The sequence below is a fragment of the Henckelia pumila genome, chromosome 2 (assembly GCF_033568475.1).
Source record: "Henckelia pumila isolate YLH828 chromosome 2, ASM3356847v2, whole genome shotgun sequence".
Classification (NCBI taxonomy): domain Eukaryota; kingdom Viridiplantae; phylum Streptophyta; class Magnoliopsida; order Lamiales; family Gesneriaceae; genus Henckelia; species Henckelia pumila.
The window spans coordinates 9,809,554-9,940,914 of NC_133121.1; the positions used below are offsets into that span (position 1 = coordinate 9,809,554).

General features: G+C 36.0%; 17 protein-coding genes, 6 long non-coding RNA genes and 1 other non-coding gene across 35 annotated transcripts in view; 15 read left to right on the top strand and 9 right to left on the bottom strand.

The window, feature by feature from the left end:
• The window catches only part of LOC140879543 (SNF1-related protein kinase catalytic subunit alpha KIN10-like), a 5,894-nt gene extending 3,701 nt beyond the window's left edge, over positions 1-2,193 (top strand). For both annotated transcript variants that reach the window (XM_073283298.1, XM_073283297.1), the window contains exons 7-11: positions 297-386; positions 455-538; positions 708-842; positions 1,064-1,306; positions 1,637-2,193. In XM_073283298.1, coding sequence (XP_073139399.1) covers positions 297-386; positions 455-538; positions 708-842; positions 1,064-1,306; positions 1,637-1,750 — 666 coding nt within the window. In that variant the 3' untranslated portion in view covers positions 1,751-2,193. The remainder of the gene's footprint in view (positions 1-296; positions 387-454; positions 539-707; positions 843-1,063; positions 1,307-1,636) is intronic.
• On the bottom strand, positions 2,003-4,106 carry LOC140879545 (uncharacterized). Its single transcript, XR_012149452.1, has 2 exons — positions 2,704-4,106; positions 2,003-2,295 (listed from the first exon to the last, which is right to left on the bottom strand). It is a non-coding gene; the product is annotated as an uncharacterized lncRNA (long non-coding RNA).
• Positions 4,107-7,927: 3,821 nt separating this feature from the next.
• LOC140880545 (tetrahydroberberine oxidase-like) lies at positions 7,928-9,710 on the top strand. The gene has a single exon (XM_073285091.1). It carries the CDS (start codon positions 7,974-7,976, stop codon positions 9,576-9,578), a length of 1,605 nt encoding a protein of 534 aa, XP_073141192.1. The 5' UTR covers positions 7,928-7,973; the 3' UTR covers positions 9,579-9,710.
• Positions 9,711-13,310: 3,600 nt separating this feature from the next.
• On the top strand, positions 13,311-13,913 carry LOC140877192 (uncharacterized). The gene has a single exon (XM_073280724.1). It carries the CDS (start codon positions 13,311-13,313, stop codon positions 13,911-13,913), a length of 603 nt encoding a protein of 200 aa, XP_073136825.1.
• Positions 13,914-22,376: 8,463 nt separating this feature from the next.
• Positions 22,377-22,572, top strand: LOC140885646 (U2 spliceosomal RNA). Its single transcript, XR_012151066.1, has one exon. It is a non-coding gene; the product is annotated as a U2 spliceosomal RNA (small nuclear RNA).
• A 1,696-nt stretch (positions 22,573-24,268) lies between these two features.
• On the top strand, positions 24,269-25,636 carry LOC140884937 (uncharacterized). 3 transcript variants are annotated; one of them, XR_012150764.1, is made up of 4 exons: positions 24,269-24,437; positions 24,762-24,827; positions 25,056-25,182; positions 25,289-25,634. It is a non-coding gene; the product is annotated as an uncharacterized lncRNA (long non-coding RNA). The 3 variants fall into 3 exon arrangements; XR_012150762.1 differs by having other exon boundaries at positions 24,762-25,182; positions 25,289-25,636; XR_012150763.1 differs by lacking the exon at positions 24,762-24,827 and having other exon boundaries at positions 25,289-25,631.
• A 13,897-nt stretch (positions 25,637-39,533) lies between these two features.
• On the bottom strand, positions 39,534-41,074 carry LOC140885414 (uncharacterized). The gene is made up of 5 exons (XR_012150929.1): positions 40,847-41,074; positions 40,609-40,771; positions 40,317-40,483; positions 39,990-40,245; positions 39,534-39,902 (listed from the first exon to the last, which is right to left on the bottom strand). It is a non-coding gene; the product is annotated as an uncharacterized lncRNA (long non-coding RNA).
• A 2,388-nt stretch (positions 41,075-43,462) lies between these two features.
• On the bottom strand, positions 43,463-45,535 carry LOC140883977 (transcription termination factor MTERF15, mitochondrial-like). Its single transcript, XM_073290612.1, has one exon. It carries the CDS (start codon positions 45,296-45,298, stop codon positions 43,979-43,981), a length of 1,320 nt encoding a protein of 439 aa, XP_073146713.1. The 5' UTR covers positions 45,299-45,535; the 3' UTR covers positions 43,463-43,978.
• Positions 45,536-47,663: 2,128 nt separating this feature from the next.
• LOC140882513 (phosphate transporter PHO1 homolog 10-like) lies at positions 47,664-48,458 on the top strand. Its single transcript, XM_073288570.1, has one exon. It carries the CDS (start codon positions 47,730-47,732, stop codon positions 48,312-48,314), a length of 585 nt encoding a protein of 194 aa, XP_073144671.1. The 5' UTR covers positions 47,664-47,729; the 3' UTR covers positions 48,315-48,458.
• Positions 48,459-48,601: 143 nt separating this feature from the next.
• LOC140882512 (phosphate transporter PHO1 homolog 9-like) lies at positions 48,602-51,648 on the top strand. Of its 3 annotated transcripts, XM_073288568.1 has the most exons (11): positions 48,602-48,777; positions 48,860-48,931; positions 49,001-49,130; positions 49,273-49,393; positions 49,475-49,733; positions 49,868-49,972; positions 50,057-50,101; positions 50,211-50,360; positions 50,467-50,745; positions 50,853-50,992; positions 51,302-51,648. In XM_073288568.1, exons 1-11 carry the CDS (start codon positions 48,739-48,741, stop codon positions 51,393-51,395), a joined length of 1,434 nt encoding a protein of 477 aa, XP_073144669.1. In that variant the 5' UTR covers positions 48,602-48,738; the 3' UTR covers positions 51,396-51,648. The 3 variants fall into 3 exon arrangements, with proteins under 3 accessions (XP_073144669.1, XP_073144670.1, XP_073144668.1); XM_073288569.1 differs by having other exon boundaries at positions 48,650-48,931; positions 49,273-49,733; positions 50,211-50,302; positions 50,574-50,745; positions 51,302-51,645; XM_073288567.1 differs by having other exon boundaries at positions 48,650-48,931; positions 49,273-49,733; positions 51,302-51,640.
• LOC140882514 (uncharacterized) lies at positions 49,050-52,350 on the bottom strand. Its single transcript, XR_012150228.1, has 4 exons — positions 52,081-52,350; positions 50,841-51,017; positions 49,432-49,658; positions 49,050-49,163 (listed from the first exon to the last, which is right to left on the bottom strand). It is a non-coding gene; the product is annotated as an uncharacterized lncRNA (long non-coding RNA).
• A 537-nt stretch (positions 52,351-52,887) lies between these two features.
• Positions 52,888-54,551, bottom strand: LOC140877193 (GDSL esterase/lipase At5g03980-like). Its single transcript, XM_073280725.1, has 5 exons — positions 54,293-54,551; positions 53,834-54,046; positions 53,589-53,737; positions 53,202-53,475; positions 52,888-53,096 (listed from the first exon to the last, which is right to left on the bottom strand). The coding sequence occupies exons 1-5, from the start codon at positions 54,549-54,551 to the stop codon at positions 52,888-52,890; spliced, it is 1,104 nt and encodes a 367-aa protein (XP_073136826.1).
• Positions 54,552-56,848: 2,297 nt separating this feature from the next.
• LOC140882511 (phosphate transporter PHO1 homolog 9-like) lies at positions 56,849-60,818 on the top strand. Of its 2 annotated transcripts, XM_073288564.1 has the most exons (13): positions 56,849-57,656; positions 57,783-58,044; positions 58,129-58,177; positions 58,268-58,339; positions 58,413-58,542; positions 58,681-58,801; positions 58,884-59,142; positions 59,256-59,360; positions 59,444-59,497; positions 59,581-59,730; positions 59,821-60,099; positions 60,228-60,367; positions 60,683-60,818. In XM_073288564.1, the coding sequence occupies exons 1-13, from the start codon at positions 57,092-57,094 to the stop codon at positions 60,774-60,776; spliced, it is 2,280 nt and encodes a 759-aa protein (XP_073144665.1). In that variant the 5' UTR covers positions 56,849-57,091; the 3' UTR covers positions 60,777-60,818. The 2 variants fall into 2 exon arrangements, with proteins under 2 accessions (XP_073144665.1, XP_073144667.1); XM_073288566.1 differs by having other exon boundaries at positions 59,444-59,488; positions 60,228-60,778.
• On the bottom strand, positions 57,745-59,062 carry LOC140882516 (uncharacterized). Its single transcript, XR_012150230.1, has 4 exons — positions 58,936-59,062; positions 58,246-58,570; positions 57,947-58,059; positions 57,745-57,869 (listed from the first exon to the last, which is right to left on the bottom strand). It is a non-coding gene; the product is annotated as an uncharacterized lncRNA (long non-coding RNA).
• Positions 59,998-60,869, bottom strand: LOC140882515 (uncharacterized). Its single transcript, XR_012150229.1, has 3 exons — positions 60,739-60,869; positions 60,217-60,391; positions 59,998-60,138 (listed from the first exon to the last, which is right to left on the bottom strand). It is a non-coding gene; the product is annotated as an uncharacterized lncRNA (long non-coding RNA).
• A 7,396-nt stretch (positions 60,870-68,265) lies between these two features.
• On the top strand, positions 68,266-72,593 carry LOC140884487 (uncharacterized). The gene is made up of 15 exons (XM_073291260.1): positions 68,266-68,420; positions 68,503-68,618; positions 68,711-68,819; positions 68,891-68,955; positions 69,695-69,733; positions 69,966-70,062; positions 70,238-70,325; positions 70,552-70,615; positions 70,691-70,767; positions 70,863-70,944; positions 71,173-71,252; positions 71,440-71,524; positions 71,609-71,745; positions 71,821-71,869; positions 72,094-72,593. Exons 1-15 carry the CDS (start codon positions 68,354-68,356, stop codon positions 72,463-72,465), a joined length of 1,527 nt encoding a protein of 508 aa, XP_073147361.1. The 5' UTR covers positions 68,266-68,353; the 3' UTR covers positions 72,466-72,593.
• A 1,532-nt stretch (positions 72,594-74,125) lies between these two features.
• LOC140877194 (oleosin H1-like) lies at positions 74,126-74,665 on the top strand. Its single transcript, XM_073280726.1, has one exon. The coding sequence runs from the start codon at positions 74,126-74,128 to the stop codon at positions 74,663-74,665; it is 540 nt and encodes a 179-aa protein (XP_073136827.1).
• Positions 74,666-76,447: 1,782 nt separating this feature from the next.
• On the bottom strand, positions 76,448-82,357 carry LOC140882074 (zinc finger CCCH domain-containing protein 41-like). The gene is made up of 6 exons (XM_073287822.1): positions 82,135-82,357; positions 79,758-80,629; positions 79,330-79,399; positions 78,194-79,227; positions 77,595-77,849; positions 76,448-77,043 (listed from the first exon to the last, which is right to left on the bottom strand). Exons 2-6 carry the CDS (start codon positions 80,508-80,510, stop codon positions 76,648-76,650), a joined length of 2,508 nt encoding a protein of 835 aa, XP_073143923.1. The 5' UTR covers positions 80,511-80,629; positions 82,135-82,357; the 3' UTR covers positions 76,448-76,647.
• Positions 82,358-89,601: 7,244 nt separating this feature from the next.
• LOC140881505 (sirohydrochlorin ferrochelatase, chloroplastic) lies at positions 89,602-91,700 on the top strand. Of its 4 annotated transcripts, none has more exons than XM_073286866.1 (6): positions 89,602-89,743; positions 89,878-90,083; positions 90,659-90,720; positions 90,869-90,979; positions 91,063-91,155; positions 91,410-91,700. In XM_073286866.1, the coding sequence occupies exons 1-6, from the start codon at positions 89,703-89,705 to the stop codon at positions 91,512-91,514; spliced, it is 618 nt and encodes a 205-aa protein (XP_073142967.1). In that variant the 5' UTR covers positions 89,602-89,702; the 3' UTR covers positions 91,515-91,700. The 4 variants fall into 4 exon arrangements, with proteins under 4 accessions (XP_073142967.1, XP_073142969.1, XP_073142970.1 ...); XM_073286868.1 differs by having other exon boundaries at positions 89,998-90,083; XM_073286869.1 differs by having other exon boundaries at positions 91,088-91,155; positions 91,410-91,480.
• A 130-nt stretch (positions 91,701-91,830) lies between these two features.
• LOC140881504 (pentatricopeptide repeat-containing protein At2g13600-like) lies at positions 91,831-94,167 on the top strand. Its single transcript, XM_073286865.1, has one exon. It carries the CDS (start codon positions 91,904-91,906, stop codon positions 94,061-94,063), a length of 2,160 nt encoding a protein of 719 aa, XP_073142966.1. The 5' UTR covers positions 91,831-91,903; the 3' UTR covers positions 94,064-94,167.
• Positions 94,168-94,954: 787 nt separating this feature from the next.
• On the top strand, positions 94,955-99,151 carry LOC140880444 (isocitrate dehydrogenase [NADP]-like). Its single transcript, XM_073284885.1, has 15 exons — positions 94,955-95,246; positions 95,337-95,380; positions 95,489-95,598; positions 96,019-96,056; positions 96,140-96,217; positions 96,314-96,367; positions 96,444-96,545; positions 96,629-96,717; positions 96,813-96,916; positions 97,004-97,072; positions 97,163-97,278; positions 97,670-97,704; positions 97,792-97,934; positions 98,216-98,338; positions 98,844-99,151. Exons 1-15 carry the CDS (start codon positions 95,030-95,032, stop codon positions 98,935-98,937), a joined length of 1,416 nt encoding a protein of 471 aa, XP_073140986.1. The 5' UTR covers positions 94,955-95,029; the 3' UTR covers positions 98,938-99,151.
• A 723-nt stretch (positions 99,152-99,874) lies between these two features.
• LOC140885287 (ATP-dependent RNA helicase-like protein DB10) lies at positions 99,875-107,437 on the bottom strand. Of its 3 annotated transcripts, XM_073292246.1 has the most exons (9): positions 107,237-107,437; positions 106,208-106,545; positions 105,298-105,438; positions 103,184-103,252; positions 102,168-102,437; positions 101,512-101,862; positions 101,087-101,364; positions 100,483-100,857; positions 99,875-100,405 (listed from the first exon to the last, which is right to left on the bottom strand). In XM_073292246.1, the coding sequence occupies exons 2-9, from the start codon at positions 106,532-106,534 to the stop codon at positions 100,141-100,143; spliced, it is 2,076 nt and encodes a 691-aa protein (XP_073148347.1). In that variant the 5' UTR covers positions 106,535-106,545; positions 107,237-107,437; the 3' UTR covers positions 99,875-100,140. The 3 variants fall into 3 exon arrangements, with proteins under 3 accessions (XP_073148347.1, XP_073148348.1, XP_073148349.1); XM_073292247.1 differs by lacking the exon at positions 103,184-103,252; XM_073292248.1 differs by lacking the exons at positions 102,168-102,437; positions 103,184-103,252.
• A 2,340-nt stretch (positions 107,438-109,777) lies between these two features.
• Positions 109,778-110,620, top strand: LOC140884547 (large ribosomal subunit protein bL12c-like). Its single transcript, XM_073291332.1, has 2 exons — positions 109,778-110,397; positions 110,500-110,620. Exon 1 carries the CDS (start codon positions 109,808-109,810, stop codon positions 110,375-110,377), a length of 570 nt encoding a protein of 189 aa, XP_073147433.1. The 5' UTR covers positions 109,778-109,807; the 3' UTR covers positions 110,378-110,397; positions 110,500-110,620.
• An 8,976-nt stretch (positions 110,621-119,596) lies between these two features.
• Positions 119,597-120,172, top strand: LOC140877195 (uncharacterized). The gene has a single exon (XM_073280727.1). It carries the CDS (start codon positions 119,597-119,599, stop codon positions 120,170-120,172), a length of 576 nt encoding a protein of 191 aa, XP_073136828.1.
• Positions 120,173-131,361: the final 11,189 nt, after the last annotated feature.

A 131,361-nucleotide genomic window follows, 5' to 3' on the forward strand; every position in this document is an offset into this window, starting at 1 on the left:
ATTTTTCATTTGCTCATTGAAGTTTCTGCGTCATCTAATTCATAGTCTTGTCATTTAATTAACTTGCTTAACACAAACAAAATGTAACTTGTATTTCCAGTATTCATTCAACTCTGCATCTTGCATGTGTGTCTCGTTGTTCTCTGGTGCAGGAGGTTCACTCTTCCTTCTTTAATCATTAGTTTCCTTGTTACTTTGATGAATCCACAGGATTGTTTGTGAGTTTGGTGCCGTGCATTGAAATTTTAGCTGGCAAATCTTCGTTTTTGATGATTCAAGGATTTTATCATTTGCAGATTGATGAAGAGATTCTTCAGGAAGTAACCAAGATGGGATTTGACCGGAATGCCCTTGTTGATTCTCTTCGTAACAGGGTTCAAAATGAGGTGAATTTCAGGACACTCTCACTTCGCATATTGAGGTTGAAATTTTCTGATGTCTTGCCATATTTTAGGGTACTGTAACATACTATTTGCTGCTAGACAATCGGTGTCGAGCTTTCAGTGGCTACCTTGGAGCTGAGTTCCAAGAAACCATGGTATGCTTTTTACTTTTATGCCAATAATATGAAGTTGGACCTGCTTCTGAGCTCTGTTTTTGATTTTGCATTTTGTGAAATCCATAATCTTGGTTGATGATATGTTGTAAAATTCTCAGATTTCAGTTTTGCCCGACTATTTATGTATAATCACACCCGATTTCTGTAGGAATTCGGGAGTAGTCGGATGAATCCAACTGACATGGTACCATCACCTGTCGGGCAACGGCTATCCGGAATCGACTATCAACAATTAGGAGGAAGGCAGTTTCCTGCTGATAAGAGATGGGCGCTTGGACTCCAGGTTAGTTGGAAACTCTATAATTCATCCCTGTCGTTGGAGGATATTCATGAAAGAAAACGGGTTAATATCATAAGAGCGGGCGATTGTCTAAGTTCATTCTCAACTCTTTTTCTTTATTGCCTGGAGAAGAATCTGTGGGTCGCGACATTCCCCATATATTGTGCATTTGATTGTATTTTTATACTTCATGACATTTGTTGAGCTTTGGATTTTTCTTACAGTCTCGAGCCCATCCTCGTGAGATCATGACTGAAGTTCTCAAAGCCCTGCAAGAATTGAATGTTTACTGGAAAAAGATTGGACCTTACAACATGAAGTGCAGGTGGATTCCAAGCAGTACTGGTCACCACGAAGGAATGATTAACGATTCCATGCATGATAACCATTATTTTGGTGATGATTCAGCTATTATAGAGAATGATGGTGTTGTTAAGTCGGCCAATGTCGTCAAGTTTGAAGTTCAGGTGATTATTTTTCACTTTTTTTTTTTTTTTATCGATTTACGCAATTTATGTTGGAATCATAATGCTAAAGTAGCCTTTAATGGGAACAAATTCTTCTGTGACAAAGTGATGTATCATTTCATGTGACACCAATAATTGATTTGACATATGTTGAGTTTAACAACATGTTTAGAAAACTAACACATCAATAGAAACTTAACTAGTGAAATTAACTCTTAATGTAAAAGAGGATGTTACAACAATTGTTACAGGTGATTTTCTTTTCCCTTTAATGAAACCTACCAATGCATAAAAGATCCCCCTTTTAACTTCTCAAACTTTATTATACAGCTTTACAAAACTCGGGAAGACAAGTACTTGCTGGACCTGCAGAGAGTTCAGGGGCCACAGTTTCTGTTTCTCGATCTTTGTGCAGCGTTCCTTGCTCAGCTTCGCGTCCTTTAAACTTAGATCACAAGCTCTATCAAACTCTAGCGTGGAGGGAGAAGTTGATGCTGTATATAGTTACTACCACCAGCAGCTAAGTCCGGAAGTTGTCGCCTAAAAGACAAAAACGAAAACGCCGTCCCAAGCCTGTAATTTTCTATCCACTCTCTACGAGTTGGCTTCTGCAACGACACATTCGCGATTCTTAATCGTAACTTTCCTTCTCTTATTTTATCCATCCATGGCAAAGACTAAAAGAGATACAGGAATTTCCACCTTTGGAACACATGATTTAATCTAAGCTCATCCTTCATACGCAAGTATCTGCTGCTAACATCAGTGCTGTGCTGAAATGTTTTGGTGGCACTTGCATGTTTATTAACACAATATTTGTCTGTAAACTATTCCAGATGTTAGAAATATGTTGTGGATGATTAATCTGCCATTGAATTTATTTCCCAGTCTCGTCAAGTTTACAAGAAATGAAGTCTACTGAAGATCAATCACCAAACCATGTTGTGTAACAGAGTAATGTGTGTTTTTTTCACCTCCCCTATGTATTCCTTCAATACAAAAATCAGCAAGTGATAAGATTATATTTCACGTGAACATAAATGTTGAAAATAAAAACCCAAAATTTGTATTCATTTTACTTCAGAAGCCTTGTGCCATTTCGTACCAACATATTCCGTCCAGCATATAAATTGTGATATGTGTACCCACGATTAATACAAATCCAGCCAATCCAAAATCACATGTATCGAGGTGATAACTTGCCTTCGCGGGGATATCATGACGCCTAACGCCAAAATATTCACACGAAACAGAACCACAAACGCGACTACGTATGCCATTTTGAACGGACTAAATTAAGTACATTGCGTTGAATGGCAAATCACAACAATATTTTGGACGGATTATATTGCTACAAGGTGGAATAAAGCTTCTCATGTAATAAAAAAAAATCGCACCTGATGAAATACCTTTGACTGATAACCACGACCATCCGAAAATATTCTCTGTGCATCAAAGAAAAAGGTGAGATGACTCCGCCCGAAGGCAAAGCCACTCCGACGCTCAAGTCAGTATAGTATTCGAGAGAAGAGGTACTAAAATTGCAATATATGGACTCAGTATAGCAAATGAGAGAAATGACAGAATTCCATACCTGTAGCTAGTTGTTGATGGGTGCAAGCACACGAGCCACTTCAATCTGTAACTTCAAAAATGGCTTTTCCAAACAACACTTCAGCAAAAATGGAGTCAATTTGTTAATAGCCAAAACATATTTCTATGAAAATGAACCACACAATTCGGAACCCTATACCATCTCGTATCGATCGATATGATCAGTCCAAATATTGCCGTAAATTTAATGTCATTTTAAATACAAATTAATACGTGCAAGATGGTATAGGGCTCCAGAATTGTGAAGCTAATTTTTCCAGAAACATGCTTTGGTAACTAACATGTGCGTTATTGCTCAAGTGTTGATTAGGAAAACCACTTTTTTTTTTTTTTTTTTTTTCCGGGGAAGAACGTTGTCTGCTGACATGATTTGGTAAACAAGATGTAGCTTTCGGGATGGAAATTAAAGAGAGGAAATTACAGAGAAAATCGATATCGTTTTAATGAAATTACAAGGGAACACACAATTAAGCACACGTAATGATCATGATCAATATGGCTTGAAAATTATTCAAGAAATTGAAGAAACAAAGAGGATTTAAAACATACATGGCTAGTTGATAACCATCATCAAGAAAATCGTCTAATTCCCCCGTAAAATCTTCAAGATTTTCTCGAATATGGGCACTAACCAAAAGAACAAAAACCCAGAAGAAACAGAATATCTAAATCAAATAACTAAATAATTAATTAATTTATCACACATAATTTCTCCAGGCGAAAAACATTCTCATACGTCTGCGATACATTAACTGTCGTTTTGATTAAATCAGACGATTCATTCCCACATATTTCGCGTGTTTCTGACAAAAAATTCATATACAATATGTGTGTAGGAGAAACAGAGAGGATTTAAAACATATACATGCATGGTTACTGATAATTATCAAGAAAACCTTCAAGATTCGATGGATTAATAAATATAGCACGAAACGAAAGAACAAAAACCCAGAAATTAAACTTCACGAAGAAACCAAATATCTAAATCAAACAATTCACATGGCTCACGCATAACAGATTTCAAGATTCGCCAACCATCCATATTCTGAGATCATACGTTGCGATCGAGATACAATCGCCAACCATGCAGCTTACGTGAAAGTAATCGAAATCGAAATCAAATTATTGAAAAAAAACAAAGAAAGATAATTACTTACGCAGAGAACCAAGCACAACCTTCTCTGTATTCTTGAAGAAGATGGTATATAGTATTATTAATTGATATAATATAATAATACATATATATAGCAGTCAGTAATAACGTGTCACACGACGGTGATTTTTTTATTACTACTGTTTTTTTTTTAAACTTTTCGCGTCTCAAATTTTTTGTTTTAAAAAAACTTACATTTAATTAGTTATTTGCTTCTAATTAGTCAAAAATAAATTCGTAGATTTAGAATTTATTTAATAATTTGAATGCGATCGACTAAAATAATACGGTATAAAAAATTTTCAAATAGATACATTTCATAATCTAGGCTCCAAGAAAATTCCGAACGCTCTGTTTGAACAAATAATTATAAAATATATTCTAAAAAAAAGTAATTATAAAACGTTTTTATAAAAATATTTTTAAATTTTTTTTTGTGTAAAATACTTTAAAATTTGTTTAAAAATAAATATGTTTTTGGACAACTAGTGTATAAACGTTTGAAAATAAAAAAGTAGTATGTTTTGTTTTTCCATATGTAATTGTTTTCGATTCTAAAAATATCATAAAACACATGTCATGTCATGACATTATTTAAAAACTATAATATAATGCTAATAAACTCTATGTTACATCGAGAGAACTCAGATCCATCACAATCAATAGTTGACAATACATTGAGATAAATTCTCCCGGTATTGGATAAAAGAAGCTTACATGAATGAAAGGTCACAAGGTTATATTCGGTATCTAACATATATTATTACATGATTATTTTAAATATAACGTGAGTCGGTAGCTAATTAACGATATGCTAACTTTCGAGTTTGTACAATCTCTAAAAAAAAAAAGTTATCGTGAAAAAGAAAATATATAATTATTTTGTCAGAGGTTGAAAATGTTATCGGGTTAAATATCTTTCCGCTAAACTAAGACATTGTTTGCAACCTTTAAAAATAAATGATTATGAAGATTATCTTTACAAATTTGTGAAAATAATCTTCATAATCACTTATTTTTAGAGGTCGCAAACACTATCTAAATCCTTGAAAGTCTTGAATCACATTTCGAAATATGAATAATAATATTTGTTAGGACACATGACTCTCTTCCAACCATTTGACCAAATTAACCAAGAAGGATTGAGAGAAATAAAATATATATCGCCGATAAATTAAAATAGAGAATCGAATATTTTGCCAGCTATTGGAAGTAATTAAAATAAATGTCAAACTTTAGGATTTGAAAATTCATAAAACCCGAATTATTTTCATGCATTTCAGAGGAAGGTTCATTATGGACTTCGTGTTTCTTTACGATGATTATGAAGAGGTAAGTTACACTCATCACTATCCATAAATGCATTAAAAAAACAATAAAAAATTAGAAATAAAAAATTGTATCCATTGACTAATTTCTTTAATTTTTATGATCAAGAACTAATTAAGTTAAAATAAATGAATAAAACTAAACTAAAATAAGGTTATAATTAAATTAATTAAATTGAAGCTATTAATATGATCATGATATACTAGAAACACAAAAGCAATTAATATATTTATTGAAATTCATTGTCACACTAAATAACAAATTAAATTACTTAAACAACCATTGTCACACCAACAAATTAAATTACTTAAACAACATCATATTTAGGATAAAAACCTAAGGAAAACAAGGACAAAGATGTAAATTCAAATAAAAAAGCACAAGAACAATGAATATTCATTGAAACAAATTTTATGATCAAGAGATACATTAAACTAAACTAAATAAAACAATTATTAAATTAAATTATTTTTCCAAAAGAATTAAATTAAATTTGAAGCCCCTAATATGGTCATGATATAGAAAAAATACAAAAGACAATAAATATTTATTGACATGAGCTGATGGAAATACTAAAATAAAGCGATAATTAAATTAATTTCCCCCGAAATAATTTAATTAAATTTGAAGCACTTAATATGGTCATGATATGAAAAAGGCACAAAAGACAATGAATATCATGGAAATTAATTAGCTGATGGGGATTCATTATCACATCAACAAACAAATTAAATTACTTAAACTACTTCATATTTAAGATATAAGTTTAAGGAATACGAGGACAAAGATGTAAATCGATAATAAAAGTGTCATTTTAAATTAGATTAGAATTAGATCGATAGATTAGGTTAGATTAAATTAAATTAAACTAAATTAATTAAATTTGAAGCCCTTGATACGGTCATGATATATAAATAAACACACAAGACAATGAATATTTATGGAAACGAGCGGGTGGAAATTCATTGTCACACTAACCAACTATTTAATTAAATTACTTAAAATAACCCCATATTTAAGACAACAGACTTCTGAATACAAAACAAATATGTAAAATCGTAAGGGAAGTGCCAACTTATACATATGGATATGGATGGATATGTGGTATCATCATTTTTTCTTTTACTTTTCCCGTCTCATTTTTTTAAAAAAATAAGTGTAATGTGATATGTTTTACATATTTTTATATGTGAGACGAGTCAATATATTTCACATATAAAAAAAATTATTTTTTAATAAAAATTAAAAAAAATCATGAGTCGGATTGAGCAGAGAATTCATTTCACAGAAGTTTTTGTGTTTTAAAAAACTACACTATGTATTTACTTCTATATTTTTTATTCGATAATAATATTTCGTAAATTTAAAATATAGTGACTTAATGTGATAAAAATTAATTTCATCAATAAAAATTTCAAAATATAAGGTGATCACCAAAGATCATAAACCTACATTCGATATCTGTGATATATTATTACCTTATGATTATTTTAAGATTTTAGTTACAATCAAGATGACATTTTTCTCTTCAAATATTAGATAGTAAAAAATAATTACATGTAATTATATCCAAGAGTTTTGTCAGTGATCATGCATGTAAAATGTTAGTTTGAGTATAACCTAATAATTTTTTTGAATAAATCTCCAAAAACAAAATTGAATAAAAACTATTCTTATCTTAAATGTGAGCGCGTCGCTTATAAAGTCAACGCTATGTCAACTTTAAATTAAATATCTCTCGTTCAAACTAAAAACGAATTCTCATTCTAAATCCTTGAAATTCGTGGAACACATTTCAAAATATGAATAAAAAAATATATGCGAGGACAGATCACACAGGATCCTCTTCCAACCATTTGACTAAATTAAACAAGCTGATTATGAGAAATAAAATATATCTCAAAGATAAATTAAAATATAGAATCAAATATTTTGGCAGCTAAGTAAAAAAAATACATGCCAAACTTAATTTATAGGATTTAAAAATTCATAAAACCCGAATCCATGCATTTCCAGAGGAAGGTTCATTATGGCCCTCGCCTCGTGTTCCATTATAAATGGCTAAAATATTTGGCAATTTCTCTTAGGCCCCGTTTGATTTCAAAAGTCAGGCCAAAAAAATATTGTTTTAAGTATTTTTCAGTTAATAAAGTATTTGGTTGACCAAAAAAGTACTTAAATAAGCACTCTTTTAAGTCAAAATTTGAGCTTTTTCAAAAGCTAAAAATTATAGTTTAAAAAAGTGTTTTTTTTAAAAAATGTCTACCAAATCCAGTGATAGTTTTTTTAGGGAAATGCTACACGTACATATCGAGTTACACATTGAGTTACACACTACACATAAAATTACAAAATTATCCCTCCACTAGATTTGAAAAAAATCTTTCCAAAATACATTAATGATATTTATGTAATTTCAAGTGCAACGTGTAACCCAACGTATAATCCTCCGTATACATGTAGCATCACCCTTTTTTTTATTATATGGAATTAGACAAATATTAGCTATAAATCTGAGGGGAAATCTTAACTCTGTTCTTCTGATCATGCACAAGCTAAATCAAATTAATCATGAAGTTGCGAAGCCTTTTGGCACTCTTTTTTCTTGCCATCTTTTCCTTTTCACTTGTAGTTTCTTCTGCCAAGGAACATGACCTTGATTTCCTCGAATGTCTGAAGAAGGCACACGAATCCAACGTTTACACCCCAACCAACTCCTCCTACACATCCATTCTGAGTTTTTCCATCCAAAACCTTAGATTCGACGCCCCGTCCACTCCGAAGCCGCTGGCGATCGTAACACCACAGCAAGAGCCACAAATCCCTCCTGTCATCCGCTGTGCCAGAGAGAATGAGATGGAAATCAGGACGCGGAGCGGCGGCCACGACTACGAGGGCCTTTCTTACGTGTCCAAAGTCCCGTTCTTGATCCTCGACTTGATCAACATCAGCGGGATAACCGTGGACGCCAAGTCGAAAACGGCTTGGGTCCAATCCGGAGCAACTCTCGGCTCTCTGTATTACAGAGTCGCGGAGAAAAGCAGGACCTTGGGGTTCCCCGCCGGCTTGTGCCCCACCATCGGCGTTGGCGGACACCTCGGCGGAGGAGGATACGGCACGTTGATGAGGAAGTACGGCCTGGCCGCGGACAATGTCGTGGATGCAAGAATAGTAGACGTTAATGGCAGGATCCTTGATAGAAAATCCATGGGGGAAGATCTTTTCTGGGCCATCAGAGGCGGCGGCGGCGCGAGTTTTGGTGTGATTCTTGCATGGAAAGTACGACTAGTGGATGTTCCACAAAACGTCACTGTATTCTCCATTGACAGAACCTTGGAGCAGAATGCAACTCGACTCATCCACAAGTGGCAATCTCTTGCGCATAAACTCGAAAAGGATCTGTTCATCAGAGTCATCTTAAGTAGAATGAATATTAAACCCAACCAAGGTGGTACTGGAAACTACACGATCCGTGCTACGTTTAACTCGCTTTTCGTCGGAGGAATCGACAGGTTGCTTCCAATGATGCAAGAAAGTTTCCCTGAATTGGGTTTGGTGAGAAAAGACTGCATCACAATGAGTTGGATTCAGTCGATCCTTTACTTCACGGGGTTCCCTATAGATTCACTCGAGCTCCTACTCGAAAGGAAGCAATCTAGTGTTGGATACTTCAAAGCCAAATCAGACTATGTGCAGAATCCCATCCCTGAAAATGGTCTCGAAGGAATCTGGAGAATGTTTTTCCAAGCTGAAGCCAATCTCCAGGCAGTCATGATCTTCACCCCTTACGGCGGAAGAATGGACGAAATCGCCGCGTCCTCGATTCCGTTCCCTCATAGAGCTGGTAATTTGTACAAGATCCAGCATTTGGTGTTTTGGGGAGCAGCAGAAGCAGCACGAGATTCAGAGAGGTACTTAAGCTGGATAAGAAGACTCTACAAGTACATGACTCCTTATGTTTCGAAATCGCCTAGGGAGGCATATGTCAATTACAGGGATCTTGATATCGGGGCCAACAATGACAATGGAACCACTACTAGTTATCCACAAGCCAAGATTTGGGGTTCCAAGTATTTCAAGAACAATTTCGACAGATTGGTTCGAGTGAAAACGGTGGTTGATCCTGGGAATTTCTTCAAGAATGAACAAAGCATTCCTTCACTTGTGATCAGGTAGTGGAATTAAAGATTAGATTGTGGGAATTAATATTAAGAAATCAATGCTTATGGGCTCATTCTTATTAGTTTATTTTGAGCTTGTTATAAATTATAACATAAGACATCGTTTTGTTCAATATATTACTAATATATGTATAACTCATTTCATCTCATCTCACGTTATTCTCATCATATTATTTATCTATATATTAATTATTTATTTTACATCAATCAAATCATTAATTATTTATCTCCCATCAATCAAATCATTGAATTCAAATTACTATATTACCCCTTATAAATAATATAAATTTTATTTTATTTATTGTTAAAAGGACAAAATAGTCATTTAACATTTTTATATAAAATTTAATCAATCAAATCAAATAAACCATAATCTATCAATCAAATCCAATATAATTTTAACTATCATTTCTTATTTATTTTTTATTACATTATACTACTTATCTATATATTAGTTATACCATACCTCAAACCAAACGGTGCCTAAATATATAAGTAGTGCTGCTAATTAATAAAAGATATAAATCTTCAAAGGTACTAAATTACATGTTTTAAGTTAACCTTAATTCAAAAGCCAGAGACAGTTTTTCATGTTGGAAAGAAAATTGATCCAGATCGTGACAAATAAATCAAGATAACCAATAAACATTACAAAGAAAATCGACATCGTTGAAGGAAGACATGGCAAAAGCAAACACGTACATGTGTTCTCCACTTGATCCTCTTAATTTTGCAATAATTAATCTTCAAGAATCTTCCCACATATTTCATTCGTATGCTTTTGGGACAGATGTACGTACGTGAAATAACGGAGCTAGTATTTTTTTAAAAAAATCAATTTCAATATATATTGAGATTAAGTAAGCAACAAATTAATTATTATAAAATGTATTGATCTTTTAATTTGTGTGTTAAACAATTTTTTTATAAATAAAATAACAGGGAATATTCATAAAAATATTCTTTCGGTCTAAATTTTAGAGTTGATGGATTGAATATGATATTTATATTTTGACATAAAAATTACACTATGTTGAACGTAGTGTGTATGCACTAAAATAACGTAATGAGTTAAAATACCCGATAAAGCTAGTATTTGTGATCACCTTCAATGCTACGATGTTTGTTTTTTCACCATCAATAAAGGACCTTTTGTTCTTGGAAAAGAACTACGTCTCGGAACAATGACTTTGTTATTTCATGCATGATTTTCAAAATTATAAATTAAATAAACATTAATAGTTATTCTATCTGTCTCACTCATTTAATTTACATTTCTTTTTTCATGTGTCTCATATATATAGTCCAACTTCAATATTTAATGTCACGATCTCGTCTATTTTTTTACCAGTTTACCTTTTATTAAATTAATATCATTAACTACTTGTACAGTTATCTTATTCTATTAAAATATTTATTAAATAAAGATAAAATGAAAAATTTTCTATAACTTATTTTTTCAAATATTTTTTAATCTGAACACACTTGTCTATATCAATAAAACATAAAAATATATATTGATATCATATTACGATACCCCGGGTGGATTGGACCCGGGAAGATGGTATTAGCTTCTCGGGACAGCGGAAGTGTGGTGATATCACATACCCGGGATGACGATACCTCGGGTGGATTGGACCCGGGAAGATGGTATTAGCTTCTCGGGACAGCGGAGCAGGTCCGGGAAGATGGTATTAGCTTCTCGGGACAGCGGAGCAGGTCCTAGCCCGACTATCTTTAGAAGGTGTGGTGATATCATATTACGATACCCCGGGTGGATTGGACCCGAGAGGATGGTGTAACCGCAACATATTAAAGAACCCTGGACTGGAGGGCAGTAACCTGGGATCTACAAGAAAGGCTTAACCTGGGAGGCCTTAGCACCCGGACCGATACAAGAGATCGAAAGGAACCCGGGTAAGGGGCCTGGGAGCTAGAACCTCCCGGAGTAAGCCTTCGGAAGTTAGGAAAGGAAAGGAAAACCAGTGGGGCCCCGGCCTTTCTATTTTTAGGGCCAGGAAACAGCCACGTTTATTTGAAGTGTGTCAGGTTCAAATCACAAATCCAATCATTACTAAACACGATCCAAAGGAGTGGGCTCTGTCCGGAAATTATGGGGGTCTAAATCACACGTGATAACCATCTTATCACCCTAAAAGCTGTCAGTAAGGCCATATCCAGTAATCATTGAGGACCCGGGTGGGCGAGTATAAAAGCTCATCTTGGGGGGAAAGGTAGGGCCAGGGACTCACTCTCTAAAAAATATTGGTAGAACTTCGTCTCTAAACGGACAAGATATTCATATATTTTGTATCTTCACCTACCTTTTCTGCTCGGGAATTTACCCATCCCCGGGCAGTCATTTTGTGATAATCGCATCATTGGCGCCGTCTGTGGGAAGTGAGTCTAAGGCGTAGATATGACCATCATGGATGATCCTGAAAGCTCTCGTCGAACAGTGGCTGCACTCCAGGAACAAATAAACGCTATGGTGGACGCGGCTATACAAAGAATCATGGCGATACAACAAGGAGAAAAAGAAGGCCAAGGGAAGGATAATGAAAAGGAAATAGAAGGGGAAGAAGAACCAGGGCTGAGGCCCGAGAAAGAGAAGAATAAAGGCATACAAGTGGAGGAGGAGGGAAATTCACATGCAGGATCGGCAAATGTCACCATGGCAGGGGAGCTGGAAATGTTGAAACAAAAAATACAAAAACTGGAGAATACTGACCCGCGGGAATCTTCGCGGGTCAAAAGTTTGGGCTGTCCCTTCTCTTCGGAAATCATTGGAGAGTCATTGCCAGTCTATTTCAAGTCCGCCAAAATCAAGGAGTATGATGGCAGCGCTGATCCCGAGGAGCATGTAACCCGATTTGAAAACGTGGCAATGTTGCATTGCTATGGTGATCAAATCAAGTGCAAGGTGTTTCTAACTACCTTGGTGGACTCCGCCCAGAGATGGTTCGAAAATTTGGAAGAAGGAAGCATTAAGACTTTCAAAGAATTCCGGGAAGTCTTTTTGCAACACTTCAGCAGCATCAAGCGATACAAGAAAACCACTCTTAGCCTCTTCGAGATAAAGCAGCTAAACGAGGAGTCTCTAAGAGCTTATATTAAATAGTTCAATAGAGTGGCCCTGGAAGTGCCTGCGTATGCACCTGAAACCAAAATCACTGCTTTCACGCAAGGGCTTAAAGAAGGAGAATTCTTCCGGTCTTTAGTCAAGAGGGCTCCCAGATATTTTGAGGACCTCTTGGCTCGAGCCGAGAAATATATTAATATGGAGGAGGCCCAGCGACAAAAGAGGGAAAAGAACAGGAGGGAAGAGCAGAAGGAGAAAGGAAACCAGAGTAATCAAGGAAGAAGAAGGCAGGATCAACCAGGGAGGCTTGCCGCTTTTGCTCCTCACAGGGTAACCCGGGATAGGGAAATCCACTTGTGTGAGGAGAATGTTCAGCCGTTACCTCCAAAAAGGCCGGGAAAATACTGTTCGATACACCGGGTTAACACACACGACACTAATGAATGTCGGAGGCTCATCGTGGAACCGGGGCAGTCTATACCCGAAGAAACAAAGCATGTGGAGAAAAAACAACGGGGACACCCCTGGGTACCCTGATTTGATACCCCGCGAAACAATAAGCCCGACCCCTCAAAAGCCCGGGAGGTAACGCCACGGGGGCCTGACAAAGGACCCCGAGAGGGATCTTCCAAAGGGGTGATCAACATGATTTCAGGAGGATCCACTGACGGGGACTCTAATAGGGCTCGAAAATCTTGGAGCAAAAGAAAGGTCCTGGGAATCGAGGCCCGGAGACCAGATCCCTGCCCAGTCATTACATTTGGGCCCGAGGATTTGGAGGGAGTGTGTCTACCCCACAACGATGCTTTACTCATCCGAGCGCAGGTGACTAACTATGACATAAGAAGGGTGTTTGTGGATTCGGGGAGTTCTGTGAATGTCATTTTCCAGGATGCATTTGAGCAAATGGACTTGCGGGGATGTGAGGTTAACCCTGTAAAAACATCCCTGTATGGGTTTGCAGGACATACCATTCGGCCTAAAGGAGAAGTACGGTTGCCTATTACGTTAGGATCGGGCGATACAAAGAAGACTGTCATGGCCCTCTTCACCGTGGTAGAGGCCCCATCTTCCTACAATATTATCCTGGGAAGGCCGGCCTTAAATGCCTTTAGGGCTGTCGCTTCCGCTTACCACCAAAAGATCAAATTCCCGGTGGGGGATCGAGTGGGCGAAGTAAAGGGAGATCAACACTCATCCCGATGGTGTTATGCGGACACCATCCGGGTGGATAACAAGTGGGCATGAGGGACGGAGAAGAGAGATGGTTCCAGACAAGAAGAGGTGTGCACGGTAGGAGAAGTAAAAGAAGAATATAAGGAGGTGGAGGTAGTGCCTGGACAGCCAGGGAAGATCGCCCGGGTGGCTCGGGGGATGGAGCCTGCTTTGGTTGAGCAATTAAAGACCTGCCTGACCCAGAATGCGGATGTGTTTGCCTGGTCTCCTAATGAGCTAACTGGAGTCCCGGCCCATTTGGCAGAGCATAGGCTAAATATCCTCTCAGGATCCCGGCCCGTCAGGCAAAAGAAAAGATACTTCGGGGCAGAAAAAGACAAGGTCATTGCTGAGCAAGTCCGGGAACTTCTAGAAGCCGGGCACGTTAAAGAGGTACAGTTTCCTACTTGGTTATCTAACGTAGTGCTGGTACCCAAAAGTACAGGGAAATGGAGAATGTGTATAGATTTCCGAGACTTAAACAAAGCCTGCCCCAAGGACTGCTATCCCCTGCCCCGAATAGACCAGTTAGTAGATTATACCTCTGGTTATGAGCTGCTTTGCTTTATGGATGCTTACCAGGGATACCATCAAATTCCCCTGGCTAGAGAGGATCAGGATAAGGTCAGTTTTGTTACGTCAGGAGGAACGTTTTGTTATGTGGTTATGCCTTTTGGTTAAAGAATGCAGAAGCCACCTATCAAAGGATGATGGATAGAGTTTTCAAAAATCAATTGGGCCGAAATGTCGAGGTATATATGGATGATATTCTGGTGAAATCCAGGACCCGGGACCATTTTAATCCTAACTTGGAAGAAACCTTTTGTACCTTGCGAAGGTACGGGGTGAAGCTTAACCCGACCAAGTGCGTGTTCGGAGTGAAAAGCGATAAATTCTTGGGATTTGTAGTGACCGAGAGAGGAATAGAGGTAAACCCGGAGAAAGTAAAAATCCTGAGGGAGATGCCATCACCCTCCTCCATTAGGGAAGTGCAGCGGTTGACTGGAAGAGTCACTGCCCTGTCTCGTTTCATTGCTCGGTCTGCCCACCGAAGTCATCATTTCTTTCAGGTGTTGAGGAAGGCTCAGAGATTTGGATGGAGTGAGGATTGTGAACGGGATTTCCAGGAATTAAAGGAGCATCTGGCAAATCTGCCCATCCTGGTTAAGCCCAAACCAGGGGAGAGATTGTGGGTTTATATCTCCACGACAGAATTTGCTGTGAGCACGGTGTTAATAAAGGAAGAGGGAGGAGATCAAAGGCCAGTTTATTACGTAAGCCATGCTCTGAAGGGGCCTGAGACCCGATACAGTGAAATGGAAAAGATGGCCCTGGCCCTTATTTTGACTGCCCGGAAGCTCCGACCTTACTTCCTATCGCATCCGGTCACTGTCCTGACCAATAGCCCCTTGGGCCGGGTGATGACTCAACCGGATGCTTCAGGTCGATTGGTCAAGTGGACAGTAGAATTGGGAGAATACGATATAGAGTACAGGCCTCGGGCAGCTATTAAGGCACAAGATTTGTCTGACTTCCTGACCGAGGTCATCACATTTGGACAGGAGGATGTGTGGAGAATCTTTGTGGATGGGGCCAGCAGTTTGGAAGGAAGCGGAGTGGGGGTGATCCTCATTTCTCCCACTCAGGAAAAAACTAAAGTGGCGATAAGATTATCATCTTTCAAGTCAAACAATGAAACAGAGTATGAAGCAGTAATCTCGGGCTTGAAATTGGCTCGGGAGGCGGGAGCCAGGCATGTGATTGTGTATTCGGATTCTCAACTGGTAGTGCAGCAAGTCCAGGGAACTTTTGGCATCAGAGAGAAGAGATTTCAGGAGTATGTGGGACTTATCAAACAGCAGGGAGAAGAATTTTCTAGCTGGAGCATTGAGCAAATTCCCAGGGAGCATAATGCGGAGGCAGACGCCCTAGCCAGGGTGGCATCATCCCTCACTGGTATTGATAGCCGGGAGGTGATACAACAGTCCGGGTCGGTGATGGCCATTGAAGGAAGGGAAGAAGAGGCCTCGGAAAAATCCTGGATGGCTTCCCTTGTAGAGTACTTGCAGACAGGAATCCTTCCTGGGGAGGAGGCACATGCCCGGAAGCTCAGAAGGCAGGTAGCTCAATTCACCTTGATTAATGAAAAGTTATACCGGCGATCTTTTCAGGGTCCCTTGCTAAGGTGCCTAGCCCAAGGAGAAGTGGGGTATGTACTTCAGGAAATACACGAAGGCTGTTGCGGAGATCACGGAGGGGCTCTGAGATTGGTCCGGCGTACCCTATTGGCGGGATATTGGTGGCCTACCCTGCAGCAGGATGCCCGGCAGGTAGTCAAAACGTGTGAAGGATGCCAAAGGTTTGGGAACTTTTCTCATAAGCCAGCGGCGGAGTTACAACCGATGTGGGCATCCTGCCCTTTTGATCAGTGGGGCATGGATATCGTGGGACCATTTCCTGTGGGTCCCGGACAGAAAAAGTTCTTACTGGTGGCAGTGGATTATTTCTCTAAATGGGTGGAGGCTGAGCCATTAGCGAGAATCACTGAAGAGGCGGTGTTGGGATTTATTTGGAAGAACATTGTCTGCCGATTTGGTTTACCTCGGAAGCTTGTCTCGGACAATGAGAGGCAGTTCCAGGGAAAGAAAATAAAGGATTGTTGCACAGAGATGATGGTAAAGCAGGTATTCACTTCCGTGGCGTACCCCCAAAGCAACGGACAAACGAAAGTAACTAACAGGACTATCATCCAAACTTTACAAACCCGACTCTTTGGTGCTGGTAAAAGTTGGGTGGAGGAGGTTCCCGGTGTGCTATGGTCTTACCGCACTACCCCCAGGACGGCCACAGGAGAAACACCCTTCAGCTTGGTGTATGGGTCCGAGGCTGTGATCCCAGTGGAAATCGGACAGACCTCCCCCTGGGTGAGAGCTCACCAGGAGGGAGAAACCATGGACAAGACACAAGAGTTAGACCTGATTGAAGAAAAAATAGAACGGGCCGCTATTCGAATGGAAGCCTATCGGAGCAGGATAATCAAGGCATTCAATCAAAAGGTCAAAACCCGGGAATTCCAGATAGGAGATTTGGTACTGAAGAAAGTTAACCCAACAGGAGGGGTAAAGAAGCTAGAAGCAAAGTAGGAAGGACCTTACAAAGTAATTCGGAGGATAGGAAGGAGCGCCTGGTATTTGGAGGACAGCTGGGGCAAAGTCCTACAGAGGCCCTGGAATACTCTGCATCTTAAGTCTTATTATCCTTAAAAGTACATATGCGCCTGTAAATTATGTTTTTGTCGTTTGTATAAATAAAAGGTATGTTTTGATCTATTGTAATCGCAAAAGTACTCAAAGGCCCGTGGTAATTCACGAGTCATGTAAGTCCAGGTGATCTGCCATCCTGGCACCAAAAAACCCAGGTGATCCACCACCCTGGTACTCAAAGGCCCGTGGTAATTCACGAGCCATGTAAGTCCAGGTGATCTGCCACCCTGGCACCAAAAAACCCAGGTGATCCACCACCCTGGTACTCAAAGGCCCATGGTAATTCACGAGCCATGTAAGTCCAGGTGATCTGCCACCCTGGCACCAAAAAACCCAGGTGATCCACCACCCTGGTACTCAAAGGCCCGTGGTAATTCACGAGCCATGTAAGTCCAGGTGATCTGCCACCCTGGCACCAAAAAACCAAGGTGATCCACCACCCTGGTGCTCAAAGGCCCGTGGTAATTCACGAGCCATGTAAGTCCAGGCGATCTGCCACCCTGGCACCAAAAAACCAAGGTGATTCACCACCCTGGTGCTCAAAGGCCCGTGGTAATGCGTGAGCAATATGAGCTCAGGCGACCCACCACCTGCGACTTGAAAAGGACCCAGGATTCCTGGCGCTTGGGCATCGGAAATGCCCGAGGGAATAGGCCACCCTCATGGTATATCAAAACAGAGGATTTATCCAGGCATACAGAAAAAATCATTCGAGTAAAGAGGCGAATCAAGAACAAAGTTTTTTCCTTAACAACAAAATATACATGTATAAAAGTTAGGAGCCCAAGCCTAAAGCTCCAATGAATAGCCTAAATCTAAGAACCCGAGGGGTCGGTTCCCTCTTGAGATTTCTGCTCTTCGCTGGAGTCTACCCCTTCCTGGGGCCCTTCTCCTTCATTTTCAAGACCGGAGGGTAAAGAAGCAATGACCAAATTAAGATCTGAAACTCCTTTCTGCATCAGGCCAGCTACCTCGTACTGAGTAGAACAGAGGTCAAAGCCATGGGTGAAGAAATCGAAGGACTTATCCATCACCGTCTGCTCGAACTCCTTGGAAGAAAGGAAAGAATTCCGCCATTCAACTTCGGTACCGAAGCGCTCCTCCAAAGCCTGGGCAGCATCCAGATCTGAAGAATGATGCATATCCGCCTCCGTACGGGCGATTACCAACTGGTTCTGCATCACCTCCGCGGAATCCTGAAGCCCACTCACTGCGTTCAAAGCCAGGTCTTTTTCCTGCCGAACTTGACCAAGCTCCCGGGTAATTTTCTCTATTTGAGCCTCCAGAGATTGAATCTCGGAAGAGCGGCGATCTTGGATCTCAACTAGCTTACGCTGCCATCTTTCCTCCACTCGCGCCACATCTGCCCGGAAACCCTCCAGCGACTCTCGGTGGGATCGAACCTCCGCTTCATGAGTCTCTCTTAGGGAGGCTGCCTGCGATTGAAGCAGAGTGATATGCTCCTCAAAAGAGCTATACCTCTCGCTCTCTCGGGCGAGACTAGCGTTCGCCTCATCAAGGGCATTGGCCAGCATGCATAAGCCCTGCATCCAAAGCACCAATGGATTAAATAAAGACGTGCACAAGCACCTCTTTTTTTTCAGGTATCTAAAGGGCAGAGTTTACCGTATAAGCATGGGAAACACCCTCCGATAGTTTGGAGGTGATACCACGAGCTGCCAATAAAGAGTGATCATCCGGGGAGAGCAAGCTTTGGATTTGGGCAACTTTGGAGGAGGCTGTCTCTGATAAGAACAGAGGAAATCGAGAGCCCTAGGAGGTAGAATCCACTCGGTCACCCCAGGCGTGAGAAGTGGGGTCACCCGCAGAGACAAAAGCGTCCCAGCCCGGGGCCCGAAGGGCCATAGAAGAAGTAGGAGCAGATGAGGCCAGGTCCTTAGACAGCAGGACGTCCTCCGAGTCCGTTAGGTCGATCATCTAGGATACCTGGCCGATTTTCCTTTTACGATGGGAAAGCGGCACCTCATCTTCCAAGTCCTCTGATGACAAAGATAGCTGGGCTTGGGAAGCAAGTCGAGGTGGGCATAGCGCCATGACAAAAGTCCCAGCAACAGCAGCACTTGAAGGGGGAGAGAGCACAGCTGAAATAATCGGCACTGTAGACGGAGGGACTACCACGGTGGGTAAACGCAAAGGACTTTGAGGATGAATAGGACTCTTTTCCTCCCTCCGGGCCTTTTTCCTTCGCTCGGCTAGGGCTTGGGTTTCTCTTTAGTAGCCTTCCTCTCGGCTGCCCGCCGGGCAAACTCTTCCCTGATCATATCTGATGGCTCTGCACCAAAGGAATAAATGTGAGTACATGTACATATTAATAATAAAGCAGTGTAAAGAAAGTCAGAGAGCAGCCATTACCAGGTTGAGCCCCCGGGTCGCCGTATGCATTGATCACCTGGTCAAGGAGATCTTCCACCCGGGTGCCCAACCCGTAGGCTATGATGTTATCGTTCATTAATAAGGCGGGGGAGGAAAATGTCCTATTCTTGACTAAGGTCAAGCTACGAGTATAAGGCTCCTCAACCTTATAATGTTCGGGAAGCTCAGGTTGAGGAGGGAGACTAGATAAGAACCCGGTCCTAAAAGTGAAAGGAGCCGGGGGTTGAATAAAAAAATACCGCTCTTTCCATCTCTTTAAAGATGAGGGATATCGGAAAGAAAACGAGCATTCAGCCGTGCGGCCAGGGAGAAAGCTCCTTCGTTAAAGCGGCAAGAAAAAAAGTAGTGCAAAATCAGAGGGGTGATGTCTAAGTTGTGCATTTTAAAAAGGATATAGGTCGAGGCCATTATTCGGAAGGAGTTCGGGTGGAATTGATTAACAGGAACTTGAAAGAAGTCGGCAACAGCTAGGTATAAAGGAGGAATGGGAAATCAAAGGCCACTCCGAATTTGGTCTCGGAAAAATGTGTAGCAACCGGGAAGAGGAGTATCAGGAGTACTCCCAGGTAGAGGACGGAATAAGGAGTAGGATAAAGGGATTTCCCCTGAGCCACGAAGTTCCTCCGTGGCCCCTTTGGAGAGGATGCTAGGAACGTAAGTGTACCAGCCCAAGGAAGAGGGCACAGAAGATAGGGGTTTTGGGTTCTTCACTTTTTGTTTGCCTTTTCCCTTGGGGCGAGAGGAAGAAGCAGCGGAAGGCTTTGTCGGGAGTCGGGAAGCTTGCTTAAAAGAAGAAGGTCGGGAAAGCAGCGCAGAAGCGGAGCGAGCATCTCTCGAGTTACCGTTTGGCTCCTCGTCTCTGGGCGAGCCTTTGGCGTTCGCTCCAGAGGTAGATGAGGTACCTGTAGACATTGAAATAAAATTTACAGAATTAAAGCAAATTAGGGATGCAGGGAAGCGAACAATGGAACTGGAAGCACAGTCGCTGAAAACCAAAGGGTAATGAGTTTGAGAAGAAAAACGGTGAGAAAAAGAAGGAAGGGTCGCGAGGATTAAATACTAAAAGGGGCCAAAATAATCTGAGCCGTGTATTTTGAAATGAACGGTAGAGATACACAAAGCGTGCTCAAGAAGCTGAAGCGACGTCTGACAAATTCTCTGACAGGCGCACTACGAAGCGTCTAGGGCTGACGTAAGGGTAACGACTCCCGGGTAGATACCCCGAATGGATATATCACAATACCCCGAGAGATAGGACCCGGGATGACGATACCTCGGGTGGATTGGACCCGGGAAGATGGTATTAGCTTCTCGGGACAGCGGAGCAGGTCCTAGCCCGACTATCTTTAGGAAGTGTGGTGATATCACATACCCGGGATGACGATACCTCGGGTGGATTGGACCCGGGAAGATGGTATTAGCTTCTCGGGATAGCGGAGCAGGTCCTAGCCCGACTATCTTTAGGAAGTGTGGTGATATCATATTACGATACCCCGGGTGGATTGGACTCGGGAAGATGGTATTAGCTTCTCGGGACAGCGGAAGTGTGTTGATATCACATACCCGGGATGACGATACCTCGGGTGGATTGGACCCGGGAAGATGGTATTAGCTTCTCGGGACAGCGGAGCAGGTCCTAGCCCGACTATCTTTAAGAATTTGGTGATATCATATTACGATACCCCGGGTGGATTGGACCCGAGAGGATGGTGTAACCGCAACATATTAAAGAACCCGGGACTGGAGGGCAGTAACCTGAGATCTACAAGAAAGGCTTAACCTGGGAGGCCTTAGCACCCGGACCGATACAGGAGATCGAAAGGAACCCGGGTAAGGGGCCTGGGAGCTAGAACCTCCCGGAGTAAGCCTTCGGAAGTTAGGAAAGGAAAGGAAAACCAGTGGGGCCCCGGCCTTTCTATTTTTAGGGCCAGAAAACGGCCACGTTTATTTGAAGTGTGTCAGGTTCAAATCACAAATCCAATCATTACTAAACACGATCCAAAGGAGTGGGCTCTGTCCGGAAATTATGAGGGTCTAAATCACACGTGATAACCATCTTATCACCCTAAAAGCTGTCAGTAAGGCCATACCCAGTAATCATTGAGGACCAGGGTGGGCGAGTATAAAAGCCCATCCTGGGGGCAAAGGTAGGGACAGGGACTCACTCTCTAAAAAATATTGGTAGAACTTCGTCTTCAAACGGATAAGATATTCATATATTTTGTATCTTCACCTACCTTTTTCGCTCGGAAATTTACCCATCCCCAGGCAGTCATTTTGTGATAATCGCATCATATATATATATAGGTCGATAGCTGAAAGAACATTACAGATAAAATCGATATTGTTTTCATGAAATCGAGTAGAGATCATTCCCACATATTTCATGTTTCTGAATCATGCATGCATGTAGGAGAAACAATGAGTTTTAAAACATGGTTAATTGATATTGATTATCAAAAAAATCTTCAAGATTCACTCTCATGTATATATGGCACCAACACGTACAAAAAGTTAAAGAAGAAACCAAGCATCTAAATCAAATAACTTACATTAATTATTCACTCTCAAAAAAAAAAACTTACATTAAATTTTTTTTTTCTTTTTACTTTTCGGTTCTCTATTATATTAAAATTATTACTATTATTTCGAGAAACTACATTTATGTGAGGCGGCGGTGAAATTGCACGTTATATGAACAAATACTATTATCATGGGATATTGGGATTTACTTTATTTTATCGCTTTCTCATATTATTTGTATCCCACATTGAGTACTTATATAAGTTTGAGAGACCAAAAGAGATATAAAATTGTAGGCTCACCAACGTAATAAATCATACCTTTCTCGGCCTTTTGGCTAAGATCAAGTGTAGTATCTGTTCTTATCAGTTTAATATCTGATACGTGGGTCAATGGCCCACACGATATTAAATTAATTTTTTATGGGGGAAGGTCCAACAAGGTAGCTTGCTTCCTGGGCCTTCGAGTGTCGTCCTTGTGTTGCACTACTACATGGGCCTGGCACACCCCTCCAATTAGAGATCAAATTTATAGTACTTTACTTGCAAATAAAGTTTTTGGAACAAATTTGCATGAGTTATTTGCACAAACTGGTAAACACACTTTTTCTGTGAAATTTTAATGAGCATTTTAATCATGCTCTTTTAAAAATTGTGCACGCTTTTGATTTTTTTTTTCATCAAATGAATTATTAAAAATGCATATTTGATTTCGTGAAAATAATTTTTATATCTATTAACTTATAATACACAATTTTTATTAAAATTCAATTATAAAATATTTAGCAAAAATTTTTTTGTTTTATTATTTTTAATTTTAATTTTATTATGATTATATAATTGTTTTTTAAAAAATATTATTATTTTATCTTTGTTATAATTATTTTATTAAACTTTTTTGTTTTTAACTTCTCCATTAAAAATGCATTCATAAACGAGATTTAAATACCTAAAATACCAAAATATTAAATCAAAATGATAAATGCATGATAAGTATCAAAAAATTTTAATTTTATTTGTTTTTATTTTTCATTTTTTATTTATAATTTTTAATTAATTTATTTCTAAAAAAAATATTATTTTATCTCATTATCATTATTTTATCAAATCACTTCATGTTTTCAACTTCTCCATTAAACATGATTCATAAATAAAGATTTAAATATCTAAAATTACCAAAATATTGAACCAAATGATAAGTTCATGAATGTTATTTTTTCAATTTAGAATTATATAAGCATGTTATTTTTTATTATTTATTACAAATTGTGCAATGCATATTCTCGAAAAATTTTAATTTTGGTTCAATAATATATAATCATAAATAAAAAAATCAATATGTTTGAACATATCAGTTTAGTTCAATATTTTGGTACTTGAAATTATTTAAATATTTGATTATGAATGCATGTTTAATAGAAAAGTTGGAAATACGAAGTGAGTTTAATAAAATAATGATAACATGATAAAGTAATAATATTTTTTTAGAAATAATTAATTAATGATAATACTTTTAAAATAAAAAATAAAAATTAATAAAACAAAAAATGTTTGCTAAACATTTATAATTGGATTTTTATTAAAAATTGTGTATTATGGGTTAAATAGATTTAAAAACTATTTTCACAAGGGTCAAATATGCATTTTTAATATTTCACAGGGGTATCAAAATCTTTGCTCAGTCTCATGAGGGGCGCGTGTGCAAAAATCACGCATCTGAAAGGGCGAGTGTGCTAATTTTTTAAAAAGTCAGGGTTGAAGATACCTATTAAAATTTACATGGAAGAAATGTGTATTTTTAATATTTCACATGAGTGGTTGATGAAAATAACTCAAATTTGCATCTCTCTCACGAGAACACAAAATCATTCTACTTATGGGTTTCTTAATAATAAGATATCGTTTTCATGTAATCGAGTAGAGAACTAGAGATCATCATTCCCACATATTTCATGTTTCTGAATCATGCATGCATGCATGTAGGAGAAACAATGAGTTTTAAAACATGGTTAATATAATTGATATTGATTATCAAGGAAATCTTCAAGATTCACTCTCATATATATATATATAGTTTTACTATGCCCTACTTCCCTTCCCCACTTCATCCCCACCAGTTCACGTGGCATGCCACATCCGTTTTTGTTCTTTTTTAACTCGATTTGTTTGTTTTTTAATTTATTAAAAAACACTCCCTTTACTCCCCGTAAATAATTGACCCTCTCTCCTCGCCTAAAACTCACACCCCCGATCCCTCTTTCCTCCGCCGATTCTCGCAGCCCCGATCTAGGGCTCCGCCCCCTACAACCTCTTCCCACCAATCACCGCCGTAGCTACAAGCCTCTCCTTCGCCTCGCTACGACACTTTACGACTGGAGGTATTTTTTTTATTTATCTTCTGGTTTCGAGTGTAATATGTAGCTTCTTGCCTTTTAGTGGTTCGCTGAGGATTTCAGATGTATTCCATTAGAAATCCTTGAATTTCACAACTAAAATCCAGCCAATAGTTACCTTCTCAGGAAAAATTGTATGTACACGTTGGATTTGAAATATATTAAATTATTTACTTTTGTCTGAAAAATTCGGTTATATTCATGTTTGAAATGGGATGTGAAGTAATTATCTATTTCATTGTTCAAAATTCGGGAGTGATTGGATAAGTACCAAATTTTATTGCGTACATTGGATTGAAATTTGTGCAGGATTGGTGATGTGGATAATTGAGTTCCTCTGGGGCTACATATAGACACAAAAACGAGTTTATCACTGTAATTTTCAGCATCACTATTTTGATGTCTTTTTGTTTGTCAAGGATAAATCTTGAATTTGCTCTATTATCTTGACAATGACCGTAGTCAAATTAGTTTGTGGTTGTGACTTGGTGTAGTGAATCCCTAGATTTTAATGTTTGTTTAATCATTTTAAAGGTACTGTGAATTTAATATTCATTTCTTTTATTCAAATTTTGACCGTCTCAAAAAATCTTGGGAGATTAGTACGATGTCTTCGGTTTCTTCTGAAGGAGGATTTGTGTTTTGTAAATGCGGGAAAAGGGCGGCATTGAGGGTTTCTTGGACACCTGATAACCCAGGGCGAAAGTTTCATGGCTGCCGGAGTTGGAAGGTGATGTCTAGTTTTTCAGTTTATCAATTTTTCATGTTTCTCTTGCATTGGTTTTTATACGTTTGAAATTAATATGTTCATTTGAAAATTTTGTTTGCTATGACAGAGTGGTGGTTGTAATTATTTTGCGTGGGAAGATCCTCCAATGTGTCCGAGGTCAATGACCATAATTCCTGACTTGAGGTGGAAGCTGGCTGTGCTCGAAGTCTATAAGAAAGAAACTGAAAAGGAGAATCGAAAATTGAAGTTGTTGCTTGTTGGATCATAGATTATTTTCATTCTGTTTTGCTTGGGTTATTGGATAGTTTCTTAGATAATGTACTGGTATTTTAGGTTATTGACTGCAAAAGAACGACTTGTATGATTTCTAAGACTGATTTGTATTGGTGTTTTGATGACTTATATGACTGATTTTCATCCTGTTTTCCTAAATGATTTATGGTGTTTACTTGGTCATTTGGTAGCGTCTGGAATTGATGGGTACTTAAGAAATCTATCTGAAATATTGTTCCCCTTTTCTGGTGAGGTTTTGTAAGTTCTTGGATGCATTAAATGTATGCATAGGAGGTCAATTAAAAAGGTGGATTAATTGCTCGCTGCTGAGTTCTGGTGGAGAATGAAGTAAATGCTCTGTTAATTCTTTAGCTGCCGTATTGTATTTTGATTTGCCTCTGCTTGTAACAAACTTTGAAGAATAAATTTATGTATGAATCAGAATTTGACATATAAGCGACCTGGTGGAGAACATGCAAAGGGATCGAAAATGCACAGATTCAAATATATATCTGAATTTGATTTCATGGCTAACAAACAAAAATAATTACACAACTTTGTTAATTTAAAATATAAAATATTTATGTTTCTAGCAAAACACATACTGTCTACAAATATAGGAAACACAGATTCATCATCATTTTCTCTAGTTTTTTTCCTTACAGAAGCAGTTTCTTGTAATCTTCTTGTCTACATTCTTCAACTGTAACATAACAACGATTAATCATATATATTAGCAAAACTCGAATATTGACACGTCAAATATAGAATAATGTGATTCATTGACACGTCAAATATTGAATAAGTTGGAACCAACAAATAAAGTCAGGGTTTAGGATCGGACCCAGCAGTACGAACAGGAAATGACCCAAGAAAAGCACTTTAGCAACAGAACGACGAGAATTTTGAGACACGTTAATATCACTGAATAAATGAAGACCAAGCAAATTTGACATTTCTAAAGCAGCATAGTTTTTGTAACTTAAGACAACACTACAACAAAAATGCTCAAACACAACATTTAAAAGACAACGCTTTTGGTAAAAAGTGTTGTCTTTTTTTAAATTACAACACTTTTAAGAAAAAGTGTTGTCGTTATTTTTTTAAATTCATAAAAGACAACGCTTTTTTAAAAAAGCGTTGTCTTTAAGCATTTTTTTTAGGTCTAAGACAACGCTTTAAAAAAGCGTTGTCTTTGAGCGTTATTTTTTATATGTACTACAACACTTTTTAAAAAATGTTGTAGATAAATCATTTTTTAAATTTTAAATAATAAATAAAAATTAAAATTACTTATGTTTTATGCCTTAACGTAAAAAACCCAAAAATTTCCAAACCCTTCTTCGCGTCCCTCTTTAAACGTCTGAAAAATTAACCCTAAATCCCCAAGCCCTTCCATCGCGATTCCCTTACTTGTTGAGCTCTTTCAATTACAATTTGACAAACCGTTAATGGTTATTTCTCCCTATTCTTCTGCTTTTTCCATCATTCATCGATTGTTTCTGTTCTTGTAGTTAAAGAGTTTGCGAAGACTTCAGATCTACCTTGCTCTGTTTAAACTTGGGCGATGAGGGGGAGAAAGTGACGGCTTGTTCTGATTTTGGGTAATCTGCTTTATCTCTTGCTCGTTTTCTCTGATTATTCGTGGGTTGTGAAGCTTTTGGACTGGGTATATTGTTCCAAGTACTGGATTTAAACTGCTACTCGAGTTGCAGATTATCAAAGCTTGGTGGGAATCGCCATTGTTGCTGCTGCATCTTCTTCTTTGACTTTATGGTATTTGGAGGTGTTCATTGCTGTGTTTGGACGATGATTCAGAGACTGAGAAGCTTGTTAACTGCTGAGCTTTGAGTTTTAATTCCGAGCAGTTTCAGATTTGAGATTGCATTGAGGTACTTCGCCTTGCTTGATCTTGAGGGTATTTCCGCCTAGTTTTCTTCTTGTGTGCTTTCTTATCTGTTAACATATTCTTAGTTCATGTTTTTCCCTGCTGCTTGACATCCTCTTAACTTTTTTGTTATTTGGAGCAGATTCACTGTTAGACTTCGAACTTCCTTTCTTCTCACGATATTATGCTTACTGTATTCATGAGAAGAAAAACTGAAATTTTGTCAATGAATGGCTTTTCGAGTGGAAAATGTTTTTATTTTTGGCTCAATTCGAAAAACTTGCTGTACTGGTGTTGATTCATTAGGAAATCAATTAAGGGTTTAAAAGGCAACTTTCTTGTTCATTTTTCGCTGCTTTCACAAATGCCTTTGTTCTGTTACCTGTTCTCTCGATTCAGCTCTTGGAAGTTGAAATTCATCTCACAACTTCTGATTGCTAGTGGTGGTTTCTATAAATGCAACTGTGAGCAACAACTCTGATGATCTTTTGGTGATCCTCTTTCTTCAGGCAGAATGGATGGCACCAGAAATTCTAAGAAATGAACCATCAAATGAGAAGTATGGGAGCTTTTCACTTTGCAGCAACCTTGGGGAGGAATGAACCCAATGCAAGTTGTTGGTGCTGTTGGCTTTCAGCATCGACGTCTTGAAATACCAGATAACATGGATCCAGTTGTAGCCGATATAATCAGGAAATGCTGGCAAACGTGAGTGATTTTTCTTTCAGTTTGCTTCTCTTCCATTTCATTGTTACTGTATTGGTCGTGATTGCTTTATATTACTTGCCTTAAAGAGATTCTCGAGAGTCTTACTACTCTGATTGCAATAGTTGACTAAGCATGGACCTACCTGTGACCCAAGCTGTTCTTTTTTTAATAAGGATGCCCACCCTCTCATTAGATATTACCTTGTTTGGAAAGGTATATTTATTATATCTCAGCCTCTAACAGACTTTTTTTGATGAAGCTCTTTTGGCTATTGAGATTTTAAAACACAAAACACTGAACAGTTTCATTACAACTGCGACTGCGCTCGCTCTGTTGCCTTAAAAGTGAAATATAATGACAAATAGAAAGTTAATAATTTTGAAACACGATTCTACTGAACAATTCTGTGGAGTTCTGCATGATTAAGAAACTTGAAGGGGAAATTGGTCATGATGAATTGTTGAAGACTATATTATCTTATATAAAAAAAAATAAATTATTGTGATTTGTTAGATGTAACTAGGATTTTTCTCAGTTATATTAGCATGTTAGATTCATTTGATTAACTGTAGATCTAGTTATTTTAGTCTACAAAATAGCTTGTGTATTTTCAATTTCCATATCAACAAAACACCAATAACATGTGCTTCCACCAAATTCTCCTATTTTTCATATGGTATTAGAGTCGTAAAGGTTCTGAAGAAAATAGAGAAGCTTTAAAGATTACCATCACTATGCCCGTATGCCGAGAAGAAGGATTGGAATAAAGTTTCTGTGTCTTAAGCTAAATGTTAAACCCGTTGTCAAGTTTTCTGCTAAAGTGTATATCTTTTTAAAAAAGAAACTTGGAGCAGTTTTGACTTGCTTTGCATCTTCATAACTTCAATTTTGATTATTACTAGCTTATATATAATCTCAAGTGACTTTACTATCGAAGATATGCATCACGCAACATCAGTTGGTGGTGTGGAAGAGTGATTACCATAAGGACTATCATACCACCTGTTTGTGGTGGGATATTGACTACTATATGAGAAATACATCATATTAGCATAGACATGTCATGTAGAGTGGCCTTATTCATGACCGAGCAGTATGGATCTTCGTCAGCCTTTTAAGCACGTTCTAGCCAATAGAATGAAGCTTGTAGAGCAACTGAAAAATATGAAGTAATAATCTGCACTTGAGGCGTATGAGCTTCAACGATTGTGTCATTCTACTTTGGAAGATGATTTGTCCAGACTCGGAAGATTTTAATTTCTTAATATTTTAATCTTTGTTTAAATTGCTTGTGTTATATGTATTTTGCCTCGTTTACATGCTGTGTTGGAACTAGTTCTTGCTTGAAATTGCATTGCCATCAATAGAACCTTGATGTGATGAGTCATCATAGCAAAGGATCTTTCATTGTCTAAAGCAGCGAAATCATAGTTTTGCATTAAAATTCTTGGGACTATTGGAATTGTTTATTAAGTGAAACTAACTATCCATTTTCTTAAAATTTGTAGAGATCCGAAGCTAAGGCCATCGTTTACCGAAATCATGGCTTTACTTAAGCCTCTTCAGAAGCCTATTACCAGCAAGCAGGGGACCTGATTCTATTTCATGCAAATCTTTACCGCTAGTAGAGGTTGAATATGTGCCGGAGATAGCAGGATTAGATGGTGAGTTGAGTGAGGAATTTAGAAAGGTTTTTGAGAAATTCAACTTCAAGGAGAGTGCTGTTTCTGAGGTAAGAACGTTCAAATATATTGTTCGCTTGATATGCCAATTTTGCTTTGTTTTTTATTCCTTTTCTCCTTGGATCTTCTTTTTCTCTCTTCTGCTGTACTATAATTTTTTATTTTGTAGGAAAATTTAAAAAAAGATGATTCTGCACCTGATGCAGCTTTGAAAAAGAATGATGACTCTGATTCAGAAGAGGAATTTGAAAAAAAAACTAGTACTTTACACAAAAACCTCACAATTAAGGCGTTTGGCGAATATGTTACCAATTAGTCATTATTCATGAGCTTTGAGTTCTAATTCCGAGCAGTTTCAGATCGATCTGTTCTTGTTGCCTTCTGCGTTTTTTAATGTGTTCATCCGTTAATTAAATTAATCATCATGGGTTGTTTATTTTACTCTTTTTTTTTCTTGGGTGATAATATCGCTGCTTTTAAGAATCGTTTTTCTTAATCTTCAAGCTTCTATTATCAATTAATATTAATGAACCCTTTGTTTAGATTCCATTACAAATTTTTACAGTTCTCTTCTCATCATGAACAGAAACATCTTTTAAAACCCGAATCTGAGATCGACCGGTTTCAAACTCTTCTGGTTTTAGGTGTTTGTGATGATTGTGTGCCTGTCTTTTCCTTTGCGTGTTGGTTCTTGTTTTGGTTTGAAGGGGAGTGGTTGTTCTTGTTTGTTTTTGTTTTCTATTCGCAATATGGTTTGATTTTTTGTGCTTTAATTTCTTTATTTATTCATAAAATATTAATTCAGATAATTTTTTTGCTGAAAATTATTATTTTCCTTGTTACTGTTTCTTCCCTGCAGATTTGCAATGCAGTGGCAGTGGCTGGAATCTATTAATTCTTCTACTTGAGGCTACTTAACTCAGTTACAATAGGTAAGTAGAAAAGTCTTTACTTTATTGACAACTATCTGGGATGGTTTTCTAGAGAATCTAGAGAATGTTTTTTACGTTACCTTTTGAAAATATATGTTTATTGTTGTGTTTTTATCAGCAACAAAATGTCAATTTTAAAAAAATTGACAAGTGATCTCAAGTTGAAATGAGAATCAGCTTCGAAGTAGTTTTGTTTCGTTTAGTAATTCCACCTTTCAATTTCCTAAATTCTGGTCTGAAAATAATATTCTCTCCTGATTCTTGGATCTTGACACACTCTTTTTCTCTTGAGGTACATGGCAAAAAACAATAGTGCTCTGGTGCAAACACAACATGCTTAATGAATAAGTTTTTTCTTTGTATTCATCCAGAACGACTATAAGGGTCACTAGATTTCTCTTGTCTCATCTGTTTCTTTTATGTTATATAAACTGAAGATGTTTGTGTTTTATTTCACGAGGTGAGAAAGGTGTAGCTAAACTAAAGATGTTTGTGTATTATACTTTAATTTCGTCTTAGTTCAGGTAAGGAAGCAGTAGCTAATCTCCTGTGCATATGGGATGAAGGCCAGATTATGTGGCTCTGCCTTTTGTGTTTTATATTTTGTTTGAGATTAATTTTTCAGTGTTAGAGAAATCAAATGACGCCAAACTGGAGGGTAATTCCTTATTTTAAGCTGGACAATATAAGGAGGCAATAACAAAATATGAATTTGCAATACAAATTGTCCAAGATGTTCTTCCATCTACTGAAATACAATCAATATGCCATGCAAATAGAGCTGCTTGTTTCTCCAAATTGGTATTCTCCTCGACTGTGGTTAAGAATAATTAATTTTCTGTTGTCTAGTATCGATGATGCTTAATATGCTTGCCAGCTTATGTCACTGTTTGTTTTTAGATGATGAAGCTGATGATGCGGCAGTTTTCTCCTTCGTCATAGGCCGTAATGATCCACTTGAATCTGTTGGTGGTTTCTTCTTTTTATCATCCAAGGAAGCTCTTAAATGAGAGCTTGTCACAAAATTCTTTCCATCTTTCACAATGAAATTTTGCTTCGCGATTGGATTCACCTGACACACGAATGAAGGTTACAAAAAAATTAAATATATGCAATGACAATGCAAGAAATCAGTGGTCTAAATGAAGAGAGTATTCCAGCATCAACACAATCTCATAATATGTATTCCAGCATCATCACAAGATATACCATGGTTAAACCAAAGGAATAAATGAAATAAATTTACATTCTCAAGAAGACCTTCAACAGATGGCATACGAAGACTTTGAGGTCATATTTCTTTCAACAACATAAACAGTAGATGGAAAACTGAACAATAATGTACAATTCAACAATGCAGGACAGGAATTATAAAAAAATACAACATCAAAATCAGTTCATAAGTTGGATATGATACGAGAGTGGAAAATGCAAATATGAGCAGTCTTTGGCAATAACTATAAAAAACTATCCAAATCAAAAGAACACATTAAAAAAAATGACAAAAACTGCAATTTTACTAAAGCATGACATTGACCCTTACATAAAATTTTTGGTAGTATGCTAAGTTCCTTAGCAAATTACAATCCAAGCAGACATTCATTAACCATTCTTTCACACGCAAACACTTGCAAAATCAGAAGACACAAACAGTGGAAAAAGTAATCAATTCGAGACATGTGCTTAAATCAAATGAGAATACATAGCAATACAAAGCAAATCAAATCCAGAAGCTCTATCCCAAACACTGTTGCAATTTTTGTCCAAACACTATCATCAACTACATCATAAATATATTTCAAACAATATCATCAAATAATTCTCACAATGAAGATGGTGCAGTTTCTGTCCAAACACTTGCATTACTTGATCAGTTTATATCATAGAACAATATGCTGTCTAGCATTAGAAAAATATGGAATTTCATGGTGGTTGTAGACACGTATAGAATCCACCAATAAATCAGGGAGCGAAAGGTCGAATTCTTAGAGGCGAATGAAGCACAGATTATGCAGTTTAAACTTCAACACCAAGAACTTGAGGTCAATTCATCTAAAGATTAGCAGAGATACTACAGGAACACACATAATATCTATAATTATTCAAAGGTCATAATTCAGATAATGACTAATTGAAACCACAAGAAACATTTGAGAATTTGAAGAATAGCATGATTCTAATTTGAACACTTCATGGAGACACTCAAGCCATCAATGTTAACAGAGATAGCTATTGCTATAGTTTCCTTAAATTTCCTTGTTTCAGCAGAAGAGTCGAGCATCAGAAACGTGCAGATCTTTGATTACAATAATAAGGTAAATAACATGTAGAGATGACAACTTAAGGTCTAAAATTTTATTATCAGGCCTATCTATACCACATACCAACATTAGATAAATTGCTCCTCTTGAAAAGAAGTCAAATTATGTGGCTTTTCATCCTCGAAAACATGTAAACGCGAATCTGCAATTGAGCCTGTTGTGTCGAAAAGAAAGCCTATGCAGGCGACGACAACCAGGCTGTTGAGTTTTGAAGAATAAAAATGGGCTGAAAAATAAGCTTGAGCAGAGAAGAACTTTTGCAGGCAGAGTATTTCATTCAAAGATGGAGGAAAAATTACACGTACAAAAGAAGCTATATATTTTATCTAGTGGATAGTAAAATAAAATACTATCTATGACTTTGACTACTATTCTAAGCCACAAAAGTCAAAATATTCAGTACATTAAAATAATTAAATACTACATTTCTCCCCCTTAATGTACTGATCTACAACTCCAAGAAGCTTTCTCATTTTCAGAAACTTGTCTTTGGGAAGAGCTTTGGTTAGAATGTCTGCAAGTTGATCTTCAGACCTGCAATAAGTGAGCTGAACTTCATCATCTTCAATTGCTTCTCGAATGAAATGATACTTGATAGATATATGCCTTGTTCGACTGTGAAAAACTGGATTCTTCCCCATTGCAATTGCAGATTTGTTGTCACAAAATAGTTCGGTGGAAACTTCTTGTTTCATTCCAATATCTTCAAGAATTTTTCTCAACCAAATGATTTGAGAAGTTGCAATAGCAGCTGAAACATATTCAGCTTCGGCAGAAGATTGAGCAATCGTTTGTTGTTTTTTTGATGCCCAAGAAAACACACTTGAGCCAAGAGAAAAAACATAACCTGAAGTACTCTTCATATCATCCAAACATCCAGCCCAATCACTATCACAATATCCTTCTAACTTCAATTTGCAACCTCTCCAATATTTAACACCAAAGTTGGTTGTTCCTCTAATATATCTCAGCACCCTTTTTCCAGCTCCAAGGTGTGCTTGACTAGGATTATTCATAAATCTCGACAACAAACTTATGGCAAACATGATATCCGGTCTCGTGGCAGTTAGATATAACAACTTTCCAACCAAACTTCTAAACAAAGTAGCATCAACCTTTTTTCTCACCATCTTCTTTTTTTAGTTTCTCATTCACTACCATTGGAATGGTAGTTGGATTGCAATCACACATGCCAAACTTCTTCAAAATATTTTCAGCATATTTCTTTTGGCAAATGAACACACCATCATTTTCTTGATAAATTTCCATACCCAAAAAATGATGAAGCAGCCCCATGTCACTCATTTCATATTTTCTCATCATCACATTTTTGAACTCAAAGATCATATTCTCATCATTACCACAAAACAATAAATCATCGACATATAAGGCAACAACAAGTATCAATTTACCTTGAGTTTTCACGTACAAGGTAGGCTCACTTTTGCTTTTCTTGAAACCTTGATGGTTGAAATATGAATCAATTTGGATGTACCAAGCTCTTGGAGCTTGTTTGAGTCCGTATAAAGATTTTTTCAATCGGTATACTTCATCTTCTCTTCCTTTCACCACAAATCCTTGAGGTTTTGTTCCACAAAAATCTCTTCAATCAATTCTCCATTTAAAAAGCTGATTTTATATCAAGTTGATGCAATTTCCATCCTTGTTGGGCTGCCAATGCAATAAGCATTCTAATTGTATCCAAACGAGCAACCGGTGCAAAAGTTTCTTAAAAATCAACTCCATATTGTTGAGTGTAGCCTTTGGCTACAAGTCTTGCCTTGTTTCTTTGAAAAGAACCATCCTCATTGAATTTCACCTTATAAATCCACTTCACACCAACAACTTCTTTATGGTTCGGTCTTTCAACTAATTCCCATGTCTTATTCTTCTCAAGGACACATATTTCTTTTTTCATTGCCTTTTTCCAAGTATCTTGTTTGATTGCTTCATCAAAATTTTCTGGTTCAATCGTGCAGAAATTACACCTTGCATAAACATCATTTAAGTTTCTCATCTTTGGTGTATTGGGACTTGATGAAGAAGAACTTGAACTTGAAGATGAGTCACTAGAGGATGAAAAATCTGTTTCTGCCTGTGGAATGAATTCATCATTTTCATCAACTTCTCTTGCTGAATTTTGTTGGTCATTAAGAGAAAATGCAGCACCTTTCTCAACCTCATTCTTATCCCAATTCCAAACTGAATTCTTATCAAATATGACATCTCTGCTGCTTATTATATTTCCATTTTTCAGATTATAGAGGCGATAACCCTTCGACATGCTGCTATAAACAACAAAAATACATTTCACACTAGTTTCATCAAGTTTGTGTCTCTTCTCTTTTGGAATCTGTGCATAACAAACTGATCCAAAAATTTTCAAGTGCTTCACCGATGGCTTTTTGCCACTCCATGCTTCAAGAGGTGTTTTGTCCATCAAAACTTTTGTTGGACATCTATTTAACACATAAACAGCCGTGTATACCGCTTCAGCCCAAAAAGTTTTATGCAAACCTTTAGCATGTAACATTGATTTTGCCATTTCCATCACGGTTTGATTTTTTCTTTCCGATACACCATTTTGTTGTGGGGTGTATGGGACAGTAAGCTGTCTTGCAATACCTTCTTCATCACAAAACTTATCAAATTCATTAGAATTATACTCTTTTCCATTATTTGTCCTTAGAACTTTAATGGCATATCCACTTTGTTTTTCAATGAAATTCTTGAACTTCCGAAAAATGTTAAACACCTCATATTTGGATCTCATGAAATATATCCAAGTCATGCGGGTAAAATCATCAATGAAAAGGATGAAATACCTGTTATTTCCATGAGAGAGTGTCGACATAGGTCCGCACACATCTGAATGCACAAGTTCTAGAGGCCTCTTTGCTCTCCATGCTCCACTTTTAGGAAAAGATTGTCTATGATGCTTTCCAAGAGCACAACCTTCACAAACATGCTGAATTTCTTCAATTTTTGGAAGTCCATGTACCATATTTTTATTGTGTAACAGCTTGAGACTTTGAAAATTCAAGTGGCCAAATCTCCAATGCCATAACCAAGAATCATTCATCATTTGAGCTCTCATTGCCATAATTCCTGCATACTTGAAAATAAGTGGAAAACTTTTGCTCTTCTCCATTTGTATCTTTGCCAAAATTTGTTTAGATACATTCTTGTCAAATATGGTGCAATAATTCCCTTCAAAGTGAACTTCATATCCATTTTGAGCAAGCTGTCCAACACTCAACAAATTTTGCTCCAAATCCGACACAAGCAACACATCATGAATGTAATTGTTTCCTTCCTTTGTTTCAACACAAATTGTTCCTTTTCCTTGTGCTGAAACAAGAGCACCATTTCCCATTTTCACTTCAGAATTTACAGTTGAATCAATGCTCAAAAATATCGATTTATCACCCATCATGTGATTACTACAACCACTGTCAATATACCAAACATTATTCTTTTTCTCGGCAGCAAGATGACAAGCATAGAACATATTTTCTTCTCCTTTTTCTTTCGAAAAATTGGCTTGTTGCTGATTATTTTCAGTACAATCTTTTTGTACATGACCAATCTTATGACAAGTACGACATTTAGGCTTGTCCTTGTACCAACAATCCTTGTATTCATGGCTTGTTCTTTCACAATGTGTGCATTTACTTTCATTTTCATTTTGGTTTCTATGATAGAAACCTCTGCCTCTTCCTCTAAAGTTTCTTCCTCTTTCTCTTCCTCTTGCTCTACCAAATCTTCCACCTCGAAATGATTGTCCTTTATTTTGTTCACCACTTGAAGATGACTCTCCACTGCTTTTAACATTCATATTTAATTTTTATTGAAATGCACTCTCAACAGATTTTTCAGATTGTCTAACCAACCTTTCTTCATAATATTTTAATGCTCCAATCAACTCATGAATGTTCATTTTTGAAATATCCTTTGTTTGCTCAATAACAGCCACTATCGGATTAAATCTCTCCGGAAGACAATTTAAAATTTTCTCAATCATTCTTTGATTTGAAATTTCTTCACCATAAGTTTTCATTTGGTTAAATAACTCCACAAACTTTGAATGAAACACATCCAAGCTTTCTTTCTCCTTCATTTTCAAATTTTCTAACTCTCTTCTAAGATTTAGAAGTTTAATGCTTCGTACCTTCTCATCTCCTCCAAATTCATTTTGAAGAATGTCCCATGCTTCTTTTGATTTTTCAGCTATCATGATTCATGGAAAAATCAAATCTGCTACAGCTTGTTGGATTTTTGACAAAGCAGCCGCATCTCTTTGTTTTGATTTCTTTAGCTCCTTTATTTGAACTACTGTAAGTTCTTCCGATTCTTCATCATTGTAACCATCTTGAACAAGATCCCACAAATCTAAAGATATGAGCAGAGTCTTCATCTTCTTGCACCAAAACTCATAGTTTTCTCCCCCAAAAATTGGAAGAGCAACCTGCTGTAAATTGCTTGGGTTTGCCATGATTTTTGCTCAAGAAACCAGATTTTTTTAAGCTGGCTCTGATACCAAATGTTGAGTTTTGAAGAATAAAAATGGGCTGAAAAATAAGCTTGAGCAGAGAAGAACTTTTGCAGGCAGAGTATTTCATTCAAAGATGGAGGAAAAATTACACGTACAAAAGAAGCTATATATTTTATCTAGTGGATAGTAAAATAAAATACTATCTATGACTTTGACTACTATTCTAAGCCACAAAAGTCAAAATATTCAGTACATTAAAATAATTAAATACTACACAGGCTAATCAATAGAATCTGGGGTGGTTATTATTCAAATCACTTACCTGATGAATCAAATGAAGGAATCCTTAGTGAAGTAAAAGAGGATGATGAGATTGAAGAGCAAGAGGAAAATGACGATGATGCTCTTGAGGAGAATTGACAGTTCCAGACAAAAGTCAGATACATGGTTTAGCACAACGGCAAACCAAGTCTTGTTCAGGTAGCAAGCCAGTAAAGTGGGATGGGAAAATCAGTGGGCAAATTACCAACTGGCGAGGCTTTATATAAAAGGCCCACAGTCCATGGATATTAAATTGAAGTTGGTGGAACTGTCCAAGTTGATCATGTAGGCAATGATCCGGCCATCTGTTTTATATAAGTACATGTTTGAAAAAAATTGATGTAGATAAAATGTTTCATGGGAGGTTGATGCAACAAGGTGTGAAACTGTGCTTGGAAACACTACAAATGAAAGGGAGCTGTTTTTGACGGAGCACTGTATGAACTTTCAACTAGAAGAAGTCGAACAGAGTGTACATGTGAAGATTGGATCAACACCATGGGGTTGGGTTATCAGCATAGAAAAGCAAATGCCGACACTGAAAAATGAATAAGGCTCGAGCAGAAGAAAGGAAGAAAATGAGATTGCCAACTGAATATTACTGCAAAAGTTTGTATTCACCCAAGAGGGGTGACTTCTTTGCTCTTCCCTGTAAATCGAAGGGGTAGGGGTCTGGCTCTTGTCAAGTATGCAAATCGAAGGAAGCTGACATTGATATTGAGAAGTTTATCCTGCATTATTCTATGAATGGTTTTACGTAACGAGGAACTAAATACTCAATTCTTGATTATGTCTACATGAGTCCTAGTTACTTGTCAGCAGAAAAGGAAGGTGAAATTTTCAAAAGTGGAAGAAATGTTGGATTAAAGGCCCATTTTATTTGCCAGCTGCTTGAAATTTGCAATCTTAAAAAGTCTGAGCAACATGATGCCAATTCAGTGCAGGTCAAAGTTAGGAGGTTTTTCAGACCAGAGGACATATCAGTGGCGAAGGCTTACTCTTCAGATATTCAAGAGGTAATTGCTTCATACCACTTTTGAAAACCAACATTTATGCTAATGTCATTCTTAGTTACTTAATCCTTTTATATTTATCATAGTTATACTGGAATAAGGATTCATATCAGTAATGAGTGAATTAATCTATAATGAATTTGTTATCTTATGATGGTTTTCTGAAATCACTTTTTTCTGGAGCGTTTCTCAGCTCTACCACAGAGAAGAAATGCATACAGTACTGGTTGATATGATTGAAGGCAAATGTGTGATCAGGAAAAGGAAAGACCTTCAACTTCAAGATGTCCCGTGCACCTTTGATCATGCTTTCTTTTGTGAATGGTTGTATGATCCCTCCAAAGGATCAATCAAGAAAGTAATATTTTGATCCTTCTCCCGTTACATTTATTCAAAATTATTGGATGCAAGAATTTTAAACTGGGTATGTCAACTCTTTATCGATTACAGGTTTGAACTTTAACATGAGTACTGATGAAGTCATTCATTCAATGTTCACCCTAAAGCACATAAATACCAGTATCAAAAAGCAGGACATACAAAAACAAACAATAAGGTTTGAACTTTAAATAAAGACAAAATAAATGAAATAATTAAGAGAGGAAATCTATCTTGCCATGGTTTGAACTTTATAGACAAAGGACAAACATAAGTACTCATAAAGTTATTCAATCTTCACCCTTAATCACAAAAATACCAGTATCAAAAATCAGGACACACAAAAACAAACAATAAGGTCATATGCATAGCCGAGTGACAGGGTTTCAGATTGCAAAGGAGGTCATATTTCTCAATAATCATACCTCTATATTTTCCATTTAGGCTTGATGTTCTTTGCAGGGCAATGGTCAGATTGTAGGGGAATCTGCTGATTCAGCATCTTGTGACCGGTTCCTTGCGATTTAGGGAGACTGTTCTTTCCATGGCAATGGCTATGCACTTGATCAGAGTGCAGAGGAATCTGATGATTCATAATCTTGAGAACTGTTCCCTGCGATTTAGGGAGACTGTTCTTTCCATGGTGAGGGCTAGGTGAGTGATCAGAGTGTAAGGCGATCTGATGATTCAAACTCTTGAGAACTGCTCCCTGTGAAATTGCATAAGGTTGTATTACCATTAACGTTTAATTAGAGCTGGCTAGATAGTAAATAAAGGGAAACACTGTCAACGATACTGTAGAGTATTTCTTAGCATGTTCGAGAACATCTTTGCCATCAGGGTGTAGCAGCACTCTCGAGAAATCAGAACTGCATATTATTTCATTGATGATTTGAGGTGCGAATTCTTCTTTGTATTTCTCTATCAATCCCAAAACAATATCGGTTGCATATTTGTTCATAGATAGGCAGGCGAAAGTCCCGGTCAGTCGAGCTACTATATCTCTTACCCCATCCGGCCATGAAGATAGTACATCCCACACCACATTACACCTGAAACCGGAAAATTGTTAGGTTTTGGATTTTACATGCGAGAGGTATGTGAAAAGGAAAAGTGTACATACCCAAATAGAGTAACACACAAACGATGAACATTTGCAATAATTTCTAAGACAATACGCTGTTGGCTTTTCAGCGAAAAGATTTTTGATCGGAGGACTTCCCCAAGAAGCAAGGACCCGGTTTTCTAAGTGGCCATTTCGAAAAGATTATCAGCAAACACATCCAAAATCTGCAAAAACACAAGTGATGTTATAGATGCAGTAAATTTCATACATCCAAAATTTGCAAAAACACAAGTGATGTTATAGATGCAGTAAATTTCATAAAACTAGGTTGGCATTCAGAGATAAATACTTGAGTTTGTTTTGCAGGGAAGATATGTAAGCAGTGGCGAATAACGTCAACACCAATCTTGTGGTTTACGAGTGGAACAGTGATGCGTTGGATGATTGATATCATATGAGATATCTGGTCTGGTGTGACCAGACACTGGAGAAACTTTTTCATGGATTTAGATCTGCAAAGAAAGACAGAATATTGAATGTTGAGAAAGAGTAATAAGAGTAATGAACAGGAGCAATTGTGAACACACCCGCGAGAGTGGAGACAGACAGCCATGAGCAAATCTACATTAGAGGTGATCGAAAACACCAACTGGTCCATCTGTTGTTGGTTGCAGACTTGGAAGAGCTTTTCGACTACATTGCTACCGCATCGATCGGACATCAAAATACATATCTGGTCTGTCACCTCCGAAAAGATCATCTGCGTGGCTTCCGGTTTCTTTCTCTCAAGAATTAGATACAAAAACTGAGAACAGTTTGTATCCATTCCTCCCCAAAACACCTTCCCTTTCAATTCTTCTAAAAAATAAGCATGTGGCTGCGGATCAGTTTGCCTGTATCCGGCGGGAACAGGCGGCGTAGTGTTATCGTCAAACATTGCAAATATATCAATACGAATCGATTTCAGCGGGGAAATTCAACACTTATGTGAGGATTATCTCCAAAAAACTCAAGAAGGGAATACACAACTGAATCGACAGATTGAGTAAGAGAAGAAAGACAGAAAAAAGATCAGAGAGCGGCTAAGGATTGAGGATAGAAGCTCAATCTGGGAATCTGTAAATATGTGTCTATTTTGTTCTTTGTTGTTCTATCCGTAAGTGTATTGAATCTTGCTGTTGGTTTAATAAGAAGTGGCTATCTTCCGTGAATGTAGGCTCGTTATAGCACGTAAACAGGTGTTCTTGATTTTATTGCTTTGATTTTACTGCCTTAGTTATTAATCTTGCTGGAAAATTAGTTGGTAATCTGAGACTTCTCTATATTGTTCTTGAGGTTAATTGTATCGGATTAAATTGTTTAGACAAACATCTTAACATGCGTGAATCGCATGCACATGCTGGTATACTTAAAATGTTTTAATATCTTTCTTTTTCTTTTCTCCCCCCTTTTTATCGTTGTTTTTAGAGCGTTTTGAACAAACTTTCGGATTAACAGAATAGTTTGCAAATCATCATTTACTGAGAGTTATTTTCAATACGCTTTGAACAAACTTTCGGATTAACATAATAGTTTGCAAATCATCATTTATCGAGAGTTATTTTCAGTACGCTTTGAATAAATTTTCGGATTAACAGATAGTTTGCAAATGATCATTTACCGAGAGTTTATCTACTCCACCACCGACACTCATTGGGGATTAATGCGCATTATTCCACCTTCCACCTCTTCAAAAAGCTTGGGATCCACATGCCACATACTCTTTACATTAACACCTTCTCATTATTAATACACACTCACATTCATTTAATATCAACACTCATTATTTATGGGTCCCACTGTCCATTCATTATTAAATAAATAAATTTCTAATTTTGTTTACAATTTTAAAATTTGTATATTTTTTGTTTTGATTAAAAAAATAAATATATTTTAAAAATATGAAATAACCTTTGGGGCTCTAGATATTACTATTTAAATAAATTGTAATTATTTAAAATAATTTTTCGTGTTAAATATTTATTTTTTAAAAAAATTAATGAAAGAGTTGTTATTTACTTTACAAACAGATACATATATACATACTATGTACATTTATATTGAAGCAACCAACAGCTATTTTACTATTTTCTTTTATTTTTTACATTTTTTATATTTTTTTAATTGCAAAATATAAGAGAGGTATGTCCCACTCACACTCTCCACCAAAGAGTGTGTGTGCACACGCCAGATATTACCCAGCACTAGAGGCCCCTTTTTTTTTCAAAGAATTTCTTCTCTTTTCCATACATTAATACGTTAATGCAAATGAATTTTTGGGCTGACTTGACAGCCCATATTAATAATCCATGCACCCATATTGATACAATAATATTGATACAATAATATTAATAGGTGTTAATAATCACCTATTAATGCACAAATGGGGGTGCTCTTAGTACATGAAGACCTAAAGACTGAAATTATTATATACAAACAAATTGTGTTACACCAAATGTATGTATTCCCAAAAAAAATTAAATAATGAGATTTTTTTTTGAAAAATAGAATAAAAGTTATTAATTTTGAAATATGCAAAGGTAAGAAATAAAATAAAATATAAAGAAACATACTATCATGACATGGTAATTTCAACTTTGATCTTTTCTGTGGTTTTTTTATTTTTATTTGCTTAATATATTTAAAATTTATCGGAAATTTTTTTGATATATTCTAGTGTTTTTGCAATTTCTGTTTTCCAAACTCGCACAGTCGCACTACAAGATTTTCTTTCGGATTGTAAGTAATAGAATTAGTAAAAAAATTAATTAATATAAATCTTTTCAGTATAATTTTATTTGTGCTATGATAAATACCACATATTTAAAAAGAAATAATTTTGTTGTACTCATATTTATTTTGTATGATATTATGATCATAAAAAAATCATTTTCAAAATTTATAATAACTACAATATTTGTGGTATGAAGTCATTAAAAAATAAAAATGAAATATTTTTTATTTCTAAAATTGAAAATAAAATATAAATCAAGTTAAAATTATAATTAAAAATTAGTTTGATGATAACAATTTTAATATTTATTCCTAGTTTACTTATATTTATGAATCTTAATAAATTATACTTAATAAGGCTTTAGCAAGTATTTTGAAAATTGAAACAAACCCAAATATCATATTTTGATTACTGTACTAGCTGGAAAAATAGTTACTCCTCAACAATTGCTTACATTCAATTCAAGAAACATATATAATCTTCAGCTTCCATTTTTTCACAATATTATTGAAGAGTAATTTGCAAAAATAATAGTTTTATTCCCCTTGAGATTCTGTAGAATTCGGATCAGCATAGTAAACCATGAACCTGTTCTCTTCAACAGCTCCATTAATAAGAATATATCTTGAGTAGCCGAGACGGTCTCACGAAGTTGACTTGACTCATATTTATAACGAAAACAGATCGTGTTTCCAGGACAGCAATCAGAAAATGGAGATGCCCAAGAATTCATTTCGAAGTTTCTGAGAAGTGTCAAACATACGTTGGAGATTTGGCGTTCGGATTTCAGGACAAAAACAAAGAACAGCCATTGCTAGAGCTTCGTTGATGAATCCTTGAAATCTGCTTGTAGACGACGCCATTACTTGTGCTGGGGCGCCCACTCTCTTCAAAATTCCTACATATGTACCCGCCTATACTTATACGCCCTTTTCAAGCCCACTGATCACTCAATGTTTTTAGCAACGTCCTTGGACTCCAGATACTGTTGTGGCCTGAAAAGTTTCCACATGCCAACAGGATGACGGCTTCGAACTTGATCTTCTTCAGAAAATCTACCGTAAACCTTTTCCAGTTCTGGATATGGCTTAACATACATATTATAGAATTTCAGCCTACTGAGCTTAACCAGATTTCTCAGACGCACCTCGTCTCCAAGCCCACCATTTGCCCTTAAATAATCAATAACCTTGAATCTAGGAACAATCTGCTTATCCAAATTCAACCCCAAATATTCAGGAACTTCGACCAAGCATTGTAGGTCAAACCTCATTTTCTGCAGCAAGAATTCGATTTTCTTCTCGATTTCCCCAATCTCATACAAAATCACCCTTGGTTCCTTCCATAGCACCCCAAATGCATCTCTGTATGTCAAACCATGCTCCCTTAAGCAACTTATCCTCAGCTTCACTTCATAACCAGCTCTAAATTCTCCTGACCGAAAAATACGCTCCTTAATTGCCATCCGACACTTCAAACTCCTGAGCAATTCCATACACCGCGTCAGCTCTCCATTTTCCAACTCAAGAACCACAGGATCTCTAAGAACCTCTCTCTTAACCTCACTTAAGCTAAAACCTAAATCATCAAACTCATCAAATAATGGCTTCAACCTATTTTCCACTCCGTACCCCAAAATCCCAGGAAACAAACAAATAATTCTGTCGATTTCTTTCTTCCGGACTCCAATCCCCATCAAGAACTCAATTTTTTCCATAATTTCATCCCTTTTCGATACCAATATCATAGGCTCTTCCTCCAAAATCGTAATAATAGTCCCCTCACTGATCCCCAAATCCTTTAAATATAGGATACACTCAAGAACATCATCTGGGCTAAGCCCCATTTTCTTTGCAACTTGAAGGACATTCTTAACTGCCTTCGTTGTGATGTTACAAATTTGTAGTTGCAGAAAACCCTTCTGCCATTTTTTCAAGAATTCAAGTTCTAGAACTCTGGGACAACTACTAATTGTTGAAACAATAAAATCTTGGGAAGGCTTCATAGACAACAAGATTTTAAATGATTTTTCGACTTCTGAGGGGCTCGAGTCCAGTAAAAACTCATTCTTTCTGAGGAAATCAGGCAGCTGAGAAGGTGAAAAACCATACCTTTGGAAAAGGGATGCTAAATTCGAGTGATGGGAAGCTGCGGAAACCGAAAAAGATTGAAAATTTGTGTTTGGAAAAGGAGGGGCGGTGATTGAAATTGCTGATCTCTTGATATATTGATGCAAAGGTCTGATGATAATATCCCGGGTCGCCATTTTGAGGGGAAAGTTAATATAAACTAAGCTCAGAAGTTTAAATCCACCGAAAAATCATAAATTAAAAAAATACAACAGAGAATTACCTCTCACAATTATCGAATTTTCGACGTTTGTGCAAAGCTTCTGTTCAAGATTCAATAGTTAGGGCAACATAGGAGAGAACTGAGAAGCAAGAACATGGCGGATGGTCTGTCCATGGATGAAGATGAAACAGGGAAGATGAAAGAATGAAATTGAAAGTGAGCCCAAAATTAAAATTAAGGCAGCCCATATTTTCTTAATAAAATTGTTATATAGTTGCCTACGTGTCATATGCGACTTCGTAAGGTTTGGGGTGATATGGTAAAAAAATTTCCAGAATTGCGGGTTCCATCTTCGTGTGGAGCATATTTTTTGCTGAAATATTATGGGTATGCTTTGGAGTTGATCATGTTGCTCCCTCCTTCAGATCTCTGCCGCTCGTGAACATCCCTAGATTTAAACCACATCATGAGTCAATGAGTCTCTGACTCATGTGAGATGGGGTCCTCTTTGTGGTAACCATTTTGAATTGTTATATAGTTTTTTTAAGAGAAAATCACAATTTTGGTCTTGTATGTTTGTCACTTTGTGATTTCGGTGCTTTATGTTTTCATATTTCAGTTTTAGTCCTGCATGTTTTATTTTTAGCAATTTTAGTCATTTTTCTTCGAAGATGTTTACGTGGCACTGTTCACATCAGCTCCACATCAGCACTGCATCAGTGCCACATCAGAAAAAAAGACTAAAATTGCTAAAAAAAAATTAAGATAGCGAACTAAAACTGAAATCTGAAAATATAGAGGACCGAAATCTCAAAATGACAAACACACCATACCAAAAAAAACAATTTTTCCTTTTTTTATTTCAAAACATGAATCGTATCGATTTATTTAATAAATCGAATTTTCGATTTATATCGGTTCCATTGGTTATTTCGATTAAACTATATTTTGATTATTTTCATTTTCGATGATTGAGACTATCTTAGTATTTTGGAATGAGAAGTAGACCCATCGTGTTATGGGAAATTCGATTCAAACCCCAAATGTATTTCGTGTTTTTCAATTCTAATAATTTAAAATCTATATTTTAGGGTTTTAAAAAGAAAAAAAATTAAAATTAAATAATTTAATTTTTTTTTATAAAATATTTTGTTAATGAAAATTTTCAAACAAAATAAATTTTTCTCGAATAATTTGCAACCGCACTTTTGAAATTTTCCATATATTGTTTCACTTAATTTATTTTAGTTATATTACAAGTTCACAATTTATTAATTCAGTTAAAAATATTAGTCGAGTTATATTTGGAATAAAAAAAAAACGATATGACTGTTATTTTAAATTCATTCTCGATATCATTTCTCCGATTCAAATGTATTGGTGGACTCAACTGCATGGTACGATGGGTACAATCTATAATATTAATATATACTTTTACATGAAAAATACATTGAAATCACCAAGTTTGTCCAATAAAAATCTTGTGCTTATTTATATATTTACATGAAGAGTGATATATTGAGATGATTTCACGAATTTTTATTTGTTAGACAAGTTAATTTTATTTATATTTATAATAAAAAATAATATTTTTTCATCGATAACCCAAATAAAATATCATTCTTATAAAATTGGTATGTGAGAAGTTTTTTTGTGTTACAAGAAGCATACTCAAAATGTAATCTTGAGATTTCAGGTTCAAGCCTTAATAAATGCCCATTTAGTTATAGAGGACCAAACCAAGTCAATGTTTGATTTTGATTTTGATTTTTACTAGAAAAAATGCACACGTTTTGCGTGTGTAAAATTGAAGCTTTTATATTTATATTTTTTTAAAAAATAAAACATAAAGGAGTGAAAGAGATTTAGTGGGTGGTCGATAGGAAGAGTAATTTTGAAATAAGTAAATTTGATGTTCTCAAGGTAGTTATTATAATGTGCTCATGTTTTATATAATCGTATAGATTATGAAAGTCAATGTTTGGTTTTATTTTAAATGTTTTGGGAAAACTTTTGAAAAATGATTTCGGAGATATTTTTTTTCTTTGATAAAAAGAGATTATTTTAATTTGTATTTTTTAGAAATGTTTTTTTTATTTTTATAATAAATTCATGTAATATTTTGTATAATAAAAATTATTTTCTTTTATTTAAATTGATAATTATGCTGATAATCATTCCGAGTGAGATACTATAAAAAATGATACTTAAGTATGATATAAATTATATAATAATAAAATATATTCGGAAGAGGAAAATTTAACAAAATAAATTTTCCGAGTATAAAATTAAAATGAGTTCACGATGTTTATTTTTCTATTTAATGGATTTCAGCAAACAAAGAGCAAATCATATTCTCCAACATCAAGAAAACAAAGACAAAACACTTCCAAGGCGCAGAAAGGATGAAATTTGGCAAAGATTTAGCTTCCCAAATGGTCCAAGAATGGCAAAAAGCGTATATAGATTACAAACATCTTAAAAAACAGCTGAAAAACGTCTCAAAATCCCGACAGCAAAATTCTGGGAGCCGAGGTGGTTTCTTGGAGAGGACCTTAAGCTTGTACCGGTCGTTCAGCGGGCTAACGGGTCGGGACAACCACGTGACAAAGAGCGAAGATGAGGTGATACTAGTGAATCGCGTGCAGCCGGAAAGTTCTGCGGATGATCAGTTCTATCAGACGATGTTTCTGAAGTCATCAGAAGATGATGGAGAAAGAGAGAGTCATTTCTTTAAGATTTTTGATGTTGAATTCAATAAAGTAATGAGATTTTATAAGGAAAACGTTAAGGAAGTGACAGTGCAAGCAGAGGAGTTGAGCAAGCAGATGGATACACTCATCGCTTTAAGGATTATGGTGTATAAACCTTCAATGAGACAACATGGGAATCATCAAGAAATTGAGTCATCCGATGTGGCACGTGAATGTAAAAATCCTGCGAATCGAGGACATGAAGGTAAATGCAATATGGATTTTTGTTTGTTCTAAATGTTTTCTGAGGCTCAAAATTGTAAATGATGCCGTCTCTTTCCTATAGAAGATTCATCCATGAATGTGGTCCAAGAACTTGGGACAAGCTCGGAGAGCGCTTCCGAAGATGAACCAAAGGGTGCTGATAGAGATCAGCACAATACGCTTCTGGATCATGTAAAGATCAATATTGAATCAAATTTTCCCTGTCAACATTAAGAAGGGTCATCAAAAGGACAAAAAGATCAGACCTTACATTCAGAATTGAGGAACTAAGACAAGTTGAGGAAAAACTGAGACGGGTTTTCGTCGAATATTACCAGCAGCTAGGACTCCTAAAAAGATACCGGTGATGCATCTTCACCTGAAAAAACTATCATACTAAATTAATATCGAAAGGAGTTGAATTAACAAATTCTTAAAATGTGACATTTTATTGAATATGTTGGCATTCTCCAAGATCATGAAGAAATATGACAAGGTAAGTAGTTAGTTCACAGTAAATGAGGAAAATGTTTTCTGTTCACTGCACTTTACTCCACGATGGAGCTGTTTTCTTGCAGATCACTTCAAGAGCTGCTTCGAAAACTTATTTACTGATAATCGACAATTCGGATCTGGGAGGCTCTAATGAGGTTTGTATCCGAGTCTTTTTGGCAAAATAAAAGCATAATTTTGGCCTAACTTTTGTCTCTGTCCTGCAGGTAGACAAGCTCATGGGAAGAGTAGAGTCCACATTTGTCAAGTACTTCTCAAGTGGAAACCGAAGAAAAGGGGTGAAACTTTTAAGGCCAAGAAATAAAGTTGAGAGGCACAGAACAACGTTTACCCTTGGTAAGCAAGCGCGGAAGGAAAAGGGCGAACTCTCTGTAAAAGAAAATAAAATGTCAACATTCTCTATGATTTCATTGCAAATTCTTTTGGAAAATTAGGTGATCCAATTAGTTTAACGAACTATTTACTCATCATCTTGTAGGTATACTAACTGGTTGCTCAGTGGCACTAGTCGTCAGCGTTATTGTCACAATACATGCAAGGGGACTTATTCAACACGAGGGAGGAGAGCAGTATATGAACATTATGTTTCCACTTTACAGGTATTATTTTTCAACCTCCGAGATAATAGAATGGATACCTCGAGACTACGAAACACTCAATCAATGGCCTTATATGTGTAGCTTGTTCGTCTTCATTTTCCTGCACATGTTCATGTATGGGATAAACACATACCTCTGGAGGCGATTCCGGGTGAACTACCCCTTCATTTTTGGACTTAAATCAGGTACAGAATTGGGATTCAGAGAGATCTTCCTACTTGCTTCCGCCCTTTCAGTACTCACTTTAGCAGCTGTACTTTCAAATCTGGACATGGAAATGGATCCAAGAACACAACGTTATCAAACATTAACCGAACTGGTTCCAGCAGGACTGGTCATGGTAAGTTAAAAGCTGTCCTTTCCCCCTTCATAGTGTATTAACATAGTACTATTACATTGCATAAATATCTTCAGCAGATTCTCACAAATGTATCATCTTTTGATAAATACTGACACTAGGATATTAATTTCCAGGTCTTGCTTCTTATAACCTTTTGTCCTTTCAACATTATATATCGCTCTAGTCGCTTCTTTCTCATTCGATGCACATGGCATTGTCTTCTCGCTCCCTTTTATAAGGTATGCAGGTTCATTAATGGAACAAAATATAGCTGGAAAAATTTTACCTCATCACCATCATTTCTCTTCTGGCTACCTTTGTAGGTTACCTTCTCAGATTTCTTCTTGGCAGACCAGCTAACAAGCCAGGTTCATATTCCATTTTCACAATAATTGTATAGCTAATTTGCTAGTGGCTATAATTTTGTCTGTTTTTAGCCAATAATCAACGCGGTAGTTTCACTTTCATGTATTTCAGGTTCAGGCTTTCAGAAGTGTGCAATTTTACATTTGCTACTACGGATGGGGTGACTTCAAAAGGAGATCAAACCAGTGTCTCGAAAGCAAAGTGTATGAAATTTTTTTCATTGTTGTAGCAATTATTCCATTTTGGTCACGAGTTCTGCAGGTTAGTCCATGCTTCAATGGGCATGATCCTCTGTTCAATCATCAATGATCAAGCTTCTCTGTCCCCAAAAGAATATTACAACTTTTGGTTGATGAATTGAATTCAGTGCCTCCGCCGCATGTTTGAGGAGAAGGACCTCATGCAAGGACTCAACAGCCTAAAATATTTCTCAACAGTAGCAGCACTTATCATTAGGACCATATATGATTTCAGGAAAGGAACATTTTGGAAAATCGTGGCAGCATCAAGTTCGGGAGTCACGACGATTTTTAACACATACTGGGACATTGTCATGGACTGGGGACTTTTAAGAAAGAAAGCAAGAAATCCATGGTTGAGAGACAAGCTTTTGATATCAAACAAGGCCGTTTACTTTGTGGCCATGGTGAGCACTCAAGTTAATTCAAAAGACGCAATATCCGTGAATTTTAATGGATCATGCTCATAAGAAACACAGATAGTTAAATATTTTTAACCTACTTTGAACTGCAGATAGTGAATATTCTTCTGAGACTTGTATGGATGCAGTTAGTTCTTGATTTCGATGAAGCACCATTCCTTCATAGGAGAGTCGTGATTACACTTGTCGCCTGCCTGGAGATACTCCGTCGTGGCATTTGGAACTTCTTCAGGTTTGATAAAACATCCATCACAATCCTGCATCACAGGATTACATCATGTTTAGTTTCTGTCTGCCCTGGTTTTTTCTCCACATTTTTCGGCATCAGCATGACAGTTATAAAGCCAGAAAGAAATCATTTCGGTTGCATCAAGCCCATGTTTATAGAAAATTGGAACCTAAGAAGTTAAAAATCACATCATGGTTATGCAACAGTGTGCATAGTTGACTCAGAAAATGACTGAATCAGCCAACTAATTTCTTTGGAAAACCAAAGGTTTTAATCTTTCCATGACAATGACAATAACATGTAAATTGGCAGGTTGGAGAATGAGCATTTCAACAACGTTGAAAAATATCGAGCCATCAAGTTATCACCTTTGCCATTTTACTATGACGATCAAAAATGTTTGTGACAGCCTGACAGGTTGTTCCATATAAGGTATATATTGGCATCATACGAAAGTCGAAACATCCGTATAGAAAAGGCCTAAACTGAATGTTACGTAGCTTGCAACGACAGGATCGAGCGTGCGCTGGCTGACTTAATTTTTGTACATCTGCTGCAGATAAGTTCTCATGCAGCAAAACAGATACACTTGCAATTGTCCAAAATTACATTATATGAAAAAATACATTATTGAAACATCGCTATGTTTATTGCACCTCAAATCTGAATGTCACATGTATGGCAAGCTTTAGCGCAAGGCAGACAAATTAAAAACATCTGATGCGTAAGACATTAACGGGCAGTCCGACACATGACGAGATTATGATCGAACTTGGACGACCTCAACCCAAAAGCTTGTTCATATATACAATTCCCAGAAACTTAATCCAATAGACGTGGACATCTAACAACTATGACCGTACAAGTCCATATAGATGGGGACATCTAACAAACACCCAAATCACCATATAAAATTTGGTGCAGAAAATCACCTAAGAAGCAATAATACCTTATCAACTGCACCCAATTAAGAATTACCGTTGAATAACATGTTCATCAAATTCAGAAGAACCCCAAAAAAAAAAACAGAAAAGATTAAACTGCCAATTAAAGAGAACCATATTTATTCAATGGTGGCAACGAATACATACTTTCCTTCTCCTTCCAAGCGCGATCCTTTACCGACCGAATTCGCGTACAATGATTAGCAATTCCGGGAGGGGAGGGGAGGGAGTAGCGTGTTCGGAGCCGTCTGATGAGTGGTTTTGGCAGGCGAAGCACAAATCCGAGAGTATTCCGCCGCCGCAGCGTTCCCCGACATCTTCCGTTAATCACGTCGGAAAACAGCGGGGAAAGCATGCATTTACGTGTACTGCGCGGCGGCGATGAAATTTGGTTATCAATCCTTCAAAATGGTTTTCTAAAACATAATTTCATCGATGTTAAATTATAATCAAATTATTTTTGTTACGTTTACATTTACGTCTTTAGTTATAATATTTTTGTTACAAAATTTAAATTTTATGATCATATAATATACATTAGCCGATCGGTAAATATGTATGAATAATACTTGAGAAGTTGAGATGGTGGAATTAATGTTTTTTTAATTCTTATTAAAACATCTTCTAATTATCTAATTATGTAGATCTCATTTTGATATTCAGATTTTTCGCTATGAACAATAATAGAGTGTACATTTGAACGGTTTTTTTTTTAAAAAAAAAATATAAAATTCAAATGGCATTGAAAGAAGAATTACGATAACAAATGAGGATTTAGAAAAATCTAAACAACATCACAACTCACAAAATTAATTGCATTTAAGTTTATTAATTATTAATATATATATGAAAAGTAACCAATGTAACTAGCAAAACAAAAAAACTAAGAATAGTTACAAAACTAGACTTCTATATATTTAATTCTAATCACTAAATATTAATTAACTCGATGGATCAGAAATGACAATGAAGCTTGTGGAAGATGTTATGAATCAACCAAGCGGACATGATCTTATATCCTTCTTGAGTTAAATGCACACCATCCCAACTCATATATCGATGAGGATCCGAGCACACTTCAACGCCAGCAGCTCCACACATTCTTCTCAAATCGAAATTGTATTTGCCTCCAATCCCACAACAAGCCCTTTCCGTATCAAATCCTGAAATTAATCAACACAAATATCCATTAATTAATATCCATAAATATAACCAAATTTTGCAAACATGACTTGTTGCACGGTTTATAACAAGTGAGGTCGACATACCGTAAAATCGTGCGAAGTTGAGCAAGAACTGATATGCATTGTAGTAATCTCCATAGATGATCATGGCATTCGGTGTTTCTTGTTGTAGTTTGTGAATGGCTTTTTGGAGTTGTTCGTTGTGGTATGTCGCAAAGTCGTTGAGCTGCTTAAGACATTGGTTCTTGTCGTATGCCGCGGAGACGTTGGTTTGAAAGGCTGTTTGGTAGATTGGGAGGCATCCGATGGGGAAGTTTCCGGGAACCACCACTCTTGTAGCCCCATAACTAATCACTTTCTGCAAATTAGACATGTATATAATTATTTTTTTGGTAAAAGAATGGTCAATCTTGGAAACTTGTACACTTTTAATTGAATGTATATAATATTTTTTTTGATAATATAAATTACCTTAACTGCCTCCACGATGACATTGACAATATCCGGAACCATACTTCTTAGATCATCCATTGATTTTCCTTGAAAGATTGCATAGTTGTAGTCGTTCCCACCAATCTCTCCCACCATGAAAAGGGATTTATGAAGTTTCTCCACACAATCTATAACATCAATTTATAACATATTATAATTTAGAGTTTGAAAATTTTATTTGAAGATATGATCAAAATATATTATATAGGAAGTTGGTTACTAACCTCTATGGTCAACACAAACGGAATCGAAATGAGATGTCATCCAATCTAATTGTATATCGAGAGAAGAATTGGTGACTGGATTCAAAATCTTTTTGTTTGCCAACACTGGAGTAGATAATGCAGTGGACCCAGCAACCGCAAAGTTTGCTCCATGCTCGAAGTTTGCTGTCGTGTTTTTATAAGGCTGAAGCAATGGAAGACCCGCGGCCATAGCTATCATAAAAAAACAAGATATTATTATTGAGTTGCAAATCTTTTATAAACAAATTATAGTTTAAGATTTTAAATATACATGCATACAATTAATATATACATATATGTTTGCTCTAATTAATCATGCCGATTAATTCTAAAAACGGAACATATATGTAATATATCGAACAAAACATATAAGCTAGCCACGAGCAATATAATTCAGAAGCATGCATATATCAATAAAACTAGCTCATACGTACGTACCTATGTAGTCGATCATAAGAAAGCCATTAGAACATCGTCCCGTGGCGTTGTTGAAAAAGTTCTCTCCATATGGAAGCTTCGCAAACGCCGTATTCGCTCCGATGGGATACTCGCGTATCAAGTTTCCGGTATCGGAGATGGAATCACCGAGTTGATATATTCGTTCGAATTCACAGATCTTCAGAGGATGAGCGTTGGTCGGGAGTGAAACACAAGAAACAAGGAACAAGAAGATGGCGATTGCGAGTTTACGAGACATCTTTAATTTCACGAGCAGAAAATAAATTGGTTACTAAAGTTGTATGTGTGTGTATGATGATAACGAGTATTGGTATATACGCTAATGAAGGGGTTTGGGTTGTATTTATAGGGGAAGATGTACGTATATTTCTACTAGGATTAGGATTTGGTTATGGGTGTTGTATTAGGATACTTTGTGATTCGGGATTTAATTTGGATGAGTTTTTTAGAGGGTTTAGTAATTATATTTGACTTTCAATTCTGTTAATTTTCGTTACGTACTTTAAATTTATTATTATTATTATTATTATTATTGGAAAACTTTAAGGGTCCGTTTGGAGTGATAGATAAGATAAATAATATAGAGATACATAATATATTGTAATAAAAAATAAATAAATAGAGATAGTTTATATAAGATTTGATTTGATTGATAGATTATGGTTTGTTTGATTTGATTGGTTATATTTTATATAAAAATAGTAAATTATCATTTTATTCTTTTAATAATTAATAAAATATAAATAATATTATTTATAAATGGTAATATAGTAATTTAAATTTAATGATTTGATTGAATTAATATAAATAATTTATGATTTGATTAATATGATATAAATATAATAAAGAAACGTAAAACTAGATAAAATTATTAATAAATAGATTAATAATCTATAACTTCAAATTCAAATGGACCCTAAATTTACTAAAGCACTCTTTTCTTATATTTTTTAAAATAAAATTGATAGATTTTTCATTTTAGAAGGGCCCATTCTGCGATTCAAAAAGTACATTCTGACATCCGAGATGATTATTCTAGCTCCTCTCCTCAACCTTGTATCCCTGATGGATACATAACATACTATATTATTAATTAAAGTCTTATTAAATTTGGCTCAAAATTTTTTGGGGAAGAATATTCTGTTTGTATTTATTAATAGGAAATATAGTATGACCTATTTTAATAAATTAATTAAATTACATGTTATCTATATTTACAATATTGTAACAAAATGTTTTTTTTATATTTATCTATACTTTTAAGTTTTTCAATGATCATATCACTCATAAATAAAAATATTATTACAAAAACTACTTTCAATATTTTATAATTTCTGAATTTTCGGGAAAAAAGTATATAACACCAGTGTTTTTTTTAATATGTTTGCATATCAACGACACTATTATTTTAGTATAGTATGTTTATACATTGGACTTTAGATTCCCCACTCCTCGGGGCCATATTTATGCGGGAATACTTAAAAAATTAATCAGCTTTTTTTTCTTTATTTTTTTTAAGAAAAAAAGGGAAACCAAAGGTGATCTCGATCTTCCAAAAAAAATATTACCAACAGGCTAATAGGTTGCGTTACGAATTTTTTAACCCTATGTTCATGCACAAAGTTAGAAATACGTTGACACTAACTCAAAAATGTTACATTTTTAACTATGCAATAATACGATTAAACTAAGACTAAAAGTTTATTATATTTTGGTGGGAAAATTGTTTTCCAATCCCTTATATTTTAACCATGGATTTTGAAGTGGATGTTTGATTTTTTTATACCGTGTGTGTTGTTTATAATCTCTTATATTTTCTCTCTTTTTTCTTTGTAATCCACTACGCGGTTTAAATCAAGTTTTATTATATTGACAATTACTATAATTTCGTTTTATAATTTTAATCATTTTTATGGGTGATTTTTCGGTATACCGTAACAAAAATATCGGTATGAAAAAAATTCATACCGATACCCATATAAAATTTTCGAAATTTTGATATGAAAAAAAATTCATATTGACATCGTATAAATATCGAAAAAAAATTCGATATACAAAAAAATATTTGTATATCAAAAAAATTTCAATAAAATATCAAAATTTTTGTAAGATATATCATTCCTACATATTTCTACTCAACAGATCCTATCATCATACAACGTTAAACAGATCAACGCACATTATTACTAGTGATAAAATGATTGCGAAAGGGAAAAAACGAGGACTAGAGTACTGCTTCGTTAGATGACCGCTAAATAAAATAATAATTTTGGGAATCGTTTATGGGGTTACACGTAAACACACAAAACACCCACAAATGATAGAATTAAATAGTACAATGTACGGTTCACTATTTAATGTTGAATTCAATAATCCCAAATTAAAATCAATGATTTGATATAAACAGAAGATATTATTCTTCCATGACAATCTCTAAAAAAAATATTATAGATTATTTTTAAAAAAAATAAACTTTTTTTTTAAAACTCGATTATTTTTTAAAAATTGCAAATACAAGATCAGAGTTTCGTCGAGACCAATGGGAAGGAACTTCCTTAATCCCTATCATGATAAATGACCCAACAAACAATCGTCTATTCCAAATTTAATACCTGGACACTCTAAGTCAATCCGGTTTTAAAGTATAATATTAATGGATGTGTCCCGTTTGAGATTTCGAAATTAAAGGCTTGAAAAATGTGCTAACAATCTCCATTCATTAGCAAAATCAGGAGTGAGAGAACAGCAAGAGAAGCTGGCTCTCAATGCCCAGAAAGCATGAAATTTGGCAAGGAATTAGCTTCCCAAAGGGTCCAAGAATGGCAAGAAACATACATGGACTACAAACATCTCAAGAAACTGCTGAAAAACATCTTTAAATTCCGACAGCGAAATGCGTTACCATCATCAGCAAGCCGAGGTGGTTTCTTCAGGAGGAAATCGACCTTGTACAGATCATTCAGCGGGTTGACGGACCGAGACAACTGCATGATACAGGGTGAAGATGAAGTGATATTAGTGCACCAAGCGCAGCCAGAAAATTCGGAGAATGATGTGTTCTATCAGACTATTTTTTTGAAGCCATCAGAAGATGGTGCTGAAAACGAGATTCATTTCTTTAAGATTCTCGATAAAGAATTCAATAAAGTACTGAGATTTTACAAGGAAAAAGTTGAGGATGTGACACTGCAGGCAGTGGAGTTGAGCAAACAGATGGATACACTTCTTGCTTTAAGGATTGAAGTGCATATACCTGTGATGGAACAAAATGGGAATCATCAAGAAGTCGGCTCATCAACTCCGGAACCTGAAGGTGATGATCCTGTGAATGGAAGGCATGAAGGTAAATGCAACATGGATTTCTTTTTCTTTTCTTTTCTTTTCTTTTTTTTTCCAAAGGTACAAAATTGCAAATGATGCCGTAGGGATAAATTAGTTAGGATTAAATTTGATTGTCTCATCACTGTAGAAGAGCCAGCCATGAATGTGGTCCAAGAACTTGGGACCAGCCAGGAAAACGCTTCTGTTTGGCCAGTGTCTTCAGGATCTTTGGGTCCTGTAAATATCAAGATTGAACCAAAACGCGCTCTTACAACACTAGGAAGGATCATCAAAAGTACGAAAAAATCAAACCTGGCATTCAGAATTGAGCAGCTAAGACGAGCTGAGGAAAAATTAAGACGGGCTTTCATCGAATATTACCAACAGCTAGGACTCCTAAAAGGATACCGGTGATGCATCTTCACCTGAAAAAGGTATCACACAAATTAATGTAGGCAGGCGTTGAGCTAACATATTTCACTACAATGTGACAGTTTCTTGAATATGTCGGCGTTCACCAAGATTCTGAAGAAATATGACAAGGTATGACCGTTCACAGTAAATCAGAAAAATGTGTTCTATCACTGCATTTTTCTCTAGTGAGGTCTCACCCGTGGAGCTCTTTTCCTGTAGATCACTTCAAGAAATGCTTCAAGTTCTTATTTACAGATTATGGACAAATCGTATCTTGGAAGCTCAGACGAGGTATGAATCCAAGCCTTCCAAATTAGCAAAATAAAAGCAGAATGTTAAAGCCTTATTTTCCTCTGTCCTGCAGGTTAACAAGCTCATCGGAAGAGTAGAAGCCACATTTGTTAAGTACTTCTCAAATGGAAATCGAAGAAAAGGGGCGAAACTTTTAAAGCCCAGAAATAAAATGGAGAAGCACAGAACAACATTTGTTCTTGGTAAGCTTGAATGGAAGGAAAAGACCAACTGCATGAAAAAAGAAAAGAAAAGATGTCATCATCCCTTAGGGTTTCGTGTTAAATTCATTTGGAAAATGAAGGTGAACCTAGTAGATTAACAAACTAGTGATCTTGTAGGCATATTAACTGGCTGCTCGGTAGCACTAGTAATCGGTATCATTGTCTCGGTACATGCAAGGGGACTTATTCAACATGAGGGAAGAGAGCAGTATATGAACAATATATTTCCTCTCTACAGGTATAATTTTTTCGATCTACTCGATAACAGACCAGATACATTAGGACCACGAAATACTCAATTAATGACTTTATCTATGTAGCTTATTTGGATTCATTTTCCTACACATGTTCATGTATGGGATAAACACATACCTCTGGAGGCGATTCCGGGTGAACTACCCCTTAGTTTTTGGATTTAAGTCAGGTACAGAATTGGGATTCAGAGAAATCTTCCTACTTGCTGCCGCTCTTTCAGTACTCACTTTGGTAGCTGTACTTTCAAATCTGGACATGGAAATGGATCCAAGAACGGAACGTTTTCAAAAATTAACCGAACTGGTTCCAGCAGGACTAGTCATGGTAAGTTAAGGACTGCTCTTATCCCCTTCTTAATGCACCAACATATTACTATTTCTGCTCTTAGAAACGTATCTTCTTCCGGTGAATATTTATACCAAGGTGTTAATTTCCAGGTCTTGCTTCTTACAACCTTTTGTCCTTTCAATATTATATATGGCTCAAGTCGCTACTTTCTCATTCGATGCACATGGCATTGTCTTTTTGCTCCTCTTTATAAGGTATACAGGTTCGGTAATGGAACAAACTACAGTTAAAAAGAATCATCATCAATTCATCATCTCTTTTCTGACTGCCTTTTTAGGTTACCTTCTCAGATTACTTCTTGGCAGACCAGCTAACAAGCCAGGTTATAAAAGTATAGCTAATTTTCTAGTGGCAATGATTCGTTCTGTGTTTAGCCAATAATCAACATGGGGATATAATTTTCATGTATTTCAGGTTCAGGCTTTCAGAAGTTTGCAATTTTACATTTGCTACTATGGATGGGGAGACTTCAAAAGGAGATCAAATCGGTGCCTTGAAAGCAAAGTATATGAAATATTTTACATTGTTGTAGCAGTTATTCCATTTTGGTCACGAGTTCTGCAGGTTCGTTCATGCTTCAACGGGCATGGTCCTCTGTTCGATCTTCTGTCCCAAAAAAAAAATGACAACTTCTGGTTGCTTGATTGATTTTAGTGCCTACGCCGCATGTTTGAGGAGAAGGATCTCATGCAAGGACTCAATGGTCTAAAGTATTTCTCAACAGTTGCTGCACTTGTGATCAGGACAATATATGACTTCAGGCGAGGCACGTTTTGGAAAATCATGGCAGCATCAAGTTCAGGAGTCACAACGATTTTTAACACATACTGGGACATTGTCATGGATTGGGGACTTTTACAAAGGAAAGCAAGAAATCCATGGCTGAGAGACAAGCTCTTGATATCAAACAGAGCCATTTACTTTGCGGCCATAGTGAGTGCTGAAATGGTTTATTTTATGTCGCAGTATGATCTGTGTTATTTGTGAATTATCAAGGATCTTATTTACGAGAAACACCAATAGTTATTAAGTATATCTTTTTTCGCTTACTTGGATTGCAGGTACTCAATATTCTTCTCAGACTTGTATGGATGCAGTTAGTTCTTGATTTCCATGAAGCGCCGTTCCTCCACAGAAGAGCCATGATTGCACTCGTTGCCTGCCTGGAGATACTTCGTCGTGGAATTTGGAACTTTTTCAGGTATGTAATACATTCATCACCATCCTACATCATAGAATTGAATTTTATTTAGTTTCCATCTGCCGTTCTTTTCCACGTTTTTTCAGCATTAGCACAACAATATAAAGCTTGAAACGGATCATTCCTATTGCACCAAACCCATGTTCATTCAACAACCAGAACCTATGAATTAAAAATCACATCATGGCTATACAACAGCATTTCCAGTTCAATTCTGAGACTGCCTGAATCAGCCAAATAATTGCTCTTGAAAACTAAGATTTCTGTTTCTTTCCAACGGCAATAACACCAAGTCACTAACTTGTAAATTGGCAGGTTGGAGAATGAGCACTTAAACAACATTGAAAAATGTCGAGCCTTCAAGTTATCACCTTTGCCATTTGACCGTGGAGATGATAATGTTTTGTGACAGATTACACCACACCATTTAACAATGAATGCTGCTTTACTAGCAACTATAGGATCGAGCCGAGCATAAGATAGTCTACTGAATTTCTGTAGGCCTGCTGCACATTAATTTCCATTCACCAGAACAAATATACTCGCAACTGTCCTGCATTACATGATATATAAAATTCAATTCGAAGTATGTTTATTTAATCTATCACAGATGCCATCATGGTCATATATATAGTCCATGGAAAGCTTGGTGGAAGGCACACTAAGCTATTCCCTAGTTCTTTGTTCATATTTCGTTCAAATCCAATACAAATTACAAACCATTTACTCATGCACATAACATTTCAAGAAACCCCATAACTCACGACAAATTTGGTACTGAAAATCGCCTAAGAAGCAGCAATTCCTCGTAACTTGAATCTGCTACACCCTGTGAAAGAACCCTTGAATGAAACGATTCATCAAATACAGAAGCAAATGGGGGGAAACAGATTTTTACTGCCAAATAAGGCAAGTGTCCTTATTCAAAACAACCATATGTGCACGAATGGCGGCAACAAATCCATACTTCTTCCGAGAATTACCCTTTATTCCACCTGAGTTTCAAACCGTGATCAGCATTATCCGGCAGGCGAGTTTGCGATCTGAGATGACAGCGCCGCCGAATCTTCTGTGGATCACCCACGAAAACAGCGAGCCAAGCTCGGCGCGATAGCTAGATAAATGGGCCGATGCCGTCAAGCCCAATAAGGAACATACATAATGTAACATCAAGTTTAGAAGTCGTCAGCGGCCCAGTTCAAGCCCAGCAACTAAAAGCGGACGTTGACTATGATACTCGTTAATGTTATGAACTTGGTGCGACTATAATACACAAAGTCAAGAGTTCGTTTGGTTGGAAAAAATAATAAGTAAAATCATTTCTTTTACCTACAAATTGTAGAGTTTGATTAGAAATGTCATTTTAAAAAAAAAAACATATTTTTAGAATCTATAATTTCCATCTTTTGGGTTTTTTTGCTTTTAACTACATTTAAAATTATTATGAAAGCAATTTTCAACGTTTATCAGAATATCAAAATAACTTTTTAACTTTTAAGCTACATTTTTTGTATCCAAATTGGCATTAACTTGGTCGAACTCCACCTCCAAAACACATTCAATTGGGAGGATCATCTAAAATCTAAATCCATATATACAGCTTAAAAAACAATTTTTTTTTTACGTAAGCTCTAAAAAACTTAATTCAACCCATATGGAACATTTATCAATGTCCATGTTTTTAAGAGTTTTAATATTGATGGTTTAATCATATTGAGTTCAAATAATTTTTTATAAGGTTGGTTTTGATCTTTCGTTAAATCAATTTAACAATCGTTTTTATTTATTAATTATTAAATTATTAGTTGATATTAAAATATGGCATTCATTTTGTGAATTTTTTATTTAGTAATTGAATTTTCAAAGCCAATTTATCGCTCATGTCTATAGCATGAGCCATGATGTACTATATTATAAGTATCCAATTTTTTCCTTCTGTCTTAAATACACAATCCACTTTTTTCATTTAATCTATTTTACTAACATACTCCTATTTAATTGTATTCATTTTGATTTCCCAATATCATTAAATAAAGATGTTTGTACTAAGAAATCTACATACATAATCAATAACATTATTTTTGTTTTTTCTTTTATTTTTTGTTATGAATCAATCCGAAAATTTGGTATTCGAGAATTCACCACGCACGTAAGAACACAATCCCAGAAACAGATAAAACCAACGCACACAGATCAAACTCAAACACTCACGCGAAAGCAATAAACAACGCAAGTATTTACGTGATTCGGCAAGGAATTTGCCTACGTACACGGGAGAGCAACACAACACTTTTATTAATCACCAACAGAACAAACCAAGCTCAATCAACAGAGCTTATTACAGAGATAAACCATAAAACTATTAATGTTAGATACAGACACGATTTAAGCTATTGATACTTGAATCTTCCCGTCACAATTTACGCCCAAGTTTTCTCTTCTGAAATCTCTCCTTCTTCTCTCTCAATATATTCTGAAGAATTTAATTTTCTGTTATGTTCGTTGCGGCCAGCTTCCATCTGATTATATAGAGAATTAAACCGACTTTTATCTTGGGCTATATGTCAACAGTAATTTACGGCCCAATTATAAAGTCAACATGGTTCAACCCGATAAGCCTTCATTCATCAGTCTGATCTGCTCTCATACATCGATCTGCATTGATTTGACTCCAAGCTTCCAGCTTTACGAAAACTCCATCTGACTTCTAACCAAGTCACAATACTCGAGCAATCTATCTGCATGAACTCATCCGAAGACTCATCTGACCATCACATCGATCTGATCCCAGTATTCGATCTGGATCATGAACTCATCTGAACACCGAGCTCATCTGATCTGTACTATTCGATCTGATCTCTTCTCTATTCCCATTCAATCTGATAGAAGCATACTTCAACAATCTCTACCTTGATTCTTTCAGGTTGAATGTTGCTCTTCATCCTAGCCGCCTTGGATAATTTCCAATCACCGCATTAACTAAGTCCAAATATTTCTTGAACTTAGCATACGGCAGTGACTTCGTCATAACATCTGCAGGATTTTATTCTGATGCTATCTTCACAAGGATCACATCTCATTTTTCAATTACATTTCTGACGAAATGCATCTTCACATCTATGTGTTTCGATTGTTCATGATAGACTTGGTGTTTCGTCAAGTGTATTGCACTTTGATTATCACAGTGTACTACCACTTGATCTTGTTTTACACTCAACTCCGCTATCATCCCTTTGAACCACAATCCTTCCTTTATGGCCTCAGTCACAGCTATGAATTATGTCTCAGTGGTAGAAAGGGCAACCACTGACTGTAGATTTGACTTCCAGGTGATCGTTGTGCCATAAAAGGTTAACACATAACCAGTCAACGACTTTCTCGTGTCTAAGTTCCCAGCAAAATCTGAATCCACATATCCAACTATCAGATCAATCCCATCTTGCTGTTTTTCAAACTTCAACCCCAACTCAATTGTGTTTATGAGATATCGGAGAATCCACTTCAGAGCTTCCCAATGATATGTACCCGGATTAGCCATAAATCTTGACACAACACTAATTGCGTATGCCAGATCAGGCCTACTACACACCATTCCATACATGAGACTCCTCACTCCACTAGCATATGGAATACCAGTCATCTTCATCTTGTCTTCCTCTCTTTCAAGTGATTGACTCGCAGATAGCTTCAAATGCTATCCCAGAGGGGTCAAGACGGATTTTGCTTGATTCATATTATACCGCAGAACAACCTTCTTCAAATAGTTCTTCTAACTCAGATGAATCTCATGTCTTTTCTTGTTTCTCACTATGTCCATGCCCAAAATTCTCTTCGCTTCACGCAGATCTTTCATCTCAAACTATGTGTTGAGCTGTTGTTTCAAGGATGATATCCTTGTCCTACTTTTACTTGCGATCAAGATATCATCAACATAAATCAGTAGGTGTAGGATAAACTGCCCATCATCCTTCTTCAGATAGACACATCTGTCATATTGGCTTCTCACAAAACCAATACCAATCATGAACTCATCAAACCTCCTATTCCACTGCCTCGGACTCTACTTTAGCCCATACAATGATTTTTTCAGTAAGCAGACTTTGTTATGTGTTTTCTGATGTATGAAGCCCTTTGGTTGTTCCATATAAATGGTTTCTTCCAGGTCACCGTGTAGAAACACAATTTTCACATCCATATGCTCAAGATCCAAGTCGAGCTGGTTCACTAGTGCTAACATAATCCGGATGGAACAATGTTTGACCGCTGGAGAATAGACTTCATTAAAATCGATTCTTTCTACTTGACCAAAACCCTTTGCAACCAATCTTGCTTTCTTTTGATGCTTCGGTCTGTCTACTAACGTCCAGATTTGATTATTCTCAAGTGAGTTCATCTTTTCATTCATAGCTTCAATCCACTTGTTTTTTTGTTTACTCGCCATAGCTACATCATATGTATTCGGTTCTGAATACTCCACCTCCTCAGCTACTGTAAGTGCATACCAAGCCAGATCAGCTTCACCAAACCTCTTAGGAGCTCGGATCTCCCTTTTGGTTATGTCCCTTGCAAGATTATAGGTACTCAAGTCCTCTTTTGGATCACTCGCTGTCATATCATCATCTTGCATCTCATCTGAACTTTCATATGGCACAAAAGATTCTACCTCAATCGGTAGTTTATCATTCACACTGATCTGACTGTCCTTTCCATCTGTATTCATTTTATATCCCAGTTTGGATTCATCAAACTTCACATCCCTGGTGTTGAAGCACTTTGGACCTCTTGACTCCAGGTTCCAAACTTTATAACCCTTCACAACATCCGGATACCCAATGAATATACATCTAACTGCCCTTGCTTCCAACTTGTTCTGTTTCAGATGAGCATATGCAAGACATCCGAATACCCTCAAGTTTGAATAGTCTGCAGGTGTTCCACTCCGCTTCTCCATTGGTGTCTTGAAACCAATCGCACTGGATGGACACCTATTGACCAAATAGCATGCAGTAGATTATGCTCGTCCTCGGAATGACTTAGGAAGAGAAGTATTGATTAACATACATCTGACCCTTTCCAGAAGAGTTCTGTTCATTCTTTCTGCCATACCATTTTGCTGTGGCGTTCCTGCCACTGTTCTGTGCCTGGTAATGTCTTTCTCCTTACATAGCTTGACAAACTTATCTGATAAGTATTCCAGCCCATTATCTATTCTCAGGTGTTTAAATCTTCTATCACTCTTGTTCTCTACTGCCAGCAGCCATTCTCTGAACTTGTCATATGCTTGATCCTTAGTCTTTAAGATAAATGTTCATACTCTCCTTGAGTAATCATCTATCAAAGACATGAAGTATCTGCCTCCTCCATGAGTTTCTGTCCGAGAAAAACCCCATAGATCTGAATGAATGTAGGCCAATGGTTGCTCAGTTGTGTGACTTCCTTGACCAAACGATACTCTTTTAGATTTCCCAAGAGCACATCTATCACACAACTCAAGTGATTCGATCTTATCTCCACCTAAAAGACCTTGTTTAGACAGCTCATGTAATCCCTTCTCACTTATATGTCAAAGCCTCAAATGCCAGAGCTTGGTTCTGTCTTGCTGTTCCTGAATACTTGATGTACTTCCAATAATCGTTTCACCTTGTAGTACATATAAGAGGTTTCTTTTTTACAGCCTTCATAACAACCAGAGATCATTTTGACACTGAGATACTTCATGCTCCTGATTTGAATGAATATCCCTGAGCATCGAGCGTTCCCAATGATATCAAGTTTCTCTTCAACTCAGGCACATACCTCACCTTAGTGAGTACTCTGTCAATCACATCATGCATCCTTATTCTGATATTCCGAGAGCCTTTTATTCTGCATGACTGATTATTTCCCAACAGTACCATGCCCTGATCAGCTTTTTCCAGCTTTTCAAACCAAGATCTTATAGGACACATGTGAAAGGAGCATCCTGAATCCAGTATCCACTCGTGGTTTTGATCACCTTTAGAAACCACCAATACTTCTGCTGAGTCATATCCATCTGTAGCTACGGCCAGAGTACCATCATCTTTGGGTTTTTCCTGTTGCTTCCATTTCCTTTCCGGACAATCTCTTATTATATGCCCAATTTTCTGACAAGCATAAAACTTCATATTACCCAAGTTTCTGTTCTGGTATCTTTCTTGACTCTTCGATCTGGACTTTGGCCTGTATTTCCCACTGAATATCCTCTTATCACTTCTGCCCCTCGCCGTAAGACCTTCTCCATGTGATTCGGTGTTTGTGTTTGACTTTCTCTGAAGTTCATTGGATTGAATAGCAGACATAACTTCTTCCAATGTTATCGTATGTTCTCGTCCATATAGCAAAGCATCTCTGAAATTTTCATATGCTTTTGGAAGAGCATTCAGAAGTATGAAAGCCCGATCTTTATCTTCAAGTTTTACTTCAATATTCTCCAAGTCATCCAATATTTTTGTGAATTCTTCGATCTGGTCTTCCAGGTTCATCTCATCCTTGATCACAAAGGAATACAACCTATGTTTCATGTACAAACGGTTAGCCAAGGATTTTGTCATGTATAGATTCTCAATTTAAGCCACACAGCCGCTGCAGATTCTTCTCTAGCCACCTCCCAAAGAGGTCTATCTCCCAGACAAGGAATAATCGCACTGTGTGCTTTCTTGAGCAATTAATCCTTGTTTTTTTATCTCATCAGACACCTCCTCCTTCTTCTTAAGAGCTTCCACCAATCCTTGTTGTATCAGGATTGCCCGCATCTTAATTCTCCAAAGCGAGAAATCATTCTTGCCCGTGAACTTCTCAATATCAAACTTCATTGATCCCACCATCTTTGCATGGTTTCCCACAGCCGGCACCACTTGTTAGGAATCAATCCGAAAATTTGGTATTCGAGAATTCACCACGCACGTAAGAACACAATCCCAGAAACAGGTAAAACCAACGCACACAGATCAAACTCAAACACTCACGCGAAAATAATAAACAACGCAAATATTTACGTGGTTCGGCAAAAAATTTGCCTACGTCCACGGGAGAGCAACACAACACTTTTATTAATTACCAACAGAACAAACCAAGCTCAATCCACAGAGCTTATTATAGAGATAGACCTGAAAACTATTAATGTTAGATACAGACACGATTCAAGCTATTGATACTTGAATCTTCCCGTCACAATCTACGCCCAAGTTTTCTCCTCCGAAATCTCTCATTCTTCTCTCTCAATATATTTTGAAGAATTTGATTTTCTGTTATGTTCGTTGCGGCCAGCTTCCATCTGATTATATAGAGAATTAAATCGAGTTTCATCTTGGGCTTTAGGTCAACAGTAACTTACGGCCCAATTATAAAGTCAACATGGTCCAACCCGATAAGCCTTCATTCATCAGTCTGATCTGCTCTCATATATCGATTTGCATTGATTTGCGTGCAAGCTTACAGCTTTACGGAAACTCCATTTGACTTCTAACCAAGTCACAATACTCGAGCAATCTATCTGCATGAACTCATCCGAAGACTCATCTGACCATCACATCGATCTGATCCCAATATTCGATATGGACCATGAACTCATCTGAACACCGAGCTCATCTGATCTGTACTATTCGATCCGATCTCTTCTCTATTCTCATTCAATATGATAGAAGCATACTTCAACATTTTTTTTTAAATGATCGATAACATGGTTAATCTGTGTGGAAAAAAAACTAGTATTTTTTCGGGTTAATTTTTTAGCTAGGAGCTATTTAAAATGTTGAGATTTTATAAGGGTCGTATTGCAATTTGCCATCGTCAATCAATATAATTCGTACGAGCCCACGAGGAGGCAAATTTTTTTTGAATTTCCCGGCTTGCACAAGCACAAAATGTATCGCGCCAAATCAAAACCCTACCCCCAGGTCTCGCGCCAGCGCAAAGCAAACCTTCATCAACGTGGATGTGCGAGATTTTGCAGAAATCAGCACGAATATGGAGATCTCCAAACCCAAATCATTCTTCCAAGACATCAAGTCCAGGGAAATCAATGGATTTCGAGGTAACCCATCAATCTTTCTTCGGAATTTCGGTGCCATAGGTGGGCGTGAAGTTTTTCTGTGCTTACCATTTGTAACTTGCAGTGAGAAAGCGACCCTATGTGGGCAGCAGCGATTTACTGGATCTCGAATCAATCGGAGCTGTGGCAGTTGAGCACCTCGGCGAACCCTCTCCTCCGATGGCCTTGTCGTTTTGCAAGGTTGAATTTGGGAGTATTATCGTAGTTTTTGCATGAAAGTTTATTCTTTTTGCGGAATTTTGTTGTGACATGGTATTTCATGTGTGCTACAGACGAGTATAAATGCTCATATTCTAGCTCTAACCGATGAGCGAGGTTATGTTAACATACTTCATACTCGAAGCAAATTTTCGGATTTATCCTCATTCTACGAGAACGCAGGCAAGTTAAGTGCGGATAGAAAATTGTGGCTTGATAGGGTATTGGTTTCTGATGCCTCTGTTTTTCTGCAGAAAAAGCCATGGTTTGTGAATGGGTTGCCCATGATAATGCCATATTTGATACATGCTGGATCAAGGTGAATGCCTACCTCAATTTTGCATTTGTCCAGTTATTTATTCTTTCTTGCATAATTTAAATGCTAACACTATAGTGAGAGAGTTCCAGTGGCTCATCTTCAACATTAAGCTATCAAGCATAAGTATATCCAACCCTTTGAGTTCTCGTATGGCCTTAATCCATGAAGAAAAATATATTCAATTATTAAGTTATCGTGTAAGAGGATGTACAGCTAAATGTGCTTTTTTCCAGTAGTAAATGTATTGAAGTTAAGTATAAATGAACAACTATTTGAAGCTATCCTAATTGCCGTTTTTGTATGAACAATCATTTGAAGATATCAAAATCATCACGTTTGCATGGACAATCTGATTTTAAAATTCAACCTAGAAAGACTACATGGTAGTATTTCTATTTGTTTAGCTCTGTACAAGAATGCTTCCAAAGAAGGGACAGACCCAAGCATGTTAGAAAAATAAATTCGAAGTTTGGGCTGAGTAATATCATGTGCACATGAAGTTTGCAGGACATCAATATAGAGAGTGAAGTGATCCCTGAATAAATCCAAAAGTTTCCTCCAGCTATGCTGCTCCATATTTATGATTGGCAACAACTAGAAGATAATTTATTGCCATAAATGAAATCTTGCATGAGATCTCAAACTAAAGAAGCTAGCTGCCTCTTGATAGTTCTTCATAACTGGATAGGAACTGGCATAGATTCTTTCAGAATAGTAACTCATTGTTTGATTTTGTCAGGAAGATACAAATATTGTAACTGCTTCAGGAGATCAAAGTGTGAGTCACCAATCCCTTGTGAATTCTATTATTATCTGATCCCTTTTCCATAATAGCTTATTTTAATATATCATGTAAAGCTTTAGTATGCTTCATATGTAACTAATCCTGAAAAAATGCACTGTTTCTATTTCCACCCCCGCAAGTCTGCCAAAAGACAGAAGAAAAAGAGCTCTCTATATTTATGGTTACTTGAATTGATTGTCATGGCACAAATCGGACTTTTGTGCAGATTAAGGTTTGGGATGCACAAGATAAAAAATGTATCAGAGCATTGATGGGGCACACTGGAAGCGTAAAGTCAATTAGTTGCCATCCTACTAATACTGGTAAATTCATGGTTATACAGTCCTGTCTCACGCTTTAGTTTTTGTAGAATCTCTTGATATCTCTCCCTCTTTCACTATCTGACATTTAATTTTTGTAACATGAAAATTTGCAGTTTTCTCTTAGTTTCATTTGTTTAATCTCACTGGTTTAACTATTCAATTTTCTGTTCAACAGATATTGTTGTATCTGGTTCAAGAGATGGGTCATTTGCTCTATGGGACATCAGGTCCTCCAAAAATACTCATCAGAATTTTTGCATGCGGTAATTCTCAGCATCTTTTCATCCAGCTGTATAAAACTGAAACACTTGAATCGTAGATTATTCTTTTTGCTTACCTATGTATTCCACTATGTAACTCCTGATTACACACATATCAAATAATGCATGGTCAGCCTAAGATCGGGTTCACGATGAAATTTCTTCACCAATATGATGTCAATGAAATAAAATTGAGGCTTTAGTTTTATTACCCTAAATTATTTTGTAGGCCCACTTCTGTAGCTCATGAGGCTCATATTTCTCCTCGTAGAAGACGATGTAAGCGTACAAAGGTAGGTTTGCTTATTCACTGCTCTGCTTGTTCTCGTGTTCTAATTTTTCCTCAACTGAAATAAGTCTTTTGCCAGGCTGAATCCATGAGCGTCACATCAGTTCTTTTCCTCAAGGATGAAGTTTCTGTTGCTACTGCTGGAGCAGTTGACAGGTACACGAGGCTTTTTGATGCTTTATAGCCATCTGGTTATGTGTGTTCGGATCTTTAGTAATGACAGTCTTTCTCAATTTCCCTTAAACACTCAGTGTTGTTAAATTCTGGGACACCAGGCATCTTAAAGCTCCAATTACTCATGCATGCCCTCATCCGGAATCATCAAGCGAGAGGGTAAGGTCTTTCTCTACATACACAGTTACTTCATTTTTTGTCTTAAAACGTTTTTACAGTATACACTGAAGTATAACACTGATGATTCTGTGCGGCAGTTAAGACATTTCTTTGGATTTCCAAAATGTGCCTCGTTTGAAATGCCATAAATCTCTCCCATTTTTCTTGTAGTTTCTAAAGATTAAATTCACAATGAATTTTCAGAGTAATCAAATTATTCTTTTGCAGGGAAAACGTTCGAGTGGCATTTCTAGCTTGTCTCAAGATTTAAATGGAGTGTTCATTACAGCCTCATGCATGGATCACAGGTGAAAAAAAAAAAGAATTCTTGAAGGATGTCCTTATAATTATTTGATAAACATCACCTGTAGAATGATATCATACACTGCCATATAAACATCTTTTGATGAAAGACATTTCGAGGTTCATTTATTGTTTCGTAATGTGACCGCACATTCTGGTTGTATTCAGCAATACTGCCTTTTGTTATTGCAGAATATACCTATATAATGTACTCCAGCTTGAAAAGGGACCAATAAGTACTTTCTCTGGAGGAAGAATTGAATCATTTTTTGTTAAGGTACAATTATTTAAACATCTTGGCTTTAAACTCAGTCGTTGATACTTGACTGTCAGATAAATATGCCAATTACTCTTATTACAGGCGGCAATCAGTCCTAATGCAGCTCACATACTCAGTGGTTCTAGTGATGGTAATGCCTATATATGGCAGGTGAATAATCCTCATCTGGATCCTATCATTCTGAACAGCCACGATGGAGAAGTCACAGCAGTGGACTGGTAAGATTTTGAATAAACATTTCTTTGTATGCTACGGCGAAAATCTAACATCTAATTATAATTCACTCCCGCTAGGTGTCCTTCCGAGACGGGGAAAGTAGCTACTTGCTCGGATGATTTCACTGTAAGCTAGACAACAATTTGATCTACTTTATATTATTCTTAATTTCTTGCCACCAATGTAGAGGTGAACCAGAGGGGGTCTTGGTTCTCCCCACTAAAAAAATGCTAGATTCTCACATTACATCCATGGCACACTTTTTTTTAAATTTTTTTTTATTTAAATGTGGGTGAGAGAAACCTCAAACATTCTTGAAACATGCATCTGAGTTTCCGAAATTCTGTTAGGTTCGTTTTTGGAACATTCCTAGCAGTTGTTACTCAAATACACGATCACCTTCATCAAGTCGAAAGAGGATCATGGCATTTCCAAGCATGAAACAGAGAAAATTGTTTGTGGACGATCCATCATGCACAAAATACAAAAGAGACTGTACACTCTCAAATGAAAGAAACCATGTCCACTCACCTGCAGGTTCACTCATCCTGCCTGAGGTCTGTACCCCAAAATCTCAGAAGAAACCATTTTCCTTGAGCTTTGAGGTTAAAGAACATTTAGGAAAAACCCCCGAAACCGACACAAATAGCCCTTCATCTGTTCTTAATCCTCCATCTTCATTGAAGAGAAAGACAATCCGAGATTACTTTTCTGTTTCCTGATAAAGTTATGTTTTTAGATGAATTTCAACTCTTGTATAGTTTATGCCTCTGTTTCTGCTACTGTACATGCTGGCACTCTGCGCCTGGCTTGATCGATAGAGTGATTTTTGGAATGAAAAATCGCAATTTTGTCGGGCATTATCTCAGGAAGATTATGTATATTTTATTTGACAGAAGATGATGTTCATTCCCTTTTGTCTGAAAGATGGATGCATATACTTCAGACGGTTAAATAGTGTTTAAAATGCATTAAAAAAGGATTATGAGTTGTTTTTTTTAAAAAAATAATGATTTAAAATTTTAATAAATATTTCTAAGCACTACTTTAGAATTGTCAAGGTTTTGCATCCTTTGCCAATTGTAATTGTATCCATCTCAGGTAAGGTTGTGAAATCTGACCAAGTTCAATCGTGAAAAACATATTTAGGGAGTGTTTGCAATCACTAAAAAAAAAAGTGATTGTTAGCTTTTGGCTTAAAAAAATCATTTTTGTGTGTTTCTTAAATCTAGATTATGTGTTAGCTTATGATAACTTAATTGAAATTCAAAAGCTAGTCATGTAGTGATTATGATTTTCCAAAAGTGATTCTAATAAGAATGTCATTGTTAAAATTCTTTAATAACTTATTTATCAAACACTACCCAATTTTGATTTTTAGATTTTCATATTTGTTTTCAAACACTACCAACTTTTGATTTTTCTTAACTTTTTTATAATCTATAAATTAATCATTTTTACAAAAGCACAATCTATTGCAAACATTTCTTTAATTTATAATAAAATTTTAGTCATTTTGGGCTAATTAATATAGTAAGAGAATTATAAAAATAATAAATCTAATCTAACTGAATAAATTTGACATTGTGGAGAAAATGAATGAGATCGGGTTTCTGTTGAAAAATTTGAGATTGTTTTGTACAATCTAAAAATTGCAATATTATGTGTGTTTTTTTAATCATTTGTTCTCTTTTTTCGTCTGTTAACCAAATTGTTGCATTTTATTTAGGTGTATTCTACAAATTACCATTCCGCATTCGCTTAGCTACTCTCTACAGAAATGAATGGATTCGTTAAATATGTTTCTATATAGTGTGTAATGAGTCTATACATATATATATATATATATATATATATATACATACATACATACATATACTTAACAAGATATTTTTTTCTTTTGCTTAAATAATTTTGTATTCGATAAAAAAAAATATAAATTAATATGAAACAACGTGTACATTTAACATTTTTCTATATAATATATAGCTTGCATATGAAGAGTAATTTTAAATTGAAGTACAAGATTTGAAGGGTAAAGTATAAGACTATAGGAGATGTGTAATCGTTACTCAAATTTAGAATTTGAAAATTATATGTTACAAGCGCTTTGGAAAACGCCAAAAAAAGATTCAACCGAAAAAGATAGCATGTGAAGAAGTAAGCAAAAAACCAAAACTAACACAAAAGAACAAGAAACTCAGTGGGGGGTGGCAACGTATCACGCAACATGTAATCCATGCAAGCCCTCACCTCAACACGTTTCACTTCCCTTTCTTCCATAAATCCTCACCCCCCCAACTTCCCAACATCTCCATCCGATTCTCTCATAATATATCATTCATTCCACACCCATTCTCGATTCTCAATTCTTCGTTTCTCATGGCGGATCGGGATCGGGAACGCGAGCGCGAGCGGGAGCGCCAGCAGTACCAACTCTACCCGCAGCAGCAGCAGCGATACGAAGGCGGGCTCAAGAACATCCTCCCGCAGAAGGGGCCCTCCGCCTCCCAAGTGCTGGCCATAGTCACCCTCCTTCCGGTCAGCGGGACCCTCCTGGCCCTCGCCGGGATCACGCTCGCCGGATCTCTCATCGGCCTCGCCGTCGCCACCCCGGTCTTCCTCATCTTCAGCCCCGTTCTGGTTCCCGCCGCCATCCTCGTCGCCGGGGCCGTGACGGCGTTCCTGACTTCCGGGGCTTTCGGGCTCACGGGGCTCTCGTCTCTCTCGTGGGTCTTGAATTCGTTCCGCCAGGCCACCGGCCGGGAGCCGCTGGACTACGCCAAGCGACGCGTGCAGGAGGCGACGGTTCAGGTCGGGGAGAAGACGAGGCAAGTGGGAGAGACCATCAAGGCTAAAGGACAGGAAGGAGGACGAGAAGCGGGCCCGACTGTTGGTGCTGGTGCCGGTCGGCCTGCTTGAACCGACCGGATGTCGTCCTAATAATAATAATAATAACAACAACAATGCAGAAATGTACGTGTTTGCTGTTTGTATTGTGTCTGTTTTCGTTTGTTTGTTGTTAAATATGATTGAAGAACATTTGCATTGTACTTCCCCATGCTTCCATTTAGTTTCTTTTTTGTTGAACTTAAAAGTTTAATTTCCTCTTTGATTTTGAATACGCTTCTTTTAGTAAACCTGCATGCATATATGGGATGTTCTCCTGTCAAAGTTGAGCCCTTTTTTCAGCTTTTTATGCGCACGTTATGTTTTGTAGTGTTGTTATATATGTCATACTTTTGGGATTCAAGTACTTTTGTTCAAAAATACTAAGCAATCATATTAATATGTCGAAAACATTTTAGTTAGAATAATTATTTAAGCTGATAGTTTTAAGGAAAAATTGTTTTTTTTAATTATGTATGTTTGTAATTTTGCGATTTCAATTTTTTATATTTTCAGATTTTAGTTATAGTCCGTTATTTTTATTTTTTTGTAATTTTAGTTTTTTTTTCGACGTAACGTTGATATGACATTAATTCAGTGCTGATGTGGAGTTGACGTGTACAGTGTTACGTAAACATTTTCGAATAAAAAAGATTAAAATTGCCAAAAATAGAACATATAGGATTAAAATTGAAATATGTTTTGTTGATGTGGAGTTGACGTGTATAGTGTCACGTAAATATTTTCAAATAAAAAGAATCAAAATTGCTAAAAATAGAACATAAACATTTTCGAATAAAAAGAATCAAAATTGCCAAAAATAGAACATATAAGATTAAAATTGAAATATAAAAACATAGATAATCAAAATAGAACATATAAGATGAAAACATAGATAATCAAAATAAAACATATAAGATCAAAATAGAACATATAAGATTAAAATTGAAATATGAAAACATAGATAATCAAAATAGAACATATAAGATCAAAATAGAACATATAAGATTAAAATTGAAATATGAAAACATAGATAATCAAAATAGAACATATAAGATCAAAATAGAACATATAAGATTAAATCAAAATAGAACATATAAGATTAAAATTGAAATACGAAAAGTGACAAATATTCAGAATTAAATTTGCAGTTTTTCCTAGTTTTAATCATTCTCAAAATTTACATAGAGCAATCATATTAATATGTGAAAAACATTTTAGTCAGAATAATTATTTAAGATGATAATTTTAATCATTCTCTAAAATTTAGAGAGGTGCTCAGCTAATTAATTTAGATAAATTTTATGTTAAAAAAAAAAAGGAAGAAAAAGATAGTTCATATAAACAATTTTTATTTTCGTATACATGAAATTTTTTTATCAATTTAGATATATCTTACATAAGAAGCTTTATATGACTGACTGCATGAATTTTTTTACGAATAAAAAATCTTACTAATTTTCAAAAATAATAATAATATTATTAAAATAAATAAAATTGACACGCTCGGCCAAGAAATGTCCGGAGAATCGGACCATACGTTCATTTACTTTATGGTTCATTTACTTCATCATTCATCAACACTACGTGAACACGGTTACACGGACGGCACAAACCCCAGTTATGTCATGGTCTGCCAACATATAATGTTGGGAGAATCGAACAATGACCCTTTCATTTCACGCTCATTTACTCCATCAACACGAACATTCATACTCCACCGACTCATAACAAAGACAAGATTAGGCTCGATAACAGCAGAAGCAGGAAAAAAAATGCAAAATGCAACGTACAGAAATTATGTATGTCATTGAATATAAGCTAAAAATACCTTGAAAAAAGTTGAAATTTGTTTTTTCACCACCTTCGATTTTCCCCCAAGAGATGAAAACACAACTGAATCTATCTATACACTAATTTCACATCAAAAATTTATCTCAATGTAGTAACAGCAGCCCCGAGAATTTCAAGAAAACATGTATATATTTTGGTTAATATCGAGGTTCAAGCATGTTCTAAGCAGAGTTAAAATCTTTACGCGGATCAGCAGATTCAACACCACTTCTTGCTGTAAAATTTTCTGGTTCACCATTTTCTAAGGCAGCAGAATTCTGAGAATGAATGGCTGCAGTTACTTCGGGCATTTTCGGATGAGCTGAAGGATTACAAGGGGCATCACTTTCTTTGCCAGAAGTATTAGATTTTAGCCATGTGAACTGCAAAGTGTGGCCTTTCCAGGATTTACCATTTACGAATGCTTTCTCCGCTGATCGACGAGTCGCGAAAGAGATTCGAGCTGAAATGCCAGGGGATGATGGAACATCATTACTCTCTTTGGGCTGCGACTCTTCCAATTCCACAGAAGCAAGATTGCCGTAAGTATTGAAATGTTCTTCCAAAGCAGCAGCAGCCTAAAAAGAAAGATTTATAATTGATTATAAGATGGAATAATGACACGAATTCATGCAGATCTAACCAAAAAGAAGAAACACAACGAAAATACTGTATTCAGAAAAGTTCTTTATGATACTTATAGTACAATTCTAAGTTCTAAAGTCTAAATTCTGAATCTCCCACATTGACAACAAAGGCAATTGTGCTTTTTTGACCAACCGAATATTACATGAGTAATTATGCTATTGGAAGGAGATCATAAGGGGTTCCTTTGGGTTAAAGGATTGGAACTTGTTGGAATGGTTTTGAATTCCATGAATTTGAAATTTCTCACCTCAATTTAAATTTGGACATGAGGGAGTATAGTAGAATTCAAATTCTCCACAAATGGAATCGTTAGAAATTCACATATCAAATCCTATCTCGCGAATTCAGATCACTCCATCCCAATGCAGTCTAAAAGTTCAAAAGCAACACCTTTACATGTACTAGACAATAATATGCCTGAAAAGTAATCCAGCACAGAGAAACAGATGAAAATAAATAAGATGAGAGCTATAGGATTTACATTTGTGAGTCCGGCGGGTAACGGTGAGACAATTTTGAAAGCCTTGGGGCGATTGTCAAGTTTGAATCTGTTTGTAACAGAAGGTGCTGGAGGTGCCCAAGGATGACTTGAAGGTTTCAAGCTCGAAAGTTCGTGTGCAACTGAAGTAGAAGGTGAAGAGGAATGTGGCAAAGCATGCTCAGCAGGTTCAACATTCTCAGCAACTGCGTTAATTCTTGGTGATGATATAGCAGTTTCTGCTTTTGAACCTGCAGACTGCAAAAGAAAAAACATTTTCAGGGAGTTAGAGCTTTATTCTTGGAATTATATGCTTTACAATTTTCACACATGATTAAGTTCCGTCATGGAGTTTTACAGACAAGTGTATTTATGACTCACTTTGCAAGTAATACTGGGGCGGCAATACAATCACAAAAACCAAAGCAGATAAGCATATTAAATGTCAATCAATTTACACGCAAACTTTATCTACATACTACATGCTTACTATTTAGAAATAATTTACGCAAGGAAAAGGACAAATAATAGGGTAAGGATCCAAAAACTTCTTCAAAACATTTTATTCTATCATGGCTGGATGAAGAAATCTGGCTGCTTACTTGTTTATCGAGTTTGTCTAACTGGCGCCGGAATTCATTTCGTTTCTGATCAAGCATCTCCTGCTTTTTACGAATTTCTTCCTTCAAAAGTTCCAAATTCTCCAGCTTCTTTTGTTGTATAGAACAGGATTTGGGACCATTATAGCTAACAGGCCTGGGATGATCATAGACTGGCACTAGAGAAACAGATGTATGGATGCTACCATCATTGATACCTGCAGAATGAGGATATTCTTTTCGTTTGTCGTGAGGGTGGGAAAAAGCAGGACCAAGTGTCATTCCACGAGAAGTTGTCGACAAACAGCCACTGTTTATCCTATCATTTGGAATGTTATCTCGATTTGCCCACCAGAGCTTGATGAACCGATTCCCCATTACAGCATCAGGTGCCTTCAAGGCAGCTTCTGCTTCTTCTGTTTTTGAAAATTGAACGAAAGCCCGTTCACTGCGATTTGAAATATTAATGTCAATGATCTCACCAAATTTCTGGAAATGGGAGTGAAGAGATTCCCTTTTGTTGTCTTTCCAGGGAATTCCATTGACGAACAGAGTACACAATGCCTTATGTGATGGTTTTTGGGCATCACGACCAAAACTACTATATGGTCTAAGAGGCACTTCTTTAACTTGGGGACACTCATCAGTTACCTTGACCTGCTTCTCCCATCGATAAGCATCTTGTAGATCCGTGTTTAGTCCCTCCTCACTTTTGGTGTCTTGTTCAAGATAACTAGGAGATTTTTCTTCAGAATCCTTTTTCTCCGTCACCCCTAATCTATTTTTTGAGTTACCTATTCTCCTCCACACCGATGTGCTTCGAGATTCAGAAGCAGTGGCACTTCTGGCCGGACACTCATCAAATCCTTCACGTGGTTCAGTGTGTGGTCTATCAACAGGGTCCATAATCAGAAAAGGCTCTGTTTTGTCAACATTGGATCGATTAAGTGATAGGAGTGATGGAGTTGCAGGGTTATCACTTGTCCATAAAGGCTGATCAGGATCATACACATCTGACCCCCCTACCAACGAATCACCTGCAAAACCACATGTCAGGCCCAAACCATCTTGATTTGCTCCAGTCTTGCAACATGCATTCACAAAAGAATCCGAAGAAGCAGCAGTTACAGTTAAACTACCTTGTCCAGCAGAAGTCCCCAGAAGCTCTGAACTAGGAAGTGAAACAGGGAGATTGAACTGAGAAAGGCTCTGCAATTTTAGAAACAAATGTTAGTAACGCAGTTCAGACACGCTGAGCCCATTGAAAATACGAGGGACAGCACAAACCATTTTAAATATAAATGATCATGGGCATTGAAATAGGCAAATTAAAGAATTATCACTAATCTAGAAGTGGCAAATTCTACCCATGTACACAAGCAATGAGCATACATAATATGTTACATTTTTACTGAACACAGACATGTGAAACACCTTAATCAAGTAATCAACTCTTGAATAATAAACAACCAGAATTAAGTAAAATTTCCAAAAATTGCATGAAGCATTTCAAATGTTGATGTGAATTCACTGTAATAAACATTAAACAAATGGATGGTACACACACCTGAACATCATCAATAATGATACGATTAACACCATGCTCCATTGGGCATAAGTCCCCTCTCAAGCAAAACCCAAGCTCCTCAAAGTTTCTACAATGTTTCCGTGGAAAGCCAATATTCACTGAAGGGCTAATAGATGGCCTAAGAGCCGCTTGCAAGCCACAGGAATGAAGTGCATCCAGCCCACCATTAGGTGCTCCTGGAAGCAGTCCAAATGCATTCCAAGACAAACTCTGTGCATTAGCGATGTTTGGCATCCCCCTACCTGCAACCAGACCAGAAGGAACAGGTCCTAGAGGAAACATATGAGATGTAAGCTCCACTGAGCCAAGCCTATAATCACGCGGGACCCATGACCCAAGTTCATTTCCCCTACTCCTAACAGGGTGAACTTCACGAGGAAGTGGCTGATTTTGACTTATTCTTTGATTTAAATCCATGTGAACTCTGGAAAATGGGGACTGATTTGGACGTCTCCTTTCAAACCTTGACAGCAGCTCTCTCCCTGAAGTCATGTCATTGCCTTTGTCACGATAACCATTTTCAGAAGGCTTACTCCTTTTCCTATAAGGTCTAATAAAAAACTGATCAAGAGAATCCCCATCTAACGATTGAGAGTGTGCTGCACGTTTACGATGTTTATGGTTCCGGTCAATATCCTCATCTTCACCTTCACTGGTTTCTTTCTTCTCAGTATCATTGAGTAAATCAGAAGCCAAAATGCGTAAGTTTTGAGAAGAAACTCTCGCTTCCATGAAATCCTTTCGATGGAGTAAAATGTATTATCGATGTGTCGTAGCAAAGGTTATATACTTGTTGCTATGAGGTACAGGAGCGTTGATTAACTCGCATAATTGACGAGAATAGTAGTTACCTGAAATATGTGCACCAGAATAGAAGGCCGTTAGAGCCACTGTAGGATACGAGTAAAAAATATATAACTCGGCAGACACTGATTTCAACAGTAACAAAACAATAAATAAATCATGGGAAACTATTATTATGACAAGAAACTCTTATTAACATCGTCAATTACCAAGTAACAATTCAAAATGTATCGGTATTCGAAAAAGTTAGAGTAAGCTCAAAGATGCGTTACACATAAGCTTTCAAAATAACTGTGAATTTTCCAAAAAAATATAACACAAGGGGAGACAGAAAGAGGATTTAAAAAAAAAAAAGGACTTTATCTAGGAATATACCAGGATTTTTAGGGGCAGAATCTCACCAAGACTTGCAAATGGAATTTTTTTCTCATATTCAGTTAAGTTCAAGCCCGCTACTTATTAGAATTCGAATTCAATATATTTCAAAACATTGCGCTCTTTCAGTTTCTACCAAATCAGGAAGTCTATAAAAAAATCCTATTCTTTTTTACAATTTCGGAATATTGGGGATGATGCCGAGGTATAAAATGCTTATTGCCACATTGGAAGCAACAGAGTAGGTTTCTCTGACATATCATTAGCAAAGAACAGACATTCATCGTGGTAGGTATTTGCTTCGGATCTATGTTTGATGTCGGTGTGCTACGACAGTAATTCAGGCGAATCAATTAATGGATTTCAAGCACATGCTAACACGTGGCATTCGAGAAGTAAAAAAAAAACGAGGAAATTAATTTCTCTCTCAGCATTAAATTTTGTGAAATGGAAACTTAACTGCGGAATCTCAAAATCTTCTATCATTATTCCATATGTAAGTCTACTCAAGCTGAATGATTGAAAACAGCTCAAAGGATAACTCTTGTCAGTTGCTTTCCTTGAATTATCTGTCTTTACTCTGTTTACTGTTATAACTAAAATTATATCTGAATTATTTAGATGATCTAATTGCCGAGACTATCGAGACCGTTAAAAATAAATGCCATACGACGTAACTAATACCCCGACATATCCCTTTCTATAATTGGTCCTTAAAACACACAATCCAAGCTCCATTTCTTTTGACAAAAGCTGCACCTTAACCAAATCGGTCCTTATATAGTAGAAAATTAGTAGAGGTAAAGACAAGCATGCAAAGCTACATTACAAAAGATTTAGCTGAGAAACTATTTATATTGATCCCTGGCAGTCCAGCATTGTATAATCACTACCAAACTCATTGAAGAAAAAAGTGAAGCCATAAATTCAACAAAACTTGGCAAACTTCTCTCTATTAACAATCCACCAACAAAAAATAACACACACACACACGTTTATCACTGGAGTTTTGATTCGACAATCCAATCACAGCAAAAATAAATAAACAAATAGATTTAAAAAAATTGTATAAACCCAATAGAATCAAGACCTGATAAATATCCGGAATAAAAACTGATACGAAAAATCCATCAATCACGCAAAAAACGTGCTAAAATCGAGATGGATAAAGCAAAACCTGGCAAAATCACAACTGGGTCCTAGGGTTTTGATCCATTTGTTTCGTCTAATTGTGCATCAATGTATAACGAAGGTCTTCGATGAATGCCCAACACAAAGAAGTTTGTTTCTCCTACGTTTTGTCACATACAATATGATAGTTTGCCAGTTTTCTACTCTTTCATATTATCTGAAAATAAGAAGGGGAAAATTGCAGAGCCTGAGAGAGAAAGGAGGGTTTACAAGGAAAATTTGGTAGGAAAAATGGATCGTTAGTATTAAGGAAAATTGTTCTTTTGGTACAGTAGGTTTGTCGCTTTTGCGATTTTGGTATTCTATTTTTTATGTTTTAGTTTTAGTTCGATATCTTTTTTTAAAAATTTTAGTCTATTTTTCGATAGGGCGCTGACGTGGCACCATTACAGTGCTGATGTGAAGCTGACATATATAGTACCACGCAAGTATTTTCGAAGAAAAAAGATTGAAATTGTCAAAAAACGAAACATGCAAGACTACAACTGAAGTATGAAAAAATAAATGACCAAAATCGCAAAATAACAAGCATACGAAACTAAAATTGCAGTTTTTTCTTAATAATATTATTGTTAAAAATTATGATAATTATCGTTACCATATATCCAACAATTGCTATATGTATAGACTATAGTCAATCTATAACACAAGAAGATTAGTATCTTGTGAGACAGGACGCGACGGGTCAATATTATTTATATTTATAATTAAAAGTAATATTTTTTATGGATAATAAAATAAAAATATATATCTCGTAAAATTGACTTGTGTGACCGTCTCACATAAGTTTTTGTGAAACAATATCAGTTTTAGATTGTATTTTTTTAGAGTTAACTTTTGAGATTATTCAAAAAATGATTTTCGATGTTTCCGATACTTATGTTATGATGATTAATTCTTATGGTAAAATTTTGTTCTTGACAATTTTGTTTAGAGTCGAATTGACATTTCGTCGGACACGCAGTATGTAAAACTCTGATTCAAACGATGTACTGCATTATTTCTAAAAAAAACATTAAAACAACAATGATTATGTTCACATCAAAATATTTTTAAATCCAATGACAGCCATTGGATTTACCACGATGGTAATATCGTCAAAATAGGTTGAACTAGGGCTGGAAAATTTCAGAAAAATCCAGATTCTTTCCAATTTCCAACCCGTTTTCGTCCCGAATTTTTTTGACCCGAGTGGTCGGAATTTTTCCCGATCCGATCAATTTCGGGATCGGGATCGGGATAGGCAACTCTATCCGACGGGATTTCCGACCCGACCCGAATATATAAATAATATTTTTTTAATAATATTTTTATTTAAAAAATTAATTTTTTATAATTTTCTGTTTTAATATTAATGTTTTATAATTATCTACCATATAATTATTTTTTTATATTTATATTTATATTTTTTAATATCAACATTGAGTTATAAATTTTTATTTTTTTTATTATTATGAATAATTATATGGATTTTTTTATTGTATTAATCAAGTAGTTGTTTTAGTTTATTTGTAATGTACTAACAAGATATTTTAGTTTTTTAATGGTTATATACAAAGAAATTTTAATTTATTTGTAATGTACTAAGAAATTATTTGAGTTTCTTCATATTTTTTTTTAAAAAAATATTTTCATAGAAATTATTTTTAAAAAAATATTGTTCGGGATTACCCTCTCCCGACCCGACGGAGTCCCGACACTTTTCAGGTGCTGGATCGGAAGAAAAAAAAATTTCAATTCCTATCGGGTAATGTGGTTACAGGACGGGTCTCGACCCGATCCCATCCCTAGGTTGAACTAAATTGATTAAACGTGCCCACAGGGGCATAAGCGAGTTGGTAAGTTCTGAGGTGACGTGGAAAGAAATTTCCCAGCATTGCGGGTTCGATACTCGTGTAGAGCATATTCCCTGCTGAAATATTGTGGGGGTATGCTCTGGGGATTGGGTCATGTGCTCCCTTCTTCAGGTCCCTCCGCGCGTGCACATCCCTGGATTTACCTTTCGCATGAGCCAATGGGCCTCTAACTCATGTAGAATAGGGTCCCCTTCGGAGTCAACCCTTTTTTATAAATTGATTAAACGTTTTATGTAGTACAACATTTTTTTTGTGTGAAACACACGACTTTTTTGTGCTCTGAAGGGATATTTGGATATGTGGATCTAGACATCTGGTCAACCATTTAAAAAAGATAATAATAACCTCTCCGTGAAAAACACGTGCGGGAGGTTATTTTTTTTAAATAATAATTGACTAAGGTTACTTTGAACCATTGATATCATATGCTTATTAATTATTAATTTATTTTTGTTTAGAAAATTGACAACTATGGCTCTTGAATAATAAACCCTGTTTATTGTTTTGAACAATCGACTTATATAATCTAAAAGTGTTTCTTATATATTGGGGCGTGATTTCCATACTTACAATCTTTTTTTAAAAAAATATATATTTTGGGAATTTTTATCTCTTTGTAAATAATTGTTGTAACTTGTGAATAAACTCGAGCTATTATTATTTCATTTAAAATTCTAGCTACCAGTAATACCATAACTCATTTTTTGGATATATAGACTTATCGTTTTACCAAAAATGACAATAAATCAAAACGATGCAACTCAAGTCTATTAAATTCTCAATCTAATAATAATAGTATTGATGTTGCGTATTTTATTTCTCGCAAGTGCACGGTGTCAAGTTTTAATATAATATAAGTAAAATATTGTTCTCACAAGAAGTATGTATTCAAAATTATATTAATGCTTGTAATAAAAATAGACCAGATTCTATTTAGGAAATCAAAGAATAAGATTTCTTTTAACTTTTACTAATAATCAATTACGGAATGAAGAGAATGCACACAATGAACGAATATTAATGAGAGAAAAATATCTGAAGGTTATATTTCACTTAGTTTTCATGATTATTACTACTATCGAATTTATGTTCATGATCAATTTCACTTGTTTAATATCCAAAAACACTTATTTATTTCGTTTTTTCTTTTTCAATTAACAAATAGAATACACCAATTAGGTTTTAATCTCAATATTCCTATTAAAAATCTAAAATTAATGATATTATGAAAACGATGTTCTTACTTAAGCTCTGCTGTTGTTATACGCTTCTCGAACTATATAAACATTTAACAGTGTGTTTTTCTATGATCCTATTCAAAATCTGCTCTTTCGAGTCTCAGATTTTAAATAAATTTATAATTCAATCTATGACAAGTAAATTAAAAGTATTAAAATCTAGAAAACACAATTAAACTTGAGGAATTCAATCACATAAATCAAAAAGTCATATCAATCGTTTCAACTAAGCTACGTCATTCATCTAGAAATAAAAACTTTGATCATAATGCAAAAGAGACAAAATCAAAGCATGTTTATGGATCTAGACATTAAACTTCAAAAACAGGAGAGAAAAGAGAAAAAATAATTAAGCCAAATCCACGTCTTTATCCTCAGATTCAGCGTTATTCGTTTTCACAATCGATCTTTCTTCCAATTTCTTTCTTTGAACGTGTCGTTCTCCTAATCAAAGATCTCGCTTGTGTGTGATTTTTCTATGTGCATGTATTATGTGTTCTCCCCCTCGTGTATGTTAAATTCTCTTTTTTATATTTCTCGAAGCCCGATGAATAAAGCCAAACAAATATAGTCTTTTCAATTACGCGAACTCTCTTTTTCTTCTTTTCGTGCAGGACATCGCCTAGGCTCCTAAATTAGCGCTGAGGCGCTAGTCTCATTCCTCTCTTTGGTGCCTAGGCGCTGCTATTCTCCAGTCATAGGCGCTAAGATGCAGCGCCTAGGCACTACTCTTTCGCACCAGCATATTCGTCCAGGCGCTTAGGCGCCTTTGCTTCACATCTTTTTTCTAAATCATGTGCCTCTTTTTTGGTGCTTAGGCTCTTCCTTTGCTCTCCAAAATTATATCTTGTTTCTTCTTCAACCTCTTTTGTATTCTCAATGCTTCTATTTTCATGCAATTAATTTCTTTCGTCCACTTTCTGCATACCACAAAAACAACACCAAAATACACATAACATCACTCAATTTATAGCAAAAGCCAAATCAAATTATATAAAATTAAGTGTTTAAATTGCACTTATCAGTTAATAACAATACAACCAGTGTCTTGATTTTTGTAGTGCTAATGATAATTATTTATCCCAACCCTATATTGATCCGTTTAAGCTCAACGAAGACAAAGAGTTGCAAATCATTTGTATATATTAGTGCTCTCTGCATGCTAGTATGATTCAAATAATTGTTGTTTAAACATGATAATTTTTTATTTTCAATTTTAACACCATTTTTTTTATTAAACGTGATATGACTATTTAAAAATATAGAAGTATGTACATGGATTTTAAAAAATATTTAAAAAATTAAACATGTTTTAAAAGTGGATAATGTTACACCAAGACACCAAAAACAAACACTCAAAGGGTCTAATGCTTTATAAGATCAGATATATGTGTGTGTGTATATATATATACTAGTACCTTATGGCACACGTGCTGCATGTCATATGTAAAATAATTAAAATTGCCCACAGGAGAATAGGCGGGTTGGTTAGGTTTGAGGTGACGCGAGAAAAAATTATTCTGTGTTGCGGGTTCTATACTCGTGTGGGGCATATTCCCCACTGAAATATTTTGGGGGTTAGCTCTGGGAGTTGGACCATGATGTCCACTCCCTCGGGTCCCTGTCTACTCGTGCACATCCCTCGATTTAAATGATATATGGGTCAATGAGTTTCTGACGGTAGATTTCAACCTAGCATATGGGTATTACCCCAATGATAAATCTAATGACTCATGATTTGCCACGTCAACAATAGATAATTAATTACGCGTATGTGTAAAAATAAGAATCATTGGATGCATAGTTTGGGTATTACTCATATGCTAGGATCTCATCTACCCTGACTCATGCGGAGGGTCTCCTTCGGAGTCGATCCTTGTTAATATAAAAGAATTATATTTGTTTAAAAAATAATTTAAAAATAAAGTTATCAAAATTTGAAATTTAATGAACAAAAGATAAGAGATATTGTTAAAATAGATTTGTAAAATATGAAATTGAGTAGATAAAAAAATATTTCGTTATTATGAAAAATTTTCACGGACATATCAAAAGTTGGTTAGTGTTGTGTGCTTAACTTTAATTAATAGTAATATATATTATTAGTATTTATATACACATATGACATATATAAGCTCGATCTTTCGATTCTAGGATATCTTTGATGACTATAGAAATTCGGTAACATGTTTTAGGAAATGAAAAATGACACTTGGCCTAAAACAAGTTTCTATAGTCCCCAAGGATACCCTTCACCGGAGATCAAATATTAAGTGCTAATTTGGACGCATAAGATGTAATTTTAAAGACATTGTTTAAATAAGAATTTTGACGTTTTGATAAATGTTTTTTTTTTCTTCATAAAATGGTACTTTTTTCATTTAAAATTTTAAATACTAGTAGAAGCAAAGCCAAAGAGCAAAAAAATTCAAGATAAAAAAAAACTTATTCAAAACACTGCCCCCTTAATTGCATTCTGCACCCTTATAAAATTCGTATATAACACAAAACCCTTTATAAAAAATGAATTAGCTATTAAGTCCTTCACTTTTTAAAAAATTAGCTAAAAACCCTCTGCATCGAAAATTGGTATTGCACGCGTTTAAAATGCAATTGGTCATGTTTTTTTTTACTTTTTATTGCCTCAAATGACTGAAATACCCCTAAATCATTAAGCATAATATTTGTTAGTGTATTTTTCTTTATCCAATTTTTTAACATATGATTTTTTTAATTGTATTATTTTAAATATTATAAATTTTAAAAATACGATTATTCGAAACAGCGAATTCACTAACTTTCTAAACGAACATATTATTTTAATTAATAATATGAAATATAATTAATAAACGTAGTAATAATAATGTGAAAATATTAAATAAATGAAAATATTAATAAAATCATAATAACATTAGCAAATTTAAAGAACTATTCAATTAATCTTATAAACAAAATCCATTTCTTTATCTCTCAAGTGATTCAAATTAACCACATATTGTTATTATTCAAGATGATATATATACTTTATCTCTCAAGTGATTCAAATTATATCTCTCAAGTGATTCAAATTAATCACGTATTGTTATTATTCAAGATGATATATATATATATATATATATATATATATATATATATATATATATATATATGAGTTCTTTTATGGTGCCCAACTCATATGCCCAACTCCATGCCCACCATGTACAATATGTGAGTTGACCAACACAATTGATGAGTTGACTTATCACATATTGTACATGGTGGGCATGGAGTTGGGCATATAGAGTTGGGCACCATAAAAGAACTCTATATATATATATATATATATATATATAATTATTTATTCTTTTTTTAATCAATTTTTCAATTATAAAGTTTTATATTTATCAATGATAAGTTTAACTTCATTTTATTTGATTTTAAGCCCCATTTCGTATACTATTTTGAATAAATTATATTATATATAATGTATATATATAATATGAATATATAGTAATTATATTAATGAATTAGTAAATATCGGTAAATAAATTATGACTGACATGATAAATGATTTAAAAATTAAAATTTTCGGTTGACATGATAAATATGTTTTGATATGGTTTGAATTTTTATTAATATGTTCATTCATTCTAAGTTAATAAATTTTTCATAATAATTTTATTCATTTAATTATTTATTAGAATTTTATGGAAATTTTTTTTAAGCATAATTGATATATTTGTTTTAGATCAAATTTTTAACAATGTAAAATCAAATTATACCCAAATACTCCGGTTCTAATGTAAGGTGGGCCATTAAAGATCAATCATGTTAACTCTAACATTAATTTATTTAAAAAAATTTAAAATTTCCTTAATTATATATTTTTTTATTTTGATAAATTTCTTTAACTTGGCTTATTTTGATTTTTAAGCACCCTTATCTTGTATTCAAATATTACTAATATTAATAATTATTATTGTGAATATTAATTTTTTATTTAGTTTATCACTAATGTAATCAATGATTTTTATTATGTATTTTTATAAATTACAAAATAATAAAAATAACATGTTTGGTTAGTAAGGTGGTGAATTCACTCTTTCAAATAGTAGTATTTTTCAACTTCATAAAATTTAAAATAATAAAATTCAAAAATCATATGTGTCATTGAGGTAATGAAAAATAAAAACAATCATGACAAATCTCACTTCCAGCGCGTACAAATATAATTTTCGACGCAAGAGTGTTTTAGCTAATTTTTTGAAAGGTGAAAAAAAAAAACTTAATAGCTAAATAATTTTATAGGGATTTTTGTGTTATATAAAAATTTCACAAGGAGAAATGCTATTAGCCCGCTCTCATGAGAAAAATAAAAAATGCTACAACACACACGTGTGCGTCCACGAATTTGCTAGCCTACGACGCGGGTACAGTTTTAGGTCCATGAAATCATTGAAAGGAGGCCTGGAGAATTGACAATGGAAGCAGCAGCAGCATCCTCATCACTTGTTTTCCCCAGGTGAATTCACTGTTCTTACTTCGATTTTCGATTTGTCTTCAACATATTTGCACTCCCATACTGTGTAATGGTACTTCAGACATCTGCATTCATACTCTAATCCCCGTTTTCTACGGAATTAAATGCGGAAATAGTGAAATTGGGAGAGGCCCGATTAGGGCAATTCCTGGTTTTGTGAAATTGCGTCTAGATCCATTGAAAACAGAGAAATTACGATCGGGATTATGTTTGGCCACTGCAAATGGTGGCTTCAGGAAGGCGCTGAATGGAGTTGCTGAAGGTGATGGAGTGATAATTGTTGATCATGGCTCGCGTCGGGACGAATCCAATCTTATGCTAAGTAAGCTTCTTCTTTACTTTTTCTTCGTGATATAATACCGTTGGTTGTGAATGCGAGTTTAGCAATTTAGATTTTTATCCCTTCGTTTACGGAACAGTTTAGAAATTGCTGAACAACTCTGGAATATATTTTGATGCAAAAAGTTTGGTGTATGCCGAATGTATTGCCTATTGTTTGAAGCTAAAAGTGAAAACGAGCGGATTCGTGTGATATCGAGATATGGAGCACAAGGGATCGAGCATGGGTTGGAATTAACAATTTTGAGACTTCGTTATTAAATACAATTTTGCATGATTATTTGGTAGACCTTTTGATCAAGAGATGGGTGTTGTTTCAACTTTCAACAACATGTTTAACTCTATATTGTACATAAGAATGATGTTTTCCAAGGAAGGATGTGAATGGGGTTGAAGTGGTTATTCGGTTACAAGTAAAATGGCCTTTTGATACAACGTCTGGAGACAAAGAGGGAAAGGCTCACTTTGATAGATTTTTAGCCCGATTTTTTAGTCACTGTTTATTGGAAGTAGTAGCATATGTTAGTAATTTAATTTTACTCAATTTCATTTTCACAGATGAGTTTGTGGATATGTTCAGAGAGAGAACCAAATATCCTATCGTGGAGCCTGCTCACATGGTATTAAATTTCAACATACTTATTTAGGCGAGCAACAGCCTTTTTTACATTGTAAACTGCAGTAAAAGAATTTTCCGTATATATGAATAAATGATGGCAGTAAAACTTCGTGTTTCAATTTCTAATAGTTTATTCTTTTACAAATTAGGAACTTGCTGCTCCGTCTATCAAAGATGCCTTTGATTTATGCGTTCAACAAGGAGCGAAACGTGTTATAGTGAGTCCATTTTTCTTGTCTCCTGGAAGACATTGGAACAGGGTAACTAGACACTGGTTCTTGATAACATCATATGTATTGGAATTTGGAACCAAGTAGTTGAACATGACTATGAAATTTGACAGGATATTCCATCTCTAACGGCGGAAGCTGCGAAGGAGCATCCAGGGGTATCATACATGGTTACTGCTCCACTTGGTCTCCATGAACTGCTCGTGGTAGGATTCTCATTTTTTTTTTCTTGTTTGTTTTCAATTTATTTGGCTTTATTGGATTGTATCTAGTGCGTCATCGAGTGTGAATTTTATTGAAGCTGGCAATATATATGTGCCACAGTGCATAAAATCTTTGCTTAAAAGGATATTTTTGCCATGTTCAGTTCCATGTTTGTCCTTACACTTGAATTTTCTCTTTTAACATCCGGACGAGGTTTCTTTCAGTATAATGGCCTGACGTGACCTCTATATTACAGGATGTCTTAAATGACAGGATAAACTATTGCTTGAGCCACGTTGCTGGCGTCGCAGAAGAGTGCCGTGTTTGTGCCGGAACAGGAAAGTGCCGGTTGTATAATTAGTAAAGCCATTGGCTTAGAAAGTCGAGAAGGCGAAATATCACTCAGGCTAGGTTTCGTGAGCTCGAATGAAGGCAGAATTTTCGGTTGTACCACAGTGGTCCTTCTGTTTCTGTATCGTGTAAAAACGTACCAGACCAAAGTTTTGTAATATTTTTATATATAACATGATGAGTTTTGATAGGTCCCCAGATTAAAGAAAGAACGAAGTAAACATGTTCTCTTCATCACTCTTCCAATTTTATCACCACGCTATTTTAGTCCATTCAAAAAAATCAAAGAATTTTGAAATCTATCGATCCAAACCCGACTCGAGGGGGTAAATAATAATAGGTTTGCATTGCTGCAATCTCAGCGTGGAGTAAATATAAGGTAACCTGCCTATCTTCAGCATGATGGGTCTTTTGAAAACAGGGAAAAGCCTCAAAACCTACGTGAGCAAATGCATTTCTCAGCTTCAGCATTTGACAGAAGAGAGGTTAATCAATCATGGAACTGTCCTTCACGGCCACTTGCTCAAAATGGGCCTCGTATCGCAGAAGTACATTGCCGTAAAGTTACTGATAATGTATTTAGACTCAAGAAAATCATTCGAAATAGACCGGATGTTGAAGGAGTTTAATGGATTCAATTTAGTCGTTCATAACTGCTTGATCAATGCGAATCTGGAGTGGGGTAATGTTAGTGAAGCGCGCAGGTTGTTCGATGAAATGCCTGAGAGAAACGAGGTCTCCTGGACCGCCCTGATTTCGGGATTACTGAAGCATGGATATGTTGATGAAGCGATGTGGTATTTTGGGAGAATCCCTTTTCTGAATGTGTTTTCATGGACTGCAGCAATCAGTGGATGTGTTCAAAATAGGCTGAGTTTTCGAGCAATGGAGCTGTACAAGAAAATGCTTCGATCTGGGGTTTTGCCTAATGAAGTTACCTTTACTTCTGTTATTAGGACTTGTGGAGAGTTGGGTGATTTTGCATTAGGAAAATGTATTCTAGGGATGACTGTTAAGATTGGTTTTGAGGATTATATATCTGTTCGAAATTCCTTGATCACTTTTTATTTGAGGTTAGGCGAAGTTGACTTGGCAAGGAAAGTTTTTGACCAGATGGAGGAAAGGGATGTGATTTCTTGGACCTCCATACTTGACATGTATGTTGAAATGGGAGATTTAAGCGGAGCTCGTCGAATTTTTGACGAGATTCCTGAAAAAAACGATGTTTCGTGGAGTGCCATGATAGCGAGGTTCAGTCAGAATGGCGACGCAAGAGAGGCGTTGAGTCTATTTAGACAGATGATGCATCAGTCCTTTAAACCAAATGTGTCGTGTTATTCTAGTGTGATTAATGCGTTAGCAAGTCTAGAGGCTTTACACGCGGGAAGGAATATACATGCTCATGTGCTGAAAATGGGTATGGATGTAAACGTATTTGTTGGAAGCGCACTCGTTGATTTGTACAGCAAATGTGGAAATACTAAAAACGGGCGCTTGATGTTCGACTCGCTTTCCCTAAAAAACACCGTCTGTTGGAATTCGATGGTCTCTGGATACAGCTTAAACGGCCAACTATCCGAAGCAAAAATGCTTTTTGATCAGATACCTAACAAAAATAGCGTCTCTTGGAACTCTTTGATAGCTGGTTATGTTGAAACTGAGAATTTCGTTGAAACATTTGAAGTGTTCAATGAGATGATTTTGTCCGGAGAACAGCCGAGCAAATCTACCTTTTCAAGTGTTTTGAAAGCTTGTGCTAGCTTAGCTTCGTTAGAGAAAGGAAGCTATGTGCACGGAAAGGCTGTAAAACTCGGGTTCCAGCAGGATGTTTTTGTGGACACTGCTCTATTAGACATGTACGCTAAATCTGGTAGTATAGAGTGTTCTAAAAAGATCTTTACTCGAATGAAAATGAAGAACGAGGTAGCTTGGACTGCTATGATACAAGGGCTTGCAGAAAATGGATTTGCAGAAGAATCACTCTCCCTGTTCCAGGAAATCGAAGAAACCTCATGTGTTGCTCCAAATGAACTAATGCTATTGTCAGTCCTATTTGCTTGCTCTCACTGTGGTCTAATCGACAAAGGTCTCGACTATTTCCATTCTATGGAGAAGATTCACGGCATAAAACCAAACGAGAGACACTACACGAGCATGGTGGACATGTTGGCTCGGTCAGGACGACTCTCTGAAGCAGAGAAGTTCATCGAAAACATGCCATGTGCCCCGGAAGGGAACGTTTTAGCTGCCCTTCTGAGTGGATGTAGGATGTTTGGAGACGAGAGCTTGGCAGATTTAACGGGCAAAAAGATGTCGAAAAGGGTGGAAACAAAGGCTGGAGGATATGTGTTGATGTCGAATATTTATGCTTCGAGTGGGAGATGGATGGATGTTTTGAGTACAAGAAGATTGATGGATGAGAGAGGAGTGAAGAAGAGTGGGGGTTGTAGTTGGATTGAGGTGAGGAATGGAGTGCATGTATTTTATTCACGACATCAAACACATCCTCGGTCTGCTCAGATTTATGGGATGTTACATTTACTCAATCTACAAACTTGATTCCAAAAAAAAAATTAAAAAATCTACAAACTTGACCTCATATAGGTGTTGAGAATTTTTTATTTTTTATTTTTTTCGGGGAATGAAAATCATTTTTATTTATGATTGATGTATAGTAGCCGAAATTTCAAGATATAGCCTTGCAGTACACGTGTACGTGTAAAATTAAGGATATAATTGAGGTGGACGTTTTTTTTATATATCTGGGTTTAGAAACAAATGTGGTGATTTAATCTTACTTTAATATTTAATTAAAAATCTGCATTTCATACTAATTAATTTAGTGAAACTTAAATGAAAATTACAGATCTTCGTAATCAAATGTACAATATAAATAATGTTAAAATGTATAGAGTACAACTAACTTATTTATAATTTCATTTTAATTATCATATCTTATATTCTTTTTAAAGTTTTTTTAATTACGAAATATTCTTCTGTCTTAATATAAAGTTTTGAATAATTAATTCATCATGGTAGTCCAGAAAATAACATAAAAAAGTTATATATTCAAAAAAGTTTTATGTATATGCATACAACATCGTTGCGTAAGGGAAATTAGTCTGATTGGAAAATTGAATACAAAATTTAAAAATCACCAAATTGTTAAAATAGTATGAATTGTTGTTATAAAGAGTTTATAAACTCAACAAAAAAACATTCATCCTTCAATATAGGATGAATTATGGGTATTTATGTCGTGTATTGTATGTTGGCTTTTAAAAGGTTGGCTTTTAAGTAGGAAAAATTAAATATTTTTTTCCCATACAAATATTTCAGAAATAATTAATTTAATTGGTTTATTAGAAAATAGGGTTTTAAAGTTTCAACAACTGAGAACATTTTTTACTGCCTTGACTTGAAAAAGATGTATAATTAGTTTGGCATTTCACTGTGGTTAAAAGAAAGGAAGTCTCCAGCAGCTTAAACCCCGCAAGCTTCCTATAAAAGCCAAACGTCACCGCCATGATCGCGCCAACTGCAACTCTATCGTCTCCGCCATTTCTCGCCTGCAAATACCGCCGCCCAAGCTCGCTACTTGTTTCGAATCCGAGGCTTTCCGCCGGAATGTCGTTCAAGGAACCCCGCGCTCTCTTCACTCGCCTCCCCAACGCCTCAGTTCGCTGTTTTTCGGCCGCTGCCAGTAAAATCCAAGTTCAGAACCCTATCGTCGAAATGGACGGTATTTTTTCGATTATTGCAATCTATTCTCGGATACTATTGGATATTATCGACGTTTTGATTGGTGTGTTTTTGTTGTTTTGTCGTTTAGGCGATGAGATGACGCGAGTCATCTGGAAAACGATCAAAGACAAGGTATGAATTGCAGCACTGTTTTGTATTATTTTCTGTTTTTCGTTTTTCGTTTGTGTGTTTTGTTCGAGTAATAATTAATGACTAGTTGTTTGATGTTTGTTGTCACAGTTGATATTTCCGTATCTGGAACTGGATATAAAGTATTTCGATTTAGGTATATTGAATCGCGATGCAACGGATGACCAAGTTACTGTGGAGAGTGCTGAAGCTGCTCTTAAGTAAGTCTGTTTATTTCTCAATTTGTAGCTGGGAGTTCGATTCTGTGGAGCATCTTTATCACGTTTTCAGTTTGTATTTCTTAAGTTAATGAAATATGTGGGGATTAGGTTTAAATTGAGTTGAAATTATATTTTGCTTTGGGTTGAGTGTGAATTTTATTGTTTATTCTCGTTGAACACTGTTTTTTAATGATCTTAAGGACCACCTCTTTGGAAACGTCGTATCTATGAGGAGTACTGTAGTCATGAAGGAAGAAGCAACCGATCAAAGATTCTAGATTGACTGGAAGCTTCATGTTATAAGATCCATTAGATAAACAGTTGCATGTCGCACTAACAAGGATATTGTGTATTGTATTATAGTACAGATGAATTTTGCATTGCTAAGACAACATGAGTGCTTTTATGTTTTGTCTTTAGGTACAATGTTGCCGTAAAATGTGCTACCATCACTCCAGGTTAGCTATTCTATTACATATTCTATGCATCAATCTATATATTTTTTAGCGATTTTAAAGAACAAAGGTTTGATGACTTTCAGATGAGACCAGAGTCAAGGAATTTGGACTAAAAGATATGTGGAGAAGTCCCAATGGCACAATCAGAAATATATTAAATGGTCTGGATGTAAAGCATACTGTTATGTTCTCCATCATCAAAGGATTATTGTTTCTTGTCCTTACTGACTTAGACTCTTCCTGATACCTTTTTCTAGGAACCGTTTTTCGTGAACCTATTTTGTGCAAAAACATACCTAGAATTGTTCCTGGTAAGGTATTTCTTCTTATTCCATGAATGAAAGAGTGAGATTTTGAACTGTTGTGATACTGTTACCCATTTTGCAGGTTGGACTAAACCCATTTGTATAGGTAGACATGCCTTTGGTGATCAATATCGTGCTACTGACACAGTCATTAGAGGACCTGGAAAGCTTAAATTGGTTTTTGGTGAGATGATAATGCAGTAGTTCTATCAAATACTGAATTTCAGAATGATTGGTGACATTGAAACTCTTCTGTTCGGTTATTAGTGCCAGAAAATGGTGATGGACCACTAGAACTGGATGTACATGACTTCAAAGGTCCCGGAGTTGCCCTTTCTATGTTTAATGTCGATCAGGTATGTCTTTTTATTGATTCTCCTGAAACACGCTATCTTTTCCAAAGGGACGTATGCAAATTTATTCCACCTTAATGCGGTTGATTAACTTTCAGTCTGTTCGAGCATTTGCTGAATCATCATTTGTAATGGCCTTCGAGAAAAAGTGGCCTCTCTACTTGAGTACAAAAAATACCATTCTTAAGAAGTATGATGGCAGGTATTTGAAAATCATAATATACTTGTTCAACATTCTTCACTCTAAAGAGTTTCTTTCTGGACTGACTTAACATTTTGACCTTGTTAGGTTCAAGGATATATTTCAGGAGGTATATGAAGAAAAGTGGAAGGGAAAATTTGAAGAGCATTCGATATGGTTGCTTTCTCTCTTTTAGGGCAGTAAATTGGCCTATCTTCATTGTTCTCTGTATTTTTATTATTTAACAAAAACTTTGCCCTTGTGTAGGTATGAACACCGGTTGATTGATGACATGGTCGCATATGCAATGAAGAGTGAAGGTGGATATGTTTGGGCTTGTAAAAATTATGATGGAGATGTCCAAAGTGATTTGCTTGCCCAAGGTGATTTTCATCTTGCAAAAGATTAATTTTTTATTATTTTTCCATATTTCCAATGTGTTTTGAATCAAGGGTCGGCGAAAAAAACTAGTCCCTCAATTTCTGTATCAAGGTATTTATCACCCATTGTGTTTAGAGACTTCCTTGACCTCGATCATAAAAAATGAGCTCTCACATTTGTGCATGCCTGCAGAATCAATCACTCTGTGACATCACAACCTTATAAAATCTACTTTGCAGTTTTATATCACAAGTTATAAGTTTGATAATTAAAATTCAAATGTTTTTTCTGTCAGCGCATGTTTCTTTCAAGTCCTGATTGTGTTTTGTGAACTTAAAGATGCATAGAATATCGTAAATATCGGAAGATTTACTGACGTCCATTTACTTGCAGGATTTGGTTCATTAGGACTCATGACGTCTGTTTTGGTTAGTCCTGATTTGGCACAAGTTGTGGTAACCTCATGAAATTTGTTGTGTTCGTGACTTGGGTTATCTTTGCTTTCTGCCTTGCAGCTCTCTGGTGATGGTAAAACTTTAGAAGCAGAGGCCGCTCATGGGACTGTGACCCGGCATTTTAGGTTGCATCAAAAAGGTCAAGAAACCAGCACAAATAGTATTGCATCGATATTTGCCTGGACACGAGGCTTAGAACATCGGTTAGTTTTGCTCTGGATATTAGTAATTTATTGGGTGTGGGATCCCTGTTTTTGAGCTTATAAAACCCTGCCAATCTGCCACAGCTTAATTATTTTCCTACTCAGCCAGAGGCTTTCAGTTGGATGCAGTTATTTGTTTCTGTTCCGTTTTAATTGCGATTAAACTCTGAAACCAGGCTTAAAACATGAAAAACATTATAGGAAGCATGTGATAGAAAAAGCCTCAGGAATTTTATTATTCAACTACTAAACTTTATATGTTTTTGCTACATCTCTCCCAGTGCCAAGCTCGATGGCAATGAGAAGCTGTTAGATTTTGCTCACAAGTTAGAAGCAGCATGCATCGATACAGTGGAATCTGGAAAGATGACTAAAGATCTCGCCATTTTGAGTCATGGGTCAAAGTAAGTGGCTGTTTCTCACTGTTAATAACGTGCTCATCTAATGATTGACAGGAAGTTGCTATAAATGAAACCAGTGTTCTAAAAATCGGCCTAGGATATGGATGGAGAATAATAATTAGAGAAATTTATGGAGAAGAAGTAGAGTAATCTGTGGAATTTTATTAGTTAAATTTTGATATTATCATGTTGGAGTTATAATATGTGATTTATTATGTTATACCATGGAATCCGCCTAGCGATATCTAGTCCCCGCCTAGGCAGCGTCAGACCAGCGCCTAGCGAATTTTAGAACCTTGAACGAAATTTTGGGAGGTGTTTTTTCTGTGTCAATAGTATTTTCGATAATGTTATTAACGAATTTAGCAGTCAACTTTGGCACTCATGTTGCTGTGTGACAGAATACAAATGCAGTTGCATAATACTTAACAAACATTTACTTTTAATATACTACTACTGTTGAGAAATATATCTTCTTTCAGTGCCTCATGTTCTGGTTTTTGTTCAGGGTGTCAAGAGACATGTACTTGAACACTGAAGAATTCATCGATTCTGTCGTACAGAGTCTCAACTCAAAGCTTCATGACACGGTGCCCGCTTAAAACATCGAGTTAATTTATTAGCATGTACCCTATTTAGTAAAAGTGTAGAGAGAGTGGGGGATGAACTTCAATGAGATTCTACATTCACCTAGGTATAGCGGCGTTTGAAAGATCCAACTACTGTGGAGCCAAGCAAGTGCATGAGAATAAGATGGATATTTTGTTGAACGAAATTTGATAAGATTATATTCATTGCTTTTTAAAATTTTATGGACGTGTGACGGCAAAGTAAATTTGACTTGTAGCTTTGCTGATGCATTTTTCAAAAACAATTTCGTGAAATTGTGCTTTGGTCGTCTTATCTCTGCCATTCCATGAGAATGGGAGAGAACCAGAGTCCACAGGGTAAATTTCGAAACAGTCGAAACCAAGTGATGGCTTATAATTAACGTTGTTTTCTTAATACACACTTAATAAAATAGTAAAGATATTTTTCTGTGTAATAAATATAAAATGAAAAACTTATGTTCATTGCTTTATATTAGAAAAAAAATATTTGGATAGCATTTGGATTTTAGCTTTATCTCATCCGAAGTTGAGTTTCTAATTGTGCTGCTGATACGAAAAGATTAGACTCGTTGAACGAAATGCTTCTTCAGTAATAATTATTAATTCATATGGTTCAAAACTAACTTTGTCATTTTAATCCTTGTAAGAACACGGATTGCCTTTCATATCTCCACGGCAGTCGGTGCTAGGGATGCAGTCGGATTCGAATGGCATTACGACAGAAAAGGAAAAAAAATAATGACAATGCTTAGCTCAAACAATTCTTGATCTCAAGCAAGCGTTTTAAAACATTTGTTGATGTTACAAATATGGTAACGCTACAGAACATAAGCCACGACTAACATATACGTATCTCCTTTTTTCTTATCTTTTCTTTTCTTTTCTTTTTGGGTTGGGGGTTTGGTTAAATTATCTCACATACTGTCTCTGAGAAACAACACTACACATGTTTTTATACGAGAAATCGCACCGCATTTGTCCACTCGTCTCTTCTCTATGGTAATCAAGTGTACAACAAATGATTAACAGTAATGTTTTCAAGTCGATTAATGTAGTGAAAACACAAATACTTTTAAAATAGATTATCCACCCAACTGTATTCAACCCACATATATTACCAATCTCACTGACGAGCCATCAAGCCCTCTTCTGGTGACACCACACGTTCCTCCCTTTCTCTATGAATGGGGTGGTTTAATCCTTTCCCCTGTGGTTGCCTGGAGGGTAAAGTTTGTTTGTGATTGCTGTTGATTCATGAAATATGTGTGAGGCTGAAGTGGGAGCTGGAGCAGCCCCACTGAATCTATCAAGGCTACGACTACGAGATCTGACATGAGACTCACTCCATCTTGACTTCCTGTTGGGGGATCTACTGCCACTTCTGCCTCTTCTACTTTCATCAGCCATTTTGCCATTATTGTCAGAGCTCTTGTATTGATTGATCCCAGGCGCACCAGTTCTGCAGATTATATAACTATTATGTCACAAGTTCAACATACACGACCAAGATTAATAAACCACTCAATTATAACATACCTGTCACGTCTCTGGTCGGAATCACGGCCACCACCACTACTATCCGTCAATACTGACATTCCATGAGAACTCCTTGCCCCGTTTCGTTCACCAGCGGTAGAATCATTGAACCTTCTAGGGCCTGAAGGGGCTGAACCAAACTGGCGCTTAAATTTTCCTGCTGCACCACCGCCCCGTGAGGCGGCCATATCACGAATTTCAACTGAGACATGTTGATTTGCTACGTCCAAAAGTTTGACCAAATCAGCCGCGTGCTTGGCATTTTCGTTACAGAGAAAGGTATAAGCCACTCCAGTGGCACCTGCCCGCCCAGTTCTTCCTACTCTGTGAACATAGTCCTCTATTCCATTTGGGAAGTCATAATTTATCACCACCCTGTGACAATAAATTTCAGGAAGGGACTATTGTCCAAACTATTCCAATATCCACAAAAAATTCTTCTGTATCTTAGCTGATTGATTTCCGTTGTCTATATTGTTAGTACATGTACATGTATTTAAGTATGAAAAAATTATTATTATCCAAATAACGCCCTAAAAAACCACATACTTTTATGGTGTTTAGTACCCAAAAATTATCATAAGATCAATTAACAGTGACCTACTTGATATCCTTGATGTCCAGGCCACGAGCAGCAACATCAGTGGCTACAAGCACAGGGGTCCGCCCTGTGCGAAACTGACCCAACACATGATCCCTCTCAGCCTGAGTTTTGTCTCCATGTATTGCCGCAGCTACAAATTGTCGGGCTAGAGAAAGAGCAAGTTGGTTGCACCTTTTCTTTGTAGAACAGAAAATAATAATCTTCGATCCTGGTTCTTGAGATCTTAGTATCTGCTCTACGCGCCTCAGCTTATGCCCTGATGACATAACTTCAACATGCTGTGGCAGACACATAAAACACAACATCAATATCCCCAAAATGTAACAAAAAATTGCAGCTAAAGAGAAAATATCTGATCATAAAGTTCTGCTCTCGGTCAAAAATAAACTAACAGAATGGAGATTACAAATCAGTCAAATATGGACCTGTGTTATTGCACTGTTTGCAGCAAGTTCGTCAACACTGCCAATGTTAACCTGAATAGGGTTAGCCAACAAATTAGCAGCAATTCTGCGCACCTCCTTTGGCCATGTAGCGGTGTACATCAGGGTTTGCCTGCGAGAAGGAATTTCCTTCACAATTTTCGTTATCTGGGGTTCAAATCCCATGTCCAGCATTCGGTCTGCCTCATCCAACACCAAATATGAAACTTGACGGAGACTAACTTTTCTTGATTCCAAAATATCATTCAAACGACCAGGAGTAGCAACCACTATATCCACGCCCCTGAAAAGGTCTTTCAGCTGAGGGCCTTTTTGAGCGCCTCCATATAAGCACTAAACCAGTCAAAAATCAAACTAAAATCAGCCACAAAGTCGAGGAACACTGGTCTCAAAAACTAAAACAAAATGCAGGCATTGAGAGTCAGAGGACAAAAGGTTTAACTTTTCAAAAAATGGGAGCTTCCAAGATAAATAGCAAGGAAATAGTAACCAACAGGCAAAATCATATGGCCGAAAATACAAATTTATATGCCACCTCAAATAGGTCAGCCGCACATGTAGCAAACAATCACATACTAGTAAGAAAATCATTCTGAGTGAATAGAAGTCAATAAGAAAATCCAGCACCAAACACACACCGTGCAAGCTATATTAGATGATCTTCCAAACTTCACAGCTTCATCTAGTATCTGAGTCGCCAACTCTCTTGTTGGAGACAACACCAAAACTGTTGGTCCTAATTTAGGATTATTACGCAATTGCTTCAGATGAAGAAAACCTGGAATCAAGTAACCCAAAGTTTTTCCCGAGCCTGTCTTGGCAATGGCTACAATATCACGACCTTGCCGAGCAATAGGCCATGTCTGTGCCTGTATTGGAGTCGGCACAGAAAAACCAGCACGTCGTACCTGAAAATGAAATGAAGGGGAGGGAAGATTCCAATAATCAGATGAGTTTCCCAAATCTTCGGACTGGTTTCATTTGAATTTATACAAGGGGCCGAGGAAAGAAGAAGCATCATCCGTCAGAAGAGACATGCACTGCTTGCTGATACCAACAAGAACATGACGCATTTCCTTCTCTTCGCACCAAGGGCAGACTGAATCATTTCCAACAGAAGGCACAGCGATAGTTGGGTGATTCAAAAGCACTTCTAAAAAATGGGACAAACTATAGGGGTGCACCGAATCACAGGTACTACTTCAAATTTTCTGATTAGTTTCATTTGGACTTATGCAACTGGCCAAGGCAAGAAGAAGCATCATTCCTCGGTGTAGAAATGCACTGCTTTCTGATGCCAACAAGAAAAGCAGGACACTTCTTCTCTCTTCAGACCAGCGGGCGCAGAAGTCCCAGCCATGTTTGGATGATTCGGAACGCCAGTCACAAAAAATAGTCCACCGGTAAAGGGAGCTCCAAACACATGCAACCCCCCACAGGAGGACGGCACAGTGTACGACATTTGGCTCCTACCTGGAGCCAATATCGCACCTGCGACAACAAAAAATGATAGATGATTCGAGTAAGGGTTCTTATTCTCCACAATGGACCTCCAGTAGGCACTGAACGTTACAGAAAATTACTTGACTCATGGTTAAGACTTCAATTGTTTCTGGCTATCGAAAGATCACAAAGATACAAAATATATCCATACCTCCCTTAAAATCTCTGGAGGAAAACCAGTGGCTTCAAAAGTGGTGAAAGGTTGGATTTCCAGATCTCCCTATAAAATTTAAGGGTCAATCGTATACAGCTTACAAAAGTTACTATTTTTCACACGGGGAATGCAAAGAAAATTAAATATGCATATGCACACGCGGAGGGAGAGGGAGAGGGAGAGGGAGAGGGAGAGGGAGAGGGAGAGGGAGAGAGAAGTGTATGCTAGACATGCAGACGAGGTATCAGGACAAGACGAAGAAGAAATCTAAATTCAACAAGAATAGAATGCCAGAATTCAAAACTTTTATAACTGGATGATGTTGATCTAGATCTAAAATAACATCATTTTTAAGAAAACTGATCATGACATCAGTATTGTTTCACCTTTTTTCAAAATAACTTCACTAATGTAAGTGACTCAAATCATATCTACGTCTTAGAAACCAGTCACTCTATCAATCAGCTATTTTGGTTGGACGTAATCCTAATTTGATTCGATAGCTAAAAAAAACCTCATTCTAATGCCTAGATTGGTATTGACAAAATGGGTTAAAAATGCAACAAACATTCACAATCATGTTCCGAAAAAAAACAAGATTGGTATGTTTAGATAAGGGAATGCACATTCCCTCCCTGTTAGCTAATTCCATTCCTTCAATTTCTTTCTTTGACAAGACAATCCTTAATTATATTATCTTTGATAATATATAATAATAATTAATAGCAGTAATCATTGTAGTAGCAATAATAAATATAAAATAATAATACGTATCATTATAGTTATAGTAATAATAACAGGTAACAATAATCATAACTATAATGATGGTAATACACAATCATAATCATAATAATAATGAAAAAAATGCGTTAATAACAATTTTTAAAATAAAAACAAAACAATCATATAATTATAGTGTTATTAATGATAAATATAATTTACTAATAATCATCATCAAAATAATAATAATAATAAAGTTCTTGAATATTTTTATTTCATTTTTTAACCACGCTCTGATTTGATCATTAAAAACATTTTCATTATATCCATACCATTTGGTTGTATAAACTACCCACGCACAATAAGTATATATCCCTATGTTGCATGGATACGGGTACGGCATCGGATACGGCGACACGGAAAAATTTTAAAATATAAGACACGATACGGCTAGGATAAAAACTATAAAAATATTATATATATATATATATATAGGAATGCTCAGCTGCCCAACCATGTTTTCCCATTTGGTCCGCGACCACTAAAACCCGATAGTGGGTTTTACTGGTTTTTTTTTTTAGTGGTCGCGGACCAAGTGGGTAAACATGGTTGGGCAGCTGAAAATTCCTATACATATATATATATATTTATTTAGTATTAAAATTTTAAAATCCTAGAATAGAAAACCATATTTCATCGAAGATGAAAGAAACGAAAAAGACAGAAGAAAGAATGACTGACCGGGCTTTTTTAGGCCCAATTCATTTAATTTATTTATTAATTAGTCCTCAGAAATTTATTGTTTTTCAATTTAACCCTTGAAACTTATAGTTTTTTGCAATTCAGCCCAAAAGTGTCCAGAAACGTGTCCGAGCCGTGTCCGAGCCGTGTCCGACTGGTCAAACTTTAAAAAATCAACGACACGGTTTGTGCCGTGTCCGACACGCGTATTTGCGTGTCGTGTCCGTATCCGTGTCCGACACTTCAAAAAAAAATTTAGCCGTGTCCATGCTACATAGATATATCCCATTCCTTTCTTAAGGCTACGCTTCTACCACTACTTTCTCATCCACACCTTATACCATTCCAATACACCAATCTACGCCTAGGTGTCAAAAAGTTCTCAAATTCTAAACTGACTCGACAGTCCAAAGAACATAATCTTAAGCACCAAGAACCATTTATAGATTTAAATTACCACAAAATTGGTCTTCAAAATCAATTACATAACTTAGGCTCTCCATCATTGACTGAGCAAGGCATCCATTTCAGCTAAGGTCCGAGTCAGAATAAAGGTAGGTCCTTTAAGATTTTAGATAACTAGATAGAAAAAAGGTCCTCTATAGGAGAATAATGATCAAAGAATTATGCACAGAATCATAGATGCTTACGCTAACTGTAATTTCATGTTGGATGCGAAAAGACTCGGCAGACAAACAGCTATCGGCACCATTAAAAGTATATGATCCACATCCAGCATTGGTTTTCCCATTTGAGTGATTTTGCGAATGATCTGATCTGATCCAGGCAGCCTTAACACAAATAGGAAAACGCGGTGAGTTTATCCAACAAAGCAAATTAGTTTCATAAAAGACAAACAAACTTCATTAAACTAAAAAAAGGCTGCGCAGAAATGAAAAGAGTGAACAAGTACGTTCATTTTTCACTCAACAAAGCATAAAAATGGATTTTTAGAATTAAGCCATTAACAACTGAATCTAGTGACAAAATATATTCTCGTCATAGTTGGTTGCAGGAATGCAGGTTTTAAAAATTGATTATGCCAGCTTTTACAAATAGCAACATTATGTTCAGTTTTGCTTGTAAAAAAAAACACCCTATTAAAATAAAGTATGGATCCCTCTGTGGCAAAACCAATTTATTTCTACCAGGAAAGCCAATGACAAAAATAAAAACAGCTTGTTTTTTCGAATTCAGAATTATTAGTAAACTATCATTCAGAAAAGAAAAAAAAACAGGTTTATAGATGTCATCATGCAATTAATCAGTATAATTCAAGATATCTATAGAAAGTGGAGAGTGGAGACAGCTGAATACTAGACACTTCATGAATCACGGTGTTTCTGTAGCACCGACAAAAGTCTGAAAACATGACCATGGCATGGAGCACTAAAAAAGTAAGTGAAATCTATCTTGGCCGTATAGACTGTTGTCATAAGACTCGTAACCCAAACAGGATAACCCCACCAAAACAAGAGGATCCAAACAAAATTTAAAAATTAGTTACCAAATAAGGCATATAATGATGTGAAGAATTCAAAAGATAATCCCTTGATATACCTGATGACTTCCAGAGCCGGAGGCATTTTTTAATGGCAAATGCCCACCATTGCTAACTTTGAGGTATTTATCATCGGCAGCATCACCGTTATTGCTATTGCCAAGGGAAGATTTTTGAACCGATGAACTCAAAGATTTGTGGGATGGAACAAAACTTGCCAGCGAAGGGGCTACAGGCCTCTCATACTGAGTCACATCAGTCTCTGGATTCCAAAAGTAAACATAACCTGTACTACCATCAACCAAACCTACCCATGGTTTTAGGAGAGTGGGATCTTCTGGTGCATATCGTATGTCAGTTGATGAGGCAGTTGCAGCAGTGACCATATCAAAGTATCCTTTAACATCAACAGAAGCAGATGTTCGGGAATAAGTGGAGGAAAAAGAAACAATAAAATCCACAATTGTAGAAGGAGACAACAAACACATACACAGCTGTACACACAATGGCTAACGAGAGAAAACTCAATTGATTACCAGATATATCCACAAAATTGCAAACAGTTAACTACCAGACCCAAAACATATGTAGTGGTGGTCGCCAAAATATCTCGAGAAAATAACCAAAAAAAAGACCATGTCATGGATGTATTGGTGTCGTGTCAGCTGAGATTATCAAATAACTTATACAATTAACATTTATCCAGGTATAATCGTAAACATTTACAGAATTTTTAGCATCAGCACGACTATTTAACACATAAATTAAGAAAAACACGGATTTCATACAATTATAATTATTACAAATATAAGTTGCAGTAAGGAAAAATTAGAGATCAAACCAATAAAACCAGAGCACCGGAGACAAAACACGAATAAAACAGCGAATGAATAAATCCTAAAAATCAGAATAAAACACGCAGCACGTTCTCTTTAAGAAACACCTTAAAACTTCCGATCCGAAACCCTAGATATCTTATAGCAATAAAATCCAATAAATTAACGTGCACACATCAAAAACTACACTGGGATCTAGAAAAAAGAACAGAACCAATCTAGGGTTTCGCAACTTGGAAGAGAGATTCTTACCGTACAACGTCGCTTTTACAATACGAACGGAGGAAACAGATGATTCTACTCCAGCAGCGTGCAACCTAATTTCCAAGCGTATATGTGAAACTATTCGAAGCGTGAATTGTGTGTTTGTGTGTGATATAGAAAGGGGGAGAAACGGCCTTGCTTAGTTGCTTCCCAGAATCGAGAAACCTAGGCAAATGAAGAGAAATTTGCCGAGCGTTGATCTGGTATTTATAGTAGATGAAATATTGGGCCATGAGAGAGGCGAAATGAGATATACAGACGTGGTCTTGTTTTTAATTTAATTGATAAATTTTTGATCGAAAACATTATATTGCTTTTTTTTTTAAGTGTTTTTTCTCTTCTCCTTTTCTTTTTTTTACGTCTCTTTAAATATTTTCTCTCTCCTCCTTTTCTTCTTTCACGTCTCTGCGTTGGGAAAGCGATCGTCGAACGCTTTGACAGCTTGGTCGACCGTTTGGGTCGATCAAGCCTGGGTTGACCCAAACATGGGTTGACCAAGCCGGGGGCTTGGGTCAACCCAAACCATTGTATATATATTTTATTGTGTAGTATTATTATCAAAAATATTTGTGGTCTAGTGGTTAGAGTCCATGAGGAGGGAGTGAGTCAGGTTCGAATCTTGGAGAGGAGAGAGGGAAGAGAGAGAGGAGGAAAAATGATTTAACTTTGACTGAATTAAAAAGTCAAGAGTATTGAATTGAAAACAAGATCAGACCTATATATTTAAATGGCCCCCATCAGAGATGCGTATTTTCTTTGTTTTTCATTTTTACTTTTTTTTAAAGTGAAAAAATAAAAAGAAACAGAACAAATAAAAAAATAAATGGCAAACTTTTTTAAAAAATGTCTAATGTAGAAATAGAATATGAAAAAAAAAAAATTAATTTCATAAGTAACTAGTAACAAGTTAACAATAGATTTACATCAATTTCACAAATTGTGATGTTTTTATAAATAAATAGTAATCAAGTAAATATTAATCAGATAGCAAAAGAAATATGAACAAGAGTCATATCAATTTACCAAATTCATTCAAGTTTTATTTTTTAGTAAAACAACGTCAACATTAAATATCAATATGCTTGGATACAATTTTTTTAAGCCACAACGGTAAAGAGCACGAATTACTCCAAATTCATCATTAACATTGGAACAAACAAACTTGATTAGAGAATGAGCCAAAATTTGCTTCTCTTCGAATATGAGTTATCCCTCCAAACGCATTGTCCATTAATAGCTCTTTAACTCGATCAATCAGGACTTATTTTGTCTCAAAGCAATCGACTGATTCTGTCACTGCTCGAACAACATCTATCGAATCAAATAACACTTCAACTCTAGATATATGAAAACACTTGCAGGATAATAAACCTTGCAAAATAACCATAAGCTCACCCCAGAGAATATATCATGGGAAACGGATTTTAAAAGCCATGGCACCCACCAAACTCATCTCTCATAATGACACCTATCGAATAATACCCTTTAACAGCATCAACGTGTCTACGTCCAAACCAACATGACAGATCCTTCAACTTTTCTTGCGAAGTTTCGCAATGCCCAAACAAATTCATGTGCATAGAGATTTTTTGAACGGCTCTTAGTGTGCAATTGACATAAAAATATACTGTATCCATAAATCATACTTTCCTCCTGATTCACATAAGTCATACGCGTGAATCGGGCTTTTTTTCTTCTTCTTTTTGGATGGGGAAAGAAAAGAAAACCTATAGTATGTCAATCGATTATAATATTCATCTCGATTCAAATCAAACATCATCTTCATCATATTTGAGATTTTTTTCAAGAGGTAATAATGTCTTATTATTAAGAAATATGTGATATTTTTCAATGTATAAATTGAAGATGTCATACATCAATCAATTATCAACTACTCTTTTTGTCTCATTCATTTATGCTATATTTTATTTTTCACCCGTCTCCATCATATAGTTTAGTTTTTTTAGATTTAACTATCTTTCTTACTCTTTTATCAATCTACCCTATTAAAACAATATCATCAATAAATTGTATGATTATTTTATTATATCAAAATCTTAATTAAATAAGCACAAATGAGAATTGTTTTACAATATTTATTTTTCCAAATACTTTTTGAATTTGTGTGAAAATACACACAAGTTTAAATGAGCGAGACCGATGAAGTATATCAAATCAAAGTTAAACAACTAAAGTTTTCGTATTAAGGTAGTGTTCAGAAGAGCTTTTAAGAAGCAATTTTCAGATTTTATTTCACAAAATTTCACAAAATTGTGAGTTTTTATGAAAGAAAAGATGAAAAGCGCGTACTAAAAGCTCAACAAAACACAATCTAAGTATTATCATTATCATTGGCGCACTGCGAGGTTTGGGCTCTTGTATTTTGATCCAATTAAAATTTTATTCGTTGTCCTATTATTTATTGTTCTGTTATGGGCTTTTGGCCCATATTAAAAAAGAAAGATAAGCCCATTTACTTTTATCTAATCTAAGAACCTCCTTCGTTGCCTTATCCCAGCTTCTCCCACTTCAGTCCTTGGTTAGCTAGAGCTGCTAGACATGGCTTCCACGCTATCTTCACTTAACCTGCGCTACCCCTCTTATCCTACACCCTCCGCCGCCGCTTCCCTGAGATCTTCTATCTGCTTTTCCCGACACATCTCCGAATTCACAGCCAGAACCTCTCGCAAGCTCCCCAACAGCCGCGCCACGGTCCTCCGCCCTGTCGCCGCCGTCGACGCTCCCGAGAAAATCGTCGACCTAGGTGACCAGATCTCGTACCTAACCTTATCGGACGCACAGAAGCTAGTCGAGTACCTCCAGGACAAGCTAGGCGTGTCCGCCGCATCATTCGCCCCGGTCGCCGCGGTCTCCGCTTCTCCGGCGGCGGAGGCGGCTCCCGTCGTGGAGGAGAAGACGGAATTCGACGTCGTGATCGAGGATGTGCCGAGCAACGCCCGAATCGCGACGATTAAGGTGGTCAGGGCCTTGACGAACCTGGCGTTGAAGGAGGCGAAGGAATTGATCGAAGGATTGCCGAAGAAATTCAAGGAAGGGGCCTCCAAGGAGGAGGCCGAGGAGGCGAAGAAGCAGCTCGAAGAAGCCGGCGCCAAGATAGCCATCGTTTGATTGAATCGGAGCTTCCATGGGTAAGAAATTTTTTGTAAATCAATCAATTTGATGGGTTCTGTGATCAATTAAAACGAAAAAAGAAATCGAGGCTGAATTCGTATTCAATTGATTTGTTGTAGAAATTGACGAGGATTCAGCATATGAGATGAATTCAATTCCAAGAATTGGAGCTTTTTGTATGTGCATTAGATTTCAAGAGGGATAAATACTAAATAGCCGTTGTTTGGGTGGCTGGGTGGGAATTGGGATTTTAAAATATTATATTATCCAATTAAATGAACAAACAATAATAGCATAACGTACCAGAACCAAAAAAAATCGTTAGATGAATTAAATTCAGGGAAAATGGGGAATGTTGGATTTAGGCGTGTGGACTTTGTTCCTATGAATTCTAATAAAAAAAACTGTGGATCGTCCTTTTCTTCACGAACAAAACATTAAAAACATCGAAAATTATTCAAAGAAAGCCCTCCGATTCTCAAAATCATTGGGCTTGACTCTTATTGGGTCGGACTCATTTAATGGTCCTAATAATGGACTTCGTGAAATAATAAAATAGTAATTTAGATTTATGACCCATTAGTACTTAATATAATACAAGTGCTTCGACTCACACGTTGCGTGCTTATACAATATTTTCTTATTTAAATTTGGTTTATATTATAATGTGAGTAATATCATGACTATAAAAAAATATTGAGGGACCATGCTGCAATTTTTGATTTTGGCCACGCCAACCTACAAACTTTTTTGTATAGGCAAAGAAAACAAAACAAACAGGAAGAGGAAAAAAAAAAAAGACAAGCCACACCACCCGACCAAATAATCGGTCTAGGGGGTGGAGGTTTAATATATAGGTATTTAATTTTGTAGTATGGTATATGTGCATATGTTATACATACTAGTGCTCCGACACATGCGTTGTGTGCTTATATATTATTATTTTTATTTAAATTTGATTTATATTATAATATGGGTAATATCGTGATTATAAAAACTATCGAGGGACTATGCTGCAATTTTTGATTTTGGCCACACCAACCTACAAACTTTTTTGTATAGTCAAAGAAAAAAAACAGACAGTAAAAGAAAAAGAAAAAATAGATCAAGCCACACCACCCCGACCAAAGAGTCGGTCTAGGGGGTGGACGCTTAATATATTACTAGTAAAAAATGCACACACTTTGTGTGTGTAGAGGAGAAGTTTTTTTTAAAAGTAAATAATGGAGTTAGTAGGAAGTTTTTAGTTAAATATTGGGTAGAAAAGGGTAATTTTGGAATAAATAAATTTGATGTCCTCAAGGTAGTTACTATAATAGGCACATTTTTTTATATAATAGTATAGATTAATACGGGTAATATCGTGATTATAAAAACTATTGAGGCATTATGCTGCAATTTTTTATTTTGGCCACACCAACCTACAAATTTTTTTGTATAGTCAAAGAAAAAAAAAACAGACAGTCAAAGAAAAAGAAAAAATAGATCAAGCCACACGACCCCGACCAAAGAGACGGTCTAGGGGGTGGAGGCTTAATATATAGGTGTAGATTTAATAATATGGTATGGTATATGTGCATATGTTATATATATATTAGTGCTTCGACGTGTACGTTGCGTGCTTATATAGTGTTTTTTTATTTAAATTTGATCTATATTATAATACGGGTAATATCGTGATTATAAAAAATATTGAGGGACCATGCTGTAATTTTTTATTTTGACCACACACCATCTACAAACTTTTTTGTGTAGACAAAGGATATAAAAACAAACAGGAAAAAAAAATGATGCCCAACTCGTTTTCGATCACTAAAACCCGGTATCAAGTTTTAGTTGTTTTTTTATTTTATTTTTCGCATCATTAAAACACGGTTGACTCTATAGAAATTGGGCACAAAAGAAAGAACAAAATATAATACTCGAGCTCTTGAAATTAATTTTAAAAATACTATTTCATTGTAAAAATAAATTTTGAAAACATGTAATTTAGAATAAAATCAAAGGATCAACGTTAAAATGATATTTTTATTTCTGAAAAAACCAACACGATCAAATCTACTGAGCCAGTAGGCAGTAACCCTTGGTCTCATCAAAATATTTTTCACAAAATTCTTCTTCCCCGTAAATTAATAGAACAAGTTCATAAATCGCCATTGTTTGAGTAATTAGCTACAAATGAACAAAAAATAAGAATATATATTTTTCTAAATGGTGAGAAAATAGATACTGGTTATCCGATTTTTTTTTTATAAAAAAAATAAAGAAAAGAAAAGAAAAAGATATTGGTTATCCAAACCCAATATCCATTTGACATTTCCGTCAAATTTAAGTGGGCTTTGGATCGGGTTTGAATCTGGGTCAAATACTTACTTTAGGTAGACAGGAAGCAGTAGAAGGTGGCCCAGTAAAGTCTTTACCAAGCCCAATGTTTTTTTTGTAAATTATAATTTGTAATTCCAACAGGTTGCATACTTCGACATCAATTTTTAAATAAGTGATTCGCATTTACCTCCCGCACTTTGACGTTTACCTCAGTATCAAGTATAAAAATTATAACATATACGAGATGAATATCAAAAGCAGAAGTGTAAGAATATCAAGTATAAAAATTATAACATATACGAGATGAATATCAAAGGCAAAAATGTAAGAGAGATGAACGTAAATTTTCCATTTTTAAAAAAGTGATCATAGTCCCGTCAAAAGAAAAAGTGATTGTAGTTTTATTTTTTTACGAATGATGATTGAGCGAGATTAAATATGAACCATGAATGTTGTAAGGAATTGTCAAAATCATGAATGACCTTACAGGAATTTGATTTTTTTTATAATAACAAAATAAAATACAATATGTAAACTTTTAGATCAGTCTCTAACCAATTCAAAATTCTTCTTGTGAAAACAAATTACGTTCCTTCATTTCCCTCGATAGAAAATTTATGCACATAGTCTTAAATTAATTTCCTAATAATTATTAAAAAAAGAACTTTTTTTACGCTAAAATTTAGATCAACCATACTTAGACAAATGTTTGGAAAATTTTTTAGAAATCAATTCTCAACTTTTCTTCGTTTCAACGCTATCTTAATCAAGTTTGTGGTTCTTAAAGCTTGACGTCGACGTTTCAACAAACTCCGCGCTCTTTTTAGAAACACAAGTACACGTAACAATGTGGATTGTTTAAATTTCTACCAAATAATATAAACTTTGTACTTCCAAAAAAAAAAAAGTACCAAATGGTTTTATCAAAGCTTCCCGGGGTGGGCCTTGCATGTTAATTTATTGTTACAACCATATTTCGAAGAGACGAAATTTATTTATTTATTTATTTTTGGGAGAGGGGAGCATTGATTTGAGTCTTTTATTATTATTATTTTGACAAGCATTGATTTGAGTCTTTATTTCTCAGCATCTGTTAACATTCCCTAATTGGAAAAATTATTTTATTTTATTCTAAAAAAAACAATTATTTCATTGCATTGAGATATCCATAAATTGTGCTCACATGCGTGCCCCAAATGGGATTGCTCATTTATAGGAATTTCACGGACTGAGCGTGCAACATGGGAAATGTACAATGTACCCGACCATGACGTCATCTATACTAGTCAATAGTATAATGCGAGCATAAATTATATAATTTCAAGAGTCGGCCGGTACTCAACAGTCAACATGCTAAAATATTGATTGATTTTATTTTCGTTTTATCTAATATTTGACTTTATGTTTACAAATGGAGATTTGATCTTTACTCTTTGTTTTTTTTATTTGCACTTCACTTATGAATAAATTAGACACATATTTTACACATAAAGTAAAATATATATAATACAAAGTAGAGTGTAAATATCAATTCTCTTACAAATGTTATTGTCATATATCATTATCTTATCGAGTATATTGATTTATCATTCTTATTTTATGTATCTTTCATATAATATTAGACAAGCGGTGCGTGTATATATATTGACTTGATGTTTACAAATGATTGTTGTCATATATGATTATCTTATCAAGTATATTGATTTATCATCCTTGTTTTACGTATCTTTCATATAATATTAGACAAGAAGTGTGCGTATATATAAATATAAATATATATATACACATATATTTGAAACATTGCCTTTAGAAAATAAAATAATGAGTATGTCTCTTATGACACGGTCTCACGAATTTTTATTTATGAGACAGGCCGGTCCTATCAATATTTAAAATAACAAGTAATATTTTTGGCATAAAACATAATTCATTTTCATCGTTGACTTAAATAAGATATTTGTATCACAAAATTGACCTGTGAGACCGCCATGAGTATTTGTGTAAAATAAAACATTGGTAGTTTCAAGCTTGGGCCGATTTTTTTCCTTCATTTGTACTTCTTCTTTTACCTTTTTTCGAACATCGTTTGTACTTCATGTTCCGTTTATGGAGTTGTTACTTATTTATAACAATGTATGCTTAAATTTTTTTATTTCTTAATTATTATAAAAATAAAACTCAGCATACTATATCTCATATAGAATATCATAAATAAATAAATAAAATATTGATGTAAATTATAACGAAAACCGGTTTTAAAGAAAGAAAATAAAATAAAAATGATATGAAAGGTTGAAGCCCAGTACAACACTCAATTGAGTACGATTTCATATATAAAAATAAAAATAAAATTGAAGTTCATTTTTAAAAAAATCCGTTTTTTCGATTTATTCAATTTTTTAAAGTACGTAGCTGCAACCAACTCGAAAAAAATGAAATAACTAAATTTTGATACAATAAAAACCGATTTTTTCAAATTGTTTCGATTTAAACAGTTATTTAATTATTTTGAATGACATCGTTTACACATCCATTTATATTTGTAATTTAAACTAAATATATCGAACAAAGTTTATTTTTTTTATTTTTATTTTTAAAAATATTTACATGATCATATAAAGTTCCACTTGTCAAGCTGTGATTGGTGACATAACTAACTTCTTCTTCTTTCTTTTTTTAAATGACTCACTCTTATCATCTGGAAAACATATTCAGTTTTTTTTCCCTTTCGGTCCATGTCTAAACCTTAGGATGAAATTAAACGTGGGCCCATTTAAAATATGATATATATAAATTAATTGTCTTTTTTCGAGTAATCAGAATATATATCAATCGAAACGCGATTGTCGAATTGTTGTAACGCTTAAAATTTTAATTTGTATAATTATGGTTAACTAAATTTTTTAGTAAATTAAATGACAATGCTTTAACCTCACAATTGATTTGAAAGCCAAATACACCAGTTGGATTCTAATGAGTTGCAAGATTACACAATCGTTCGGTATGATCCAAACTATAGTTGATGAAAATATACAACTCAAATATTTCAAATCGTACATGAGATTCACTGCTTTTCTGGTAGAAAAATTATTTTAAGTTATACAATCCTTATATCTACAGTTGTTGGTAGTTAACTATTTATGCATCTCAAATCGCTCAAACTGTACATCGTATCAAATGTTATAACTCAAACACTTTTTCAGTATAGCAATTATTGTTCTCTAGCATATTGGAAAGCAAACAGAGAATGTAAATTAATCGAATAAAGACAAATGTGAGGAAAATTTTAATGCTCGAATTAGTTATATAATTTTAATTTCTATTTGAAGCTCAAAAATTTAAACATTTTATTGCTTGAAATCGGTTCTGTTTAGTTTGTGTCTTGACAGATGTCGTGCTAGGTACTGAAACATGACACTGATAGAATGTTTAAGTCGATACTAAAGTTGGAATCTGTATCCTACAGACAAATTTTCCCACACAGTGCTAATCGAACACGAAAATCGTCTCTCAAAATCCAACGACTTACGTTTTGTAATAGGAGCACTCCAAATTACAAAACACAACGACATGCAGATGATTTTTGAACTTTATTGACACTCAAAGGTTTTAAGGTCATATCCGCAATTGGTGTGTCTATTTGATGATATTCAATCTGCTCCGTCAGATTTGATCTCATCTTATTGATCACAACCATCGGATGACGTATTATTGCAGGATTAAATCTTGTTTGTCCATTTTCATATCAACGACCCAGATCGCATCCCTTTGATGTAACCTTTGATATATACACCATATCTCAAACACCCGATTTAGTAGTCTAGATTCACTCAGCTTTCATCGAATGGTTTTGATTGTGAATCATCAAAACCCTTCATTTAGGCCTTGTGATCCAACGCACCCGATCACTCCCTCAACCGCCTCCATGTCACGTGTCCTAGTTGTGAAAACCGTAATTTTTCTAAATTACGTTTAGGATCTTTTATTATTTAATTATTTATTTGTGATAATAGTTAATTTATGATAATTAATATTAGTAATTATATATTTCGAGATAATATTGGAGATAGAGTATATATTTAGATTTTATTTATTAATTTTGTGAGATATTTAGTTTACAAAATTAAGATAAGTAATCAAGATATAGATGGAGTAAAATCTTTAAGTGATATGATTTTCATTCAAACTTTGATTATCGATATTTTAATCAATATTAAATTTCTTGGTGCCTATAAATAGAGGAGCGGTGCTTGTAGAATAATCACACCTAAATCGTCTCTATTTTCTCTCCTTATTTTCGAGAAACCCAATTAGTTTGTAGGTTTAGTTTTCGGCCACTTTCTCTCCATTTTGTTGAGGAAAAAGGCTGCAAAATTTAGTCAGAAAGTCGTCATTTTATTTCCTTATTTTCGAGAATAGCAGACCACTTGGGTCAAAGAAATTGTCCAACTTTCTTATAATTCTCACGTGGAGTTAGATTAGAAAGTGGAGGAATTAAAGTGTTGTCCAATAATCTACCACCACGTGGACTAGGAAGCAAAGTGAATTCTTGGGAAAAAAAGCAATTCTGATTTTTCGAGACATCTGTGAAGTATTTAATCTCGCACCAATATATCCAGGTAAGTGGGCTTTTGTTTTAAAACCTTATGTATGATTTAAAATTTCGATCGTTCATGATATTCTTTCGAATTTTGCTATGTAATTGATATTCTTGATAAATTTGTTATAAGTATGTTTTGGCACTGTTATGACTCAAATTAAGAGTGGAAAGGGAATTTCCGAATCATGTTATGTTATGGCCCTGATGCGGTGGGTAATAATAACCGTTCCATGACCTCACCCCTTAGAGGGATTACATATAGGGGACTGATCAGTTAGTCACGATTAATGAGAGGAATTTCAGTGTCTGGCCAAAATATGTAAATCATGTCTATTTTGTTATGAAGATGATGTTTATGTTATGCTATGATGAGACATGCTATGAGATGATATGTTTTGAAATATGACATGCTTGAAATCCAAGTATGAGTTTTCTCAAATGAATATATCTATATATATGAATTTTTGGTATGATCGATCGGCCCCCACTTGCTGAGTGTTTCCCAAAACACTCACCCCTTACTTTTCCTCCCAGATGACGAAGATGACGACTTAGATGAGCAAGAACAAGTCATGTCTTGGAGATGGGGATGAAGATAGTTTTGAGATTTTATAGTTATTATACTGATTTTTAAGTTGTACTGCAAAGTTTATTCCAAATTTGGAAATTTTGAGTTGTACAGAATATTTATTTTGGAATTTATTCATGAAATATACTGGTTTTAGTTAAATTCTGTACTAAGAGCCTGGTTGTTTTCGAATTTTATTTGAAAGCAACGGCGATGTCACCCGACCCCGGGAGCGGGGCGTGACATTTAGTGGTATCAGAGCCCGCCAGGTTCATAAATCCGGATGGGATTCCGTACCGAAAAATTTGACGTTGTCAAATTTCGACCTTAGCCTAGCGTATCCTGACCCGAACCGACCTTTGAGTCAAACTCGTACTTGGTATGACCAGTGACGCTTTTAGCCCTAATTCGTTTGTTTGAACCCTCGAATTCGCGTTTTTGCTATTTTTGGAAATGTTTGTTTTGCCTATAACTTTTCGTGGGAAACTCGAAATTTGATTCTGTCGATTGTCTCATACTCCTTGTGATCAGTAGTTTCGATCATTGGAAATATCTCAAAATTTTCTTTTCTGGAAAATTCGCCTAAAAATCTTGTTCTATATCAATTCTGCCTGAAGTTTCATCAATTTGAATTTTAACTTGAACCCATTCCTATTTATTTTAGGAAGATGGCTCGCACCAAATTTACGGCTCGCAAAAGCATTGTGCGAAGCAAGGATCAAGTTATCGAATCATTGAGGTCTTCTCTATACGTGGAGCAATACGAGAAAGAGAAAATGATTGAAAACATGAAAATGCTAAAGGCTAACAAGAGCGAGATGGAGGAGCATCAGGACCACCTTAAATCCGATGTTGAAAGGTTTGCATATAATTACCTCAATAAGGAGGATAAGGAACACGAGGAAACAAAGAAGGAACTAGCATCTTCCCTAGCTAAAGTGAAGGAACTTCAAGCCATACTCCTTGAGGAGGCACGCAAAGAGGCTCTACGGAGTCAAGAGTCGGGAATCCGTATCCAAGGTTTACAAAATCAAGTGCAAGAACTGCAACACACTGTGCACAACTTAGAGGCACAAAACTTAACCGCACTCCAGTACATTGATCAGCTCCTTATGGCAGCCCTTGTGGGAAATGAGGACCCAGAAGACGTTTCGGCAAAAGATGAAGCCGTGGGCGATGGAGAAATCATAGATTAGACTATCACCTAGCTTATTCCTTTTATTCAGCACTATTTTTATTCAGCATGGTTCTGATGTCTTGGTGTTTTGAGACTTGACTTGTTTTGTTTACCTTCATGAAATTTTGGGAATCAATAAAATAATTTTTATCCTTTGGATTATTTATTGATTTATTTATTCCGCTATTTCCTTTCTTCTTAAAGTGTCATGTTTCGACAAACTCTTAGAACTCCTTTACTGTAGAAAATGGCCGGAGCACCCCCTAGAACTCGCAACAACAACAACAACAACAACAACCAGGGGGATAATTCGAACCCACCTCCAAGAGTCAACCTTAGTAGAGAAGACATTGCGGCTATTGCAGCAATAGTGGCAACAACTATCCAAGGGATGGGAAACACCAACAGAAATGGCAATGGAAATCCGCCACCTCCACCACCTGCCCAGAATGGAGTCAAATTCCATTACGAGGCTCTTCACAAGAACCGAACTGAAATGTTCAAAGGGATGCCGATCCAGAAGTGGGACGAAATTGGATGAATAAGATGGAGGACCAACTTCGTTTACTTGAAATTCCTGAAGCACTGAAAGTAGAGGTGACGATTCCTTTTCTGGAGGACAAAACAAGGAAATGGTGGGAAGCCGTTTCACCTGCTATGCTAGCTGTGGGAGAAATCACATGGCAGCAGTTCCGTACCGCATTTCTGAAGCAGTACTTTCCAGCTGAAGTTAAAATGCAGAAGCTGAACGATTTTGAGAATCTTACGCAAACACCAGGCATGACAGTGGTGGAATACACTTCCAAGTTTAATGAGCTTGGTTCCTATGCCCCAACAATTATGGGAGATGACGATATGAAGTTGCATCGTTTCAAGAAGGGGTTGAATAGTCGTATACAGTCGGCATTAGCAGTTTATCAGCCTGCCAACTTCGCGGATTTGATGGGAGCGGCCATCAGAGCTGAATCGGACATCAAGCGTCGTGAGAATGACTTCCACAACAAACGACCTCTGACGGGCCAATCTTCTTCACACAAACATATGTCCAAGCGTTCGAACAATTCTGATGAATCCTTCAAGGAAACTTATGTTGCTCCAAACTGTCCACAGATCAAGCTATGACCCACCTGCAACCTCCGACATGAAGGGGAATGTCGTCGAAACACTGGTGCCTGTTTCAACTGTGGAAAATTCGGACACCGAATTGCTCAATGTCCCGAAACCATGAAGGCAAGGACAGGACCACATACTAGTAATACTACCCAAGGCCAACCAAAGGAAAATAAACCCAATGCTCGTGTCTATGCAATTACTCAAGAAGAAGCAGGCGGTGCAAACAAAGTCATGGAAGGTACCATTCTAATCAACAATGTTTCTTTATCTGTTTCGTTCGATTTTGGCGCCACCCATTCGTTTACATCTAAGAGATTCGTAAGATGCTAGGGCTTATACCTGAGTAACCGATCGAACCATTTAGCTTAGCGAACCTTACTAGTAAGTTAATCAAAGTTTCGAGGACGAAACTTCTTTTAAGGTGGGGAGAATGTGAAAACCGTAATTTTTCTAAATTACGTTTAGGATCTTTTATTATTTAATTATTTATTTGTGATAATAGTTAATTTATGATAATTAATATTAGTAATTATATATTTCGAGATAATATTGGAGATAGAGTATATATTTAGATTTTATTTATTAATTTTGTGAGATATTTAGTTTACAAAATTAAGATAAGTAATCAAGATATAGATGGAGTAAAATCTTTAAGTGATATGATTTTCATTCAAACTTTGATTATCGATATTTTAATCAATATTAAATTTCTTGGTGCCTATAAATAGAGGAGCGGTGCTTGTAGAATAATCACACCTAAATCGTCTCTATTTTCTCTCCTTATTTTCGAGAAACCCAGTTAGTTTGTAGGTTTAGTTTTCGGCCACTTTCTCTCCATTTTTTTGAGGAAAAAGGCTGCAAAATTTAGTCAGAAAGTCGTCATTTTATTTCCTTATTTTCGAGAATAGCAGACCACTTGGGTCAAAGAAATTGTCCAACTTTCTTATAATTCTCACGTGGAGTTAGATTAGAAAGTGGAGGAATTAAAGTGTTGTCCAATAATCTACCACCACGTGGACTAGGAAGCAAAGTGAATTCTTGGGAAAAAAAGCAATTCTGATTTTTCGAGACATCTGTGAAGTATTTAATCTCGCACCAATATATCCAGGTAAGTGGGCTTTTGTTTTAAAACCTTATGTATGATTTAAAATTTCGATCGTTCATGATATTCTTTCGAATTTTGCTATGTAATTGATATTCTTGATAAATTTGTTATAAGTATGTTTTGGCACTGTTATGACTCAAATTAAGAGTGGAAAGGGAATTTCCGAATCATGTTATGTTATGGCCCTGATGCGGTGGGTAATAATAACCGTTCCATGACCTCACCCCTTAGAGGGATTACATATAGGGGACTGATCAGTTAGTCACGATTAATGAGAGGAATTTCAGTGTCTGGCCAAAATATGTAAATCATGTCTATTTTGTTATGAAGATGATGTTTATGTTATGCTATGATGAGACATGCTATGAGATGATATGTTTTGAAATATGACATGCTTGAAATCCAAGTATGAGTTTTCTCAAATGAATATATCTATATATATGAATTTTTGGTATGATCGATCGGCCCCCACTTGCTGAGTGTTTCCCAAAACACTCACCCCTTACTTTTCCTCCCAGATGACGAAGATGACGACTTAGATGAGCAAGAACAAGTCATGTCTTGGAGATGGGGATGAAGATAGTTTTGAGATTTTATAGTTATTATACTGATTTTTAAGTTGTACTGCAAAGTTTATTCCAAATTTGGAAATTTTGAGTTGTACAGAATATTTATTTTGGAATTTATTCATGAAATATACTGGTTTTAGTTAAATTCTGTACTAAGAGCCTGGTTGTTTTCGAATTTTATTTGAAAGCAACGGCGATGTCACCCGACCCCGGGAGCGGGGCGTGACATTTAGTGGTATCAGAGCCCGCCAGGTTCATAAATCCGGATGGGATTCCGTACCGAAAAATTTGACGTTGTCAAATTTCGACCTTAGCCTAGCGTATCCTGACCCGAACCGACCTTTGAGTCAAACTCGTACTTTGTATGACCAGTGACGCTTTTAGCCCTAATTCGTTTGTTTGAACCCTCGAATTCGCGTTTTTGCTATTTTTGGAAATGTTTGTTTTGCCTATAACTTTTCGTGGGAAACTCGAAATTTGATTCTGTCGATTGTCTCATACTCCTTGTGATCAGTAGTTTCGATCATTGGAAATATCTCAAAATTTTCTTTTCTGGAAAATTCGCCTAAAAATCTTGTTCTATATCAATTCTGCCTGAAGTTTCATCAATTTGAATTTTAACTTGAACCCATTCCTATTTATTTTAGGAAGATGGCTCGCACCAAATTTACGGCTCGCAAAAGCATTGTGCGAAGCAAGGATCAAGTTATCGAATCATTGAGGTCTTCTCTATACGTGGAGCAATACGAGAAAGAGAAAATGATTGAAAACATGAAAATGCTAAAGGCTAACAAGAGCGAGATGGAGGAGCATCAGGACCACCTTAAATCCGATGTTGAAAGGTTTGCATATAATTACCTCAATAAGGAGGATAAGGAACACGAGGAAACAAAGAAGGAACTAGCATCTTCCCTAGCTAAAGTGAAGGAACTTCAAGCCATACTCCTTGAGGAGGCACGCAAAGAGGCTCTACGGAGTCAAGAGTCGGGAATCCGTATCCAAGGTTTACAAAATCAAGTGCAAGAACTGCAACACACTGTGCACAACTTAGAGGCACAAAACTTAACCGCACTCCAGTACATTGATCAGCTCCTTATGGCAGCCCTTGTGGGAAATGAGGACCCAGAAGACGTTTCGGCAAAAGATGAAGCCGTGGGCGATGGAGAAATCATAGATTAGACTATCACCTAGCTTATTCCTTTTATTCAGCACTATTTTTATTCAGCATGGTTCTGATGTCTTGGTGTTTTGAGACTTGACTTGTTTTGTTTACCTTCATGAAATTTTGGGAATCAATAAAATAATTTTTATCCTTTGGATTATTTATTGATTTATTTATTCCGCTATTTCCTTTCTTCTTAAAGTGTCATGTTTCGACAAACTCTTAGAACTCCTTTACTGTAGAAAATGGCCGGAGCACCCCCTAGAACTCGCAACAACAACAACAACAACAACCACCAGGGGGATAATTCGAACCCACCTCCAAGAGTCAACCTTAGTAGAGAAGACATTGCGGCTATTGCAGCAATAGTGGCAACAACTATCCAAGGGATAGGAAACACCAACAGAAATGGCAATGGAAATCCGCCACCTCCACCACCTGCCCAGAATGGAGTCAAATTCCATTACGAGGCTCTTCACAAGAACCGAACTGAAATGTTCAAAGGGGATGCCGATCCAGAAGTGGGACGAAATTGGATGAATAAGATGGAGGACCAACTTCGTTTACTTGAAATTCCTGAAGCACTGAAAGTAGAGGTGACGATTCCTTTTCTGGAGGACAAAACAAGGAAATGGTGGGAAGCCGTTTCACCTGCTATGCTAGCTGTGGGAGAAATCACATGGCAGCAGTTCCGTACCGCATTTCTGAAGCAGTACTTTCCAGCTGAAGTTAAAATGCAGAAGCTGAACGATTTTGAGAATCTTACGCAAACACCAGGCATGACAGTGGTGGAATACACTTCCAAGTTTAATGAGCTTGGTTCCTATGCCCCAACAATTATGGGAGATGACGATATGAAGTTGCATCGTTTCAAGAAGGGGTTGAATAGTCGTATACAGTCGGCATTAGCAGTTTATCAGCCTGCCAACTTCGCGGATTTGATGGGAGCGGCCATCAGAGCTGAATCGGACATCAAGCGTCGTGAGAATGACTTCCACAACAAACGACCTCTGACGGGCCAATCTTCTTCACACAAACATATGTCCAAGCGTTCGAACAATTCTGATGAATCCTTCAAGGAAACTTATGTTGCTCCAAACTGTCCACAGATCAAGCTATGACCCACCTGCAACCTCCGACATGAAGGGGAATGTCGTCGAAACACTGGTGCCTGTTTCAACTGTGGAAAATTCGGACACCGAATTGCTCAATGTCCCGAAACCATGAAGGCAAGGACAGGACCACATACTAGTAATACTACCCAAGGCCAACCAAAGGAAAATAAACCCAATGCTCGTGTCTATGCAATTACTCAAGAAGAAGCAGGCGGTGCAAACAAAGTCATGGAAGGTACCATTCTAATCAACAATGTTTCTTTATCTGTTTCGTTCGATTTTGGCGCCACCCATTCGTTTACATCTAAGAGATTCGTAAGATGCTAGGGCTTATACCTGAGTAACCGATCGAACCATTTAGCTTAGCGAACCTTACTAGTAAGTTAATCAAAGTTTCGAGGACGAAACTTCTTTTAAGGTGGGGAGAATGTGAAAACCGTAATTTTTCTAAATTACGTTTAGGATCTTTTATTATTTAATTATTTATTTGTGATAATAGTTAATTTATGATAATTAATATTAGTAATTATATATTTCGAGATAATATTGGAGATAGAGTATATATTTAGATTTTATTTATTAATTTTGTGAGATATTTAGTTTACAAAATTAAGATAAGTAATCAAGATATAGATGGAGTAAAATCTTTAAGTGATATGATTTTCATTCAAACTTTGATTATCGATATTTTAATCAATATTAAATTTCTTGGTGCCTATAAATAGAGGAGCGGTGCTTGTAGAATAATCACACCTAAATCGTCTCTATTTTCTCTCCTTATTTTCGAGAAACCCAGTTAGTTTGTAGGTTTAGTTTTCGGCCACTTTCTCTCCATTTTGTTGAGGAAAAAGGCTGCAAAATTTAGTCAGAAAGTCGTCATTTTATTTCCTTATTTTCGAGAATAGCAGACCACTTGGGTCAAAGAAATTGTCCAACTTTCTTATAATTCTCACGTGGAGTTAGATTAGAAAGTGGAGGAATTAAAGTGTTGTCCAATAATCTACCACCACGTGGACTAGGAAGCAAAGTGAATTCTTGGGAAAAAAAGCAATTCTGATTTTTCGAGACATCTGTGAAGTATTTAATCTCGCACCAATATATCCAGGTAAGTGGGCTTTTGTTTTAAAACCTTATGTATGATTTAAAATTTCGATCGTTCATGATATTCTTTCGAATTTTGCTATGTAATTGATATTCTTGATAAATTTGTTATAAGTATGTTTTGGCACTGTTATGACTCAAATTAAGAGTGGAAAGGGAATTTCCGAATCATGTTATGTTATGGCCCTGATGCGGTGGGTAATAATAACCGTTCCATGACCTCACCCCTTAGAGGGATTACATATAGGGGACTGATCAGTTAGTCACGATTAATGAGAGGAATTTCAGTGTCTGGCCAAAATATGTAAATCATGTCTATTTTGTTATGAAGATGATGTTTATGTTATGCTATGATGAGACATGCTATGAGATGATATGTTTTGAAATATGACATGCTTGAAATCCAAGTATGAGTTTTCTCAAATGAATATATCTATATATATGAATTTTTGGTATGATCGATCGGCCCCCACTTGCTGAGTGTTTCCCAAAACACTCACCCCTTACTTTTCCTCCCAGATGACGAAGATGACGACTTAGATGAGCAAGAACAAGTCATGTCTTGGAGATGGGGATGAAGATAGTTTTGAGATTTTATAGTTATTATACTGATTTTTAAGTTGTACTGCAAAGTTTATTCCAAATTTGGAAATTTTGAGTTGTACAGAATATTTATTTTGGAATTTATTCATGAAATATACTGGTTTTAGTTAAATTCTGTACTAAGAGCCTGGTTTTTCGAATTTTATTTGAAAGCAACGGCGATGTCACCCGACCCCGGGAGCGGGGCGTGACATTTAGTGGTATCAGAGCCCGCCAGGTTCATAAATCCGGATGGGATTCCGTACCGAAAAATTTGACGTTGTCAAATTTCGACCTTAGCCTAGCGTATCCTGACCCGAACCGACCTTTGAGTCAAACTCGTACTTTGTATGACCAGTGACGCTTTTAGCCCTAATTCGTTTGTTTGAACCCTCGAATTCGCGTTTTTGCTATTTTTGGAAATGTTTGTTTTGCCTATAACTTTTCGTGGGAAACTCGAAATTTGATTCTGTCGATTGTCTCATACTCCTTGTGATCAGTAGTTTCGATCATTGGAAATATCTCAAAATTTTCTTTTCTGGAAAATTCGCCTAAAAATCTTGTTCTATATCAATTCTGCCTGAAGTTTCATCAATTTGAATTTTAACTTGAACCCATTCCTATTTATTTTAGGAAGATGGCTCGCACCAAATTTACGGCTCGCAAAAGCATTGTGCGAAGCAAGGATCAAGTTATCGAATCATTGAGGTCTTCTCTATACGTGGAGCAATACGAGAAAGAGAAAATGATTGAAAACATGAAAATGCTAAAGGCTAACAAGAGCGAGATGGAGGAGCATCAGGACCACCTTAAATCCGATGTTGAAAGGTTTGCATATAATTACCTCAATAAGGAGGATAAGGAACACGAGGAAACAAAGAAGGAACTAGCATCTTCCCTAGCTAAAGTGAAGGAACTTCAAGCCATACTCCTTGAGGAGGCACGCAAAGAGGCTCTACGGAGTCAAGAGTCGGGAATCCGTATCCAAGGTTTACAAAATCAAGTGCAAGAACTGCAACACACTGTGCACAACTTAGAGGCACAAAACTTAACCGCACTCCAGTACATTGATCAGCTCCTTATGGCAGCCCTTGTGGGAAATGAGGACCCAGAAGACGTTTCGGCAAAAGATGAAGCCGTGGGCGATGGAGAAATCATAGATTAGACTATCACCTAGCTTATTCCTTTTATTCAGCACTATTTTTATTCAGCATGGTTCTGATGTCTTGGTGTTTTGAGACTTGACTTGTTTTGTTTACCTTCATGAAATTTTGGGAATCAATAAAATAATTTTTATCCTTTGGATTATTTATTGATTTATTTATTCCGCTATTTCCTTTCTTCTTAAAGTGTCATGTTTCGACAAACTCTTAGAACTCCTTTACTGTAGAAAATGGCCGGAGCACCCCCTAGAACTCGCAACAACAACAACAACAACAACAACCAGGGGGATAATTCGAACCCACCTCCAAGAGTCAACCTTAGTAGAGAAGACATTGCGGCTATTGCAGCAATAGTGGCAACAACTATCCAAGGGATGGGAAACACCAACAGAAATGGCAATGGAAATCCGCCACCTCCACCACCTGCCCAGAATGGAGTCAAATTCCATTACGAGGCTCTTCACAAGAACCGAACTGAAATGTTCAAAGGGGATGCCGATCCAGAAGTGGGACGAAATTGGATGAATAAGATGGAGGACCAACTTCGTTTACTTGAAATTCCTGAAGCACTGAAAGTAGAGGTGACGATTCCTTTTCTGGAGGACAAAACAAGGAAATGGTGGGAAGCCGTTTCACCTGCTATGCTAGCTGTGGGAGAAATCACATGGCAGCAGTTCCGTACCGCATTTCTGAAGCAGTACTTTCCAGCTGAAGTTAAAATGCAGAAGCTGAACGATTTTGAGAATCTTACGCAAACACCAGGCATGACAGTGGTGGAATACACTTCCAAGTTTAATGAGCTTGGTTCCTATGCCCCAACAATTATGGGAGATGACGATATGAAGTTGCATCGTTTCAAGAAGGGGTTGAATAGTCGTATACAGTCGGCATTAGCAGTTTATCAGCCTGCCAACTTCGCGGATTTGATGGGAGCGGCCATCAGAGCTGAATCGGACATCAAGCGTCGTGAGAATGACTTCCACAACAAACGACCTCTGACGGGCCAATCTTCTTCACACAAACATATGTCCAAGCGTTCGAACAATTCTGATGAATCCTTCAAGGAAACTTATGTTGCTCCAAACTGTCCACAGATCAAGCTATGACCCACCTGCAACCTCCGACATGAAGGGGAATGTCGTCGAAACACTGGTGCCTGTTTCAACTGTGGAAAATTCGGACACCGAATTGCTCAATGTCCCGAAACCATGAAGGCAAGGACAGGACCACATACTAGTAATACTACCCAAGGCCAACCAAAGGAAAATAAACCCAATGCTCGTGTCTATGCAATTACTCAAGAAGAAGCAGGCGGTGCAAACAAAGTCATGGAAGGTACCATTCTAATCAACAATGTTTCTTTATCTGTTTCGTTCGATTTTGGCGCCACCCATTCGTTTACATCTAAGAGATTCGTAAGATGCTAGGGCTTATACCTGAGTAACCGATCGAACCATTTAGCTTAGCGAACCTTACTAGTAAGTTAATCAAAGTTTCGAGGACGAAACTTCTTTTAAGGTGGGGAGAATGTGAAAACCGTAATTTTTCTAAATTACGTTTAGGATCTTTTATTATTTAATTATTTATTTGTGATAATAGTTAATTTATGATAATTAATATTAGTAATTATATATTTCGAGATAATATTGGAGATAGAGTATATATTTAGATTTTATTTATTAATTTTGTGAGATATTTAGTTTACAAAATTAAGATAAGTAATCAAGATATAGATGGAGTAAAATCTTTAAGTGATATGATTTTCATTCAAACTTTGATTATCGATATTTTAATCAATATTAAATTTCTTGGTGCCTATAAATAGAGGAGCGGTGCTTGTAGAATAATCACACCTAAATCGTCTCTATTTTCTCTCCTTATTTTCGAGAAACCCAGTTAGTTTGTAGGTTTAGTTTTCGGCCACTTTCTCTCCATTTTGTTGAGGAAAAAGGCTGCAAAATTTAGTCAGAAAGTCGTCATTTTATTTCCTTATTTTCGAGAATAGCAGACCACTTGGGTCAAAGAAATTGTCCAACTTTCTTATAATTCTCACGTGGAGTTAGATTAGAAAGTGGAGGAATTAAAGTGTTGTCCAATAATCTACCACCACGTGGACTAGGAAGCAAAGTGAATTCTTGGGAAAAAAAGCAATTCTGATTTTTCGAGACATCTGTGAAGTATTTAATCTCGCACCAATATATCCAGGTAAGTGGGCTTTTGTTTTAAAACCTTATGTATGATTTAAAATTTCGATCGTTCATGATATTCTTTCGAATTTTGCTATGTAATTGATATTCTTGATAAATTTGTTATAAGTATGTTTTGGCACTGTTATGACTCAAATTAAGAGTGGAAAGGGAATTTCCGAATCATGTTATGTTATGGCCCTGATGCGGTGGGTAATAATAACCGTTCCATGACCTCACCCCTTAGAGGGATTACATATAGGGGACTGATCAGTTAGTCACGATTAATGAGAGGAATTTCAGTGTCTGGCCAAAATATGTAAATCATGTCTATTTTGTTATGAAGATGATGTTTATGTTATGCTATGATGAGACATGCTATGAGATGATATGTTTTGAAATATGACATGCTTGAAATCCAAGTATGAGTTTTCTCAAATGAATATATCTATATATATGAATTTTTGGTATGATCGATCGGCCCCCACTTGCTGAGTGTTTCCCAAAACACTCACCCCTTACTTTTCCTCCCAGATGACGAAGATGACGACTTAGATGAGCAAGAACAAGTCATGTCTTGGAGATGGGGATGAAGATAGTTTTGAGATTTTATAGTTATTATACTGATTTTTAAGTTGTACTGCAAAGTTTATTCCAAATTTGGAAATTTTGAGTTGTACAGAATATTTATTTTGGAATTTATTCATGAAATATACTGGTTTTAGTTAAATTCTGTACTAAGAGCCTGGTTGTTTTCGAATTTTATTTGAAAGCAACGGCGATGTCACCCGACCCCGGGAGTGGAGCGTGACACTAGTAACATCCATTCATACGTCACATCCTTGCTGAATTTGACCGCATGACATGTCACAACCTGCCACGTCATCTTCACCATTTTCGAGTAGCATAAAGAAAAGCTTCTCGCGAGGATGAGCGCGTGCAAGCTTGGTTTGTGCGTTGCACCTCCATCACCTTGGATTTGACTTGAACTTTATTTGGGACTAGAAAACTCGCATCTTTCAATGTGAGACACGTCTCATTTCACTACAACACATTAATTATGCCTTAAATACAAATGTTAAATAATTAATTTCTCGTTTTGCCAAAATCGATTTTGAACAAATTAATATTCAAAAATGATCTAATCAAAATTTAGATTCTAATTTTCAAGTCTTTATCGAATGAGTTATGCTCAATTAATTTTAGATGCTTAATAAGCCTCAAAACCCATTTTCAAGTTTCAACATATTCGAGCTGAAGTTTGGCTCAAAATGCTGGAACATATTTGCAAGCTGCTGGAAAAAAAATTGATCGAAATATATTTATTTAGTATATAATTACTTGATTATATCAAAGTAAATATTAAAGTGACCTGTTGCGTCTCACAAACTATTGAACAAAATAATTCGAACTCAAAATCCACTTGATGAAATTTCAAACACGTACGTTCGAGTTCGACTTGGATACAATAATTTCAAATGCAAATCGAATAGCTTTCGATTCAGGTAGAAAAATGCACAGCCCGACTTAATTCATTTGTACCTCAAAACCAATAATTGTCCCTATCTCGTACGAAAGCGACCAAGACATATATAGCTCATAAATAATATAATATAATATATAATATATTTAAAATGTATGAATCGCATTATCGCATCGATATTGACTATCTCAATTTTAACTTCCACAACAACAAGCCTCGCTACAATTCGCCACTGAAAATATTATGCTTAAATGATTGGGGTCATGTACATTAAAATGTGGAAAGTGCAATTCCAAAAAAAAAATAGTGGAAAGTGACAACTAATGTATAATGCCAATGGGTACTTGTCATATTTAAATGGCGAACATTATTAATTAATTCCAAGAAACAAATTCCCCTTAATGCGGCGCTCCCCAACAAGCCACGAATAGAGACGAACGTTTATTTATTTATTGAATGAAATTTTTAGAATAAAGAATTTAAATTATTTGATAATTTTCTTCAGAAAATATTTTAATTTTAAAGTTTTATTGGGCTGTGATATCGTAAGAAAAGTCTCCTCTGTGTTGGGATCTACTTATAAAATATAAAAAAGGTAACATTATTAAATAAATGAATTAGGTCAGACTCCAATTAAGGAACTGTACGTATATTGATTATTACTATACTATTATTTCTAAGTGGCTTTTTAGTTCGCAGAAAGTCATCAACAGCGGAGTGAATAGATTAATC

What these genes read in the sequence shown, in the direction of transcription:
- LOC140881504 (XM_073286865.1), top strand. Translation starts at nt 91,904, where the DNA reads ATGATGGGTCTTTTGAAAACAGGGAAAAGCCTCAAAACCTACGTGAGC.
- LOC140884487 (XM_073291260.1), top strand. Translation starts at nt 68,354, where the DNA reads ATGGAGATCTCCAAACCCAAATCATTCTTCCAAGACATCAAGTCCAGG. An exon ending in CATCAGAATTTTTGCATGCG is followed by an intron (nt 70,326 to 70,551) that starts GTAATTCTCAGC and finishes ATTATTTTGTAG; the next exon opens with GCCCACTTCTGTAGCTCATG. An exon ending in GAAGTCACAGCAGTGGACTG is followed by an intron (nt 71,746 to 71,820) that starts GTAAGATTTTGA and finishes CACTCCCGCTAG; the next exon opens with GTGTCCTTCCGAGACGGGGA.
- LOC140882513 (XM_073288570.1), top strand. Translation starts at nt 47,730, where the DNA reads ATGAAATTTGGCAAAGATTTAGCTTCCCAAATGGTCCAAGAATGGCAA.
- LOC140877194 (XM_073280726.1), top strand. Translation starts at nt 74,126, where the DNA reads ATGGCGGATCGGGATCGGGAACGCGAGCGCGAGCGGGAGCGCCAGCAG.
- LOC140882511 (XM_073288564.1), top strand. Translation starts at nt 57,092, where the DNA reads ATGAAATTTGGCAAGGAATTAGCTTCCCAAAGGGTCCAAGAATGGCAA. An exon ending in ATCTTGGAAGCTCAGACGAG is followed by an intron (nt 58,340 to 58,412) that starts GTATGAATCCAA and finishes TCTGTCCTGCAG; the next exon opens with GTTAACAAGCTCATCGGAAG. An exon ending in CCATTTACTTTGCGGCCATA is followed by an intron (nt 60,100 to 60,227) that starts GTGAGTGCTGAA and finishes CTTGGATTGCAG; the next exon opens with GTACTCAATATTCTTCTCAG.
- LOC140880444 (XM_073284885.1), top strand. Translation starts at nt 95,030, where the DNA reads ATGATCGCGCCAACTGCAACTCTATCGTCTCCGCCATTTCTCGCCTGC. An exon ending in CATACCTAGAATTGTTCCTG is followed by an intron (nt 96,368 to 96,443) that starts GTAAGGTATTTC and finishes CCCATTTTGCAG; the next exon opens with GTTGGACTAAACCCATTTGT. An exon ending in AAAGCTTAAATTGGTTTTTG is followed by an intron (nt 96,546 to 96,628) that starts GTGAGATGATAA and finishes TTCGGTTATTAG; the next exon opens with TGCCAGAAAATGGTGATGGA.
- LOC140877192 (XM_073280724.1), top strand. Translation starts at nt 13,311, where the DNA reads ATGATTTCAGGAGGATCCACTGACGGGGACTCTAATAGGGCTCGAAAA.
- LOC140881505 (XM_073286866.1), top strand. Translation starts at nt 89,703, where the DNA reads ATGGAAGCAGCAGCAGCATCCTCATCACTTGTTTTCCCCAG. An exon ending in TCGTGGAGCCTGCTCACATG is followed by an intron (nt 90,721 to 90,868) that starts GTATTAAATTTC and finishes TTTACAAATTAG; the next exon opens with GAACTTGCTGCTCCGTCTAT. An exon ending in CTGGAAGACATTGGAACAGG is followed by an intron (nt 90,980 to 91,062) that starts GTAACTAGACAC and finishes GAAATTTGACAG; the next exon opens with GATATTCCATCTCTAACGGC.
- LOC140877195 (XM_073280727.1), top strand. Translation starts at nt 119,597, where the DNA reads ATGGAGGACCAACTTCGTTTACTTGAAATTCCTGAAGCACTGAAAGTA.
- LOC140883977 (XM_073290612.1), bottom strand. Translation starts at nt 45,298, where the DNA reads ATGGCGACCCGGGATATTATCATCAGACCTTTGCATCAATATATCAAG.
- LOC140877193 (XM_073280725.1), bottom strand. Translation starts at nt 54,551, where the DNA reads ATGTCTCGTAAACTCGCAATCGCCATCTTCTTGTTCCTTGTTTCTTGT. An exon ending in TCTTATGATCGACTACATAG is followed by an intron (nt 54,047 to 54,292) that starts GTACGTACGTAT and finishes TTTTTATGATAG; the next exon opens with CTATGGCCGCGGGTCTTCCA. An exon ending in CAACTTCGCACGATTTTACG is followed by an intron (nt 53,097 to 53,201) that starts GTATGTCGACCT and finishes GATTAATTTCAG; the next exon opens with GATTTGATACGGAAAGGGCT.
- LOC140885287 (XM_073292246.1), bottom strand. Translation starts at nt 106,534, where the DNA reads ATGGTCACTGCTGCAACTGCCTCATCAACTGACATACGATATGCACCA. An exon ending in CCGGCTCTGGAAGTCATCAG is followed by an intron (nt 105,439 to 106,207) that starts GTATATCAAGGG and finishes ATTTGTGTTAAG; the next exon opens with GCTGCCTGGATCAGATCAGA. An exon ending in TCCGACCAGAGACGTGACAG is followed by an intron (nt 100,406 to 100,482) that starts GTATGTTATAAT and finishes TATAATCTGCAG; the next exon opens with AACTGGTGCGCCTGGGATCA.
- LOC140882512 (XM_073288567.1), top strand. Translation starts at nt 48,800, where the DNA reads ATGAGGAAAATGTTTTCTGTTCACTGCACTTTACTCCACGATGGAGCT. An exon ending in TTCCAGCAGGACTGGTCATG is followed by an intron (nt 49,734 to 49,867) that starts GTAAGTTAAAAG and finishes ATTAATTTCCAG; the next exon opens with GTCTTGCTTCTTATAACCTT. An exon ending in CCGTTTACTTTGTGGCCATG is followed by an intron (nt 50,746 to 50,852) that starts GTGAGCACTCAA and finishes TTTGAACTGCAG; the next exon opens with ATAGTGAATATTCTTCTGAG.
- LOC140882074 (XM_073287822.1), bottom strand. Translation starts at nt 80,510, where the DNA reads ATGGAAGCGAGAGTTTCTTCTCAAAACTTACGCATTTTGGCTTCTGAT. An exon ending in TCATTATTGATGATGTTCAG is followed by an intron (nt 79,400 to 79,757) that starts GTGTGTGTACCA and finishes CTAAAATTGCAG; the next exon opens with AGCCTTTCTCAGTTCAATCT. An exon ending in TACCCGCCGGACTCACAAAT is followed by an intron (nt 77,044 to 77,594) that starts GTAAATCCTATA and finishes CTTTCTTTTTAG; the next exon opens with GCTGCTGCTGCTTTGGAAGA.
- LOC140880545 (XM_073285091.1), top strand. Translation starts at nt 7,974, where the DNA reads ATGAAGTTGCGAAGCCTTTTGGCACTCTTTTTTCTTGCCATCTTTTCC.
- LOC140884547 (XM_073291332.1), top strand. Translation starts at nt 109,808, where the DNA reads ATGGCTTCCACGCTATCTTCACTTAACCTGCGCTACCCCTCTTATCCT.